The 132,262-nt window shown below is 40.1% G+C and overlaps 2 protein-coding genes, 1 long non-coding RNA gene, 1 other non-coding gene and 1 pseudogene across 8 annotated transcripts; 3 read left to right on the top strand and 2 right to left on the bottom strand.

The window, feature by feature from the left end:
• Positions 1–2,985: 2,985 nt before the first annotated feature.
• LOC114904343 lies at positions 2,986–20,562 on the bottom strand. Of its 2 annotated transcripts, XR_003795936.1 has the most exons (5): positions 20,431–20,562; positions 18,855–18,935; positions 13,076–13,123; positions 12,540–12,623; positions 2,986–10,836 (listed from the first exon to the last, which is right to left on the bottom strand). It is a non-coding gene; the product is annotated as an uncharacterized LOC114904343 (long non-coding RNA). The 2 variants fall into 2 exon arrangements; XR_003795937.1 differs by lacking the exon at positions 12,540–12,623.
• Positions 14,294–14,401, top strand: LOC114905254. The gene has a single exon (XR_003796116.1). It is a non-coding gene; the product is annotated as a U6 spliceosomal RNA (small nuclear RNA).
• A 4,743-nt stretch (positions 20,563–25,305) lies between the features above and the next one.
• LOC114904642 lies at positions 25,306–26,444 on the top strand (annotated as a pseudogene).
• A 5,592-nt stretch (positions 26,445–32,036) lies between these two features.
• Positions 32,037–69,341, bottom strand: CHP1 (calcineurin like EF-hand protein 1). Its single transcript, XM_029239235.1, has 7 exons — positions 68,985–69,341; positions 61,113–61,185; positions 50,422–50,502; positions 46,719–46,846; positions 38,358–38,419; positions 34,126–34,248; positions 32,037–33,981 (listed from the first exon to the last, which is right to left on the bottom strand). The coding sequence occupies exons 1-7, from the start codon at positions 69,049–69,051 to the stop codon at positions 33,928–33,930; spliced, it is 588 nt and encodes a 195-aa protein (XP_029095068.1). The 5' UTR covers positions 69,052–69,341; the 3' UTR covers positions 32,037–33,927.
• A 412-nt stretch (positions 69,342–69,753) lies between these two features.
• On the top strand, positions 69,754–108,795 carry EXD1 (exonuclease 3'-5' domain containing 1). 4 transcript variants are annotated; one of them, XM_029239219.1, is made up of 13 exons: positions 69,754–69,978; positions 70,373–70,474; positions 72,724–72,909; positions 76,203–76,322; positions 79,250–79,307; positions 79,578–79,705; positions 83,373–83,431; positions 86,196–86,282; positions 99,591–99,695; positions 99,778–99,858; positions 102,021–102,164; positions 102,856–103,047; positions 107,675–108,795. In XM_029239219.1, exons 3-13 carry the CDS (start codon positions 72,777–72,779, stop codon positions 108,332–108,334), a joined length of 1,767 nt encoding a protein of 588 aa, XP_029095052.1. In that variant the 5' UTR covers positions 69,754–69,978; positions 70,373–70,474; positions 72,724–72,776; the 3' UTR covers positions 108,335–108,795. The 4 variants fall into 4 exon arrangements, with proteins under 4 accessions (XP_029095052.1, XP_029095051.1, XP_029095053.1 ...); XM_029239218.1 differs by having other exon boundaries at positions 69,754–70,474; XM_029239220.1 differs by having other exon boundaries at positions 69,754–70,474; positions 76,254–76,322.
• The last annotated feature ends 23,467 nt before the right edge of the window (positions 108,796–132,262 follow it).

A 132,262-nucleotide genomic window follows, 5' to 3' on the forward strand; every position in this document is an offset into this window, starting at 1 on the left:
TTAGGGATTAAGAGGCAATGTCCCATGAGTGCTCTGATCTAAAGATGCATGTTTGGCCTGAAAATAGCGTTGTACTTATGTTGACTATTATTTCTACGTGGAACAACTGTCATGAATACTGAGAAATCATTTTTTTCTTATGTGAAATACGGGTACATACATTTTCTGTAGGTTATGTTCAGTAAGTTAACTGCATAATATATGTTTCCCTTTTCTGTTGTAAACTGAGCTTAACAGGATGATAATGAAAGGAATGATAAAAACATCAAACATTTACCAAAATGCTTTCTTTTATTTTGCTTTATGTAGCACTGTGGCTCAGTAGTTCATCATATTATTCATTTAATAAATATTTATAAAGTATTATGCTAGCTGCTGGGGATGAAAGATAAGCAAAAACAGCTACTCTGTATCCTCAGTTTATAATCTAGTCAAGAGATGGGACACTCAAATAACCACATGAAGACATTTAAAATTACAACTGTAGTAAGGGTTCTGAAGAAAAGGGACATAGAGATATAAGCACATATAGCAAGTAACTGACCTGGTTTGGGGGTCAGGTAAGGCCTCTCTGTGGGAGTAATGTTTCAGCAGTGGTCTGAAAGATGAGTAGGCATTTAATAAGCTGACGAAGAGAACAGTCTATACAAAGGCCCTTAAAAAGACCTGTAGGAGTTACAACGGTGTCCAGAAACCTGCGGATGCAAGGTCTTATCGGCCTTCTGAAAGATGTTTGTTTTTATCCCAACAACCTTGAAGAATTTTAAAGGAGGCCTATGACAGGATCAAATTTTCGTTTTCAGAACCTCATTAGGGTTGTCCTATGGAGAATGGGTGGGAGGGCGGCAAGCAGACCACTAAGGAGGGGCTGGCACTAGAACAATCAAGAGACGATAGCCTAGTGGTGGTGCACAGAGAAGTTAATGTGGTTCTGATGTGGCTAGCAGATTTTTTTTTTTTTGCTGCGCTGCGCAGCATGTGGGATCTTAGTTCCCTGACCGGGGACCGAACCCACACCCCCTGTATTGGAAGCGCAGTCTTAATAACCACTGGACCACCAGGGGAGTCCCCAGTGGCTAGCAGATTTAATAGCAGATTCTTTCCATTTTAGACTGCATATAGGATATTTTCCTTTAAAACTATTTGAAAGAGAAAATTCTGGCTCGCTTTATGCTTTTGAGTTGCAAAATTTGGTTAAGTAAGGGCGAAGCCTCTGGCAACAACCAGTACCAGAAAAGCTCTTTCTACTCCTAAAGAATGAGACCTAATACTAATACTACATTGAATCATCCTGGAATTCTTATTGTGTATGGGTATGTCTGCCTCAACGTATTTCCTTTCTTTAAAAAGCTGTTCTTACGTAGCGATTTTCCTTAACCTCTGGATTTGCTGTTTTGGTAGACTTTCAATAGAAAATTAAATGCTTGAACTTGACATCAAATTAAGCTGGCTAGTTTTAAATATTTTTTTTTCTCTCAAATACAAATTACATGTTTACTCTAGAAAAAAATTCAGATATAGATGTGTGACAAAGGAAAGGGTAAAAGTATACTTCCCCTTACATTTCTGAGAGGCACAATGTAGCATGCTGGGAGCCAAATGATTTAGATTCAGATTGTGGCTTGGTTACTTATTGGCCATGAACTTGAAGAATTAAACTCTTCTTGTAAGATAGGGATTAAAAACTAACTAGGGCTCTAGTGAGGATTAAATGAGTTAATGAATACATCTAATGTAATTAAGAGTAATGCTTAATATTAAGTGCTTAATAAATGCTAAGCTATTATAACCTTCATGCGTGTGGACAGACACATAGACATAAAGGGCAATTATATTTTTCACATTATTCTGCAACCTGCTTCTCAAATAATACATGTCACAGACAGCTTTCTATACCAGGCCTCACAAATTACTTAACACCTGCATATGATTCAATAATCAATACATCAGAATTTAACCATTGTTTTATTGGATCCTTGTCATGTCTTTTGCGTATCTGTCCTCGTATTTCTGTAGGAGTGATTCCTAACGTGGAACAGAGTCAAAGGGCATGTGCATTTACAATTTTGATATTATGACTTCCATAAATGTTGTACCAATTGTACTAATGTTCTCACTAATGGCTGACTTTTTTAAACAAAGCCTTAGTGGTATAAAAGCTCCTCTGGAAGTCTATAACATCAATAATGACTGGCTGATATTAACAGATTCTAAGGCTAGTTATCATTTAGCACTGTATGTATGTTGAATAAAAGTGTTTTCAAAATTCCATGTATTTGTAAGAACAAAAAAATTGCATATATAAAGTCCCCAAGTTGTACACTTTGGAGCTCCTTAATTAATGGCAGAAACCATCTCAATTTTTGTAACTCCAGCATCTAGCACAGTACCTGGGAGTGGAGTTATCAGTGTGTGTTAAATGAATAGTCTCATAAATCAAAGGAAGGAACTATTACATTAGTTGTCACATCACAAAAACCACATAGCTTTTGTTCATTTGACAATAGCCAATCCCAAGGAAGTTTGTAACAGCTTTCTTAAAACTGAAAAAACTCCTTTCCTTTCCTCTGAATCTAGCAGGATCTCTTCTTAATTAGCGTTGAAACATCTTTAGTTAACTTTTTAAAATTAAATATAAAAGCTTCTTAATTACCGGCAGTAACTGTATCATTATTTCCTTACCAGAAACTAAACATTTGCTCCTAGACCTAGCATAAGGTTGGCCCTAAAGGTAAAACAGGGGATGGCATAAGGGCCTAGTTTAAATAAGGTGCCTCTTTATTCATATGGTTGCCTGTTTTTCCCTTGCACTACAACAGAAACTGCCACAACTTGGCATCAAGAAACCCAGGTCCTTTGTCTTCTTTATTTGACATATGGCGCCTACCTAAGCACAGGTCTGTGGATAGGCTCCTTCTTCCATCTCCATAATTTACTGCATTATTAGAATTACCCATTCCAAATAACAACACAGTGAAATTTCAGTGCATTCTCAGCCCATGCTGCTTTATTGCCAAAATATATATGTACACAGGCGCAGAGTTTCCAACTTTTACAGCAGTTCCTTTTTACAGCAAAGAATATTTCTTCTAATATCCCAAAGATGCATAGATTAGAAAGCAAGCTGCCTTTTGTAAAACTTCAAACATTCAATGAATTCTTTTAACATTATCTTATATACCAATGAGGCAATGAAGCAGATCTGAACAAGTAAAAACAAAAGCTACTGAAGTAAAACTCTATGCAAAGGTTATTTTAACGTGAATCTTTTAAATTACCAGCGATAGGTGGTTTTAAGGTAAGCGCCAAGACTATTACTGTTGTTTACGGACTGATGATAATGTATTGCCAGAATATTTATCCCTGGGAGAAAATTATACTTTATGGCATGGCATACCATCACCAGGGGAGACAAAATCTTTTGAAAATTCTAACCTTAAGATATCTACTCTTGACTTTAAAAGTTTACGAGTATGGGGCTTCCCTGGTGGCGCAGTGGTTGAGAGTCCGCCTGCTGATGCAGCGGACATGGGTTCGTGCCCCGGTCTGGGAAGATCCCACATGCCGCGGAGCCTGCGCGTCCGGAGCCTGTGCTCCGCAGCGGGAGAGGCCACAATAGTGAGAGGTCCGCGTACCAGGAAGAAAAAAAAAAAAGTTTACGAGTATGGGTTCCTGGAGAAATCTGTGATGTCTGGGCTTCTAATATTAACATTTTAATATGGCCTAGTGGAAATAATAGGAACAGAGATTAGAGAAACTCTGTCCTTAAATCTTTACTGGTTTCATTGTCTGGCAGACATTTTATTGATAAGTACCAAACTGAAACTTTACATATGGGATATGACATTTCACTTCCTGAACTGGGTAAAAGGACTATAAGTTATTCATTAGGAACTACTGGAAAGTTACCATTCCACTTAAACATTCCTAAAGGTATTCAAAGTGAAGATTAAAATGAGGTTGAAATAATTTTGGAAAAATTATTTTTCAATCATAGAACATGAAACCTGGAAGGGGCCTAGTGAAAATCATCCAGTCTAACCTTGAATTCTCTTCTACTTAGGTCTCTTTCAAATATAATGAATCACATTTGTACATTACTTGTCATGATCACATGTACTTACATGGGTTATTTCAAAGTCAGAAATCATCTCAAAAAATTTTAAGCTATTACAATGAACTGATCTATTTTCTTCATCAAGTAATAAACAGCAAGGTTTTTCTTTTTTACAAAACAGGAAAACTTGCTCCTGTCTACCTGGCATCAAAAGCTTTAGGCAACAAATTATGAAGTCTAACCAAAACATCAAGGATAAAACTCTGGCTATAAAAAAATTTCTTTAAAAACTTAAATACAGTAACAACAGAAAAACCAAACCACAGATGTATCTATATTTTAAGGACTATTTCCATAAAATGGAATGGGCTCCTTTGCTGGAAGGATCTTTTATGGTTGGGTAATACCAGTACCATCCAAAGAGTCACCTAGTTACCTGAAAATCCTGGAACATCTGAAATATGTCCATGTTGCCTCTATTCACTTCCAAGATTCTAGTCTTAAGAGATCCAAACTTAAGCCACATAAATTGTATCAGACAAACCCCATCCCTAGTTACTCTACATCTTCCACACTGGTATTCCATACTCTTTCTGAAACTCTGCACCTTTCTATTATAGCCATAGCAGCTTCTTTATTTATTTGAACATGCTTAGTTTGTGCCTTTTGTTTTTAAACATGCTTGGGGACTAATGGAACCAGGCAAGAGGTTAGAGGGTGAGCACTGTTATGCTCTATTCCTGACAGTTTGAATGTCTTATGGTTGCCCCTGTTTATCTTCTAGCTTCCATTTTCAATGGAAGTAAGATAATCTTAGAAAATGAAAATAATCCAAACAATAAATTCAAGCTAGTGGTTTAAGTCTCTATTGCTTCATTATTAATAAATGCATATATCTAATTACTAGTAGCCACATAACATTGGACATTTTCAACCATGCATTAGAATATTATACTCTAAAATAAGAGTTATGGGCCTGCCACTATTGCTTGCACTTCCATCCAGACCCACTTTTAATAAACATGCAGAGTAAACCCCTTGACTCAGAAGAAGTAGAGGAAATTACATGCAAAGTTTCAACTGAAAATGTGGGTTAATAAAGTGATTGCTTAGAAATGTAGGCAGGTGCTCCACATCTATCACAATGCTGCTTCAGAACAGAGGTACAAAAGTCACACACAAAAAGGTTAAAATTAGGACCACTATTCAGTTATAAAAGGATTAATTGCAACTTCTGGTCCTTTTGGGTAGAGAGTGATGTAAAAAATTTGGGAAAATAGAGTACTGAGAGATGTCCTCTGGAGCAGTGAGTTTTCTTGGCCATTTACTGACAGTGATGGCATAGAAGAGCATAGGTGGTATAGAGATGATGAAGATGCTCTTAGGCAGAATAGTTTGATTCACATTAATAAGCATTACCTGCACAGCTCCCTGGGGAAAAGGAGTTCATGAACAGCAGAGCTAATACAATGTAAACTCAAAAATCAATGCCCTGAAGTTTAGCATAGCCCTCTGCTTTTGAAAACTATTGGCCAAGGAATCCTTCCAAACATGGTATAATTAACAGCCAAGCAATGTTCTGAATAAACTAGAAGCAATTTGCTTGCACCAGCAGCACCATGAGAATGTAAACTCCTGGAGGCCAAGGGTCTCTTCATATTTTGCATATCACAGGTACACAAAGAGTAAACATGAGACCAAAACAACATTGAAAAGTATCAACCATACTTTGAGACTACAAAAACTTGTAGCACATTTGAGCATTTAAAACTATGAATGTTGCTATTAAGGGTAATCTTTAATTGTTCTAAGTAACTAAACTGTTACTGACATCACTGTAATATGCAGTGGTGTCCTCGTGATCGTGCAGATGTTTGAATATTGCTTGGTTATTCCAATGTCTCTTAACACAAAACTGAAGACATAGGACATTTAAAGAGGAGCTATAGCCTTCTCTCTATCCTTTGGAGTTGCCATTTAAGAATCTAATATTCAAGAGGCACTATTTTCTTAGATCCACCCATCTTTCAGTTTTCTCCCCTGGGAAAACAAGGGAACACAGACACAATTTTTTCAGGGATCTTCAAGGTGCTAAATGGCCAAGATGAACATGAGGTAAAAGGGAGTAAGAAGTCACCCTCATTCCGTTATTACATCCTGATGTGAGAGCTGTATGATTCAGATCAAGAAACTAGTTTGCTGGGTTCTTGTTAAAATAAGCAATCACAGGCCACAGGCCTTGGCACATCTACATTAGACAGTGTACTGTCTCTGGCCATTCCCTTCAGTCCTTTTGCTTTATACCTTTAAATCCTAACGTCCCTACACTAACAGGCATGAGGAAAAGCCAGCTATCCAAGTTCTTAGTCTGTTTTTTTAAACTCTAAATATACACACACAGCAAACTTTTCTCTCTCTTTAAAAAATGTACCCAGGAAACTTACTGGAGAAAGATGAGGTGACAAAGCAAAAAGTATGCCATTTTATAAATGCCTGTTGTTAAAAGAAACATCATAAGCAAAATCCCCACACGATGAGCTTCAGTGGGGTTTACTCAGTAGGAGTACGTTTCCAGGTTAAGCATCAGAAAAGCTTAAATGGCTCTAACCCTCTGCTCTAGCAAACAAGTAGGGTCTTTAACCTTTAACTTGCACAAACGTTGCGATTTCTCACATAATGACATATTCATATACATTCATAGTTTTGTTTTTTTTTAAGTACCTTTTACATACTCTTTACCTACAGCATCTTTTTCCTTTCATGGAATTCTGTTATCACAGAGCCTCAAACTCAAGTAGTATTCTACTGTACAACCCTGCTAACGCAACTTAGTATACATGCAAAACTGTTATTGCTACTGAAATTCTACCTCTTGAAAATTGTTTGTTTTATGGCTTTTTTTTTTGCAATAGGAAATATTCTTTCCTATATACTGTGCTATTTTGCATTCATTACCTTTTCAGAGGTATTTTTTTAAATGTTTAAATGCTTTTCAGAAGTGGATTCTCCCAGGCACTCAACTAATTGAACCAGGAGTACAACTACTTTAAGTACACTATAAGAATCTAAACCTGGGTCCCTCGAGATTTGCTGCCCAAGAGTCAATTTCTTTAAGCCTGCTTCTGCACACAAGACACACCACATTAAAAAAGTTTTGCATTTCCTATCATACTAACTATAGAATCTGTGGCAATAAATCCTGGACTCTCCTAATACTGAGATTTAAAAATCACCCCAGAAAACTGCCATTTCCAAGTTCTCAAGAAAGCTTTTAGAGGTAGGAATTTCTTTTCTACAGAAAGCTATGCTTTCAGAACAAAACAACTTTTCTTTCTACAAGGAAAAAAGAGTGAAAGCTGTCTGAGGCAATTTACTATAACCAAGCAGGGAGTTAGTTAATATTAATACATGGCAACCTAGGTAGCCTCCATTTAGCTACATTGCCAATTCTCATGAAAAGGTCTGGAATCTCATCAATACACAATTCAGCAAATTTGGAAACAGGAAAAGCCCAAGAGAAATTAATCTAGGACACTCAACTACTGACCAGTGTTCTTCTGTTAACATGTAGCATACTGCAGATAGGAAACATAAATGGTCTTCAGATTAGAAAAGCACTCACTTGAGCAATTAACATAGCATCTCAGTAAGACATGCAAAATGTAAAATAATCTGATGCAAAAAGAGTGGGAAAACAATAAACCTACAAGACATACAATGTGAAAACAGTGTAAGAACAGTCTCACCTCAAAGAGAGCAAAGCAGAATCATGAAATGGGGCCTCATTTTGATATAAGGTTTCATAACACACAAAGGCAACTTGGTTTCCTACCTCATGGAAAGCTTAAAAATCCTCAAAGACAGTATCTCACCTTGTGACCCCATATTTCTATTCATAAATGAGTCTTTTTGGCCTTAATCTCTTTTCCCCAGGGAGAATATCACGGATTCAGATATTTATGAGAAAAGAAAAGGTCTAGATTTTCCACTCTTTTTACACTATTAGTTATTATCAATAATTCATCCTGAAGTTTAAATTATTACTAGGCTCATGCACTAACCCCTAACATGGCACTACAATATGCTACCAAGCACTAATGCTTACAAAACTATACACATCTCAAAATGGAAGACATTGGTGATTTTGTTGTTCTTAAACAACTTGTAACATCTGTCCACAAGTATTAAAATATACATATATATATTTCTATTGCACATATCCCATTTTTGTTCAACTTTTTAAAAGAAAAACTGCCAGCTAACATGGATGAGCAAAGGAAAGGAAGTAGGCACAGCTACAGATTGAGGCATAGTCCTGCCTAAAATTATAGCTTTTGCCATCATGAAGTGGACCAAAATAGACCAGGAAAAACAATGTAGATGTATTAAGTAAACACTGGGCAAATACAACTGGAATGTACCCATTTTGTTAAATGCCATCTGGTGAAAATCATGGAAGATACAGATGCAGAAACAACCTGAAAGCATTAAACAGTGGTTCTCTTAGCTTTGAAATGAAAATATGTAAAGCAACTGGAGAAGATGAGTCTGATACACACACAATTATTCAAACAAGTGGGCCAGAGATGGTTTCACTGGTGCTGACAGTAGAGGGTCTCTATCCCCTGCCAAACAATCCTACCCAAAAAGTTGCCCAAAAAAACATGGGGAGGATGGGTAACAGACAACTGAAGATACAAATTCTCCATATGATATTCCCAGCATACCAACGGGACTCATGTATATAGGTTCCATTCTGTCTTTATCAATTCCAAAATACTGATAGAAAACATCAGGAAGTGGCTGAGAAGTCAGAGAAAAATCTAAGTTACCTTTATCCAAGTTACTTCTACTATGCTTTACCACTCAGTAATTGCCCCCAATTAAAGGAAATTATATTTTATATTATGTAATTATTTTACTAAAACGCTTCCATATGCCAATTCAAATTGGTTGACCAATTTAACTAATCATTAAGAGTGCTCAATATTTCCAATTTTTGGCTATTTTTATCACTCTCAAATTCTGGTAAATCTGCCCCAAGATTTCAGCAGCACAACATGCATGGCCCTGGGCAAACATTCCCTGTATCACAGAGATGATCTAAGATGATTTGTTCTTAATTTCATCTAACCAGCTGTAAATTCTTTCTTTACTTACAAAACCTTATAAAGGTTTCATTCTTCTTATGTAAACACCTGGCAATTCATACAATGGTCCTCTGTTGATTTGGAAGCAAGGACGGCTTTACCCTGTAGTCTGTTCATCAGATAGTTATAAGTTTTAACAGAAAGAAAGGAAATTCATTATTTCTTACTGGAACTATTTTTCTTGTTTGAGTTTTTTCAGACCCTGGATTTCTTCTAAATCTACACTGACCCAACCACAGTCTGGGAACATTTCTTCTGAGGCCCATTCTCTGATGAGAAAGTTCAGTTCCAACTGGGGAAAGTTACCTCAGTCCCAGCCTTTTCAGCCAAACATACACCTATTGCCTAGAAAAATAAATCAAATACCCAAGAACCCATCTTGGATCAAAGGGAAAAAGTTACTTATCCTTTTACAAAAAACAAAGCTATAGAATGTGAAACGCCATAAAGTCAGACGGAGCTGCATGAAGCATTTTCACTTCTTCTTCTTAGGAGAAAGGAGTAATATGGAAACTTTCCTCGTTTTTTTCTCCACTCCTGTATGTCCAAAGGTGAAGGCAGGTCATACTGTAGGGTCCATCCCAAGATCTTCTGAACAGAAAAACCACTTTTGCCACTTTTCTTCCAGCCTTAGCAGCATGTAAAACCAAGTCTCAAGTGCTATATAAATAAGACTGCACGAAAAAGAATGAACTAATTTTAATACAGTAGCTTCTCATCCTAGGGTGGTGAAGAGGGTTCCATCCCTGGACTCAAAACTGTTTAGTTCCCTTTTACCAATTTTTCACTAAACCCAAGCATGCACTCATAGGGTTAGCATCTGCACAATGTGGTTATTCCTTAGAAGAATGAAAAAACATTAAAAAATACCATATATCCAAAGACTTCTGAGAAAGAAGTCCACCACAGCTTCCTTCTCCAGGAGAAATATCCCTCTTATCATCCAAAAATGTGGACTTACACATGTAAAAATGTGTATTTATAGAGTTGTGATAATGTACTCACATATGCAACTAACCTTGTGATATCTTGTCTTTATGCTTCTTTATTACATCAAAGGTTTTACTGCAAAATTGGACCTTTGTTCTTATCCAGTAAATCTATGCCAAAAGATGAGCCAGGTATTAGAAATATATGTAATTTTTTAAGCATCTCTTTCACTTCAAATTAGAACACATATTTGGAATTTACTGCTGCAAGTCTCAACTGTGCTTATCACAACAGTGGCTAAAACTGGAAGACGTTAAAAAAAAACACCCTGATGTCACGCATGCTTGCTATTTCGTCTTCTTGTCTGGAACAAAAGGTAAAGAATTCACAAATATCACCATCTAAGCACCTGTTTCAAATGATATCAGCCTTCAGCTTGTAAAATTATTTGTGATTAAGCAAATTGCAGCAGAAGATGCATGTCAGTTGCTTCTTTCTTCCTAGAGAAGTTAGCAGGATGACTGCATCCCAGGGGCTTCTCTTCTTTGAATCTGAGAGGTGGAACAAAAAGAAGAGCAGCCTTTTCCAGTCCAAATCATGGAGGTAAAGTTTAGAGAAGAGATATCCACATTTCAAGAATAGGGAAGGTGGCCTGATAAAAGCAGGACAACCCCACTCCAGGAGACAACACAGAAATACCTGGAAATACAAAATAAATTGAAAACAGGAAGATTAAGATAGGTACTTCTATATGAGCTTACTTTTTAAAAATAGTATTTTAAAACACACAGAAAAAAAATTTTTTGGATTACATATTGTTTAAAAGAAAATGTCCAACCACACCACCAAATTCAGTATTATCACTGGAAAAGCAGAAGCAGGGGAGCTTCCCTGGTCGCGCAGTGGTTAAGAATATACCTGCCAATGCAAGGGCCATGGGTTCAAGCCCTGGTCCGGGAAGACCCGACATGCCGCAGAGCAACTAAGCCCGTGCGCCACAACTACTGAGCCTGAGCTCTAGTGCCCACAAGCCACAACTACTAAACCTGTGCACCTAGAGCCCGTGCTCCACAACAAGAGAAGCCACCACAATGAGAAGCCCATGCACTGCAACGAAGAGTAGCCCCCGCTCACCACAACTACAGAAAGCCCGTGCGCAGCAACGAAGACCCAACACAAAAAATAAAATTTAAAAAAAAAAAAAAAAAAAGAAAAAGAAAGAAAGAAAAGCAGAAGCAGGGACTTCCCCAGCGGTCCAGTGGTTAAGACTCCACCTTTCAATGCAGGGGACACGGGTTCGATCCCTGGTCGGGGAACTAAGATCCCACATGCGTAAGGGTGCGGCCAAAGAAATAAATATATAAAAAATAAGAACAAACTAACAAATAAAAAGAAAGAAAGAAAAGCAGAAGCAGTAGCCAAGAAACTTATGTAAGTATGATACAAAAAGCTAGAATTATATAAAAACTTGCATTATATAAAATGAGACACACATGTTAATTTCCTCTTATGCAAATGGAATAATATAGTCCATGAAATGATTCTATATAAAACATTTGTGTTGGGACTTCCCTGGTGGCACAGTGGTTAAGAATCTGCCTGCCAATGCAGAGGATATGGGTTCAAGCCCTGGTCCAGGAAGATCCCACATGCCGCGGGGCAACTAAGCCCGCGAGCCACAACTACTGAGCCCACATGCCACAACTACTGAAGCCCATGCCCCTAGAGCCTGTGCTCCACAACAAAAGAAGCCACCGCAATGAGAAGCCCACGCACTGCAACAAAGAGTAGCCCCTGCCCACCACAACTAGAGAAAGCCCACATGCAGCAACAAAGACCCAACACAGTCAAAAATAAATAAATATTTAAAAATTAAAAAAAAAAAAAATCTGTGCTTAAAAGCAGTATTGTAGGACTTCCCTGGTGGTGCAGTGGTTAAGAATCCACCTGCCAAAACAGGGGACACAGGTTCGAGCCCTCGTCTGGGAAGATCCCATGTGCTGCAGAGCAACTAAGCCCGTGCACCACAACTACTGAGCCTGTGCTCTAGAGCCCATGTGCCACAGCTACTGAAGCCCACATGCTTAGAGCCCATGCTCCACAACAAGAGAAGCCACTGCAGTGAGAAGCCCGTGCACCACAACAAAGAGTAGCCCCTGCTCGCCACAGCTAGAGAAAGCCAGTGTGCAGCAACAAAGACCCAACACAGCCATAAATAAATAAATAAATAATTTTATAAAATAAATAAATAAAACCAGTATTGTACTCCAAAGTTGATGCTTAAATACTTAATACTCAAAACCATATGTGTCATCTTACTCGGAATTATCTTCAACTACCTAAGACCAAGAGTGAACCATAAAAATTTTGTAAACTATAAACACAGGTAAAACAATACGTACTGTAGCATGATCGCCAAATGCAAGCATGTAAAAACATTAGCAGTTCACTGCTGTTAAACATCACACTTGTTAAACTGCAAATATCTGCAAAAGTAAATCAGACAAAAAAAGGACAAATACTGTCTAAGTCCTCTTACATGAGGTAACTAGACTAGACAAATTCACAGAGAAAGAAAGTGGTAACTAGGAACTGGGGGGGCGGGGGGCTGGTGGCAGGGAAGTGGAGAGTTACTGCTTAATGGGTATTGAGTTTGTTTGGGATGATGAATAAGTTCTGGAAATAGACAGTGGTAATGGTTACAGAACAATGTGAATATACTTAATGCCACTGAATTATACATTTAAATATAGTTAGAATGATAAATTTTATGTTATGTATGATAATAAAGAAATAAATCACAGGTACATATCAAAAGCTTAAATAAATTAGTTAAGCTTACAAAAATGGCCAATGGTGACTGGCTAACTAGTCTTCCTAGCCCTCCATTTTTAGTATGTCACAGAGATTCAAAAACACCTCTCAACTCCAAACTGACCTTGAATAACCTCTTCTGGTTGAAGACGAGACAGTTCTGATTCAAAACCTACAAAAGGAAAATGTAAATTAATTCAGAAGGTAAAGAACTACAGAATTCGCATTTGTTATAAAAGCAGCAGAGGAAGTGAGAGAAAAAACTGAGAATATCCACATACAGGCCTTTAGAACCCTACGGAGAACAGAGCTGTTTCATTACATAAGCTTACTCAAGCTAGTTCAAAGCTTGCACCAGCCACTAGACTGTTCTGGAGCTCAATTCTAATGGCCAGATAATTGGCAGTAATGTTGAGGGGGAAAGAAGATACAAGCTAGTTCTTTCCACAAGTAAATATGCTGAAAGAATTCTATATAAACCAAATAAGTACCAAAGAAGTCTTTTAAAAATGCACCTTTTGGGCTTCCCTGGTGGCGCAGTGGTTGAGAGTCCGCCTGCCGATGCAGGGAACATGGGTTCGTGCCCTGATCCGGGAAGATCCCACATGCCGTGGAGCGGCTAGGCCCGTGAGCCATGGCCGCTAAGCCTGGCATCCAGAGCCTGTGCTCCGCAACGGGAGAGGCCACAACGGTGAGAGGCCCACGTACCGGAAAAAAAAAAACAAACACCTTTTTGGGACTTCCCTGGAGGTCCAGTGGTTAAGACTCTGTGCTTCCAGTGCAGGAGGCATGGGTTCGATCCCTGAACAGGGAGCTAAGATCCCGCATGCCATGCGGCTTGGCCCAAAAAAAGAGAAAGATAAAAAGCACCTTTTCCTTAATGTCATTTGCTGCAACATGGATGGATGTAGAAATTATCATATTAAGTGAAGTAAGCCAGAGACAGAAAGACAAATACCATATGATATCATTTATATGTGAAACGTAAAAAAAAATGATACAAATGAACTTATTTACAAAACAGAAACAGACTCACAGACACACAAAAAAAACAAACTTATGGTTACCAAAGGGGATGGCGGCTAAATCAGGAGTCTGGGATTAACATATACACACTACTATGTATAAAACAGGCAAACAAGGACCTACCATATAGCACAGGGAACTATACTCAATACCCTGGAATAACCTATAATGGAAAAGAATCTGAAAAAGAATACATATGTATGTGTGTATGTATATATATACACACATATATATATAAAACGGAATCACTGCTGTACACCTGAAACACAACATTGTAAATTAACTATACTTCAATTTAAAAAATGCACCTTTTCTTGTGCTTGCTTCAGCAGCACATATACTAAAACTGGGAATGATACAGAGAAGATTTGCATGGTCCCTGTGCAAGGATGACACACAAATTCGTGAAGCGTTCCATATTTTAAATTTATTCATTTATTCATTCATTTATGGCTGCGTTGGGTATTCATTGCTGTGCACAGGCTTTCTCTAGTTGCAGCGAGCGGGGGCTACTCTTCGTTGTGGTGCGCAGGCTTCTCATTGCAGTGGCCTCTCTTGTTGTGGAGCACTGCCTCTAGGCGCGTGGGTTTCAGTAGTTGTGGCTCGCAGGCTCTAGAGCGCAGGCTCAGTAGTTGTGGTGCACAGGCTTAGCTGCTTCGCGGCATGTGGGATCTTCCCGAACCAGGGCTCGACCATGTCCCCTGCATTGGCAGGCGGATTCTCAACCACTACGCCACCAGGAAGTCCCAAAAATGCACATTTTCTTAATAAGGAAAATGTCTAGACGCTTTTAAAGACAAATTCCTTTAGCAATATCAACTAATAAAAATGCATACATTCATCATATATAAACCTTATCCCCCAATCTACATCTTAATATTAGGCAATAATGACAGCACATCATAAGCTTGTATTCTCTTCCTAATACCCAGTTTTACATCTCAAACATGACTATTCAACTCTAAACTCTGCGTGTTTGAATCACAACCTGTAGGTTCCATTTGAAAACTGAATGAATAGTACCTTAGTATAAAAGCCAAAGTTTTGACCATTACCCAAAATTCCCCATAAGATCCCCACTGTATCTCTTTTGATGCCAATTCTATCTCCCCCTTCATCATGGGCTCCAACCATACTGGACTCTTTGCTCTTCCTGGAATGTCAGACACGCTACCTTATAGCCTGTGTACTGGCTGTTCTCTTTGTGAGAAGACTCTTTCCCCAGGTACTGACAGAGCTAATCGACTCACCTTGAAGTTTTTATTCAAATGTCACTTTCTCAAAGAGACCTACTCTGAGCCCTGATTTAAGATTATACTGTTCCCCCCATCCTATCCACAGATGTATCCCCACCATTCCTTTACCTTGTTCTACTTTTCCTTTTTCTTTTTTTTTTTTTTTTTTGCGGTACGTGGGCCTCTCACTGTTGTGGCCTCTCCCGTTGCGGAGCAGAGGCTCCCGACGCGCAGGCTCAGCGGCCATGGCTCAAGGGCCCAGCCGCTTCCGCGGCATGTGGGATCTTCCCAGACCGGGGCACGAACTCGTGTCCCCTGCATCGGCAGGTGGACTCTCAACCACTGCGCCACCAGGGAAGCCCTACTTTTCCTTTTAATCCATGCATGAAACACTACATAAGGCACTTATGTAAGGTACAATACTTATTATGTTTCTCATGTGTCCTGTCTAAAATGTAACCTCCACCAGGAAGGAACCTGTTTTGTTCACTGGTGAATCCCAGGCACCTAGAATAGCATGTGACCCATAATAAGCACTTAATAAAAATTTGTTGAACAACTGAATAGCAGGGCTCTTAAATATACTTAGCCAACATGAGCTAAAATTTAAATAGACAGGTCCTAGAGTTAGGTGAAGAAAGTACAACTATACACTCTGATCTACAAAACTTACAAATACATTCCTGTAAAGCTGGTGCCTTACTACGCATTTCTGGGTCTCTGAACTCACTTGTTTAGTGCTGTTGATTATACAAAAAATGTAACTTTATATTAGAAAATCTGACTTATTGAGAGGATGAAAAGGGAAAATAGGAATTTTCAATGAAGCTCTTGGGCTAGCCAGATCTGAGTCAAATGACTTTGTAGTAGTCAGCTTCTAAGATGGTCCTCCCTTACTGCTGCCTCCTGGTATTCACACCCTTTAATAATCCCTTCTAAAAATGTACCAGGGTTCACCTATGTGACTACTGTATAATAAAAAATTTGACTGGCCTTTGTCCCTAGAGGGAGACTACAAATTGTTGGAATTTACAGTAAATGAACCAGTGGAAATTAAACAACAAACTCCTAAACAACCAATGGGTCAAAGAAGAAATCACAAGGGAAATTTGAAAATATCTTGAGACAAATGAAAACAAAAACACAGCATACCAAAACTTACAAGATGCAGCAAAAGCAGTGCTAAGAGTAATATACAGCTGTAAATGCTTAAATTAAAAATGAAGAAGGATATCAAATCAACAGCCTAACTTTATACCTTAAGGAACTAGAAAAAGAATAAATAAACCCAAAGCAGCCAGAAAGAAGGAAAAAATAAATATGAAACCAAAGATTGGTTCTGACAGGGTCATGGGAACCCTTGAATCTGCAGCCAGTTGGTCAGAAGTGCAGGTGGCCTGGGGATCCTCCAAAGTGCTGCTGGCATCTAAAGTGAGGGCAGTCTTCTTGGGGGATCATGCCCTTTTGACTTGTGGGGTCTGCATTAATTCCAGATGGTGTCAGAATTGTACTGCAGTATACTAGTTGGTGTCTAAACAATGACCAAAAGAATGAGGAGGAAGTGACAGTGAGTGACTTTTGAGGCAAGGTCACAGATGGGATTGTGGCTTCTGCCTTGCTCTCCTGAATTGCTTGTTCTGGGAAAAGCCAGCTGCTGTATCATGACACTCAAGCAGCCCTGGAAGAGGCTGACAGTGGTAGGAATGAGGCTTTCCACAACCAGCATGAATTTGCTAGCCATGTGAACCATGCAATTAGATGACTGCCACCCCAGCTAGTATCTTGACTGTAACCCTGTATGAGACTCCAAACCAGAAGCTCTAGTAACTCCTGACCCACACAAACTGTGCGAGATAATAAATGTTTACTGTTGTTTTAATCCACTACATTTTGGGTAATTTGTTACACATCAATAAATAGCTCAAGGGCTTCCCTGGTGGCACAGTGGTTGGGAATCCGCCTGCCAATGCAGGGGACACGGGTTCGAGCCCTGGTCTGGGAAGATCCCATATGCTGCGGAGCAACTAAGCCCGTGCGCCATGACTACTGAGCCTGCACTTTAGAGCCCGTGAGCCACAGCTACTGAAGCCCACGCACCTAGAGCCCATGCTCCACAAAAGAAACCACTGCAATGAGAAGCCTGTGCACCACAACGAAGAGTAGCCCCTGCTCGCCAAAACTAGAGAAGGCCCACGTGCAGCAACAAAGACCCAACGCAGCCAAAAATAAAAAATAAATTTTTAAAAAAATTATTAAAAAACAACAAGAACAAACAAACAAATGCTGGGACTTCCCTGGCGGTTCAGTCGTTAAGACTCTGTGCTCCCAATGCAGGGGGCATGGGTTCGACCCTTGATCGGGAAACTAAGATCCCCCATGACACACGGCCAAAAAAAGAAAAAGAAAAACAAATGCTGGGTTTGTTGGACAGTTTCTGCCCCCAGATGTGGGCTAGACTATACTAATATAGATGTGCTTAAGTGGATTTATTTCCTCCCCATAAATGAAAGCACACTATACAATGTCCTGGGATTCAATATCCTAGGATAAACCAAAATGGAAAAGAATATAAAAAGAATATAGCTATATGTATAACTAAGTCACTTTACTGTACAGCAGAAATTAACACAACATTGTAAATCAACTATACTTCAATTTAAATAAATAAATTTACCCAGTTGAATCTGTGTTATTTAACAGTCTGCCTGGACTTAATTAAGGTTACAATCCAAGCAACAAAGCCTTGGCTCTAAAAGTATATGATAAAGACTCTACCAGCTAAAGGGTACTTATTCCTTTTTCCCTCTTCTTATTCCTTTTCTTAATATTGAAATACATATAGTTGGAGTTTTTCACTCATCTTTCTTCAATTTTTTTTATTGTAAAATACACACAACTTACAATTTATCATCTTAACCCCTTTTAAGTGTTCAGTTCAGTGGTAAGAAGTACATTCACATTATCGTGCAACCATCACCACCATCCATCTCCAGAACTCTTTTCATATTACAAATCTGAAACTGTACCAATTAAATAATAAACCTCCATTTCCCCTCCCTGCAGCCCCTGGCAACCACCATTCTACTGTCTGTCTCTATGATTTTAACTACTCTAAGTCCCTTATACAAGTGGTATACAAGATTTTAATCCTTAAAGCAGTTCAACATTGAATGTTTTTCATATAATACAATCAAGGTATATGACTAAGTAGATATTATGGTTTGAACTGTGTCCTGCCCAAATTCCTATGTTGTCATATGAATACCTCAAAATATGACCTTATTTAGAAACAGAGTCACTGCGGATGTAATTAATTAAGATGAGGTCATACTGGAGCCAAGTGGGCCCCTAATCTGACTGGTGTCCTTATAAAAGGGAGAATTTAGGACACAGACACACACAGGGAGGATGCCTTGTGAAGACTGGAGTTATGCTGCCACAAGCCGAAGAACTACCCAAAGCTAGAAGAAAAGCGTGGAACAAATCCTTCCCTAGTACCTTCAGGGAGAGATTATACCAATAATTTATAGTCACTTTTGATGTTCATCCTCTGTTGAAGCTAATGATCTCTTGCTCTACTTCTATCTAGCTATTGCCAATCTGCGTAAACAGTATTTGAAAGCATTAGCCACTATTACTCACTTGCCAAATCCTGAGTTCAGAATTTTGTTTTCTTTTTGAGATGAATATAAAAGCACCTACAAGTCAAGGAAAATGTTCTTCCTGTGATAAGGAAAAATAAAAAGAACATTACAAAAAAAAAAAAAAGAACATTACAGTAAGGATACAGCCCTCACTTTTGCTGTATGCATTTATGTGCAAAATTATTCAAATGAACCAAACTAGTCTTAAAAACATCACTATCAAAAACTATTCAGAAGGAACAATCAAAAAGAATTTACTCTCTACCTGCACTGGCATTAATTTTATAAAGATGTCAAAACTCCTGGAGCAGTGGTTCTCGAGTTTTTAAACACTGTCCCCTTTGAGAATCTGATGATGCTATGGACACGCTTCTCCAGCAAAACACCTTTGCTTTAGTATAAATGATCACTCCCCTGTTTGTGAGGTAGGAAGGAAGAATGTTCTGTTCCTTTCCTCTGCCCAGTATCTTCTTCTCCTAGATGAAATGAAAAAACTACTCTGGACAAAAGCAACAGAAACGTCTTATTTAGAAGTATTTCTTTACCTGGTATTTTCAGCTCTGTTAAATCCAGGGCCAGCAAAAAGCATACCAGACACATTCATTTGTATTTGGACATGTCATTCGAACTGGGCCTAACTAATGTGCCAGTTTTAAACAGGCTTCAACAACTCAGAAACCTTTCCACAATTTAACTGAAAGGCCGAATGAGGAGTCATAACAACCCAAATTACAAAAAAAGGTATCCCATGAAATTAAACAAAAACCGAACACAAATGACTGACAGTAGTATACTTTGTAACCCCACCCCATTACACAAATTACTTTATAATAATAACTCCCCAAAGTCTTTCTCATTCTCTCTATAAATATATACATAAATAAAAATTGTACACTGACTCCTTTAGTTCTGGAAAACTACGGTTAATTCTACCTAGAGTCAGCTGAGATTAATGCGCCATTAGGCAACTATCAGGTCATACAAGGACAAAGCTGCTTTCGCAGATCTTCAAAAAGTTTGAGAGGTGGGAGTGGGAACGAATGCATATAATAAAGGTAAGCAAGAGAACATACACAGACTCAAATTAAATCCCAGTAAGTGGGGGAAACCTGTTACACCAAATTTCAAGGTCAAAGGGACAGGGTCACAAAATACTCAGAGCCGCAACAGGCCTCGATTGAGACCCGAGCCTCAGGCAAAACAGTGGACACGAAGTTCGTGAGGCGAGGAGCATAAATAAATCAATAAAACAAAGATATTCTTCAAAGATAAACCGATGGCCGACGCAGAGAATGCCACATATGCACAAGCGTGGGTGCAATCATCGGGCAACAAGCCGAAAGCACAAAGGCAGCCAAAGGCAAGGCACTGAGAAGGTCAGTGGCAGATCGGGTCTGAGTTATGGTGCAACAACCCCCCAAAAGTCCGGGCTGCCGCCCGGGGGCCGCTCGCAAGGAAACCCGCGCCTGGCTAAGGCCCGTGCCACCTGCGGGCAGGCTCCGCGCACTCCGTTCTTCGGACGGCTTGGGCCGCGCCACCTCCTGCTAGTTCCCGTCTTTGCCTTCTCGGCTTACCTCGCACGGGCCAGCAGAAGCACTCGAGCGCCCGGGGTCCGGCCCTCCCCCTGGCCCAAAGGCCAGGGGGCCTCAACCCACCTCACTCCGCCATCTTTGCTCCTCCTCAAGTCCGCCAACCCTGCGGCGGCCGTTTCCACAGCCCCCGCCTCTTCCGCTAACGCTAGTACGGACTGGATAACGACTTGCTCAGGCGCGCTCTTCTTCCGTTGTAGGTTGGTTGGAATGTACGTCAATCAATAGCGCCAGCATCTCTTTTCCGGTCCGTTTTTGCGTCTGATTGGATCTCAGGGTTGAGGTAATAGGGAAAAATGTTCTCGTAATTCATTTCTTAGGGGTGTAAAATTAATTCCGCGTAGAAGCAGTGTCGCTTCGTAGTTAGGTAGTCCGGCTAGGCGGCGTGGCAGTTTTAAGCCATCGTTAGATTAAGCTATAGATTAAACTAATAATTTCATACTCAGGGCCTAGGAGCTTTTAATACTGGGCATAATACGACACCTAGGCAACCAATTTAATAGCTCAAGTTTGCCTCCTGACTTTGACCCATTTCCACTCCTAAAGAGCCCAAATGCCAGACTGCTGCTTATAGTTCTGGTCAATGCGCGAGAGCAGATTCGTCACTTTTCTTTGAGGGCCATTCTGCAGAATGTCAAACTGTTATAACTGACAGTCTTGTTGCTTACTACACCCAATTGTAGGGAGTACTGAGATTCTTTCTTCAGTGGTTCTTCCAGGAAAGGCAGGGAGTGTAATTGGGAGCTCCTCTAACGGCGCGCGACAAGCGATGGGCAGTATAGGTCCTCAAACACCATCAAGGCTGTCATCTGAGCTGCTTCCTAGAAGTACAGATTCCCTACGGCTGCAGCTCTCCGAGATCCACTTCCCTAAGTCTTCAGATGAGGCCAAGGAATCTTATTTTTACAGAAGCTTATGATAAAGGACATCTAAACGTACAGCTAATATCACATTTAATGGTGAGACAATACTTTGCCTTTAAGATCAGAAACAAGGTAAGGACGCAGTCTCCCACCACCTCTACTCTACATTGTACTGGAGGGTGTAGCCAGTGTGAAAAGGCAAATAAACAAAAGGCATCCAGATTGGAAGAAATAAAACTGTTTTCCTTGGCAGATGACATGATCCTTTGTAGAAAGTCATAAGGAAAACACAGACACACACAGACACAGCAAAAACAAAACAAACTACTAGAACTTACATGTTTAGCAAGGTTGTAGGATACAAGATTAGTATACAAAAAATCAACTTTATACTCTATACTAATAACAAAAGTGAAATTAAGAAAACAACTGCGTTGGGGGACTTCCCTGGTGGTGCAGTGGATGGGACTCCACGCTCCCAATGCAGGGGGCCTGGGTTCGATCCCTGGTCACGGAACTAGATCCCAAATGCACGCTGCAACTAAAAGTTTGAATACCGCAACTAAGGAGCACTCCTGCCGCAACTAAGACCCAGCGCAACCAAATAAATAAATATTAAAAAAAAAACTGCATTCACAATAGCATCAAAAACGATAAATTCTTAGGAAAAATTTAATAAGTCCTTTGTAGATATTTAAGTCCTTTGCAGATATTCTTATGTGTATTCCTAAAAACAAAAACAAATACAAAGGGACTTCCCTGGTGGTGCAGCAGTTAAGAATCCGCCTGCCAAAAAAAAAAATTAAATAAATAAAAAATAAAAAAGAGTATCCGCCTGCCAATGCAGGGGACACGGGTTTGATGCCTTATCTGGGAAGATCCCACATGCCGCAGAGCAGCTAAGCCCGTGCACCACAACTACTGGGCCTGTGCTCTAGAGCCCACGAGCCACAACTACTGAGCCCGCGTGCCACAACTACTGAAGCCTGCAAACCTAGAGCCCGAGCTCTGCAACAAGAGAAGCCACCGCAATAAGCCTGTGTGCGGCAACGAAGAGTAGCCCCCGCTTGCCACAACTGGAGAAAGCCCGTGCACAACAACAAAGACCTCAACGCAGCCAAAAATAAATAAATAAATTTATTTAACAAAAAGCAAATACAAAACATTTTTTGTAAAAATACTGTTATAGCTACTTAGAGAACCTAGTAATCATATTATGAATTAACATGCAGGAATTCTAGATCATCTAGATAAACCTGTATTGTAATTTAGGAATTCTGCAAGATTGCTGACAGAAGTGTTCATTCAAGATTTTGCTTAAGCAATTCTAGCAACTAAGGGCTAGGGAATGCACTAGTTTGAGGAACATCCTGTTCCTCATTTGAACAGTTATAATTATTAGGAAATTCTTCCTTAGAATAAGCTGGAATCTATCAACCTATCACTTCCACTCGTTAATAAAACTGATATAATGCTTAGCATGTGTCAGGCACTCATTTAATCCTCACAGCAACCTATGATGTTGGTAGTGTTATCATTATCATCATAATCCCCATTTTACAGTTAAGGAAGAAGACACAGAAGAATTACCCAAGTTCGTGTGCCTGGTTAAGTGGTAATGCCAGGATCTGAACCCACCCAATCTGTTTCCAAAGTCCATGCTTTCAAACTCTACATTAAACCACCTAATTCTGTCCTCCGGAAAAAAACAAAATAGAGCCTTTCAAGGACAGGTCCTTAGTTGTATGAATAATATAGATACTAAATATTTTAATATAACTACTTTCTTTTCTCTAGATTAAAGCCTTAGTTCCTATACTTGCACAAGGTAGTAAGTTGCCCTGAACCCTTCACCATTTTGCTTCTTGGGGATACATCATTTTGACAATGTCCTTAAAAGATGATGGTCTTCAAATTTTTGATATCTTAAAATACACAGGTGTCTCTTGCTTGCCATCTCTTCTTTTTAGTTTAAATACAGGAATTTACATCTATCTTTGTTAAAAATAAAGGTTGTTGGAGAGTGAAATGATTAAAAGCATGGACTGTGCAGAGTTCCTGGGCTTGAATCCAGGTTCTACCACTAACTAGGTGTGACTTTGATCTCGGGAGAAAAAATCATATAGCTCCTCTGGGGCTTAATACCCTCACCTGTAAAATTGTGATAATAACTGTACCTGCCTCCTAAGGTTGCTGTGAGGATTAGAATTAATATTTGTCAAGCACACAAAACAGTGCCTTGCATATAGTAAATGCCACATAAATGTTAGCTATTATTGGGCTTCCCTGGTGGCGCAGTGGTTAAGAGTCTGCCTGCCAATGCAAGGGACATGGGTTCATAGCCCTGGCCTGGGAAGATCCCACATGCCTCAGAGCAGCTAAGCCCGTGCACCACAACTACTGAGCCTGAGCTCTAGAGCCTGCAAGCCACAACTACTGAGCCCACGTGCCACAACTGCGGAAGCCTGCGCACCTAGAGCCTGTGCTCCGCAGCAAGAGAAGCCACAACAATGAGAAGCCCGCGCACCACAACGAAGGGTAGCCCCCGCTCACCGCAACTAAAGAAAGCCTGTTCACAACAATGAAGACCCAACACAGCCAAAAATAAATAAAATTATTATTTTTTTAATATTAGCTATTATTGATTGAACGCAAACTATTAAGATAATTTAGCCTCTATTCTCCCATGGAGGGACTACTATTAACTATTTTTATGGCATTAGATGTTGAAAAGGACTGAATACTGACAGTAAATCCCTTGGCATGTCATGGAAGGTTTTCCTTAAGTCTGACACTGATCTTTTATTTTTTTAATTTTTATTTATTTTTATTTTTTATTTTTTGGCCACACTGCACAGCTGGCAGGATCTTAGTTCCCCTGACCAGTGATTGAACTCACACCCTCAGCAGTGAAAGTGTAGAGTCCTAACCACTGGACTGCCAGGGGATTCCCCCTGATTTTTTTTTTTTTCCCACTGATCTTTTATTTAAAGTTATATTGAGGGACTTCCCTGGTGGTCCAGAGGTTAAGAATCCGCCTTCCCATGCAGGGGACTCAGGTTCAATCCCTGGTGGGGGACCTAAGATCCCACGTGCTGTGGGGCAACTAAGCCCTTGGGCCACACACAGCTAGAGAGCCTGCGTTCTGCAGCTACAGAGCCCACGCACTCTGGAGCCGGCTGCCACAACTAGAGAGAAGCCAGCGCGCCGCAACAAAAAAAGATCCCGCATGCCACAGCTAAAACCTGACCCAGCCAAAGATTAAAATAAATAAATAAATAAATAGTTATACTGAGGTATAATTCAAATGTCATACAATTCATCCATTTGATATGTACCATTCAATGGTTTTTAGTATAGTCACAAAATTATATATCCATCAACACGATTTTAGAACATTTCATTAATACAAAAAAAGAAACCTCACACCCCTTAGCTATCAGTCCCTAATCTCCCATTCCTCCAGGCCCTGGAATCATACAGTATTTGTCCTTTTGTGATGGGCTTCTTTTACTTAGCATAATATCCTTAGGGTTCATTCATGTTGTAGCATGGGTCAAAATTTCCTTCCATTTTAAGGCTGAATGATATATCACTGTATGTATATACCACATTTTGGTTTTCCATTCATGTGTCAGCGGACGTTTAGGTTGCTTCCACCTTTGGCTCTTGTGAACAGTGCTGCTATGAACATAGGTATACAAATACCTCTTTAAGACCCTACTCTCCCAGACCAGCTGAGGCAGCAGCCAGAGCATGCCCTCTCCCGCCTGCCCACCCTCCGCTGCCCTCCACTCGCCCCGGGGTCTCTTTCGCCCTTCCTCCTCCTCCTCCTCCTCTCCCTCCCCTCCCCCTCCCCCCCCCCCCCCCCCCTCCCCCCCCCACCCCCCCGCTCCGGAGGGGCCCCCTTGCCTTCCCGCCAGCCCCTATTGTTCCGCCCCAGCCTCCCGCCCTTCCCCTTCCCGCCGGCTCCTTTTTTCCCCTCAGTCGTCTCGCGCCTGCAATTTTTGGCTTTCACCCCCACCAGTGACCAAAGACTTGACCACTCAGAGTCCAGCTCCTCAGAACACTGCTCGACATGGACACCGGTGTGAATGAAAGTGGATTAAATGTCACTCTCACCATCTGGCTACTTATGCATGGAAAGGAAGTTGGCAGTATCATCGGGAAAGAAAGGAGAATCAGTTAGGAAGATGCGCGAGGAGAGTGGTGTACATATCAACATCTCAGGAGGGAATTGTCCTGAGAGGATTATCACTTTGGCTGGGCCCACTAATGCCATCTTCAAAGCCTTTGTTATGATCATTGACAAACTGGAAGAGGACATCAGCAGCTCTATGACCAGTAGCACAGCTGCCAGTAGAGCCCCAGTCACCCTGAGGCTGGTGGCCCCTGCTGGTCAATGTAGCTCTCATTGGGAAAGGTGGTTGCAAGATCAAGGAAATAGGAGACAGTACAGGGGCTCAGGTCCAGGTGGCAGGGGATATGCTCCCCAGCTCGAATGAACAGGCCATCACTCTTGCTGGCATTCCGCAATCCATCACTGAGGGTGTGAAAGAGATCTGCGTGGTCATGTTGGAGACTCTCTCCCAGTCCCCCCCACCAAAGGGTGTGACTATCCCATACTGTCCCAAGCCTCCAATTCTCCGGTCATCTTTGCAGGTGGTCAGGACAGGTACAGCACAGACAGGGACAGTGTGAGCTCCCCACACCACCCCGTCCATGTGCCTCAACGCTGACCTAGAGGGACTGCCTCTAGAGGCCTATACCATTCAAGGACAGTATGCCATTCCACAGCCAGATTTGACCAAGCTGCTCCAGTTGGCAATGCAACAGTCTCATTTTCCCATGACACATGGCAACACCGGATTCAGTGGTTTGGATGCATCTGCTCACACTACTTTTCATGAACTCACAGTTCCCAATGATTTGATTGGCTGCATAATCGGGCGTCAAGGCGCCAAAATCAATGAGATCCGTCAGATATCTGGGGTGCAGATCAAAATTGCGAACCCAGTGGAAGGATCTACTGATAAGCAGGTTACCATCACTGGATCTGCTGCCAGCATTAGCCTGGCTCAATGTCTAATAAATGTCAGGCTTTCCTCAGAGACAGGTGGCATGAAGAGCATCTAGAACAATGCAGTTTCATCCATAATCCCTTTCTACTGTTCATCACTACCCATGATCCATCTGAGTACAGTCAGCGATTCCAGGTTTTAAATAGTTTGTAAATTTTCAGTTTCTATACACTTTATCATCTACTTGTGATTTTTTAATTAAAGCATTTAAATTCCTTTCTCTGTTCAGCTGCTAATGCTGAGATCCATATTTAGTTTTATAAGCTTCTCCTTGTTTTGTGTTTTTTTGTCTCATGAACTTTTTGTCTGTTTGTCACGGAAATGTGAGTGGAATATTAATACATTTCAGTTTAGTTCTGTAATGTCAGGAATTTTTCAAAAAAAGTTAAAAGATGGACTGGAGCTTTTTCTTTGTGAATAGAAACCGGACGCTACAGTGGTTAAAAAAAAAAAAGGACCCTGCTTTCAATTCTTTTGGGTGTATACCCAAAAGTGGGATTTCTGGATCATATGGTAATTCTATTTTTAATATTTTGAGGAACAGCCGTACTGTTTTCCACAGTGGCTCTACCATCTTACATTCCCAGCAACAGTGCCCAAGGGTTGCATAATTGGGTTGTCTTTTTATTGTTGAGATGTAATTTATATAATGTGGGTACAAGTCCCTTAACAGGATATGATTTTCAAGTATTTTCTCCCACTCTATAGATTATCTTTTCACTTTCTTGAACAACAAAAGTTAAAATATTTTTTTCATGCCACGTGGCATGTGGGATCTTTGTTCTCTGACCACAGATTGAACCCATGCCCCCTGCAGTGGAAGTGCAGAGTCTTAACCACTGGACTGCCAGGGAAGTCCCAAAAGTTTTAAATTTTGATGATGTCCAGTTTACCTATTTTTTATTTTGTTGATTGTGCTTTTGGTATCATATTTAAGAAACCACTGCCTAACCCAAGGTCATGAAGATTTATGCCTATGTTTTCTTCTATAAGTTTTGTAACTTTAGCTCTTACCTAGTCTTTCATACATTTTTAAAGTCATTTGATTTTTTGTTGTTGTTGTTTGCATATGGTGTGAGGTAGGGGTCCGACTTCATTCGTTTGCATAAGGATATCCAATTGCCCCAGTTGTATCGAAAGACTACTGTTTCCCCCACCAGTTTGCTTTGGCATCCTTGTCAAAGATCAGCTGACCACAAATGTGAGGATTTATTTCTAGACTCATGATTCTAGTCCATTGCTCTATGGACTAGAGCATGAGGCAGTCTATCCTCATGCCTTGATTACTGTAGCTTTGTAGTAAGTAAATTTTGAAATTGGGAAGTGTGATTCCAATTCTGTCCCTCTTTTTCAAGACTGCTGATACTGATCTTTTAGATTTTTGGTGTATGGTTATTCAGCTACCATCCTCAAATACATCAACTGTAATCCAACACAATTTTCTCCATCTTAATCTTATGAATACTATGAGAGACCCAGTCATATGTTTTGCTGAAAACAACACTCTAGGGGACTTCCCTGGTGGCGCAGTGGTTAAGAATCTGCCTGCCAAGGCAGGGGACACGGGTTCGAGCCCTGGTCCAGGAAGATCCCACATGCCATGGAGCAACTAAGCCCATGTGCCACAACTACTGAGCTGGTGCTCTAGAGCCCGTGAGCCACAACTACTGAGCCTGTGTGCCACAACTACTGAAGCCTGTGTGCCTAGAGCCTGTGCTCTGCAACAAGAGAAGCCACTGCAATGAGAAGCCTGCGCACCGCAAGGAAGAGTAGCCCCCGCTTGCCGCAACTAGAGAAAGCCCGCGCACACCAACGAAGACCCAACGCAGCCAAAAATAACTAAATGAATAAATAAATTTTAAAAAAGCAACACTCAACACTCTGCCTATTTCACCGACTGACACACAAATTTAATAAAACTTTGAAATAAGTGAGAGGAATTTTGCCTACTTAATTCTTTGCCAAAAACATCAGCATCCTGGTGATCATCAAATCCTTTTCCTTGTCTTCACAACCATGTAGTGACTTATTCTAAAATTCTGCTGGGGAATAATGTCAAACAAATGAGTGGATCATTTCTGAAATTTGCCCTTTTCCCCTTTTGCAAACTTTGCTAGTATCTGCCTCTTTCTGTTCTCTAACCATCTCGCAATATCTATGATGTCTCTGTGACTACGAAGCTACCAGCATTGCCCCTAATTTCATGGGCACAGAGGAGGAGCTCACAGAATGCAGAATCATGTTTTACAAACACGGATTGTATGCTATCTCAGGTTTGTGATTCGGCTCCACATCTGCCAGGAGGACGTAGGAGGCAGCACAAAATCATTTAAAGTACAGCATGTGCATTCTGCTAAAGTTGAAAGTTTTTATACAGAGATTGAGTCTGTTCTGAGAAGATGTTTCATCAGATAAATGAGGGTCTCTATGGCAGCCTTCTCCCCACAGAGACATCCTGCAGAGGATAATTTAATAACAGCTAGAAATCTACTATACCCAAGTTGACAGAGAAAAGATAACACCTACCCCCAAGAAATATAGTGTCATAGAGAATAATGCTTTTTCTCTCCACAGCCCATAAGATTGTTTGCAGATATGTCTCTAAGCCATGCCACCACTTGAAGTCACCATCAACCATTGCTTTTTACAAAATGATAAGAAAAAAGATGTAGAAAAGGAAAAGGAAAAACCAGGCAGGAATTACTGAGATCGACCAGGACAAATAGTATTGAGTTACACAGATCTAGGTGCAGCCTGAATTACATGTAATAACATTTAATTTTTTAGTATTATCAACGATGTTTCACCTAAGTAAACTTCTATTTTATTGAAGCTTAAACTTATAAGCACCAGCACATTTTAGACCTTTTCTTGATGACTTGAGGTCTTTTCTATAAACACATGTTGTTGAAATGCCTTCAGGTTTAATGAACTGCTTAGGATTATCTGGTCTACACTAGAATGTCTACTGAGTTACTTGGTTTTTCATATTGTCTCCTCCTTTGTCAGCTGCCCTTCTTGGTTATCAGCATACCAGTTTCTAGTAGTGCCTGTTAATTTAACTACTTCCAATTTGTTATGGGCTGGATGACCATATCACAAGGTTTATTAGAATTTATCAGATTTATTTCTAAAGAATATCTGTGTGTGTGTGTGTGTGTGTGTGTGTGTGTGTGTTTTAGGGAATACGAGATTTTCTTGTGAATAAAACACAAACTCTGGTTAATGGTGCTTGATATCTACTGTGGTAGCCCAGAGACCTTCTTTGATCAATTCTTATTTCTCCAGCCACATTCCGGTACAAGATGTAACAATTCACCTACCTGCTTCAGTTCTTGAATAGACTGCAAAGGGTGGTGGGAAGTGTCAGGACCATGCCTCCAAACAAACAGCCTTGCTAGTTTTGATGAGAGATCAGAATCTAGTGCTTAGAGACTTAAGAGCTTAAAGAAGAAAACTGAGTCTTGGCATCTCAAGACCATGTCCTTGATCAGCTTATACATTAGGTAAAGATGTCAGGCCAGTTACTTACTTCAAAAGCACTGAGTCCTAACCACCGGACCGCCAGGGAATTCCCTACTTACTCCATCTTAAAAGACACGAGACTCTTCATTGCTATCTGCTCCCTCTCAGACCTGTGAGGAAACAGCCTGCAGTACCTCACAAACTTACCAGATAAATCTCTCATCACTGCTTGGCATAGAGGAAAAGAAAATGAAAATCTCGAAGCTGGAGTTTCTATTAAGCTAGATGTTAAAAGGTCTGTACTGGCAAATCAGCCATCTTCAGGTTTTGTTTTTGTTTTTTTTTTTGCAGTACGCAGGCCTCTCACTGTTGTGCCCTCTCCCGTTGCAGAGCACAGCCTCCTAATGCGCAGGCTCAGTGGCCATGGCTCACCGGCCCAGCCGCTCCGCGGCATGTGGGATCTTCCCGGACGGGGGCATGAACCCGTGTCCCCTGCATTGAGGGGCAGACTCTCAACCACTGCGCCACCAGGGAAGCCCAGCCATCTTCAATTTGAATCACTAGTTGACTCAAATTCTCAGCCAAAGGAATGTGAATTTAGGGAATTTCAGTCCAGTAATGATGACTTCCTTCCAAGCAATTCTGCTTTCAGTGTTTGGGGAACAGGATAAACACCTGGCTTGTAGCTTAAGAAATGCAGTTTGTAAAGACAGTCCTCCATGAGGCGTCTCTACAGTAAATACCTGCTCTAAATCCCAATCAAGACAATCTATTCTAATAGTGTTCTAAATACAAAATTTGACAGGATTCTATAATCAATTTGAAAAAATAGGTGACCATGAAGAACATTCTAAAAAGAATACTGAAGGTAAAAGAGAGTAATTTGATTGCTTCCGGCATTCTCTTGAAGCCTATCAAAAGCTGTAAGTAAATGCCTAAAGTTTGCTCTAGTAATCCCACTCCCACAATATTTTTTCAAAGAAAAAAGAAAGTTATATGCAAAAAGGCATTCATTGTACCATTATTTTATAACATAAAATTGGAAACAATGAGCAAATAAAGTAATGGGACTTCCCTGGTGGTCCAATGGTTAAGACTCTGTGCTTGCACCGCAGGGGGACGTGGGTTTGATCTCTGGTCAGGGAAGATCCCACATGCCACGTAAGGTAATGGTTAAGTAAATATTACATCAAGTTGGTAAAATATTATGTAACTGTTGATACAAACAAGGAAGAACAGTTAACGTGGGGAAATATTACAATATGTTAATTTCTAAAAGCTGTTATCATCTCATGTTATGTTTCATTTACTTTAGAAATATGTAATGCATGGGTAGACCAGAAGGGAGCAAGGGAAATAAAATTAGTTAAGGGGATTGTCTTCAAACTGCAGGTAATGTTGTAATGTTCTTAAAATTTTCTTTTTACAGTATCAATGAATGTTTTATTTTAGTCACAGACTGGTATACCTATGGCCATGGTCAGTAACATTAAGCTTCCTCCAAAACTGACGGCATGGTCATTCCATCTATTTGTCACTTTCTCCAAATCCTAAAATTACACTCAAAATGAAGCAAAGCTGAAACAGTGCAAGTCATTTTGAATGGACTTTTGAGGCAGAGGGACCGGAAAAGAAGAGGGTATCGTGTTAGAATTTATAGGATGACTCTAGCTATTACTCTTTTGAGTCTTGTGGCGTGACACTAAACCTTAAAATAAGAAGAGGTACTCATACCCTACATAGCAGACTGAAACGTGAAGATGTGAAAAGCCATGTAACAATAGCTGGGTACAATATGTCATTGAGACTGTACGTACATGAGGGGGTAGACAACTTATTAACAAGCAATAGACAGATACCCTATTTTAGACCTCTTCTACATTTAAGGAGTCAGAGAGTCAAGAACAGAAATGGAATCCTACCTGGAGCAAGTCGGCAGTGGCTAAGGCTGTCAAAGTGTTAGTGTTGGCCCCTAAATGAACGCTCCCACCTGTTATGTCCAGGCAGCAGCAGATATAAAAGCCGATAGAATCTCATGTCATGTTCCAATTACGTTCAAATAAAGGCATTTGATAGCACAGACATAAACCCGAGTGAGACATACTGTGATTTCAAACTTGAAGAAGGGGACTGAGTTATGTAAAATTCTTGTAAAACAAAGGGACAAATATCACCCAAGTTATTTTGTTTTAACCACAAGTATTTATTGATGGATCAAAGAATACAATTTTAATGAAACAATAAGGCACAACTGTGGATTAAAACAGATTGCTATACAGCCAAAAGGAGCAAAAAGCCGTAATCTTAGGAACTTTAAATATGCAGGTCAAGGAGCCTCTGAAGTACCTCTCTAACAGACCAGTGTCAGACAATTCTTCCCTTTTATACAATTCCTATATTACATCACTTGATCACAAAGTAAGACTGATACTTCACCAAGAATTCCTCAGTCATTTATACTTGAGTCATCCAGCCTGGCCACTCTTTCTTCTCCACTCTTCCTAATCCCTTTGCAGTGTTTTTTTGTTTTTTTTTTTTAAGTAATTTCCTTCCTAAAGTATTGTGTATACATCTTGGATAGCCTTCCAAAGCAAGGAAACAGCAAGCAAGCAATGAGTCAGAGAAAGTCAGCCAAGGACAGATATGGATGAAGAGACTCATAAAGACAGATGTTAGGATAATAACAGCCTTATTCAATGAGGTCTATACTAAGCTGACTTGGTTCATGCAAAAGCCTATTATGCCACCTCAGGTCGTGCCACCAGTGCCAGAGCCCTTGTTCCTAAGGGATTAGCAGTGGTCTAAGAGAGGAGCTAGGATGTCATTGTAACCAGGCAGCTAATGATACGATACATTCAATGCTTTGGACCTGTATTAGGAGCTGACTATGGCTTCCAGCAGTAACATGTGCCAGGTGTAAAATTCATAGAGAATTTTGTGTAAAACCTCAAGACACTGAGGACAATCTTTAAATCTTGTGGACTGGGATAAGTTAGGCACTTATCTTTCTACTTGGAAATGTGAAGAGAAAAACATTCCAGGGCACACAGCACTGAGGCATAAACCATGCTGCAGAGGTGGGAACACTTTTAGGGTGCCCAGTCTCCTTGTTCAAGCAGCCATGAGAAACACCCCTGACAAGCATATTGTCAGAGTGGCTATTCTGGTGGTGACAGGATCCTCAAACTAAGCAAGCCTGCAGGCATATGGCTAATTTGTGGAGAGTCAACACTGTACTGACAGGAGCAGCCACGTAGGTATGTATGTTGAGAATCTGAGGCCAGAGGTAGAGCGACCTGGGCAAGCCACCCAGAAGACTTGTCTCCATAACCCTTATCTTTCAAGAACATCTCCAACCAACAGCCCTTTGGTGACGGAGCAGAGGGGACCAAGAGATGGTCAAGACATTCTTCTGAGAGAAGTATTGACCGAAAAGCTCCTGAAGAGGCAACATCCCAAAGACCTATTTAAGAGTAAAAGTAGATTAAAAACCGCCAGACCACTGAACTATACTGCCAAGTCAGAAATACATTTAACAGGCATAGCTTGGGGTGCCAAGTAGAACAGAGGGGACTGAAGCTTAATAAAAAGCAGGGACACTGAAAGATTAAGTGAATGGTAGATTGGGTGAAAGAGAAGTAGGAAGCAAAGGACGTATAAAAAAGGATGAAGGAGCATGCCAGACCCAAGCTGGGGGGAAGGCAGCATGGCTACGGTCCACATCCAGTCAAAGAGCTTTGCTGGCTGGTTCTTGGCATGAATCCCTCTCACTTCTCAGACTGGATGGACACGTGGCACTCAGCAGCAGAACAGGGGGAGATGCTATTTAGAAATGGAGATATCCAGCGAATGATACTGAACAGAATTAGACGGGGTGTACCATTCTGTAATGCCCTGTTTATACACCAAAGGCAGGTTTGTGTTGATGGAACATATTTGGGGTTGTCATGCAACAGCAGTAGTACTTTGGGAGAAGGGGAATGATGGGATGGAGGTGGGGCTGGTGTACAGGAGGACTTTCAAGTTCCAGTTCTTAAATACTAGAAAGCAAGGAACAGTTTGGTCTCAGTCCTTTAGTGAAGAAATCGGATGCTCATTTTCTGTTCTACGTCCACCTTCTCCAAAACCTGTTAAAAAAAACAAAACCCAACGACAGGTATGAAGGTCACAACAGGAGATACTGTCTCAAGCTCTTATGTGAATAATGTTTTTCTCCCTCCCTCCTGTGTAGCAGGATTTAACTTCTTCAAACCAAGAGGTAAGTGACTGACCTTAACAAATTCTGTGAAAGATATGGCGCTGTCCCCATCCTGATCAGCCTCCTGGATGGTCCTGTCTGCGATGCTGCCCAGCTGCTCGTCTGAGATATTCACTCCAACCATCATGCGTAGCACCTGCAGGACCAACAGCCAGGAATTACTGGAGACTTGGGGGTGAGCAGGACTCTTTTACTAAAATTAAAGGTAAAAGCCACCCTCACCCTCTTTTCCTTTGATGTCCTCAAATATAACAGCCAAAAAGCTGAAACCCTTATCTTCTCACCTAGGCCATTCTAGACAATGATGTGAGCAGAACTCTCTGGCAAGGTCACTGAATAGGAAGGCAAAGCCTCACTTCAGGGAGAGTCCTTTGCATTTTGGTCCTCCCCATTCTTCCTGCCCGGAACGTAGATGTGATGCTTAGTGGTACAGCAGCCATCCTGGGACCGTGAGGTGAAAGTCAAATGTGCTATGGATGCCAGAGCAAGAAGAAGCCTGGCTCCTGGACATCATTTAGGTATTGTACCAACCTGGACAATCTATCCCCAGGCTTCTTGTTGCATGAGGCAAACTAGTCCCTTATAGGTTTAAGTCAGTTTGGTATGGCTTTCTGGAATCTCACCCGAATGCAGTCCTCTTTGAGGCAGTGCATTAGCCCAGATATTCCTAAAGTATGGTCAAGAAACATAAAGATCCTTGAAGAGTTAAATACTAAATCCCCCCTTTTAGAAAAATGACAAGCACATTTAAAGGGTTGCAAGAACTGTGGAAAAAAAGAGAATTAAACACTGTTTCTCCAAATTTGTTCTCATATGTAACAAAGAGATCGCCTGCTCCCCACTTATTCTGCTAACATCTTTAGGGTGTGAATATACATTGAAAACTGCTACCTTAAGCAAAACAAGCAACTCTAATGACATGGCTCTTAGACACTATGAAATGGGGGACAGGGTGCTTTTATGATGCCTTGCGTTGCCCTAGTTAACCACCTCTGTCTTCAACAGGTTAAGAGCTGAGCTTTACCCCAGGAAAGCAAGGCCTTCTAGCCCAGCTGTTCACAGGACTCCCTTTCCCCTATTCCTTTACATCCTTCCCCAATCTCCTGAAATAGATTTTTAAAAGTATATTATAGGATTTTCTGAAAAGAAAAAAAGAGCTGAAATATTGATCTGTATCAAGACTGTTCCCCCCACCCCCGACCCACAAATCAATTCTTGAAAATCGGAAGTTGTACATTTGGGTAGAAGTGTATACAAATTGAAGGATAAATAAAAAGTGGCAATGCTAACAAAAATATTAAACAGCCAAGCCATTTGCCATCTTCCCTGACTGTGTGTGGCCAACTGGACAAATCCATCCTCAAATAGCAGCTTCTTCAGGTCCCAGTCTAATTATTCTCTGAAGTGTTTTATTTTTAGGATTATAGAACTAATTGTGCATGTGTGCTGTGTGTATACAGTGGGGTGGGGACAGGAGTGGTGGTGTCTTAAAAATCACTCATCCAGTCTGTCAATGAGGACATAAAGGTCCAAAAGTGCCTGGACACACCACAGGTCCCAACAGCCACTGGCCCGAGCCGCCTGCCCGGGCCTCCACACCTGGCCAATGCTCTTTCCACCTCTCCATGGTGTCACTTTTGGTTCCACTCAGAAGTTTATTAGCAAATGGAACTTTTATTATTACTATTTTTTTAATGCATGGTGAGGTTTTTTTTTATATACCCTTTATCGGTTTAAGAAAGCTCCCGTCTCTATTTTTCTAAGACTTTAAAAAAAAATCATGAATTGGTGGGGGTGATAAATTGGGAGATTGGGATTGACATATACACAGTACTATATATAAAACAGATAACTAATAAGGACCTACTGTACAGCACAGGGAACTCTAGTCAATACTCCGTAATGACCTATACGGGAAAAGAGTCTAAAAAAGAGTGGGCCTATGTGTATGTATAACTGATTCACTTTGCTGTACAGCAGAAACTAACAAAACATTGTAAATCAACTGTACTCAATAAAAATTTAAAAACTCAGGATGCAAGGGACGCGGGTTCGTGCCCCGGTCCGGGAAGATCCCACATGCCGCGGAGCAGCTGGGCCCGTGAGCCATGGCCACTGAGCCTGCGTGTCTGGAGCCTGTGCTCCGCAATGGGAGAGCCCACAACAGTGAGAGACCCGCGTACCGCAAAAAAAAAAAAAAAAAAAAAAAAGTCAACATTGCTACCTTAAAAAAAAATCATGAATGGAAGATGAATTTTATTAAAATTCTATGGAAAAGACCATTCAACTTTTCTTCTTTAATCTGCTAACGTGGAGAAATACTATTGATTGGTTTTCTAATTTGAATTCTTTGAATTCCTGGTATAAAGCCACTTGGCTATAATAGAGTATCCTTTTTATATATTGCTGGATTCGCCGTATTAATATTTTGTTCTGTATTTTTACATCTATGTGAGTGAAGGAGACTGCACTGTAATTTTCTTACAGTCTTTACAAGGTTTCCATGTCCAAGTTATGCTGGCCTCATAAAATGAGTATAGCAACTATCTTTATTGAAGTATAATTGATATACAGTAAAATGTACACATTTAAAATGTACAATCTGATAAGTTCTGACATATGTTCACACTTGTAAAACCATCACCCCGATCAAGATAATAAACATATCCATCACCCCCGAAAGTTCAACCAGAATTTTTTTTTTTTTGCGGTACACGGGCCTCTCACTGCCGTGGTCTCTCCCGCCACGGAGCACAGGCTCTGGATGCGCAGGCTCAGGGGCCATGGCTCACGGACCCCACTGCTCCGCGGCATGTGGGATCTTCCCGGACCAGGGCACGAACCCGTGTCCCCTGTATCGGCAGGCGGACTCTCAACCACTGCGCCAACAGGGAAGCCCCCAGATGTAGCAATTTTAAATAAAGTAAATTCTTCTTACTGAAGAAACATGTCCCCGGGGCTTCCCTGGTGGCGCAATGCTTAAGAATCTGCCTGAAAATGCAGGGGACACAGGTTCCAGCCCTGGTCCGGGAAGATCCCACATGCTGTGGAGCAGCTGAGCCCGTGTGCCACAACTACTGAAGCCCGCGCACCAAGAGCCCGTGCTCCGCAACAAGAGAAGCCACCGCAGTGAGAAGCCCATGTACCGCAACGAAGAGTAGCCCCTGCTCGCCACAACTGGAGAAAGCCCGCGCACAGCAACAAAGACCCAACACAGCCAAAAATAAATAAATAAATTTATTTTAAAAAAAAAAGAAAGATGTCCCCAATTCAAAAGCAAAGGTCACGATCATTGACCTGCAGACTGTTTTGGTTTTTACTCAGACACAGAAATGTAGGAGTACCCTGGGTTGGTCCTTAACCTCAACTTAGAAGACTTCTCAAGGCAATGAGTTCAGACTTACTTCAGGGTGAGTAGAAACCACTTTACTTTTTAGTTTTATCTTGAAATAGAGAAATCTCCCCATGGAAATTCCTGAATGTGTTAGCCCCCTAGGGTCCTCAAGATTCATAAATATTTTTTTAAATACCTTTAATTAATTAACTTATTTATTTATTTATTGCCACACCGCGCAGCATGCAGGATCTTAGTTCCTTGATGAGGAATCGAACCTGTGTTCCTGCAGTGGAAGCGTGGATTCTTAACTACTGGACCGCCAGAAGTCCCTCAAGATTCATAAATATTAAAAAAAGAAAAGAAAAAAAGGAGAATTTTCTCCCTACCTAAACTTGTATTTAGGGAAGGGGGAGCAGGGAGAAAGAGAACGGCAATGCTAATAGGATGAAATGCCAGTCACTGCTATTAGAACAGGGAATTATCTAGGGGGAGCAACAAAGGCGAGTGAGTAGTGGCTCAGCTACACTGTCCCAGAAGCAGTTCCTTGACTCTTACATCAGGCCTAAGGACACACAAAACAGCAGCATTTACCTTCGTGTCATCAGAATTACCAATAAGCTGACAATAAATGAACTATCTGATCTAAATCATCTCACATATTTTAGTGCCAGTCTGCACTTAAATGACATTTAGTTAGCTTTTAAATAGTGGAGACATCTGTGAGAACTCAAGGAGCCATTTCAAGTTTCCCCAGGTCATCTGCTCTGCTTTATATCTAGGACAGGACTCTGCATACAGCAGGTGTTAAATAAATGCTTACTCAAGGAAAGAACAATTCCTGCCCACAAGAATAAGCCGGCAGGGCCCAAACACAAGTTATTCGTGTGCATGGGAACTCTCCCACATACCTGTAACAGCTCATCACGGGAGATCTTGTCATCTTTATCCAAGTCATACAGTCGAAAAGCAACTGGTAGGAAAAAACAAGAATTTAGTGGAAATTCAAGTGTTTTGCCCCTTCTCAAGGAACTAAATATATAAAGGACACCTGACAGAAAACTGACAATGAATTAATAGTTTTTCCAAGAGCAACTGCAATTACTTGTAGAGCTTTTAAAGACATTGTAACATTTAAGAAACCGGGATGCATCTCATAATTGATGGCATCCTAGCTTGGATGAAGTATGGCCCCTTTATTGCACAAACCAATAATGTAATAAGTCGAATGTCCTTTTTCTTAACTTAGAATGTTTAAAAAAAAATCCAAAACCCGTAAGTGGCTCTGTCAGTTAGGCCATCTCACACAGCCCAAGTCTACCGTGCACCGCACTCAGGGGGAGCCAACAATAGGAGCCACAGAGGCAACCAAACAGCTGACTACACAAAGTATTACTCTGGAAAAATGACCACTTCGGCAAATTCATGTCAAATTTCAAATAATCCTCAACTACTTGGGAATCCTGAAGGTAAAGAACTTCAGTGTCAAATAGAAATGCCAAGAATTTGATGGTGTCCTGGCCTTCTCATGCTTCTCCCTCTTTAACAATAGGTAAGTCTTGTTAGAAACTAGGATATCTGAGAGAGAGAATTCAGAAGAGCAAAAATCATTCAGACAGTGCCATTTTCCTGAAGCACCACCAAGTGAAAAGTATGGTAACACTGGATGATTTTTTGGCACTGTGACAAATCACACTGAGGAAGTGACTACCTTACACTTATAGCCGAATATACTGTGGTTTTGAGGCTTTGAATCATTTCAAGTATGCCAGTAAGATTTTTGGTTTTCAGTAGGTACTGCCAATATTAAAAGGCCCAAATCCAGCTTTAGAGTTATTAAGATATACAGATTTAGATCTCGTCCTTGGAACCCACGGCCTAGTAGAGGAAAGCAACACACACTATGCACTTTAATACAGTCCAAGTGTTATCATACATATGAAATACCAGGGAACAAAGCATATAGCAGATGTGCCTTTCTGGTTCAAGCAACATTTGAACAAGGTCTTGAAAGACAAACAGAAATCTGATGAAGGGTGGCATTCCAGGCAGAACTAATACTAGGTACAAGGGCAAGAGAACATGGATGAATATCTAAAAGTTTAAACATCACTCCTTGCCTCCACCAAAAGAAAAAAAAGGTGGGGGGGGGCGTGCTGAGTTCACTAAAAGTCTAAGTAAAACTTTTAGAAAAATCTAATTTACTTTTTGTAAGGCACAATATTAAAACTCTGGAAGGGGGAGTAACTAGGAGAGACTTTCTCTGATGTTTGTCTGTTTTCTTTAATTTGGTTAGTTGAGTAACTATCAAATTTGAGACTTTATATGCTTAGGAGGTTTGGATTCCAAGGGGAAGGAGACAAGGATCATAAGTGTTCCTAAAGGAATGTGTGTTTAATATATTCCCAATTTGAAAAAGAATAGGTATATGTATATGTATAACTGAATCACTTTGATGTACACCTGTACACTAACACAACATTGTAAATCAGCTACAGTCCAATATAAAATAAAACAGATGAATGGAAAAAAAATATATATATTCCCCAAACTAAACACACATACACACACACACACACACTCTCTCTCTCTTCTGCATATGCTGTCATCTTTCTAAAATACCATAAAATGTGTTATTTACTAAAGATTTTGCAATGGAAATCTGTTTGCTATATAACCCATAAATATCTGTTTCTGAATTTCTTAATTGGGGGGTAACTGTAATAAACACTTACATCCCTTTCTGCCAAAGTATTTACAGAAAGCTGAAAAGCTAATTTTTGAAACCTAACTGCAATGGACTGAATGTTTGTATCTCCCCCAGAATTCCTATGTTGGAACCATAACTTATCCACAATGTGCTATTAGGAGGTGGAATCTTTGGGAAGTAATTAGGGTTAGATTAGGTCATGAGGGTGAGGCCCTCATGATAGGATTAATGCCCTTATAAAAAGAGGAGACAGGAGATCTCCTTATCCTTCTCTCTTTCTGTTTCCACCTCCCTCCCAACGTGAGAATACAGCAAGAAGAAGACTGTGAACCAGAAGGGGGGCCCTCACCAAGAACCCGACCATGTTGGCACCCTGATCTCAGAGTCCAGTCTCCAGAACTGTGAGAAATGTCTGCTTAAGTCACCCAGTCTATGGTATCCTGTTATAGCAGCCTGAGCAGACTAAGACACCAGCAGAGCCATCACACGATAGGGTCTTTTAGAAAAAACTACAGCAACAGTAGTTATTTCTTAACTGACTTGGATTCCTGTCACTCAGCTCTGGTCCTGAACCAGTAGAACCAGCATTTTCCCCGAGATAATGAATGGTCAAATGCCAAATGACTGAGCCATTCTGTTAGCTTCTCTCTCTTTCCTCTCCTCCTCTCCCTTTCCCCCCATTCTTAATCCAGGAGACTTGGACTCTCCTGTCTCCAGAGCTGTCATCTCTCATCTCCAGTCCCAGGGCTTTAAATGCCATCTAATGTTGATGACTCCCAAATGTGCATCTCCAGCTTGGACCCCTCCTCTGAGCTCCTGCTGTTGACGGCAGAGCAATACAGTACAGTGGTTAAGACTCTAACTCTGCCGAGTCCTGTCTGACCGCTTACTAGCTATGTCTACGTGAGCAAGTTACTTAATCTCTCTGTGCCTCAGTTGCCCAAGAGGTGCAAAATGAGAGTAACAGAATCCACCTCATAGGGTTGTGAGGACTGAATGAGTTAGTACACAAAAGGCACTTTAAACAGTGCCTGGCACACAGGAAGAGCTCAATCAGTGTCATCTACCCGCCGTCACCTCTCTGCCCTCCTCTCCTACCACTCACTTCTTTCTTGATAATGCTGCTTTGTTCTCTGAACACCAAGCACTCATTTCTACCCAAGGACCTTTACACCAGTTGTCCCCTCTGCCTAGAGCACTCTTCTGCTATTCTTGGCATGATTGGCTCATTCTTAGGGTTTCAACTCCTCAGAGAGGTTTCCCTGACCGCTCATTCTAAAGCAGTGACACCCTCCCCCATCACTCTCTCATCTTACCTTATTCATTTCCTTCACAGAGCTTGCCACGATCATAAATCCTGTTTATTCGTTTGTCTTTTTCCATATAGTCTATCTCCCTTATTACATTGTAAGATCTCTGAAAGCAAAGACCTTATCTGATTTATGCACCATTGTATCCTGGGCCTAAAATAGTGCCTGGCATACAGGAGTTGCTCAAACATTTGCTTAATGAAAGACCAAATGAATGATCTCAGTCAAACCTTTACATTTTAATCACGGTTACTTCCTTAAAAAAAACCCAAAACACTATAGTGAAATAAACATAAAATTTAAGTGTACAGTTGAGTACTTTCACACTGTTGTGTAACCATCACCACCATCCATCTCCAGAACTTCTTCATCTTCCCCAGTTGAAATTCTGACCGATTAATAACTCCCCATGTCCCCCTGCCTCTAGGCCCTGGCAACTTTCTATGAAGTTGACTACTCTAGGAACCTCATTAGAGGAGGAATCAAATAATATTCACCCTTTTGTGTCTGGCTTATTGTTATTTAGCATAAGTAAATTTTTCTATGTTGTAGCATGTGACAGAATTTCCTTTTTTAAGGCCGAATAATATTTCACTGTATGTATATACCACATTTTGTGTATCCTTTCATGTTGACAGACACTTGGGTTGCTCCCACCTTTTGGCTGTTGTGAATAATGCTGCTCAGTTTCTTCTTGGCTACTCTCCCAAACTCCACATCACCAATATTCCTCATCGTCCAGATAAAATATCTTCATGCAGACTCATTTCCCACATTACTCATTATGTGTTATAAAAAACGTAAACTATTTAAGAGGACAATCAGAACATCAAAAAGGAAGCTTACCATGCCCTGGAGCATTCTAAGATGGGTTGTACCTTCCACATCAGACTTTATAACCTCACTGACCTGAAGAGGAGAACAATAAGGAAACCATTCCTGGGAGACAAACAGAGCAGTAGTACTATGTGTGCTTGGGCCTGTGCCTACATAGGTACAGTTCAGCCTTGCTGATTGTCCTTGACATTCTTTCACTGTGGCATAAAAAAGAAGTAGGACAAAGCATGCTCTCAGAGTCCCTGAAGAGACTATTCTCTGAGGAAGATGGACTATAAACAAATTTGCCTTAGTGGCAAATGTGTTGCTAGGTGTACGATGTTCAGTTGCTCTCAGTCTACAACAAGAAGTGCCGCCTTACTGCTTCCACAGCTCTGCGGGAAATTCAGAGAAAACCAAAATACAGACAGAGAAGAAGGCATCCAGGACTCCTCTGTAGCTCTGGTTTCACTGGTCTACTTACATGAATGTGATCCTAACATATAGGATGCAACAGAATTCAAATTCATGTCCAGCTTCCTACAAAAGTTGATCTGAAAGCCAAGACTAAAGTAATGGTAAAAATCATGCATGACTTGCACAGCACTTACTATTCTATCTCACCCTAAAGTCTGCCATTTCGGTGGCATTCAGGCCTTCTTTCTTCCTAAAAGAAGCTCATCCATGGCTTCAGGGGGCATTCTGTCTCTCTGCCTCTGTCTTTCTTTCCCCACTGTCAGATATGAATAGGGAAGCGCATAGCCCAGCTGCCACTGAAAGCCACCATGTGACCATGAGGAGCCACGCCTTTGGATGAAACAGACCCGAAGGATGGCAGAGCAGAGCACTAGGAAAAACCTGGGTCCTTGACAACACAATCAACCCTGACGCTTGCCCCACCTCACTCGTTAAGTGAGATAATACATCTCCTTACTGTTGAAGTCAGCTGAGTCAGCTGAAGGCATCCTCACTGATACTCTAAGTAACTACCAAATCCCCTAATGTTACCTGGAATATTTTCTTTAGGGTCAATGTGAATTAACGAATTTGCTTATCCATTCACTCATTGATGAACACTTGGGTTACTTTCTTGTTTTAGCTATTGTGAATAATGCCACCATGAACGTGGGTGTACAAATATCTCCTCAAGACTTCGCATATACCCTTCACCCCAGCCTCTCCTGATGGTAGCATCTTGCATAACTTATAATACACCATCAAAACCAGGAAACTGACGGAGGTACAATCCACAGAGTTTATTCGGATTTCACCATGTGTGTATGCGCATGTGTGTGCAGTTCTATGCAATTTTATCACCTATGTAGTTTCATGTAACCACCACCACATTCAAGATACAGAGCTGCTCCATAGCCACAGGGCTCTAATGTCACATCCTGTTATTTAGTGTATAATAAAGAAACACCTTTATTACTGTATCACAAAGTTGTTTTGACATTTTGTTCATTGTATTTCAATATAATTGGTTTCCTTTATAATCCTATGTATTTCATTTTATGCATTCACAAACATTCCGAGATGGGATCGACAGGATTCACCAGACTGCCAAGGGAATTCGTGACTTGAAAAAAGTAGAGCCCAGGCTGTAGAGGGAATTCAGGTAACAGGTCTGTGTTATACCTGATAACCTTTAAAGCCTCCTCTAATCCTGGATTAGAAAAGCAAGCATAGTTTCGTAGAGCACAGAATGTTGTCTTTTTTTATAAATTTATTTATTTATTTTTGGCTGCCTTGGGTCTTCGTTGCTGCGCACAGGCTTTCTCTAGTTGTGGCGAGCAGGGGCTACTCTTCGTTGCAGTGTGCGGGCTCTAGGCGCACAGGATCAGTAGTTCTGGTGCACAGGCTTAGTTGCTCTGCGGCATGTGGGATCCTCCCAGACCAGGGCTCAAACCCGTGTCCTCTGCATTAGCAGGTGGATTCTTAACCACTGCGCCACCAGGGAAGTCCCTAGCACACAATGTTTCTTAGCTGTCTTCTTAACCGACTCACTGGATTCACAGATGCTCCCCCTCCCCTCTGCAAATCGTTCTAGCTGATATGGCAGCACACTGCATAGTTGTAGCCAATGGGCGACTCTGGAGTGTCTACTCCACCTGCTGAGTTGGATGCTTACCGAGAGTCAGGTGTGTCAACTGTCCTAGAACTGTGCTATTTGTACTTTTCATAAAGCTACATAATTTTATAAGAAACGAAATGTGACAATAAAGTTATTTTTAAATGAATATTAGATTGACTGCTTTTGAAAGGCTCACTATTAAGGCACTGAAGAAAAAAAACCCCACCAAACTGTTGCTAAAGTATGTGTGGCAGGACAACTGCAAAAGATCAAGGAAAAAATGTTAACAGCAGGAAGATTCTATTCTCAGAATGCTTTATAAGTACCTTTAAGTTCTGTTTCCACTGAAAAGAAACTGCAACTAGAAACCTTAGACTATACATTATAGATGTGTTCTACACAAAAATGTCACACACCTCCCATCAACAGAACTTTACCAAAACAAAACAAAACAACTCTTGGTCCTACATCTAAAGACTGGCCAGTGAATGTGTTTTTAAATAATATAAGGTAAATTAAAATGTTAAACCATGTATCCTTTTCTATGATTCTATGCTTTAGCTGACTTTTTCAATTACTGATCAACTCCTGGTCTGACAACATTTTAAATGAGAAAATTTCTACTACATTAATGCCAGCATCAGGCAAACATGTAATAAATATATACTAAAGCTCATAAAACATTAAGACACAAGGCTTTATCTCAAACAGTATTTAGTCTTGAAAGAAGAAAGTGAAATTCACTAATAAACATAAAGTATCCAATAAATTTGAGAACAATTCATTAGAATTCTATTTTCTTTTATATTTAGTTTTCTTTGTACTTAAATTTTCCACTCTTCATTAAGGTATATGATATTGTGGTAAAGAAAAGCAGTGTTTTATTATTTTGGTTCAAAAATCTTCCCTGTCTTATAGAACAAAACTTATTTTAGTACTTCTCAAACTCTTTACCTGAAATACAGAGGAGTGAACTCACACTCCTATAAGCAAGGGAGATCTGTGGATATGGCCCAAGCGCTACAAATTAAAAGTTTAAGTTTCATGCACTATCTTTCAAATGTATGTAAATTTGGCATTATATTCTATAGTTTATCTATATTTGTTTCAATATTAAAAAGCCTTTTAATTTTTCTTTAAATCATTCAGTAAAAACTTGATGGGCATAAATTAATTAATTAAAAAACAAAAACAAAAAAACTTGATGGGCCCCATTTATTCTGTGGCTTCATAGACTTCACTGTGCACCCAAGCAAGAGAAGCTAGGGCTCAATCAATTCAATACAATTTCTTTTCTTTTCTTTTCTTTTTTTTGGCTGCGCCATGTGGAATACGGAATCTTAGTTCCCTGACCAGGGATCAAACCCATGCCCCCTGCAGTGGAAACGCAGAGTCTTAACCACTGGACCACCAGGGAAGTCCCCAGTTCAATACAATTTCAGTTTCAACTTGTGTTGAATGAAAAGAGAAATTTAAATTTAATTTCTTGGAGAAGTATTGTAAGGGATTAGGCAATATCATACATGAACCAACAAAGGGCAGAGGGAAATTAACAAATATCCAAGGAAAGGCGGCAAGAGGCATGGAGACAAAAATTAAGTCTTGCACTAACCTAGCTGTCCACCCCTACTTAAGTCATACCCCAGTATCTATCAAATTCTAAGGTGGGATGGGTCTTTCTCACTGTTGTCACTCTAGCACTTATCACAGTACCTGGCACACAGGATATATTAGCAGCTAACTCTTATTGCCTTCAAACCTTCCTGTTTGAAACCCCTTAATATCTCATTTTACAGAAAAGGAAACTGAGGCCCAAAGATTTTAAGTAACTTGCCCAAAGACACAGGGCCAAAAAGTGGCAGAGCTGGGATTCAAATCCAGCCAGTTGGGACTTCCCTGGTGGCACAGTGGTTAAGAATCCACCTGCCAATGCAGGGGACACGGATTCGATCCCTGGTCTGGGAAGATCCCACACGCTGTGGAGCAACTAAGCCCGTGTGCCACAGCTACTAAGCCTGCGCTCTAGAGCCCGTGTGCCACAACTACTGCAGCCTGTGCACCTAGAGCCCATGCTCCACAACAAGAGAATCCACTGCAATGAGAAGCCCGTGCACCGCAACAAAGAGTAGATCCTGCTCGCCGCAACTAGAGAAAGCCGGTGCATGGCAATGAAGACCCAACGCAGCCAAAAATAAATAGATAAATTAATTAATTAAATCAAATCCAGCCAGTTTAGCTCCAGGGTCTGAGCTCTTAACCACTATGTTAGAATAAATGCTTGTTCAGTGAATGAATGAGTAAATAAATGATTTGTGAGAAATGAAAAGCAAATATTTTAAGCCAGAAGACTTTATCTCCTTACAGTGCAGTTTGTTGCTTCGGCTGTTGAGTGGTTCTGGTCCATTCACATCTTTGCTCTTTTCATTATCCTCAATGGGTCGGAAATGAGCCAAGGTCCTCATGAATCCACGGAAGTTTACCTGGTCCTCTCTGATCAGGAAAGATAACAAAAAGAACATCTTGTCAGTCAAGGCAAGGTGATTATTTCTTATGAATTCAATACATTAACAGGTTTAGCTAGAGTGGTCTGAAGGTCCATTTAATGAGGTCTCTTTCCATACACATGGTACTTTAGGGCTCATAAAATATCTTCAGTTAAGTCTTGCCACAAGCTTGTGAGGTTTCATTCTTACTTTACAAATTATTAACCAGACTTAGAGAGGTAACAGGACTTACCAGAGTCAGTTACCTATTGTATTTACTTCTCTTTTCCCAAAGAGGATTTTAAGTAGCAGCAGGGCTGTGCTATCAGACAAGCCAGAACTTGAACTCACTGGCTTCAGACTCCGCAGCAAACAGCAAGTTAAGTCATTTCAACCCAGTGTCTCCCTAACCACCTCTCATGTCTCCCCTGCAGTCACACGTACCTAGTGATATTTTAACGTTAAGGCATATTATGTAAAAGCTGCTTTTGAAATAAAGTTTTAGTTATAGAAGCAATAAATACATTTTTGGAAATTTGATAAAAAGAAAAGAGAAAAATACCACTTCTAGTTCTACCAATCAATCACAATCATTGTTAATATATCTCCCAGTAATTTTTCTATGTTTTTTGGATAATTGTGAACATACTGCATAATTTTGTAGCTTGCTTTTTTTAAACTTTTAGGCATGTCTACAATCAGTATAAACACTTTGAAACATTTAAACCATCTGCATAATAATTGTGTGGCTGTATCATGATTTTATTATTCCCTCATAATTGGATAGATATTTTCCTCATAATGTTTTGAAAGACCTTTGTGTATAAAGCTTTTTGGGTACTTAAGATTAGAGAAAATCTTTTTCTCACACCACAGGCTAATCAGTAACCCTATAAGAAATAATTCTAAAACTTGAATGAATAAAGAATGTTTTTAATATTAAAAGAGAATGTCCCATGTGACATAGCTATTTATCTAAGGCAGTCATGGAAAGAACAGGTTGCCTGGTTCCTGTGGCTACCTAAAAATACATCCGAGTCTTTGCTCCCATTGAATAGATGTGGTATGTCGGGTCTCCTAAGTGCCAGCAAACACAGAGATCAGAGACCTTGTAAAGGTAGAGTTCAAAGGCTAGCTTGTGAGCCGCTTGTACTCAAAGGAATGACCTTTTACTCTTTAAGGTAGCTATACTGCTAATGGAGCGTTATCTCTAAAAAATGTGAGTAAGGGCTGAGGAATCTAGGAATGTGTAATAAGATCTGAGTCACATGCTAGAACAAACAGATAAATGAGTACATATATCACTGGCATGTCTCTGAGTAAAAGGGAACTAAATACCAATGTCCTACTTTCAAATCTCATTCTTTAAGAACAAATTGAACCTAAATATGACCAGAGAAAAACAAAAAACCCAGAAACCAAATATCTGTATCTGATTAGAGCAAGAAGCAGAGGTGCAGCGTGCTAAGAGCCGAGCAGTGTAGTCCAGCGCCATCCTCAGCCTCCTCATATATACCTCAAGTACATCAGCACACATTGTGTCCTTAGCGAGAAAGAGATCAGTGAAAAGGATGACAGACAACACTGTAGTCACAACAAAGGTGGTCTGGCCTTTATAAAACAGCTTTCCACAAGCTGCTTCTTCAAATAATCAATGGTGACTAGGGAACACTTAAAAAAAAAGCTGGCAAAATGACTCTACGGGGTTTACTTTTCATTGCAAAAGGTTTGGATACAAAAGAGCAGTGAAAGTTATCTCCGGACAGTTCTCTGCAAGGGCTAAAAAAAGGAAGTGAAAGAAGGCAAGAATTCAGCACTAAAACCACACCTGAAACAAACAGGGCATTTCAGGGAGAGAAAAAAAAAAATCAGAAAATGAGGAAATGTAAGTGATTACTCATGGTCACCATGAATCTGAAAAGGGCAGGTCTCAGTCTGATTGAGTCCTATCTTCACATGAACTGGCTGCTAGTCTTCCCCTTTGACTGTCACTCAAATTTACTGAGTGACCGTCTTCTCAACTTGCAAATTCCTTTGCTCTCAATTCAGAGTTCTAAAATTTCCTCTCCACGTGTTTTATCTGATGGTGCACTCACTGACACTTAGTCTCATTACTAAGAACTGGCAAACATATAACATTTTAAAGTCCTCTGGGTCAAATAAACAAGTCACAAGGAACCAGGAAGACATTGTTAAAGAGATTACTTAAAACAAGATTATATGATAAGCTTTATTCAGGAAACGGTACCTAATTGAATCAGTAAATATTGACTCAGCACTTTGAAGGCAGTGTATTAGGTTAGTGAAGCATATCAAAAGCCTAGTTTTACATTACACAAACCTAAATCTGTTTGAGAAAGTGTGTGTGTGGTAGGGGAACTATATCCATAGTTGATGTTGTAAAAGAAACGTAAAGTAATGTTCTGGATTAAAGGAGGCTAAAGAGATATGACAACTGAGCCAGACTGGGATCCTATACTGGAGGAAGGGGACATGCCAAAATGATTGTTGGATAAACTGATAAAATTGGAGTATCAGTAATATATTAGAATACAATAGGTAATGAGGGAAATAGATGAAGGTGGTCAAAGGGTACAAACCTCTAGTTATAAGATGAATACATTCTGGGGATGAAATGTACAGCAAAGTGACTATAGTTAACAACACTGAATTGTATCTTTGAAAGTTGCTAAGAGAGGTAAAAGTTCTCATCACAAGAAAAAAGTAACTAAAAAATAGAAAGAAAAAAAAGAAAAAAGTAACTATGTGAGGTGATGAATGTGTTAATTAATATTATTGTGGCTATCATTTTTCAATATATACATATATAAAATCACTATGTTGTATACCTTAAACTTATACAATGTTATATGTCAGTCACATCTCAATAAAGCTGGAAAAAAAGAATACATAATATTTTATACTAATATTATTACAGCACTTGATAGGTGTGGTGAGTATAAATTACACACTAGATTTCAAAGACTTAATATGAAAAAGAATATACAATAATACTTTTAAAATATTGATAACATATTGAATAATATTTTGGATATATCGGGCTAAATAAAATATATATTGCTAAAGTTAATTTAACTTGTTCATCCAAAATTAATTTAACGTGTTTATTTTTACTTTTTAAATGTGACTACTAGAAAATTTGTAGTAATTATGTATGTGGCCTGAATGATGTTTTTATTAGCTAGGACTGAGACAGAGCATACACAAATGAGGCAAAATGTTAACAGTACAACAGATGCTTCTGGGTAAAAGATGTACAGGTGTTCCTCATACTGTTTGCAAATTTTGCAACTTTTCTGTAAATTTGAAATTATTTCCAAATAAAACTTTTAAAAATGTTTAGTTTTACATCAAAGATAAACAGAGATTAAAGACAACTTTTAAGATGGGCTAATAGACCTATCTGAAGTTTAAAACAAGGATGAGGGTAGAGCTATTTTAGATATGATTGAGTTAGAGAGGCCTAATGTAATCAGGAGGATCATGGTCTGAGATGACCCAACCGATAGCAACATTCCAGATTAGCCTCAGAAAGGAAGCCCAATAAATGCAGGGACTCACCCTTCTGGAAAGAAGGCATTGATGATCCGGTCCCCCAATGGGTTGATGGCAAGTTCTGGAATCCGCTGGAAGTCTTCCCGGCTGCCAAGAGAATCACCTTGGGTTAGAGACCATTGGCCCTTAGCATGAACTCCTTCAGTCATGCTAGAGTACAACCTAGCAAGGATATTACCTCCTGGAATTTACTTCTGTGGCAAATTATACCAAATAACTGCAAAGAATAGCACTTTAATAGCTGCCAAGTGTTTCTTGCACCAACTCTGGAGTGGAAGAAGCCAGGTTTGACTATGCCACATTCTAGTGAATTCAGCACACAGGTTATGTCAGTAAACCAACTGACAAGCAAATACTAAGCTGTCCCTGTAAATGATTCCTTGAACATTACTATTTTGTACTTAGTAAGTTTGGAGAATGAAGAGCAACTGCAAAGTATCAAACACTGCAGAGTTGAATATGGGAGGAAAAATTCAGAGGGGCCTCCGTACCCTTGATAAGAAGATATACAGCACTTATGAAATGCAAGGAATTCTTAGGTGATATTTACATCTAAGTAGAGAATAAAACATGACAGGGACTTCCCTGGTGATCCAATGGTTAAGATTCCACGCTCCCAATGCAGGGGGCCTGGGTTCAATCCCTGGTCAGGGAACTAGATCCCGTATGCCGCAACTAAAAGATCCCACATGCCGCAACTAAACATCCCATGTGCCACAACTAAGGTCTGGTGCAGCTAAAAAAAAGCATAAAATGTGACAACTAACTGACTGGCCTTTTCTCCACTGCCTTCTATAGACTAGAAGTATTTAACCACAGAATATGGCAAGAGCAGTCATCCTCTCAGAACTTGAAGTCTGTTGAAGTGAATATTGTTAGTTATCATTCACTGTATATACATTATGTGCCATTCTAACTCTGTTTATATACTTCATCTCACTTCTTTATGTCACCACTTTATCTATACCCTTTTAGAGCTGAGGAAATTGATTTTTTTTTTTTTGGGCCGTGCCATGTGGCATGCGAGATCTTAGTTCCCTGACCAGGGATTGAACCCATACCCCCTGCAATGGGAGCACAGTGTCTTAACCACTGGACTCCCAGGGAAGACCCAGAGCAGAGGAAATTGAGAGTCAGTGAGATAAAGTAACTCGTCCAGTGCTACAGAGGTAAAAAGTGGCAGAACTGCAATTTAAATATAAGTCTGTAAGTCAAAGCACATGTTCTTTTTCCTAAAAAACCACACTTCTTTCCCATAGTACATAAACTTTTTGAAAGGTGCTCTCCCAAAAAACGTTCAGTAACTGTTTTTTAAAAAATTCTTTGGTTGATATTCTGTGCCAAAAATATAAAGCTACCTACAACAAAGACAATATATGTACAAAATATCAATGTCATAAAGTACAGAGAAAGGCAGAGCATTGTTCTAGATCAAAGAGGACTTAAGAGACATACAACTGAACTCAATGCATGATCCTAGATTAGGGAAAAAAACTGTTATGAAGGACAATACTGAGCCAACAGGTAAAAATGGTATATGGACCATATAGAATATGGAATATTATATAATAGTACTGTATCAAAATGCTAAATTTCTTGATTTTGAAATGAGAATGTCCTTGTTATAAGGAATACACACTGAAGTATGTGGCAAAATGTTAACAAGTGGCAAATGTGGGTATCGAGTATATGAAGTTCTTTGCGTTATTCTTGCAACTTTTCTGTAAGTTTGAAATTATTTCCAGATAAAAAGGGGGGAAAAAGGAATACAAACTCAAAAGGTGATTCCTGCCTTCAAGACGTTTACTAACAGAAGAGATAAAACTTATTCCTTCACCCTCTTTGCACTAGAAGCTAATGAAATGTTCGTATTTTACCCAGGAGCCTTCAACTCTCTGGTCCTCTCGTGGTTTAACATTTACAGGGTGCTTAATTAATTCAACAAGCTCATCTCCACCACATCTGGTCATTTTCTACAGATGCAGAAAATGACCCGGGGACTAAGCACAAAGTTCTGGTACAATAACTCCAGATTCTAATCTTCTTTCATCATTTAGGGTAATAATTTTTATAGCAGTTAATGAATTAGAAGAAGCCATTCATAAGGTAACTAGGTTGCTTAAAATGATGAAAGAAAGAAAATTACTGAGGTCCTGATTATTTAATTCAACAAACATGTACTAAGCTCTTATTATATAATGTGTTCTATAATACAAAGTCTACATTATCAACACAATGTAGTTCCTCTTTGACAGAGGTTAAGAAACAATAATTACTCCCTTTTAAATGAAGATTAAGGCTGATTTGAATTGCAAGGCCACATACCTCAGTTTAATGTCTAATGAGCTTAAGTAATTTTAGCTGCAAAAAGATACAGTTTAAATACCAAGCCTAGTATCAGGTGCTGAGTCCACAACCTAGCCTAACCCCTTGGGTCTCAATGAAGAATCTAGTCGTGGACTTCCAATGTCAACAAGGACCTAAACCTTGTCTTACGACACTTTTAAACTTTACTCTTAGAATTTAGATTGTATATAAAATGGGGTCTATAAGATCAAGGGGAATACAGTTGAAAATATAAATATAAAAATGAAAGAGTATAAAAAATAGTTTATAAACTGTCAAACAATATACAGTTTATTATTGCTGGTTGTTCTATAGTGGAATGGAGATCATCTGGACAGTAACTCTAAAACTCAGCTTCTCAAATTTGTCTGCCAACACAAATCTAATGGAGAAAAAGAAATACTCCAAGCAGCTCACATACCACAAGTGTTATAATTCATTCAAAATGCAAATTTTTGTGTGCTCATTAAAAAACATACCAATATTATATTCTATCTCATAGTATACCTAGGAAAATCTTCCTTGAGGATTAAGACATTATTACTGGTAGTAGGCAAATCCAAGAGCAGAACCATGTATAGTGGCATTTTTTATGGCCAAAAAATTCACAATGAAGAATTGTTTTCCAGATATGTACAAGCACAGAGATGCTCTGGGAAACCAGTTTTAGAGACCTCAGTAACCAGAAATGCCAACCCTCTACACTGATCTTCACTGTGCAAGTTCTTTCTCTTACACAGAGATGTAGCCTCACAGTTAACTTCTTATATTTTAAGGACCCAAGGTAGATGCCAAGTTCTTTCTCTTATACAGAGATGTAGCCTCACAGTTAACTTCTTATATTTTAAGGACCCAGGGTAGATGCTTAGATAACATACATAATGAGGACATTAAAGTCTGCTAGTTGGACATACCTGTGGGAACACACGTTCAATTAAGAAAACAGTTTTCTGGGGACTTCCCTGGTGGCGCAGTGGATAAGACTCCACGCTCCCAATGCAGGGGGCCTGGGTTCGATCCCTGGTCAGGGAACTAGATCCTACATGCATGCTGCAACTAAGAGTTTGCATGCCACAACCAAGGAGGCCACCTGCTGCAACTAAGGAGGCCTGGAGCTGCAACTGGGACCTGGCGCAACCAAATAAATAAAATAATTAATTAATTTAAAAAAGAGTTTTCCATATTTTAGTATAATAGAGATAAATCATTTACTATTTGTATTTATTATGTAATTATTTATATTTATTAACATTGAAATGATAATAATTTCCGTTATCTAAAACATTTAATATTTTAAATTAAATTGATAAAAATGATTTTTTTGTCTTGGTAATACAATTTTTTTTCAGGTTTGCCAGGTGAGGGAAGTAGCAGTTACAAAAATTAATTAAAGGAACTCTTAAGAATGGGTCAGCTGCCCACTGTTGCCAGGACCCTTCCCAAGAATATAAAACCATTTGTCCCCAGGATAAAAATGGAGAACTGCTATGGAAAGAAACTGAAAGATCCACCTGGGCAGGGTTTTGGCCAAGTGTTGGAGGCTGGCTCCCCAGGAACACAGTCCTTTTATTTGGGGAAGAGAGTTGCAAATTTGTCCCCTTGCTCCCTGACCGTATGCCCTAAAGTGAGGTCTAGCAACTTACTGGCCCTGCTCAGAGTATAGAGGGCTTGAAGTCAGTCCTTCCATCCAGGCAAAGACCTGTGGAGAAAGCAACCACAAACAAGCCCATGCCAGTTTTCTACAGTAAACCATCCACACATTTTCATAAATATGAATGGACAACCAACACTTACCGGCATTTTGGGAAAATCAATAACATAAAAAAGTAGGATCAAGATGAATAGAGATAATCATAATTCAGGGAACAAAAAGGAGTTCTGAAAGATTCTAGTAAGTAACGCAATAGATATTTGATAAGTTCTTGCATCTGTAAAACAAAAATAAGCTACTATGATAGAGCAGAGGTCAGAGAACGAGATAGTTTCTTGGAAATTAAAAATATGACTGTGGATAAGTTCATCAAAAGGTCTACAAAATAAATTCAAGGATATCTGTCAGAAAGCAATGGAAAAAAATCAGAAAATATGAGAGAAAATTGAGTCACGGTGGTCCAATAGCCAACCAACAGAAATGCCATGAAAATCAATAAAGAAATAAGAGGGGGAGGAAGTAAAGAAATAGCAGAAGAAAACTTTCCAGCTAAAGGACATATTTTTAACTTTTTTTTTGGCCATGCTGCACAGTATGTGGGATCTTAGTTTCCCAACCAGGCATTGAATCCTCGCCCCCTGCATTGGAAGCGTGGAGTCTTAACCACTGGACTGCCAGGGACATCCCTAAAGGATGTATTTTTAGATTGAGAAGGTTCACCTGATACTGAGCAATGAATAATGAAAAATAACCTACAAAAAGGTACAACTTTGTGAAATTTCAGAACATCAGGAGGAGATATTTGAAGGTTTCAGAGAGGAAAAAAAAAGATTATCTACTAAAATAATGAGAATTAGACTGCATCGTGGTTCTGTGAAACTCCATTCTGGAATGACTGATACCATTGTGTACAAAGTAAGTGCTTATCCAGGATATTGAAATCATCTGCCCTCTTGGATGAAGTCAAAGAAGAAAATGAGTCTCAAAAGCACTTCGTTTTTAAGCAGATAAATGGCTACCATTCAGGAAACAATCTCTTAGAATTTATAGGTAATCTTATTTATTTGTTTGTTTGTTTATTTATTTATTTATTTTTGGCTGCACCTTGCGGTGTTTGGGATCTTAGTTCCCCAACCAGGGAGTGAACCTGGGCCCCCGGCAGTGAAAGCGCTGAGTCCTAACCACTGGACCGCCAGGGAATTCCCTAGAGGTAATCTTTTTTAAAGTGATATATAACAACACAGCCAACTAGTAATTTCAGTAATAACTTTCTTGCAGAGTTTAACTGGTCTGTACTGTCCCCTGTAGTCAATTTAACCTGCATGGATTTACCATCCAGGAATAGTTTTCATCATGGTATTATTTGAGAAAAAGTATCTGACAAAAATCCAATATTAAAATTGCTCAAAAAAATTGCTCAATGCACAGGATATTTTTTTTTTTGCACAGGATATTTTTAAAGTAAACTTTTAATGAAGTATAACATACATACAGGGAAGAGCAGAAATCACAAGCATTCGGTATGATGAATTTTCACCAAGTGAAGATTATAACCGGCACCCAAATCAAAAAATTGATTACTATCAGTACCCAGATACCTCCTTCATGTTCTCTTTGTCTCTATCTGCTCCCCTCCTCAAAGGGTAGTCATTATCCTGACATCTAACACAGATTAGATCAGCACCAAGGATATTTAAACAAAAGAAACCTTCTTTGTGTCCAGATAATGACCAGGCTCTCACCTTGATCTGACCTACAAAGGACCATTTCAGGGCACGTTATAGGACCCAGCTGGCTTTTCAAAGACCAATTTCAATGGCAGTGGTAGAAATATTTCACCCAAAATAATGGCACCTGAAGAAAGTAAGATTTGTGAGGTTATAGTATATATTTATATTCTATGAAATACCGATCTAAAGATTACCAATCATTTTAACTCAACACCTATTGGTAGGCCAAGGAACTAGTGTTCTATAAAACATACTTTGGGGGTGAATCTCTGAAAGCATTTTGCAGAAGCTCCATTTCTAACCAAAGCCTTCTACAGTTTCTGTTTCATGATCCCACTGAGACTGACACTTTAAAAAAAGGAGTACAGGGGTTTCCCTGGTGGTGCAGTGGTTAAGAATCCGCCTGCCAATGCAGGGGACATGGGTTCAAGCCCTGGTCCAGGAAGATCCCACATGCCGCGGAGGAACGAAGCCCGTGCGCCACAACTACTGAAGCCCGCGCACCTAGAGCCCATGCTCCGCAACAAAAGAAGCCACCACAATGAGAAGCCTGCGTACCACAACGAAGAGTAGCCCCTGCTCGCTGCAACTAGAGGAAAGCCTGCGCACAGCAACAAAGACCCAACACAGGCAAAATAAATAAATTAATTAATTAATTAAATTTAAAAGAAAAAGGAGTACAGAATGCCTTGGACAGTACACTATAGTCTCTCACTCTGCAGAATTTGGCTTCAAGCTGCAGACATAGAGCATCTTGGGAGAGGAAAGTGAAGAAAATGTGGAAGGAAAAATATTTCTCCTACTAACTTTTTTAGGAAAGTGGGGCATGTTAAAGGTAACAAAAAGACTGGAGGTAACTTATATTCGGCTGAGCACCCTAATGGGTTCTAGAAAGGTCAAGACAGGCCTTGAGCTGAGTTTGGTGGTAAAGGCTGGAGAGAGATAAATCACTCTATTACTACAAAAGAATTCTGAGTTTACCAGGTTATGTCTACGGCTGGAGGGAGTAGAAAAGATGGGGTTGGGGGAGAGGGGACGACAATCTATAACAAGATGGCCAGAGGCTGAGATGGCCATTGTCGGAGGCACAGCCACTGTGAAATCCCTGATATTGGGAGGGTCCAACAAAATGATTTATTGATATATACACAGTTGACCCTTGAACAACATGGATTTGAACTGTGTGGGTCCATCCACGTGTGGATTTTTTTCAATAGTTAATACTTCAGTACTACAGGATCCATCATTGGTTGAATCTGCAGATGTGGAACCACGTACGCTGAGGGCAGACTATAAGTTATTCTCGGATTTGACTGTGCAGAGGGCCACCACCTCTAACCCTTGCATTGTTCAAGGGTCAACTGTAACATGCTAGTTGTTTACTATGTAGTACAATGGGGTAATTTCTTCTTGCACTCAAGGTGGCTTGGGGTTTTTCCCATATTTTAATCCAAACCATGATGGAGATCAAAGAACAGATTTCAGACCAACTGCTTTGTAATGCTGAATACAAAAGAATCAGCTAGACTCAGGTAACCATGAAATCAAAAATTACCCTATCATTTCCTACCACCTCTTCCCCTACCAAGAATTTGTAAAAAGCAGAACAGAAAGCAGTGCCTAGTGCATCATAGGTATTCAATAAATACCTATCAAATGAGTGAGTTAGTTCACTGGCTTTCCATAGAGTGTGAAATTATGTTTTAGGGGCAGAGCAAATCTTGCCTAGATTTTAAGGAGCAGGTAAGACTAACTGACACATGGAAAGTTTTCACCTCTTCTGGGGAGAAACATCTCCTTTTACAAAAGATTTTCCATTGTTTTCCAGCAAACAATGAAAGTGATTAAAGCACACATTTACAAATCACCCACTTTCTAGAAAGAAGAAAAGGACTCAAAACTAATGTGAAGGGTTTCCCTGGTGACGCAGTGCTTGAGAGTCGCCTGCTGATGCAGGGGACACGGGTTCGTGCCCCGGTCCGGGAGGATCCCACATGCCGCAAAGCGGCTGGGCCTGTGAGCCATGGCTGCTGGGCCTGCGTGTCCGGAGGCTGTGCTCCGCAGCGGGAGAGGCCGCAGCAGTGAGAGGCCCGCGTACCAAAGGAAAAAAAAAACAAAACACTAATGTGAATTCTATATCTTCACTTAGTGGTTAAATCTGAAATTATGATGAAGACGTAATCCCAAATTCAAGTAAATTATTCAAGTATTTGGGCTGAAGGAAAAATAGAAATTTCTAGTCGTTAATTTTTCTAATACAAATTTATATAGTCTCCTCAACAAATGGTGCTGGAACAGCTAGATATCCACAGGCCAAAAAATAAAGTCTGACTCTTACATTTCTATCTATTGTTACACACACACACATTTTGTTTTGTTTTGTTTTGTTTTGGCTGCACTGCGCGGCATGTAGGATCTTAGTTCCCCGACCAGGGATCGCACCCGTGCCCCCTGCAGTGGGTTAAGTGCATAGTCTTAACCACTGGACCACCAGGGAAGTCCCTTCTTTCTTTTTCATTTTGTATAAATATACCAAAAAATACATATATATTGTGTGTGTGTGTATACATATACATACAAAAAACTCAAAATGACAAACATCCAGTTAAAAAATAGGCAAAGGACTTGAATAGGCATTTCTCCAAAGAAGACATACAAATGGTCAACCAGCACATAGAAAAGATGCTCAACATCATTAGCCACTAGGGAACTGCAAATCAAAACCACAGTGATCTACCATTCACATCCACTAGAATAGCTAAAATCAAAAGAGAGATAATAAGTGCTGATGAGGATGTGGAGAAATCTGAACCCTCATTACACTGGTGGTGGGAATGTAAAACAGTACAGAGCTGTGCAAAAGAGTTTGGTGGGTCTTCAATAAATTAAGCATAAAATTACCATGTGACCCACAATTCTACTCCTAGGTATATGCCCAAGAGAATTAAAACATAAGTCCACACAAAAATGTTCATAGTAGCCAAAAGGTGTTAACAACTCAAATCTCTACCATCTGATGAATGGATGAACAAAATGTGGTCTATGCATACAATGGAATATTATTCAGCCATAAAAAGGAAAGAAGTACTGATACACACTATAACATGGAAGAATCTTGAACATGTTAGGGGACTTCCCTGGTGGCACAGTGGTTAAGAATCCGCCTGCCAATGCAGGGGACACGGGTTCAAGCCCTGGTCCGGGAAGATCCCACATGCCGTGGAGCAACAAAGCCCATGTGCCACAACTACTGAGCCTGTGCTCTAGAGCTCGTGAACCACAACTACTGAAGCCCATGCGCCTACAGCCCCTTCTCCACAACAAGAGAAGCCACCGCAATGAGAAGCCCACGCACTGCAACGAAGAGTAGCCCCCGCTCACCACAACTAGAGAAAGCCTGCCCACAGCAACCAAGACCCAAGGCAGCCAAAAATAAAATTAATTAATTAAATAAATTAAAAAAAAAATAAAACATCATGTTATATGAAAGAGTCAGTCACAAAACGCCACATACTGCATGATTCCATTTATATGAAATGTCCATAGAGAGAGGAATGGGAAGTGACTGCTCAATGGGTATGAGGTTTCCATCTGAGCTGATGAAACTGTTCTGCAACTAGACTGTGGTAATATATAAACGTATTATACAGTGTTGTGAATGTACTTAATGCCACTAAAATGTATACTTTGAAATGTGAAATATTATGTTATGTGTATTTTGCCTCAATTAAAAAAAGACAAAGAGGGGACTTCTCTGGCGGTCCAGTGGTTAAGACTCTGCGTTTCCACTACAGGGGGCTCAGGTTCGATCACTGGCCGGGGAACTAAGATCCTGCATGCTGAGCAGTGCGGTAAAAAAAAGAAAAAGAAAAAGTACTTAGTGTGGTCTTTGCACGTGATAGGTATTCCGTAGTCATTGACTAATGACTGGGCAGCATGGTTTTGGTCAATTCCAGCTTTCAGTGAAGCCAGATTTTGCCCTAAACAAACATGGCCCTATGGATTTATCAGCCATTTTCTAGTTCTTCTGCCTGAGGATTATGCACAAAGGCTCAGCAACTATACTCCTCCCCCTGTTATGCTACACCCCACACCTATGCTACAAGGCTTCTAAAGAAGTCCTCCATTGTTTCTTGACAGCCGCCAGAAAGGCAAACAGCTTCATTATATATCAGTCAATCAAAGCTGAGGAACAACCGTAACAAAATGCTGCTACTGAGTTAGGTTGGGAGGTGGTGGTAAGGAGGTATTTCATTTGACTATAAGCCAATTACAAATATGAAATGATACAGCATTACATTACTCTGAAATCATATACTTACTCAAGACCAGTTTCTCAGCTGTGGCACTACTGACATTTAGGGGGGATTGTCTTGTGCATTTTAGGATGTTCAGCAGCATTCCTGGCCTCTACCCACTAGATATCAGTAGCATTCCCCAGCTGTGACAGTCAAAAATGTCTCCAGATATTTGGCCACCCAAGGGAAAATAGCCATCAGTTGAGAACCACTGCTCTAGACGAAAATACTGAACATTTTATCTAACATTAATACATACAAACTGATGTACCCTAGGAATATGGGTTGGGTTGGGAAATGAGAGGGGGAAAGGGCAAAACAACCTACACCATCTTGGATTGCTATGGGTCAGCCTCCTGAAAGCTAACATGTTTGGAAAAGAGCTGTGGGAAAACTCAAGCAGAGAGAGCCGAAATTCCCAAAGGTACATTCATAGGACCAGAGCAATGGCCACCCAAACTAAGGGGAGCTGGAGTAAAGTAGCAAGCACCTAGTGATAAATGTAAATTCATTGTTCTGCTTAGTATGTAAGTCCCCTGTGGATCAATGATACTCAAAGATGAGTGAAGAAATGGTCCCTGTTCTCTGCATTCCAGATGCCTATTGTGTCTGCTCTCTGGATAAAGGCAGCTATTCAGACATTGTCAGAAAATAAAGAACGGAACTGCCTACCTGAGAGTCCCATTCTCTCCTTTGTCCAGGCTGGTGAACCGGCTGTAGAGGCGGGTGATCTGACTGTGGGAAACTAAAGAACACAAAATTAGTCCCAGTTGGAGAAGTTGCCCTCCACTCGAATTGAACCTGAATGTGGCCCTTCAGAAGCCAGCTACTCTTCTGGTCCCAGGCCAACATTAAACGCTTCAAAGTCAGTAAAGTGGGCCGAAATCTCACCTCCAACTCACCTCTAGAGTGTCAAAGCAGGAAGAATGAAAGGAGTTAGGAAATAAACTAAATCAAGAGTAAACAAAATTGACTCTCAGGAATGAAGTCTAGGCTTAATTAAGACTGTGTTAAATGTCAGGTAGTTAAGATTTAACAAAACAAGGCCAAATTTAGTTTAAAAGGAAATTGTGAAACTTTCACCTTTCAGTACCCTGACTTAGAGGCTATGAAAATGCATGCTTTGATTAAAAACGCATCTCTATTAATCAGTTTGATGTTTCAGGCTGGCACAGCTGGGTAGGTAACTTGTGTTGAATTAAAGATCGGGGCTGGGGTTCCCTGGTGGCACAGTGGTTGAGAGTCCGCCTGCCGATGCAGGGGACACAGGTTCGTGCTCCAGTCCGGGAGGATCCCACATGCCGCGGAGCGGCTGGGCCCGTGAGCCATGGCCACTGAGCCTGCGCGTCCGGAGCCTGTGCTCCGCGACGGGAGAGGCCACAACAGGGAGAGGCCCACGTACCGAAAAAAAAAAAAAAAAAAAAAAGATTGGGGCTTGTGAAACAGATTGTATTTAAAAAATCTGATTTACTCCTACCCCAAGCATCAGTGGATTTATCTTTTCCGTCAGGACTGATCTTCGGGTAAAAGATCACCACAGCCTTGGGTCAGCCTCTTCTCTGTGATGGCATGACCTCCACTGAGTTCCCAGTAAAGGAATGGGCTCCGAGAAAGGAAATTAGGTAATTTGTAAAATGGTCATGTTATCATCAGATGACATCTACAAGGAAGCTGTTTTGCTCCTCATTTTGGACTAACTCAGGCACAAGCTGACAATTATGAGGTAATAACTACAGGTAGACAATGAAACTTTGGAAATGCAAAAAGGAATTTCTGGGAAATAGTTTAGTCTCGTGGCAGATTGGAGGTAGGAGGAAAAAAAGAAGTTATCAAAGGAGAAAAGACAACAGCCAAAAAGGGTGTGGCAAGTGTGGACTTTGTCCTAGGCTGTAGCTTCACGGGTAAAGGGGTGGCTGAGGGAGTCCTGGTACTTGTCTTCCTCTCCCGGCTCAAGAAACAAAAATCCACCTGCAGTTTTAGGAACAATGGGATAAAATAAACAGGGCCACGGGCAGGAGAAACAGGAAGTGAGTGGCCCAGAGCTAGGAGAAGAAGACACACTGGGCAAAGCTGTGAATTCTTCAGCGTCAGGTTTCAGCGCAGGCTGGGCTCCGTTCTGTACGACTGGCTCTCTAAGGAGAGCAGAGAGCAGAGGAGGAGGCAGAACCATTCCCAGCCAGGGCAGAGCCAGCAGGGGTCCAGACACTGAAGCAGTTGTAGACCTTTCTGCTAGTCAGGCAGGTGTCAGTAGCTTGGTGTACACTCTTGTGAGAGTCAGGTTGACAGGTTCTGATTCCAATCACGGCACCACAGCTTACCAGTGAGGGGTGAGTGAGGGGGGTTGTGGAGTGAACTAACAGAATCCAGGAGAGGAAAGCGCCTGGCAAAGGTCTGGCACTTGGTAAGCACTCCAGGTTAGCTATTATCATCATTATCCTTACATTGTGAGCCTGCAGGTACAGTTTTACTGCTGTACTAATTAATCTCCAGCTTTCTCCTGATTCTGCCAGTCACAACCGTTTTCTTCAGGAACCTGACTAGGCTTTGGCCTCGGGCCTCAAAGGCTGCTCTAGAACTAAAGTTCCCTTTAGTTTTCACAAAATAAGTCAGTTAAAGAATGACTAACTTTCCCAAAGGATTTTTTGAAAAAACAAAATTCGTTCACCATCTCAACATCACTGCTTTCATTTCTTCATATATCATCTAACATGTCACTGTGTACTTTACATAAACATAATAGCTTATTTTTCATTTATTAATTCATATTGGAGTCCTTTTTAATAACTGCATAACATTTAGTCCACTGAGTATTATATATTTCAGGTTACTTTTCTTTAACAAGGAACACATTCAAATTGCAGTTCTTTTTATACTAGTTTTTTTTTTTTTTTATTTGAGAAAACAATCTATCCACATGGTAAAAATGGTACAAAAGTGATCATAGGGCTTCCCTGGTGGCGCAGTGGTTGAGAGTCTGCCTGCCGATGCAGGGGACACGGGTTTGTGCCCCGGTCCGGGAAGATTCCACGTGCCGCGGAGCGGCTGGGCCCGTGAACCATGGCCGCTGAGCCTGCGCGTCTGGAGCCTGTGCTCCTCAACGGGAGAGGCCACAACAGGGAAAGCCCCGTGTACCGCATTAAAAAAAAAAAAAAAAAAAGTGATCATAACGAAAAGTCACCCTAACAACCGCATTCCTCAGTCTCCGTTGCCAGAGTCAAACACTATTACCAGTTTACTGTGAATCCTGCTAGAAATTCCGTATGTATGTATATATGAGTATGTACAGCAAGTTATAAAATTTTTAAGTTGGAAGAAATGTTGTCACCTTGTCCAACTTCTTCAACTAACAAGTGAGCCATCAGACATCTTTCTAATCTAGAACACCATCCAAAAGAAAGGGACACTGAAACCTTATAGTACGATTTTTAAAATTCCCTTAGTGAGTAATGGTATGACATTACACCCCATATTTCAGAAAAAGAGATCAGTTTATGGCTTGAGTTCCTAATTTACCAATATGTTTAAAATAACTGTGTAAATAAGTATCCAAACAACCATAAAACTGCTATCTTCCAGGACAAACTGGGCTATGTGGATATCAGGGGAGAAATGTACAACCAAATGCCAACTTTTAACACAACTCAGTATGGTTACATCTCAATCTACCTCCTAAATATCGGAACTAATGTTATAATGATATTGTTACAAAGAGCTCCGTTAGAACAGACGAAGAAGGAGGAGAAAGAGAAGAAGGAGAAGAAGCAGCAACAGCAGCAGCAGCAAGTAAGCAGGCTTTAATTCAGGTGCTAAACTCACTATGACCAAGAATATAAAGCAAACTCCAAGGTGTATACCTCAGAGTAACTTCAAGGAGCAAAAAGGTATTGGAACTGCCACAGAGGAAGGCAGGACAAGTTTCCAGGAAACTATTCTCATCAGAAGGCGCTAGGTTAGCAGGACAAGTGCCCGAAACCTGCATCATTCTTGGTAACCCAAAGGAAGTCTCAGGAGTTGACAATTACTTTCAGAAAAGGCTGTGAATGTGGGCATATCTTGAACAAAGCTATATTTTTCTCCACTGATGGGCAAATAATTAGTTTCTATTGTTGAAAGGTTACTTAAAAGACACTGCTAATCTTCCTGACTAAAAGCCGTTCTGACTATCATTACTGTGCTCAGAGAAAGGCATTTCACAGAAATGCCAAGCACTAAGGAGGAAAAGCAAAGTGAAGAGTAAAAATGAAAAGGGAATAAGAAAAAAAATCATTTTGCCCTTGCCTTTATCCTAAATCTTAACACAGAAGAACAGATTAATAACCTAGGTAAAGCATATACGTGCAACCGAAGGTAACTCTCAAAAGATTGAGAGGTTGAAGCCTGTACCCCTAACCATTCCTCCTGAACACTCCACACCCCAATATTTCGCATTTCCTCTGGCAAGAGGACTTCAAGAGCTGGCCTACTCTCTCAGGAAACCTATAGATTAAGAGACTTAAAAGAGATTAAAAACAAAAACAAAAACTTTCTTATAACTGGGGATGTCTAAATATGGACTGAATGATAGATAATATTTATAGAATTATTGTCAACTTTCTTAGGTGTGATAATAGTATTCTAGTTATGTAGGGAAAAAAATCCCTATTCTCAGGAGATACATGCAGAATGCTTAAGGGGTGAAGGGTTCTAATATCTGCAACTTTAAAATGGTTCACCAAAAAAATATATATAGGGCTTCCCCGCTGGCGCAGTGTTTAAGAACCCGCCTGCCAATGCAGGGGACACAGGTTCAAGCCCTGGTCTGGGAAGATCCCACATGCTGCGGAGCAACTAAGCCCGTGCGCCACAACTACTGAGCCTGCACTCTAGAGCCCACGAGCCGCATCTACTGAGCCTACATGCCACAACTACTGAAGCCCACGCGCCTAGAGCCCGTGCTCCGCAACAAAAGAAGCCACCGCAATGAGGAGCCTGTGCACCGCAACGAAGAGTAGCCCCCTCTTGCTGCAACTAGAGAAAGCATGCCCACAGCAAAGAAGACCAACGCAGCCAAAAATAAAAAAATAGGAGCTGGAAGACAGCAGCAGGGTCTTCTGTAGTGACAGAACCTTCAGGCACTATGGCAAGGCAGATGAGGGCCATGAAGGGGTTCTGCATTTTGAGGCAGGAGCAGCCTGAAGTTGAACTTCCACTTACATTCTAGCCCAGGAAATTATTCTCAAGCAATTGCCTTTGCCTGTCTCGTGCTCTTTGCTGCAACTACAGAGAAACCCACACTAGTTCTATCATCACTACACCCTTTCAAACAAACAAAACCTCACTGGCCTGTAAAACGTACTTTCCAAACCTGTTCAATATCTTTGCCATGTCACATGACACACACCAGAAGGTAGAGGCTAAAAATAAATCAATCGGCATTTATTACTACTCAGTTGGCATGAGTTGTTTCTCACAGATTATGTGGCTATTTTTTTTTAAAAGGTTTTAAGTAATTCCCAGCCAGGTTATTGCCACACAGTTAAGTGAACTAAAGGTGGAGCATACAGAAACTCCCAAGACACTTATGACCTTTCCCTTAATGACAACTTTTATTGAAATGATTTTAATTTATGGAAATGTTGATGAGTGAAAGAAGGTGATAGAACTAAGACAATATAGCAAATGTTTTACGCCAACACAAAGTGTTTTTAGACAGTGTTTTTCAAACTGTTAGAAAAAACAGGATTTCTACTCCTTTCGAAGTTTTATTTCCTTAGAATTGGGAAAACATGATTCCTAATCCAATATCCCCTGAAAATAGGAAAAGTGTAAAATGCTGTCACCTCTCCAGTTATATAGCTCTAGACAAAGTTTTTATAACTAGCATATGCTAATGGTATTTTCCCAATAAGATGATTGTTATCTGTGGTTCAAAAGGTAATAGCTAACACCTGGTGCTCATTACATACCCAGACACTATTCTAAGTAGTTTACATTTTTCTCATTTTATTCTCACTAGGAATCCTATAAAGTAGGTACTATTATTATTCCCATTTACAGATGACAAAGTTGAGGCTTACAAGGAATTCTTACTTAGAATTACTTTTCCAAACACTTAGAGATTAAATTTCAAATACCGGATAACCTAGTCATACATGAATTCTAATCAATTTAGACTTATGAATGCAAAGCTTTCATACTGAATATAAAGTCAGTTTTACTCAATCATGCTACATTTTCTCACTGGCAAAGCGAGTAAAGAAATGTCTTATATTTGTTCTTAACTTGAAGTGTTTCTGATTGATAGTTCCCCAAACTCTTAACAGAACAAGAAGCAGAGGAAAACAGGACTAATTCCACCTCTCTACCCGACCCTCAGGTATCCGCTGTTTTTATTCTTCTAAACCTTTTGCATCATGCTAAGATTAATGCTTTAAAAATCAACTCTGCTGATCGGCACTAACTGGATAAATTGATGGCTCAACTCCCAGAGCAGAAGAATGACAGGTAGCATACTGGGGGAGAAAGCACCTGGAAGCCACCCAAAATGCCCTAGGTTAATTTATCCAAATCTAATCAATTCATGCATGAATCAAGGCCCAATTCCTGTCCTCCTCAAAGCCAGCTCACAAGGACTCTTCCCTGAGTTCTGAAAGAGGTGCCACACAATTTCAGGTACCCTATGTCCTGATGCTAATCCTAACTCCTGTGGGCTTATCTCTATGACAGGTTTGTGAGCATCTTTTGTCACCATCTGCTTTGAGTACCCAGTATCGTACTGAATACAGACGTTGCAAAAATTCAATAAGTACTTGTTTCATTAGGCTTTCTGGCTCAATACATACATTTGTACTGGTTGTGGCTGAGACTCTCCCTCAGGCTTGATTCACTTTTCGGCAACTAGGAAAATAGTTCTACAGGAGTACTCAGTTCTCACAAGGTCACACAGTAAAATATAATCCAGAGTCCTAAGGCAGTTGAGGCCACTTTCATTTGGTCAAATGTAATAAAACCAGAATGAGATTATTGCTCCCTTCCTCTTGAGGTAAAAATAGCTTTTTCCCACCCTCACTCTGGTTTACACTCCCTCATTATGTGACTTTTAATTTTAAGCATGAATGCTTTAACTCTGGTGTCACCTTAGACCTATAGTAGTTCTTATGTTCTCAAAAGTGTGGCCAGAGGTCATAACCACAAAATGTAATAAAATGCTTGCTGAATCCAAACTGCCTACGTTTCTACTCTTGGAGTCAGGGTAAGTCATAAAATGACCATAAGGTCAAGTGGCCAAATAAGTACTGCACATTATAAACAGCTAACTACTTTCTGTCATTCATTCAAAATCATCCAAAGGACTACATTGGTAGGCGGTGAGGTCCTTAAAGTCTTTATGGAGAGGCTTAATGACGGTAAGTTAGGAGATGCTGAAAGCAGTAAACTAATCTGACAAGGGATGAGGCTAGATAACACCCCTTCCAACTTGAAGATTCTAGAAAGTTGAACTTGTCAGAAAGCATGGACAGCATTTAATTTATCTCAGGCCACCACTGCCTGAATAATTCTGAGGTTCCCCCAGCACTCAATATTATCTGCGAATGGACCACTGAGTTATTTACTGGTCATCTCATTATCAAAGACAGGTATCATGAAGACTCAGGGCCCAGATGTTTACATAACTCATGTAAAATACAAGAGTCATAATGAATTACTGAGAAAAGAAAATAATGTATGCATTATCAAGGACTACACAAATGTATGATGGTGTTTTACCGGGCTTCTGAATTCCCAAAACTCTGTTGCCCCTTTCCAGTTAATGAGGAAGAGACTGGACTGTAAAAAATCAGTTCCTAGTACAAATTCACACTGAGGTTTTTGGAGCATATCCAATTTCCACGGCGACTGCATGAAGTATCCCAGCATAGTAGAAATCAATAGATCTGAAATTAGGACAGCAAGCATCCTCACTGTAAATAAAAAACTGGTAGTCACATTATCCGTGCTTTCTCTCCACAAGCTCAGAATGAAAGAAGTCTCATATTCAGACCCCTGATTCTTTAAGGTGTCCCGTCCAGTCTTCCAAAGCCTTACTGTACGATCTCACTTTCTGGATTTATTTTTCCGGTTGTGGCAAGAATTTGTTTGATTTCCCACAGTTGTCAGTGGTTTTAAATCCTTGCCCAGAAACGTCACGGGAAAGGACAGAATGTTTTCTACAGAATGCATCCACAGTTCCTGAATTTGAGGTTGGTGCGAGGAAAGATAAAGGAAAAGAGTTCGGGGGGCTTTCAAGAGCAGGGGGAAGAGAAAACAGCGGGATCAGTGATCTACGGGTGATCAGGACTCCCGCCTTTGGTGGGAAGGACAGCCCCACAAGAGGCACTGCCCTGCTCCAGGTAGCTGTAGCTTAAGAACAGGTCCTCCATCATCCCCGAAGCTCCAGCGCTGGAGGCTGCCCAGGACACCCCCAACCTCCCGGGACCTCATCTCCAGACCTCAGCGACAGTCGCCCTTGGTCCTGAGGCCAACCGGAGGCGCTCGGCCGCGTTCCCACCCCCTACCCGAACTCACAGCCAGTTTCCTTCTTGATCTCCTCGAGCTCTTCGTCCCGCAGTAACGTGGAGGCCCGGGACCCCATCACCGAGCCGGGAGCTCCTCCGGGAGCAGCGGCGCCAGAAGCGACAGCGGCGGCGGTAGGGAGGGAAGAATGGGAGGAAGAGCCAGGGGTCAAGAAGGGAGAGGGCAGTGGTTCTACTGTGGACTGGGAAGGGAACCCACGGGTGGCGCGCGGGGGAGGGCGGCCCGGAGGCCCAGCCAATTGGGAATGAGGCTGAGCTCAGCGCCGGAGCCAACGTCGACGTTCCTAGCTCCAGCCCCCGAATGAATCAGCCCAGCGCCGGGCCGGGTCTAGCTAAAGACGGGCCACGCCCCCGGAAACATGATGCCACCGGCCTTAAAGGGGCAATTCTGACCCTAGCGCCCGCAATTAAAAGGGCAACGCCATTGACCCACTGTTTTACAACACAATAACGTGTGGCAGGCGGTGTAGCCAACCTGTTTCTCACAGAACTCTTACACTAGAAATCCCACCCTACGGTTGGCATGGATTGCGGAGAGAAACAATAAAAACAGACAAAACGTCTTTTGGGTGAACGCTAGGGTGTGTCTCCCGGGAACTGCATGCTGGGAGTTGCACCTCCTGATTCTTCCTGGGGGCCCTCTCTCCTCTCGGCCGCAAGGGGCGCTCGGGAGCCAGCCTCGGGACCGCGCGCCGATTGGCTCCTCGGGAAACAGCCGGGACCTCTGGTTCAGGCCGGCTGGCGTCCGGCCTGTAGAGTGGGTTCCCGGCGCTGCGTACTTTAGTTTTCGGGGCTGTCCTGTGACAACCGCCACCGCGGGCTTGGAACTCCCCCAAAGTTTTTCCTTAACAAAAGTCCCTCTTTTTTCACTTCAAGACTGAAGCTCGAGGAACTCACCATTTGGCTGAAATAGAGACAAGATTTCCCAAACTTTCGTCGGAGGAAAAAGAAAAACAAACCTAACGGCGGAGGAGAGAATTTCTAGCGTATGGCCCACCGTTTATTTGAAGTTTCTTATTTTGCCTTAAAAACGAGGAAATTTGCATTTTGTTCCTGTGGCATATTTTTGTTTGTTTTCTTGAAAACATTTAAAGCCACCCGTTAAATTAGTACACCCTTTAAGGTGAACCAGTTCTTTTCCTGTGGCTTCAGTGCCTTTACACCCCTTACCCACCCCTCGAGTGTTACTTTGTACAGAACTGGTTTGAGTTATGGAAGAACCAAATTCTGACCGCTATCGCGTAGTACTTAAGCACTAGAACCCTGTATTAGCGAGCTGGTCACGTCAATTTAGGTTACTGGTTTTAAGCTTTACCTAAGGCTTTGACGGCTTAGCAAGGATACTGAGGTTCTAGTCTTACTGAATTGTTTTCACGATAGACTTACTTTTGTCTGACCTAATGATGTCTGCCTGAATAAGCAGAGTGTGACATGTTGGATATGCCCATCTAGGCCACAGGACCTTCTTTTTATTCTGAGAGCGTAAGTATGGTAGAAAAACCTGTGATGTCACCGAGGTGAATGTCCATTTTCTGAGTCTGTCTTGAAGCCCATCTCTAGGTCCTGACCTTACTCGCTCCTTCCTAATCTTGAATCTTTTTTTTTTTTTCTTCTGCGGTACGCGGGCCTCTCACTGCTGTGGCCTCTCCCGTTGCGGAGCACAGGCTCCGGACGCGCAGGCTCAGCGGCCATGGCTCACGGGCCCAGCCGCTCCTGAGGCATGTGGGATTTTCCCGGACCGGGGCACGAACCTGTGTCCCCTGCAATCGGCAGGCGGACTCTCAACCACTGCGCCACCAGGGAAGCCCCTAATCTTGAATCTTAACCTTTTGCAACTATCCTCAGTCGGCGCTTTGCTTTGTGTTAATGTTTTTCTGATTTACTTTAACATTTCTTAAATTTCTTTATTACCCAGGCATTTCACAAGCTTATTTCTTATGTATCTTTTAAAAATATAAATTAATTTTTACCTCTATCAAGGGCTGTTTTTTCCAGTTTTATGTTTTCTTTTATTTCTGTAAAAATTCCCCTTTTACCAGTTGGATTGACTTGAACAAAGAAGAATGATTTTTCCAGGCACTCTGGTGACTTGTTTTCTGTTCTTTCTGGATGCTTAACACTTTGTCTTGCACTAGACTGCACACATCCTCCACTAAGGACCTGGTTTTAGTTCAGGTTCTATTACCTTCTAGCTGTGTAACTTTGGGCAGGTGTCTTAAACCTTTAAGCCTCAGTTTCTACATCTGTAAATTAGGTAGTTGTTGTAGGCAACAAATAATAGTTGTGAAGGCACTTGCTAGACCTTAAAATATTAAAGTGTAAGTTATTTATCTGGTTAAAAATGCTATGTAACGTCTCACCTCTTCCTAGTCAAATTGGGCCTTAGTTATTTAGTCAGTGTTTTATAGTTAAACTAAATTGCAAAATTCACTGGTTGACTATTCCAAGTGGGGCAAAGGCAAGCCACTTTTAAATTTAACCACTGTGGAGGAACACTTAGCTGAGGTTCTAAATACAAAGACATCCGAATAACAGGATTGTTCTAAAAGATACTTTTTAAGAAAAGGATTCATTTTTTTTTAATCTTTTAATTTACAGTATTACACTAAGGATTATAAGAGTGTCTACTTTGAATGATAGCTATTTCTGCAAGATAAAAGTTTTTTCTTTGTACATTTCTCATTGTTATCCTTTTTATAAGCATGCATCATTTTTACAAAAACAGTTGAATTTTACAAAACCAGTGTGTGGCATGTGTCAGTTAATCTGTCAGGCTGCACATGACTGGTGAGATTACAGCAGCCCAGTCCCTGAGCTGTGGCCAGGGTGGGGTGGAATGGCCCTCGCAGTGACATGGCAGCTGGATTGGTAATGCGTAAATTGTGATAGTTCTAAGTCACTTATTCTTTGGTTGGTTACAGTGTGAAACTCTGGAAATGTGATTAACCTAGAAGAGGCTTCATCTAGAAGAGGTTAGATCCCAGACGTTTCTGGGTAAACAATTTATTGCAACGTGTTGGCAGGTGTTTGCCAATATCATTTTTTTTCATTTGTTCTTTTAGTTTTTTTGGTTGCTGTTAAAATGATGTATGCATGTGCTATTAAAAAGCCTCTAAATGTTCTTCTTATTCCATTTAGCTAAGGAAGGAAAAGTGATATTAGGCCATTTTATAGACAAAGACGTCAAACCCACCTTGCCTGAAGTCTTTTTTTTTTTTTAAGAAGATGTTGGGGGTAGGAGTTTATTAATTAATTTATTTTTGCTGTGTTGGGTCTTGGTTTCTGTGTGAGGGCTTTCTCTGGTTGTGGCAAGTGGGGTCCACTCTTCATCGCGGTGCGCGGGCCTCTCACTGTTGTGGCCTCTCTTGTTGCGGAGCACAGGCTCCAGACGCGCAGGCTCAGTAGTTGTGGCTCACGGGCCCAGTTGCTCCGCGGCATGTGGGATCCTCCCAGACCAGGGCTCGAACCTGTGTCCCCTGCATTGGCAGGCAGATTCTCAACCACTGCACCACCAGGGAAGCCCTTGCCTGAAGTCGTAACTTCTCAGTTTCCCATGTATAAATTAGAGTTGTTGCTTGCAATGATATTTTTCTCATTATCATTCTAAAAAGATAAACAGAATTGAATTTCTCTAATATTTTAATTTTTCTTATCCCAGGTATGGGGAAAGGAAAAATAACCCCATTTTCCCCAAAATATTTAAAAAATCATAGATCTCTTTTATTTTCAAGGGTTTGGATACTTAAAGAAGATTATTTGAAGACTCCTTCTGGAATCAAATAGCATGGATCCCACCAGTGACTACCATTTCCTCAATCAGATTTTGTGGAGAAGAGTGAAACTCACATTGGTTTGTGGCATCTTTGAGGGAGTGCTCCAGCATGTGGACCCTAACAAGATTGTTGTCCTGAAGAAAGGTCTCATTTTATTTCTCATAATCTCCTGCCTTTTGGGAGACTAATAACTCAGTTTGGGTGATGGTTCTGCGCTCGCTTAGCAACTGGGAGAGTGGCATTATTCCTATTTTAGGGAAAGGGTGGGAGGAGGATTAGAATGCTGTTTTCCCTAACAGAGCAATGTGGCTGCATATGCTGGCTTGTCCCCACTTCTATACTTTTATTGACATGATAGTGGAAATTTTCAATATAGAGAGTTTTTTTTAACTGGGTACTTCTTTTAATTTCTCTCCATATGCACCTTGAAATTAAAAATAACCACTGTATTAGAATTGCTTTTGGCTTCAACAGAAAAATTCACAAAGACTGTAAGGGGTTAATTTTTCTCATGCAAAAAGAAGCCCAGAGGTAGACTACTGAGGAATAGTGCAGTGGCTGAAAGATGCCAGGAGGGATCAGGTGTCTTGTGCTCCTGCTCTGCCACCTCAGCGACCATGTGTTATCCTCCTGGTCACAAGGTAGCCTTTACACCTCCCAGTTTCAATTCCAATTCATTTTTAAAGGATAAAATTCAGGAACAGCCAGATGGAAGAGATTTATAGGGCAAGGTATGTGGGAAGGGGCTCAGAGTTTCTACCCTCTCTAGGCATGCCACCCTCTTAGCCTCCTCCACATGCTCACCTTGAAGCCCCAATATATAGTTTTTATTCAGCTAGAATATTGACTTGTTAAGAGTAGTTGATTTCCTGGCACAATAAATTTCAAGTTCACAGTTGAAACGTGTAAATGACATTTGAGAGATTAGTGTTATTGTTAAGCCATATTATGAGTTAAAATAGACTTTTGTAGGCTAGGATGGGACTATACCAGGCTTTTGCAATATTAATTCATTTGGTAATCATTTACTGAGTTTCATATCCCAGGCACTGTGCGGGGTACCAGGGATATGGATAAGAATAACATGGTCTCTGTCCTCAAAAAACTTTGTCTAGTAAGGAGACAGGTAAACAAGTAGAAAGGTGTAATGCAGTGTGATACCCTGTGTGATAGAGGGACGTACAAGATGCTGTGGAAACACAGAATTTCAGCTAATTTAGATCTGAGAATGGTAGGGTTAGGACAGTGGGGAAGGCTTCCCAAAGGAGGAATTGATGGTGGAACTGTTACACCTGCTTACTAATTTATGTACCATTTGGACAAAGCAGGGAGTGACATCACTATGACAGCAGCATGAAGGAAGGTTTGAAGTAGCAATAAACTAGAGACAAGGAGAATAGACAGGGAACTATTCAGACAATCAAGGGACCCAATAAAGAGGAAATGATGGGAGTCAGAGCTAAGGTTTGGCAAGGAATGGAGTAGAGAAGACAGATTCTAGAAATGCTTAGGAGTGAGGATAAGTAACCTAGTAATCAATTAGATCAGAGGTCCCCAATCCCCAGACCACAGACCGGTACTGGTCCATGGCCTGTTAGGAACCAGGCTGCACAGCAGGAGGTGAATGGCAGGCGAGCGAGCAAAGCTTCATCTGTATTTACAGCCGCTCCCCATCACTTGCACTGCCTGAGCTCCACCTCCTGTCAGCATTATGGTGAGTTGTGTAATTATTTCATTACATATTACAATGTAATAATAATAGAAATAAAGTGCACAATAAATGTAATGTGCTTGAATCATCCCGAAACCATCCCCCCACCCCAGTCCATGGAAAAATTGTCTTCCACGAAACCGGTCCCTGGTGCCAAAAAGGTTGGGGACTGCTGAATTAGATAGTCAAAGAGCCTCCTACATTTATAACTCAGATTATGTGTATAATACTGTTATTAATTGATAGAAATGGGAAGAGGAACAGGTTTGTTGGTTAGTGGAAGAAGATAATGATCAATTTGAAAAATAATGCAGTAAGTCTGCTATTAGTTGAAAATGAGAGTGGAGCTCAGAGAAATAATCCATACTGGAGAAATAATGTATGTCAGGACAACTAGGAAGTTGATGTGATCATTCAAGGAGAAGGAAGAAGCATGAAGAATATCACCCTAGGGATTATCAATGTGTAAGGGGCAAGCGGTGGTGGTAGAGACAGCTAAGGAGACTGGAAGGAGGAAATCAGGGAGACAGTGGAACACTGGTTACAAGATGTTTATTAAAATCATTGAGGCCTGGTTTTGAATCCTGACTCTGTCTTTTACTAGTAGTGTGACCTTGAGCAGGTTATTCAACCTTTCTGAGCCTCAAATTCCTCCATAATGGAGATAGTTGAAATACCTATCTCATTATGTTACTGGATAGTCAAACACAGGCAAATAATTAGCAAGATGCCTGGTTTGGAGTGGGTGCTCAGTGTGGTGGCTTTAGATAATTAGTAGGAAAAGAAATAAACACTAAGAGTGTCCTGTAGGGCTTCCCTGGTGGGCAGTAGTTGAGAGTCCGCCTGCCGATGCAGGGGACACGGGTTCGTGCCCCCATCCATGAAGATCCCACATGCCGCGGAGCGGCTGGGCCCGTGAGCCATGGCTGCTGAGCCTGCGCGTCCGGAGCCTGTGCTCCGCAATGGGAGAGGCCACAACAGTGAGAGGCCCGCGTACTGCGCAAAAAAAAAAAAAAAGAGAGAGAAAAAAAAAAGAGTGTCCTGTAAGCCAAAGAAGAAAGGAGAGAACAGTATTGTCAGTGGATGCATGGGAACCAAGTATAAGATTGTAAACTTTTTGGGGATTTGACAAATAGGCAGTTGGTGATCTTTGACCTATGTAAGAATATGTTCAGTGGACTAGTGAAGGTAAAACTCATTTGTTTTGGATTGCTGAGAAATGTGGAAATATACAGCTGCTGTGAGCACTGCCATCTAGAAAAAAATGACACTGTATTGTAAACATGACAAATAAACTTCTCCCAACTCCCTTACCTACTCATAGAAGAGCCTGTAATTGGGCCAGGAGTTGGATTGTTGTCTCTGACAATTAATAGCTCAAGCATGTAGAGTGACATGAAACAGGGTGTGGACTCTAGAAGTAGTCAGATGACTTGTTTTTTTCTGGAGTTAGGTGGAGTAAAAATCAGTAGAAATATAGTAAGTAGATAATCCTTAGCCCCAAAGGCCTTAGAATATTTTTGGAAGAAGTTTAAATTCAGTGTACTACTACTGCCCTTTTAGTGTATCTTGGACCAGTCTGGTGTTCCCTCTGTTCTTTATACTACTTGTTTCAAGGTTATAGCTTTGTAATTTATTATTGACTTTTTATTCCTTGGGGAAGATAATTTAGGGATTTTTATAAAACTCAAATTTGGGCACTTTTGTGAGACATATTTTCTTATAGTTTTAGGGAATATTACTTTTTATCAACCAAATGAATTGTTTTCTATAACAGTGAAGAATGTGGAGACTGATCGAAGTGTCCCAGGAGTGAAGATGTTTTTTGGACACGAGATTGTGAATGGTGAGAACTTCATGTTCCCTAAATGCTGGTATCGGGATTTGCAGTAGCAATAAACTCATTGCTCTGCCTCATTTCAGTGTTTGGGGGTTGGAGGGAAAACTAAGATGTTATCTTGCATTTATGAACTCTTAAAGCTGGTATTTGGGAATTGTCCCTTATCTTACTGTTTCGGGAGGTACTATGAGCAGAACAGTCGTAGAGAATTTTAATCATGTTGGTTTTACAATGTGAGGACATCTGGTACTCAGTACTAGAGACTCAGCTCGCAGGCAGAGTTAGGAATCTGAACAGAAAGGAACTGTCAGACTTCCCTGGTGGCGCAGTGGTTAAGAATCTGCCTGCCAATGCAGGGGACACGGGTTTGATCCCTGGTCCGGGAAGATCCCACGTGCCATGGAGCAACTAAGCCCGTGCACCACAACTACTGAGCCTGCGCTCTAGAGCCTGCAAGCCACAACTACTGAGCCCAGCCCTTGTGCCACAACAACTGAAGCCTGCAGTCCTAGAGCCCATGCACCTCAAGAAGAGAAGCCACCCCAGCGAGAAGCCTATGCACCTCAACGAAGAGTATCCCCCGCTCGCCACAACTAGGGAAAGCCCGTGCACGGCAACGAAGACCCAATGCAGCAAAAAAATAATAAATTAATTAAATAAATAAATTTTTAAAAAAAAGAAAGAAAGGAACTGTCTTGCTCAGCAAGCGAATTTAACACCAGACACTCACAGTACTTTCACAGTCCCTTATTTGAAACCTTGGGGCCAAATGTTTCAGATCTAAGGCTAGTTCTGGATTTTTCAAAAAGCTAACAAAGGGTATATACTGGTCATATTACATAACACCTCAAGTGGGTCTGGTCAGCACTCCGTAATAAAACACATTTCTACAGAGAAACGGATGGATAATCATACTAAGTGGAATTAAATAGGACTGTAAATAGTATGTCAGTTCAGGTTTTGCTGCCAAAAGAGTTACAAAGAATTTTTGGTTTTCAGACCTTTGGGGATTTTGGAATTGTGGGAAGTAGCCCTGTTCTTTATTTCTGCCAGCTAAAACAATTTAGCAAGAATAGATACAATTGTTTGCCTAAAGGAAGAGCTATAGAAGCTCATCTGGTCAGTGTGCTTCAGACAAGCCAAATGGGGTAAGAGAAAAGGGTTAGGAACAAGAGCTATTCTTTCTTTCAAGAACTCAAAAGCAAAAAGGCTTCCAAGGAGGAGTGAATATCAGTGTGGGGTGGAGGGGGGTGGCGGAACGGGTGAGCTGGGACCTCATAGAACTGTGCATTTCTTACCGTTGGGGCAGATATGAGGAAAGGAAAGGACTCCTGCCAATCAAGACCTACTTTAAAGCAGACAAGTCCAGCCAGCTTTTTTTTTTTTTTTTTTTTTTTTTTTTAGTATTTCTTTCTTTCTTTCTATGGCTACGTCAGGTCTTAATTGTGGCATGCAGGATATTTTAGTTGTGGCATGCATGATCTTTAGTTGCGGCATGCATGATCTTTAGTTGCGGCATGTGGGATCTTTAGTTGAGGCCTGTGGGATCTAGTTCCCTGACCAGGGATCGAACCCAGGCCCCTCTGCTCTGGGAACGTGGAGTCTTAGCCACGGGACCACCAGGGAAGTCCCCAGCCAGCTTATATAACTGTCATTTCTTACTGAGTACGCTACTGTAAACACTCTTTGTCCCTTGAGCACCTTTTAAAAATGGCAGTGATGGTGGTGGAAGTAGAGCGATTGTTAATTGTGTGTTAACTGTTAGACTTTGCAGTAGAACAGAGCTCTGGACTGGAACAAAGCTAGGCTGTGGATGAGTTTGTAAAGAAAAATGAAGGAATTACTACTACTATTTCCTAACTCAGGAGAAGGCTGACCACTGACCAGCTTTGTGATCTGTACACATGGATTCATTTCTTCCTAAATTCATTCTCAGGACTTGGCCTTTGTTTATAATTTCTAGGCTCAAAGGATGGCCTTCTTCTTCTTTCTTTGCCCTGTGGCTCAATCAGCCATAGAGGGTTCTCCCTGAAAAGCACCTTGAATAAGAGTTATCAAGATAAAGGATAATAATTGATTAATCCGAGTTTTTAGTGAATTTACTTTCTCTGACCCAGACTCAACACTTCTAGACAGTGTAGGAGAAAGAGACATTTGAAACATAGTTGCCCCTGAGAAACTTTTTCCATGAAAAGTACCTAAGGGTACTTAATTGAATCTTAGATGCCATTAATGACAATGTGCATTATTTCTTTTCCCACCCTAAGAAAGAAAAAGAAGCTGCCAATTAAACTATCATGTGCATTTACCATAAATCATATCCAATTTCAGAGTTGTTTAAAATGTGCATCTTAGAATCAATGATATACAATATTTCCCTGTATTCCGTGAACTGTTAGGTTAAAAATAAATGGTTCCAGAGTCTCTGTGGAATGTTTATCTCATATTTATTTTGTGATTTCCAGTCTAGCTTTTATTACCTTTCACATCACTGAACTGTTAATGCACCAGCCTGAGAAAGTGGAAGGGACAGTGTGAATGATTTGAGAGAAAACCCCCTAACAGTACATAGTGTGAAGGAAAATGCATTAGGATGGGAATAAATAGGAAAGAAAAGATATCTCTAGAACCATTCTGCATGACCACAAAGGTGTCCTGGAACAAAAAGGGTAAAGTGGATATGTAGAGAGGTTCCTAATCCTGCTAAATGACCAAGGAAGCTATGTAGGGATGTAAGATTAGGGGTCTTCAGTACTTTGGATAGTCTTTTCTGCTCTATTTATTGCTGGCCGATGAAGGCTCTATGGACTAACATTTCATTCCCAATTACTGTCTATGTTACATAATCAAACTGTGTGTGTGGAGGGGACAGAGGGATAGTTAACTGCTTTCATATTGGAAGTCCTGTTGGAAGCCGTTTGGTTATTTTACAGTGGAACTACTGGATGAAGAAGAACAAGGTGCAGTAAGAGAAAAGGCATCTTCTGTTAGGTATGATGGAATGATTTTCTTAATTATGATGTTACCCAGATGTACACATTAGGGTAGAAAGCCTTAACTGTAATTCACTAGCTGTGTAATTCCTAACATGAGAAGAAATAGGTGGATGTTTCCTTCCATCTTTAGATGGTATCTTCAAATCAGTGTAAACAGTGGATGAATGGGTTCTCTATGAAAGATCCAGAGTCCTTACCACTGATGTGTGTATGGCATTAACAACAAAGAACAAGCTCACCTAAGTGTTGTTTTTTATAAGCATAGTCTAAATACAGAAAGAAACAGGATGGATACAATAAAAGATGAAGACATAAATGTATATAAGCCTGCTTCTCCTGCCTCTGAGGCACCAATCACTTCTCTGCTAAATGACCTCAAGTACAGCCCATCAGGTGAGTACCAGGGCTCTGAATTTTCTAGGCTCTCTTGTGGTTCAGAACTCTTCAGAATTGGTATAACCCCGAGTCAAGGTTCTATGTGGAATTCTCAGCTAGGCTGTTGTTTCTAGGGTCCGAATTAAGATAAAATACTATGATTCATTTGTTTATTTAATATTTGAGTGCACACTATATGCCAGACATTGGGGATACCAAAGTTTGGTATCTCTACCTTCATCGAGTTATGGTGCAGGAAACACACTAAATAAGATAAATTAGTATACTATATAGTATGCTGGTGCCACATGTTAAGTAGAAAAAAAACAGAAGAAAAAGAAGAAATGTGTGGAGAGGGTGGTTTTACAGTTTTTGAGTGTCCAGGACAGGTCTCACTGAAATAGTGACATTTGAAGTAAAGGCTTGAAGGAAGTGAGGGACCAAGATGTATGAATATCTGGGTGGAATGGTTTTTAGGCATAAAAAATTAGCAGATGCAAAGGCCTGAGAGAGGAACATGCCATGATCTTGAAGGGACAGCAAGGAGATGAGTGTAGCTGGAGCAAGGAGAGCAGTAGGGGATGAAGTGGGGTGAGTGGATCATGGAAGACTTTGTAGATCATTGAAAGGACTTGGCTTTTACTCTGCAGTGAGAAGAGAAGCCATTGGAGGTTGGTTGGTTGTTTTTTTCATTTCCCTAATGACTAAGGATGTTGAGGATTTTTTAATGTGCTTATTTGGCATCTGAATATCTTTGGTGAATGTCTATCCATATCTTTTGTTCATTTTCTTATTGGATTGTTCTCTTATTATTCAGTGTTGGGAGTTCTTTATATATTCTGGATACAAGTCTTTTCTCAAATATATGCTTTGCAAATATTTTCTCCAAGTCTGTGGTTTGTCTTTTCATTCTCTTAAAGCATCTCTTGAAGAGCAGACATTTTTAATTTTGATGGAGTACCATTTATCCATTTTCATTCTTTTATGGATTGTGCTTTTGATGTCATATCTAAGTAATCTCTCCTAGCTCAAAGTCAGAAAGATTTTCTCCTTTGTTTTCTTCTAGACATTTTAGGTTTTACATTTAGGTCTATGATCCATTTTTTAAAAATGTTTATATATACTTTTTTTAAACATCTTTATTGGAGTATAATTGCTTTAAAACGGTGTGTTAGTTTCTGCTTTATAACAAAATGAATCAGCTATACATATACATATATCCCTGTATCTCCTCCCTCTTGCGTCTCCTTCCCTCCCATCTTCCCTATCCCACCCCTCTAGGTGGTCACAAAGCACTGAGCTGATTTGCCTGTGCTATGCGGCTGCTTCCCACTAGCTATCTGTTTTACATTTGGTAGTGTATATATGTCCATGCCACTCTCTCACTTCATCCCAGCTTACCCTTCTCCCTCCCCGTGTCCTCAAGTCCATTCGCTACATCTGCGTCTTTGTTCCTGTATGATCCATTTTAAACTTTTGTATATGATGTGATATGGACAAGGTTTTTTTTTTTCCATACGGACATCCAATTATTCCAGCACCGTTTATTGAAAAGTCTGTATTTTCTCCCTTCAGTTACCTTTGCACCTTTGTCAAAAATCAGTTTTCTGTATGTATATAGGTTTATTTATTTATGGACACTCTATTCTGTTACATTGATCTAATTTTTCTATCTTTACACCAATACTAGACTGTTTTGTTTATTGTTGATTTATGATAGATCTTGAAAGCAGGTAGTATTAGTTCTCCAACTTTGTTCTTTTTCAAAGTTGTTTCAGCTGTTCTTTGTTCTTTGCATTTCCCTATGAATTTTAGAATCAGCTTGTTAATTTCTACCAAAAAAGGAAAAACTCTGCTGGAATCTTTTTTGGGATTACAATGAATTGATAGATCAGTTTGGGGAATATTGACATCTTAACAGTATTGAGTATTCCATTTCATTTACCCAGTATACCTCTACATTTATTTAGATCTTTAATTTCTCAGCAGTGTTTTGTAGTTCTCATTGTATGTCTTACACATCTTTTGCCATATTTATCCCTAAGTATTTGTATTTTTATACTATTATAGAAGGTTTTTGTGTTTGTTTGTTTTTTGTTTTTTTTTTTTTTGTGGTACGTGGGCCTCTCACTGTTGTGGCCTCTCCCGTTGCGGAGCATAGGCTCCGGTCGCGCAGGCCCAGCGGCCATGGCTCACGGGCCCAGCCGCTCCGCGGCATGTGGGATCTTCCCGGACCGGGGCACGAGCCCATGTCCCCTGCATCGGCAGGCGGACTCTCAACCACTACACCACCAGAGAAGCCCTAGAAGGTATTTTTTAAAACTTCTATTTTCCATTGGAGAGTTTTGAGCAGAAGAGTAACATGATCTGACTTCTGTTTTTACAAAATCACTCTGGATACTGTATAGATGCTGAGAGGAGGGCCAACGTAAGAGCATGAATACCGGTTAGGAGGCTACTGAAATAATTTTGTTTAGTGGGTATGGTGGTTTGGACCCTCGTGGTGGCAATATGGTTGGTAGGAAGTGGTGGAATTCTGCATGTATATTGAGGTGGAGCCAACACAATGTACTGAAAGATTAGATGTGGTTGTGAGAGAAAAAGAGGAAACAAGGATGACTTCAGGGGTTTGGGCTTGAGCAGCCTGAAGTATGGGAGGGATTCTGGGTGGGAAAGGTTTTGGGGAGATGGTTAGGAGTTTAGTTTTGGTCAACCTAAGTTTGACTGTAAGCTGAGAGATGAAGACAAAGATCTGAGGTGGAGATATAAATTCAAGATCTAGCCTATAAATGATATTTAAAGCCTTGAGACTAGATGAGATCACCAAGAGAGTAAGTATGGATAGAAAAAAGGAAGTGGCTTATGGACTATGTCCTGAGCCACTCCAGAGTTTTAAAGTTTGGGAGATGAAGAAGAACTATATGTTATGCTATACCTCTAATCTTTTAAATTACATAATTAGAAAAATAATTAATTTTCAGGATCCAGAGAATTCCAAATGTGTGGACATTGGTCCATCTCCAGGACTAATTTATTTTAAACTATTATTTTTTATTATGAATGTGCTTTTAGAAAATGCATGTCTTAAATACTGTATGATATCACTTATATGTGGAATCTAAAAAATACAACAAACTAGTGACTATAACAAAAAAGAAGCGGACTCACAGATACAGAGAACAGACTAGTGGTTCCCAGTGTGGGGGGGATATAGGGGTGGGGCAGTGGGAGTCACAAACTATTGGATATAAGATAGGCTACAAGGATGTATTGTACAATACCGGGGAATATGGCCAATATTTTCTAATAACTGTAAATGGAGAGTAACCTTCAAAAATTGTATTAAAATTTTTTTTAAAAGTACATGTCTTGAAGTATTCAAGACAAACTTATGATGAAGGAAGCATTACTGGATTATCAAAGGAAATGAGTCAATATTTTATTTTATATCATCAGTGGGGCTTTTGTTTATTCTCAACTGACAAATAGGATGCTAATAGTGTTCACTACGGGATGGGCTGATGCAGGTGATAATGAAATAGTTCTCAGTATTCTAGGCTTAGTCTCAGTAGTTCTAGACATTTGAGTTGCAATAGAGTAGGACTTTAGGATTATGGCTAAAATTAGTGGGAGGGCTATTCTATTGCCAAGGAAGATAAATATATATAATAATATTCTCCTGTAGAGGAAGAGGAGGTGACATACACAGTCATTGATCAGTTCCAGCAGAAATTTGGTGCTGCAGTAAGTATTGCCCTCAATCATTCTCCGTATTGTCTGCAAATGGGTATCATGTCTATGTCTCATAAATTTCTCTCTTATTATAAGATCATTAGTGTTTTTCCTAATGAGTTAACAAAACATCTGAGAGCCGGCTATTTGCCAGGCATTGTTCTGAGGTCTGGGTTATAATAATAAGACAAAGTTCTAGCCCTGAAGGAGCTTATTTTAATGCAAGAAAATAAACACATAATTGTATATCAACTAGTGGTAAGTGCTATGAAAAAAAAGTGTAGTATGGTGAATGGAATGACAGGGAGTTCCTATTTTATTTAGGGTAGACAGAAAACCTCTGTGAAGAGGTGACATTGGAACAGAGATCTAAAAGACGTAAGGGAGCTAACCATGTGGATATCTAGTAAAAAACTTAAAGAAGGCATAATTACAAGTGCAGAGGCCCTGAGGCTGAAGCACACTTGACTTGTGTGGAGGAACAGCAGGGAGGTCATTGTGGCAGGACCACAGTGAAAAAGAATGTTAGGGAATGGAAGGGGGCAGGAGGCAGGTCAGGTAGACATAAGGATTTTGAGTTCGACTTGAGTAAGATGGAGAGCCATTGGCAGTTTTAGAGGAGAGTCAAAAATTTTTTTACTTATATTTTTAAAAGACCAGTCTAGATGCTCTATTTAGGCAATTTCTCTATAATATTTTTTTAATTTGAGATATGGCAGTAACTATTCAGCTAGGCTATGGTTCACAGTTAGACTTTAGGGAAGTCGTTAAGTTTTTTGTTTAGGAGCAAGCTTATGCTCGTGTATGCACAGATGTATTTTTTAAGAGAGGGTTAGCTTTCAGCAGATTCTTTGGTTTTTAAACAGCTTTATTGAGATATAATTCACATGCCATAAAATTTACCAATTTAAAATGTACACATCACTGGATTTTAGCATATTCACAGAATTGTACATCCATCACCACAGTGAATTTTAGAACATTTTTAATACTCCAAAAGGAAACCCCATATTCCTTAGCTAACACCTCTAATCCCTTCTGAGTACCCCCAGCCCCTGGCAACCGCTAATCTATTTTCTGCCTCTATGAATGTGCCTGTTTAGGACATTTCATATAAATGGGATCATACGATGTGTGGTCATTTGTGATTGGCTTGGCTTCTTTTGCGTAGCATAATATTTTCAAGGTTTATCTATGTTATAGCGTGTATCAGTATTTCACTTATTTTTGTTGCCAAATAATATTCCTTTGTATGGATATACCACATTTCATTTATCCTTTCACCATTTGATGGACATTTGGGTTGTTTCTACTTTTTGGCTATTATGAATAGTGCTGCTGTGAACATACATATACAAGTTTTTGTGTGGACACGTTTCCATTTCTCTTGGATAGATACTTACAAGTGGAATTGCTGGCTCATGTAATAACTCTGTGTTTAACTTTTTGAGGATTGGCCATACTGTTTTGCAAAGCACTGCACCACTTTACTTTTCCACCAGCAGGGCGTGAGGGTTCCAGTTTCTCCACATTCTTACCGACACTATTATCTGTCATTTTAATTATAGCCATCCTAGTGGTGTGAAGTAGTATCTCATTGTGTTTTTGATTTGCATTTCCCTGAAGGCTAATAGTGTTAAGCATATTTTCATGTGTTTATTGGCTATTTTTTTTCTTTTTTAAAAAAATTTTTGTTGGAGTATAGTTGATTTACAATGTTGTGTTAGTTTCAGGTGTACAGCAAAGTGAATCAGTTATACCTATACATATATCCACTCTTTTTTAGACTCTTTTCCCATATAGGCTTATTGGCTATTTGTATATCTTCTTAGAGAAATATCTATTCATTTGCCATTTTAATTGAGTTACAAGAATTTTTATATATCAACAGATGCTTTAAAGGGTCCATGACAACAACAACAAATAATAGGATAAGAACTTTTGCTCCGGAAATTTAAAGAGTTAGTTGGAAATTCTTATCAATAGGGAAATACAGCTTTTGTTCCCAGTTTTGCAGCCTTCTTGTTGATTGAGAATGGAACTGAAGTTCAGTCCCCTTCTTTTATCATTGATGAAAGATACTCAGAATATAGAACACTTTATGCTCTGTAAAGGAAGATATTGTGCTAGTGTAAGTTACTTTGCCTTTCTATTCTTGAGTAATTTATCTACCTGTAAAATGGGGAGAATCTTGTGCCATGCAGATATTTTCATGGATTATGCAGTAAAGATTTTAGAATTGTATAATGTTTTGAAATATAAGAATATAGATAATAAGAGGACCAGAATATGTTTCCAGGATACCCCTATTTCAGTTTTGAATAATTTAATGAATCCAAGACTTTAAAGGACCTGTTAAGTCTGTGTTTTTCTCATTCTGAACAGTAGATACTGTGAGACTCAGCCACTGTGTGAGTTCCCTTAGTAAATTGCTGTTCTTTGCATGAGGAATCTTGCCATAAAGACTAGAAACCTTTTGCTGTAACACCAGTGGTAACAAAAGGTATCTGAGTTTTCAACTCTTATTAGCATTTGCAATATGAATGATTTATTTTCCAGTTGTGGAATAACTTTGTGAACCCTGAAAAGAGGAACAGAAGCATTCAGTGTGATTTGTGTGTGTGTGTGTGAAGCAGACATGTGTTTCGGATTTTGTAAGTTTAAAAAAATATGATCCATTTTGTTTATTTCTAGCCATTTTACTTGTGCCATTCATGATGTCATAATTGCAACATTTATTTCCTGGAGATTTTTATTTTCTTCCTTTTCTTACCAGATGCTCCACATCAAGAAGCAAAGTGTCCTGAGTGTGGCAGCAGAAGGAGCTAATGTGTGTCGTCATGGGAGACTATGTTGGCTTCAGGTAAAAGATTTCTTAAAACTTTTTATTTTGAAATAATTGTAGATTCACTGGTAAATTTATTTTAATTGTCTTTTTTATGTCACCCCAGTGTCACTGTCCTATAGCTTGTTTGGAATTCCTTTTAATTTTCTTGTACTCAGTTTATTATTTTCAAAGAAAAGAGCTTTAGGGACTTCCCTGGTGGTCCAGTGGTTAAGACTCCTTGCTTCTGGGACTTCCCTTGTGGCTCAGTGGTTAAGAATCTGCCTTCCAATGCAGGGGACACGGGTTCGAGCCCTGGTCAGGGAAGATCCCACATGCTGCAGAGCAACTAAGCCCATGTGCCACAACTACTAAGCCCGCGCTCTAGAATGCAAGCCACAACTAGTGAGCCCGCGTGCCACAACTACTGAAGCCCACGCGCCTAGAGCCCGTGCTCCGCAGGAAAAGCCACCACAATGAGAAGCCAGCGCTTGTCGCAACTAGAGAAAGCCTGCGCACAGCAATGAAGACCCAACGCAGCCAAAAATAAATTAAAAAAAAAAAAGACTCCGTGCTTGTACTGCACAGGTTTGATCCCTGGTCGAGGAACTAAGATCCTGCATGCTGTGTGGTGCGGCCGAAAAAAAAAAGGAAAGAGCTTTATAATCATCGTTGCTGTCTCTGCTGTCTCAGAGGCTCTACCTGACGTTTTCTTTCCCAGCTCTGTTCTCTTGCCTTAGACATATGGAGAATTTCTTTTTTTTTTTTAAGATTTATTATTTATTGTATTTATTTTTCGCTCTGTCAGGTCTTAGTTGTGGGACATTGGACCTTCGCTTAGGCATGCAGGATCTTTCATTGTGGTGCACGGGCTCCAGGCTGCATGGGCTCTGTGGTTTGCGGCATGTGGGCTCTCTAGTTGAGGTGCACGAGCTCAGTAGCTGGTGCACGGGCTTAGTTGCCCCGCAGCATGTGGGATCTTAGTTCCCTGACCAGGGATTGAACCTGTGTCCCCTGCATTGTAAGGCAGATTCTTTACCACTGGACCACCAGGGAAGTCCCAAAATATGGAGAATTTCTTATCTTTCCTCTGGTTGGTAGATTTCCACAGTAGATTTCTGCCACATCATTCTCATTTTCCTGGATCAAGGAGATGTAGGTGAGGATATCCATTATATCCAAAGAACTTTGTAATGAGCCTTGAATAGCTAGAGGATGGATAACCACCTTTGGATCAAACTCAGCATCATCAGTATTTAAGGGGGAGTGGGCCAAGAAAGCCAGCTGAATTCCCAATCAATGTCCTCCATCCTTTTTTTTTTTTACCCGTGTCCCCTGCATCAGCAGGTGGACTCTCAACCACTGCATCACCAGGGAAGCCCCCTCCATCCTTTGAGTGAAGACCTACATCAGCCTACTGAGAGAATATTTTTATTAGGATTGGCAATCTGCCTTCTCGAACTCTTTCCTCTGGAATGTTTACTTTCTCAAAGGGTAAGGAATGGAGGTATCAAGCCCAGTTTTGCTCAGGGATTAAATTGCCTCCTTCTTGTTCCATGCACTTTCTAGGTAAACCTTAGCTTTTAGATGACTAGGTTAGAGTTAGCAGCACAAATGCAAATTATTTAAAACAAACCTCCACAAACAACAAAAGCAAAAATAAACAATTTGGACAACATCAAATTAAAAAGCTTGAGATTGGTTCAAGATGGTGGAGTAGAAGGACATGCTCTCACTCCCTCTTTCGAGAACACCAGAATCACAACTAACTGCTGAATAGTCATCAACAGGAAGACACTGGAACTCACCAAAAAAGATACCCCACATGCAAAAACAAAGGAGAAGCTGCAGTGAGACGGTAGGAGGGGTGCTATCACAATAAAATCAAATCCCATAACTGCTGGGTGGGTGACGCACAAACTGGAGAACACTTATACCCCAGAAGTCACCCACTGGAGTGAAGGTTCTGAGCCACATGTCAGGCTTCCCAACCTGAGGGTCTGGCAACGGAAGGAGGAATTCCTAGAGACTCAGACTTCGGCTAGCGAGATTTGATTGCAGGACTTTGGCAGGACTGGGGGAAACAGAGACTCCACTCTTGGAGGGCACACACAAAGTAGTGTGCACATTGGGACCCAGGGGAAGGAGCAGTGACCCCAGATGAGACTGAAGCAGACCTACCTGCTAGTGTTGGAAGGTCTCCTGCAGAGGCAGGGGGCAGCTGTGGCTCACCAAGGGACAAGGACACTGGCAGCAGAAGTTGTGGGAAGTACCTCTTGGCGTGAGCCCTCCCAGAGTCTGCCATCAGCCCCACCAAAGAGCCGGGTAGGCTCCAGTGTTGGGTTGCCTCAGGCCAAACAACCAACAGGGAGGGAACCCAGCCCCACCCATCAGCAGACAAGCAGATTAAAGTTTTACTGAGCTCTGCCCACCAGAGCAACAGCCAGCTCTACCCACCACCAGTCCCTCCCATCAGGAAACTTCCACAAGCCTCTTGGCCTCATCCACCAGAGGGCAGACAGCAGAAGCAAGAAGAACTACAATCCTGCAGCCTGTGGAACAAAAACCACATTCACAGAAAGATAGACAAGATGAAAAGGCAGAGGGCTATGTATCAGATGAAGGAACAAGATAAAACCCCAGAAAAACAATTAAATGAAATGGAGATAGGCAATCTTCCAGAAAAAGAATTCAGAATAATGATAGTTAAGATGATCCAGGACCTCGGAAAAAGAATGGAGGCAAAGACTGAGAAGATGCAAGAAATGTTTAACAAAGATCTAGGAGAATTAAAGAACAAACAGAGATGAATAATACAATAACTGAAATGAAAACTACACTAGAAGGAATCAATAGCAGAATAACTGAGGCAGAAGAATGGATAAGTGACCTGGAAGACAGAATGGTGGAATTCACTGCTGTGGAACAGACTAAAGAAAAAAGAATGAAAAGAAATGAAGACAGCCTAAGAGACCTCTGGGACAACATTAAATGCAACAACATTCGCATTATAGGGGTCCCAGAAGGAGAAGAGAGAGAGAAAGGACCAGAGAAAATATTTGAAGAGATTATAGTCGAAAACTTCCCTAACATGGGAAAGGAAAGAGCCACCCAAGTCCAGGAAGTGCAGCGACTCCCATACAGGATAAACCCAAGGAGAAACACACCGAGACACATAGAAATCAAATTGGCAAAAATTAAAGACAAAGAAAAATTATTGAAAGCAGCAAGGGAAAAACAACAAATAACATACAAGGGAACTCCCATAAGGTTAACAGCTGATTTCTCAGAATAAACTCTACAAGCCAGAAAGGAGTGGCATGATATACTTAAAGTGATGAAAGGGAAGAAGCTACAACCAAGATTACTCTACCCAGCAAGGATCTCATTCAGATTCGATGGAGAAATCAAAAGCTTTACAGACAAACAAAAGCTAAGAGAATTCAGCACCACCAAACCAGCTCTACAACAAATGCTAAAGAAACTTCTCTAAGTGGGAAACACAAAAGAAGAAAAGGACCTAGAAAAACAAACCCAAAACAATTAAGAAAATGGTAATAGGAACATACATATTGATAAGTACCTTAAACATGAACAGATTAAATGCTCCAACCAAAAGACACAGGCTTGCTGAATGGATACAAAAACAAGACCCATATATATGCTGTCTACAAGAGACCCACTTCAGACCTAGGGACACATACAGACTGAAAGTGAGGGGATGGAAAAAGATATTCCATGCAAATGAAAATCAAAAGAAAGCTGGAGTAGCAATACTCATATCAGATAAAATAGACTTTAAAATAAAGAATGTTACAAGAGACAAGGAAGGACACTACGTAATGATCAAGGGATCAATCCAAGAATAAGATATAGCAATAATAAATATATATGCACCCAACATAGGAGCACCTCAATACATAAGGCAACTGCTAACAGCTCTAAAAGAGGAAATCAACAGTAACAGAATAATAGTGGGGGACTTTAACACCTCACTTACACCAATGGACAGATCATCCAAACGGAAAATTAATAAGGAAACAGAAGCTTTAAATGACACAATAGACCAGATAGATTTAATTGATATTTATAGGACGTTCCATCCAAAAACAGCAGGTTACACTTTCTTCTCAAGTGTGCACGGAACATTCTCCAGGATAGATCACATCTTGGATCACAAATGAAGCCTCAGTAAATTTAAGAAAATCGAAATCATATCAAGCATCTTTTCTGACCACAATGCTATGAGATTAGAAATCAATTACAGGGAAAAAAATGTAAAAAACACAAACACATGGAGGCTAAACAATACGTTACTAAATAACCAAGAGATCACTTTGAAGAAATCAAAGAGGAAATCAAAAAAGACCTACAGACAAATGACAGTGAAAACACAACGATCCAAAACCTATGGGATGCGGCAAAAGCAGTTCTAAGAGAGAAGTTTATAGCTATACAAGCCTACCTCAAGAAACGAGAAAAATCTGAAATAAACAATCTAACCTTACACCTAAAGGAACTAGAGGAAGAAGAACAAACAAAACCCAAAGTTAGCAGAAGGAAAGAAATCATAAAGATCAGAGCAGAAATGAATGAAATAGAAACAAAACAACAGCAAAGATCAACAAAACTAAAAGCTGGTTCTTTGAGAAGATAAACAAAATTGATAAACCATTAGCTAGACTCATCAAGAAAAAGAGGGAGAGGACTCAAATCAATAAAATTAGAAATGAAAAAGGAGAGGTTACAACAGACACAGCAGAAATACAAAGCATCCTATGAGACAACTACAAGCAACTCTATGCCAATAAAATGGACAACCTGGAAGAAATGGACAAATTCTTAGAAAGGTATAAACTTCCAAGACTGAACCAGGAAGAAACAGAAAATATGAACAAACCATTCACAAGTAATGAAATTGAAACTGTGATTAAAAATCTTCCAACAAACAAAAGCCCAGGACCAGATGGCTTCACAGGCAAATTCTATCAAACATTTAGAGGAGAGCTAACACCCACCCTTCTCAAACTCTTCCAAAAAATTGCAGAGGAAGGAACACCCCCAAACTCATTCTATGAGGCCACCATCACCCTGATACCAAAACCAGACAAAGATACTACAAAAAAAAGAAAATTACAGACCAATATCACTGATGAATATAGATGTAAAAATCCTCAACAAAATACTAGCAAACGGAATCCAACAACACATTAAAAGGATCATACACCATGATCAAGTGGGATGTATCCTAGGGATGCAAGGATTCTTCAATATACGCAAATCAATCGATGTGATACACCATATTAACAGATTGAAGAATAAAAACCATATGATCATCTCAATAGATGCAGAAAAAGCTTTTGACAAAATTCAACACCCATTTATGATAAAAACTCTCCAGAAAGTGGGCAAAGAAGGAACCTACCTCAACATAATGAAGGCCATATACAACAAACGCACAGCAAACATCATTCTCAATGGTGAAAAACTGAAAGCATTTCCTCTAAGATCAGGAACAAGAAAGGATGTCCACTCTCACCACCATTATTCAACATAGTTTTGGAAGTCCTAGACATGGCAATCAGAGAAGAGAAAGAAATAAAAGCAATACAAATTGGAAAAGAAGAAGTAAAACTGTCACTGTTTGCAGATGACATGATACCTATACATAGAGAATCCTAAAGATGCCACCAGAAAACTACTAGAGCTAATCAATGAATTTGGTAAAGTTGCAGGATACAAAATTAATGCACAGAAATCTCTTGCATTCCTATACACTAATGATGAAAAATCTGAAGGAGAAATTAAGGAAACACTCCCATTTACCATTGCAACAAAAAGAATAAAATACCTAGGAATAAATCTACCTAGGGAGACAAAAGACCTGTATGCAGAAAACTATAAGACACTGATGAAAGAAATTAAAGATGATACAAATAGATGGAGAGATATACCATGTTCTTGGATTGGAAGAATCAATATTGTGAAAATGACTCTACTACCCAAAGCAATCTACAGATTCAATGCAATCCCTATCAAATTACCAATGGCATTTTTTACAGAACTAGAACAAAAAACCTTAAAATTTGTACAGAGACACGAAAGACCCCGAATAGCCAAAGCAGTCTTGAGGGAAAAAAACGGAGCTGGAGGAATCAGACTCCCTGACTTCAGACTATACTACAAAGCTACAGTAATCAAGACAATATGGTACTGGCACAAAAACAGAAATATAGATCAATGGAACAGGATAGAAATCCCAGAGATAAACCCATGTACCTATGGTCAACTAATCTATGACAAAGGAGGCAAGGATATACAGTGGAGAAAAGACAGTCTCTTCAATAAGTGGTGCTGGGAAAACTGGACAGCTACATGTAAAACAATGAAATTAAAACGCTCCCTAGCACCATACACAAAAATAAACTCAAAATAGATTAGAGACCTAAATGTAAGACTGGGCACTATAAAACTCTTAGAGGAAAACATAGGAAGAACACTCTTTGACATAAATCACAGCAGGATATTTTTTGATCCACATCCTAGAGTAATGGAAATAAAAACAAATATAAACAAATGGGACCTCATGAAACTTAAAAGCTTTTGCACAGCAAAGGAAAACATAAACAAGACGAAAAGACAACACTCAGAATGGGAGAAAATATTTGCAAATGAATCATCGGACAAAGGATTAATCTCCAAAATATATAAAGAGCTCATGCAGCTCAATAGTAAAAAAACAAACAACCCAATCCAAAAATGGGCAGAAGACCTAAATAGACATTTCTCCAAAGAAGACATACAGATGGCCAAGAAGCACATGAAAAGCTGCTCAACATCACTATTAGAGAAATGCAAATCAAAACTACAGTGAAGTATCACCTCACACCAGTTTGAATGGGCATCATCAGAAAATCTACAAACAACAAATGCTGGAGAGGGTGTGGAGAAAAGGGAACCCTCTTGCACTGTTGGTGGGAATGTAAATTGATAGAGCCACTATGGAGGTTCCTTAAAGAACTAAAAATAGAATTACCATATGACCCAGCAATCCCACTACTGGACGTATACCCAGAGAAAACCATAATTCAAAAAGACACATGCGGGGCTTCCCTGGTGGCGCAGTGGTTGAGAGTCCGCCTGCCAATGCAGGGGACGTGGGTTTGTGCCCCGGTCCGGGAGGATCCCACATGCCGTGGAGCGGCTGGGCCCGTGAGCCATGGGTGCTGAGCCTGTGTGTCCGGAGCCTGTGCTTCACAATGGGAGAGGCCACAACAGTGAGAGGCCCGCGTACAGCAAAAAAAAAAAACAAAAAAACAAAAAACGCCAAGAGATAAGTGCTGATGAATATATCGGGAAAAGGGAACCTTTGTGCACTGTTGGTGGGAGTATAAATTGGTGGAGCCACTATGGAAACAGTATGGAGGCTCCTCAAAAAAATTAAAAATAGAGCTTCCCTGGTGGCGCAGTGGTTGAGAGTCTGCCTGCCAATGCAGGGGACACGGGTTTGTGCCCCGGTCCGGGAAGATCCCACATGCCGCGGAGCGGCTGGGCCCGTGAGCCATGGCCGCTGAGCCTGCACGTCCAGAGCCTGTGCTCCGCAACGGGAGAGGCCACAACAGCGAGAGGCCCGCATACCACAAAAAAAAATAAAATAAAATAAAATTAGAACTAAAACAACATATGGTCCAGCAATCCCACTTCTGGGTATATATCCAAAGGAAATGAAAACAGGATCTCAAAGAGATAACTGTATCCCCATGTTCATATTGCAGCATTATTTACAATAACCGATACATGGAAACAACCAAGTGTCCATAGATGGATGAATAGATAAAGTAAATGTGATATATATGTACAATGGAATATTATTCTGCCATAAAAAAGAAGGAAATTCTGCCATTTGTAATGACATGGATGAACCTGGAGGGATTCAGCTAAGTAAAATAAGTTAGACAGAGAAAGACAAATACCGTATGCTCTCACTTATATGTAGAATCAAAAAAACCAAACTCATAGAAACAGAGAGTAGAGTAGTGGTTCCAGGAGTGGGGGAATGGGGGAAATGGATGAAGGTAGTCAAAAGGTACAACTTCCAGTTATAAGATAAATAGCTTATGGGAATGTAATGCACAGCACGGTAATTATAGATAACAATACTATATTGTATACTTAAAAGCTGCTAAGAGAGTAGATCTTAAAAGTTCTCACCACACACAGATAACCATGTGAGGTAATAGATATGTTAACTACCCTCATCATAGTAGTCCTTTTGCAGTATATACTTACATCAAATTATCATGTTATATACCTTAAACTTACACAATGTTATATGCTAATTTTATCTCAATAAAGCTGGGTAGGGAGGAAGAAACCAGACCAAAACCTCTCTCTACCAAAACAAAAGGGTAGACTTCCTGGTAATGCAGGCCTGGGCACCTCTAGGTTATTTCCTAATTTGTCCCCTTTTGTTGTCTAGATACCAGAGGGGACATCCAGTTGGTTACAAATATCATCTTTGTGACTGGAAGCAAATCAATGGGCACGTTTTCTCCCACCAGGTCCTTGGACTTGTATGTTTAATTTTTTAAATCAAAGTATCACATGCCCTATGTATTAAAAGCAAAAAAAAAATGCTAAAAGGCTTATGAGGACAGAAAAATCCTCACTCCATTTCTCTCATCAGAGGTGGTGCATTTGTTTTTTTTAAGAATCCAGTAACAAGGTTGTTAAAGTACATGTGTACAGCACTTTACAGTTGACAAAGTACTTTGACAAACATTATTACATTTACATTTTTCATTTCATTCTCCTTATAGGAGACCTGTGATGCAAATGTTAGTCCATGGGACGCTGTTCCATAAGACCTTAAGCTATCTTTACTTTTTTCATTGTTTTTTCTTTTTGCTGCTCTGAATGGGTGAGTTCCACTGCCTTGTCTTTGAGTTGACTGATCCTTTCTTCTGCTTTATCTAGTCTGCTAGTGAACCCATCTAGTGTATTTTTCAGTTCAATTATTATATTCTTTAGATCTGTGACTTCTATTTGGTACTTTCTTACATTTCCATCTCTTTGTTGAAGTGCTCACTGTGTTCATCCATTCTTCTCCCCAGTTTGGTGAGCATCTTTATAGACCATTATTTGAGCTCTTTATCAGGTAAATTATTTATCTCCATTTCATTAAGTTTTTTTTCCTGAGGTTGACTCTCTGTGTTGGTTTCTACATAGTAGATGAAACAGCCACTCCTCCCAGTGTTGAAGGAGTGGCCTCATGTAGGAGATGAACCTTGTCATTCAACCCTGCCTCAGCTCCTGGTGGTCTTTCAAACCTCTTGGCCTTGTCCAAGCAGCCTATTATATTTTTAATAGCTCCCAGTAGTTGAGGATGTGCCAAGACCTGTCAGTGTCCTAAAGGGGAGAATCTCAGCACATAGACTCAGGGTGACTGGAAGTGAGACCCTCAGGCATCAGTTTTTTAACTATGCAAATATGTACATTCCTGTGGGACCACAAGCATAAACCTTGCTGGCCACCAGAGCCAGGCAATCTGGAGGTGTCCCCTGAGCAGCAGTTGCAGAAATCAGGGCTCCAGATGAGTGTCAAAGCTCTTTTCTGGGTGATATAGGTGAGCTGGAGCAAGGGAGAGCGTCAAGATGGAGTCCACAGCTTATGTTCCTTGAGAGCAACTCCATAGGCTACTAATGTGTACCAATCCTGAAGCCTGCCTCTCAGGCTGAAGCTCCAGGATGAGCGAAGAGCCCTCCTTCACAAAAAGACTGGGGAGTGTGCCCCAGTCCACTGTCTGTGCAGTGCTCTAGGGGTGGTAGCCTGCCAAGAACTGTCCCTCCGATTGCCACAGTCCCACGAGACCCAGGAATACAAGCCACCCTGGCCACCAGAGCCATGCCATCAAGGGGTGTCCTCTGGTAGCATCCTCAAAACCCAGGGAACCAGAAAAGTACAGAGGCAACTACTTTTAACATGTTGAAATGTGTCTATTTTCGTTTTTTGATAATATGCTTATTGCTTTCTCTTTATTCATCAGTTTTACAAATTATTAACTTTTATTATACTAAACAAAGATTTTGCTCACTTACAGCACCCACACCTACCTAGAGCCTCCCAATTTAGTTATATCCCAATTTTAAAAGATTTTATTTTTATACAATTTTTAAAGGTTACTTTCCACTTACCGTTATCACAAAATTGTTGGCTGTATTCCCCATGTTGTACAATACATCCTTGAGCCTATATTACACCCAATAGTTTGTACCTCCCACTGCCTCACCCCTATATTCCCCCCACCACTGGTAACCACTAGTTTGTTCTCTATATCTGTGAGTTGGCTTCTTTTTTGTTATATTCACTCATTTGTTGTATTTTTTAGATTCCACATATAAGTGATATCCTACGGTATTTTTCTTTCTCTATCTGACTTATTTCACATAGCATAATGTCCTCCAAGTCCATCCATGTTGCTGCAAATGGCAAAATTTCATTCTTTTTTATGGATGAGTAGTATTCCATTGTATATATACACCACATCTTCTTTATCCCTTCATCTGCTGATGAACACTTAGGTAGTTTCCATGTCTTGGCTATTGTAAATAATGCCGCTATGAACATTGGGGTGCATGTATGTTTTCAAATTAGTGTTTTTGGGTTTTTTGGGGGGGAAGTTATATCCCAATGTTTGGTTAAGACAGGATTCAGGCTATATGTGATTATGGCTATGTAACCATTGCTCCTTGTTGGTCCAGTAAGATTGTTTCTTTTCTTGCCCAACTTTTTGTTTTTCATAGAATTGATAATTGCCTCATCTTACTAGCTTTGTTTTCCTTTCATTTGTGACAAAGCCTTCCCATATTTTCCCCTCAATGTAGTTTTTCACATGCTTACATCTATCCTGATAATCTGTGCTGCATCTTTGTCTTGAAGCCATCTTCCCTGGAGCCCTCTATCCTCCTGTTCCAATACAGGCTGGTGGTATCAAGCTGGAAGCTACAAGGGAAAAGGTCTGGAGGCTCACAATTGTGTGCAGACTCATTTTTCAGTCCATTACCAAACCTCTGCCCTCTTCTATATCTTATATTCCCAACCCTAGAGCCTCCCTTGTTGGATTTATCCAGAGAATATATCTTCTGTCCTCCGTGGGAGTGGGAAGGGATAACTTTGAGGCTTACTTCTTCACATACAGACCTCGAGCCTATCCCTCTATTTCCAGCTCCTCACTGTCCTCAGTATCTGTCACCTTTAATTCCTAAACCTTTATTTTCATTTTATGTTTCTTTCTTTGTTCTGTTTTTTTCTAATCTGCTTTCTTTCTGTCAGTATTTCCCACTGCTTTTCTTTTTTTTTTTTGGCTGCATTGGGTCTTCATTGCTGCGCACGGGCTTTCTCTAGTTGAGGCGAGCTGGGGCTACTCTTCATTGCAGTGCGCGAGCTTCTCATTTGCAGTGGCTTCTCTTGTTTCAGAGCACAGGCTCTAGGTATGTGGGATTCAGTAGTTGTGGTGCATGGGCTCAGTAGTTGTGGCTCACGGGCTCTAGAGCGCAGGCTCAGTAGTTCTGGCATACAGGCTTAGTTGCTCTGTGGTATGTGGGATCTTCCCAGACCAGGGCTTGAACCCGTGTCCCCCACACTGGCAGGTGGATTCTTAACCACTGCGCCACCAGGGAAGTACCTCCCACTGCTTTTCTTTAACTTTAAATTATTTAAATGTTTAACCTTCATCTGTGGTCAGATATTTTCAGGTATAATATTATGTCTTAAAAAAATATATATATATATTATGTCTTAAGGTAGCAAATATTTTTTAAGAGTCTTAAAGGTTTTTTTGTCCTTTGGCCTGCTTCTCAGGGCTGTTTCTGGGAATCTATCCTAAATAATTCAAAACATGAAGAAAAATTTCTGTGAGAACCTATTCATTTTGGCATCATTTATAGTGGTGAAAAATCAGAAGCCACTTAGTTAACAGTAGCAGACATTACAGTACATTTGATAGATCTTATGTGGCTGTCAAAATCGATGACAAATGCAGCATAGAAAAATGTTTGAAAGTTTATGAAAAGAAGAAGTGGGATATAGATTTGAATGCATATTATTAGAGTGTTATGCATTTTTATATGAACAAATGGAAGGGGGTGTTGTGTGGCATGATGCACTGATTCACTGAAGAGATGGATAACAGCTGTCCATGTGCCTGACTCTGTTCTAGTGGTTGCTTTAGTTACGAGTGGTGAATCTGACATAATCTCTTCTTTCACAGAGTTTACAGTCTAGCAGAGAATTATTTTCCAAACTTCTATAATGTGTCTATTCAATTTTTACAATTAAAGAGGTAGAGGAAAAGCAGGGATTGACTATTTCAGGTGTCAAATTTTGGCAAACAACATGAAAGATCTGAGAATGGGTGCCTGGTAGGCCTGGTAATTGTAGCTGTATCAATAGTTCGCTCCTGAAATGACAAAGATGGCATCTGACTGTCCTGTGGCTGGCTGTCTAGACCTATTTGGATCTGTTCTTGCCTTCATTCTTTGATTCAGTAGATTATCCAGCTGTATGGCCTCTGTGACTTTTATGATCAGAAACAACCTAGAATACTTATAATTGTATAAAATTGATCAAAATGACAGTATTTCACATCCTACCATTTGTGCCAGTGTGTTTGTTGCCTGTTTTAAACTGCTAGAGGACAGGGATCTTCTCTTATGAGTAATTTTATGTAACACCCAACACAATCATGTGTATTATGGAACTCAGAGAAATAGCCTTTGGTGTTATTGAGAGTGAAATATTGTTCATTTCCCTTAAACCTATAATCCCTGCATTTTAGAATGCCACAGGTGAGACATAAAACATTGAAGAAGAAAAAAAGCTAAAGGCTAAACTACTAGCTTGTCCTTTTCTTTCCTTTTGAAAATCACAGTGATAGTGTTTTTGTGTTTTTTTTTTTTTTTACTTAAGGTAAATTTAAACCTGTTTTCCCTAAGAATCAGTGAGTGCCTATTGTTTACTTTAAAGATGAGGCTGTTAAATATTTTTCACATGCCTTTCTTTGTTGTTGTTGTTGTTGTTGTTTTGCAGTACGCGGGCCTCTCACCGTTGTGGCCTCTCCCGTTGTGGAGCACAGGCTCCGGACGCACAAGCTCAGTGGCCATGGCTCACGGGCCCAGCCGCTCCGCGGCATGTGGGATTTTCCCGAACTGGGGCACGAACCCGTGTCCCCTGCATCGGCAGGCGGACTCTCAACCACTGCACCACCAGGGAAGCCCTCACATGCCTTTCTTGATCCTCAGATCCCCTTCCCTAGTTCTTTCTTATGTGTGTCTGGATGGTCTGTTGTAGGTGGCCACAAATAGCCGAGTTTACTTATTTGACATTTTCCTTCTGGGAAGTCGTGTTTTCAGCAATGGACTTCAGATGGTATTAGAAGACAAGAGAATTTTGAAGGTGAGTGTGTAAGCTGATTCATCTGCTAGTAAGAATAACAGCCAGGTTCTAATAACTCTTTCTCTGTCTTCTGATTCCTTAGGTTATCCATGATTGTCGTTGGCTTTCTGATTGCCTCTCTCGTCAGTATGGAATTTTGCTGAATAATGTCTTTGACACCCAGGTACAGGCAGGGAAACACTGGAATCAGTGCAGTGTATATAGCTCCTGTAGAAAATAGGCCTTGTCTGATGAGTGATTGAAAGTCTTCTTGTGTGTGCCTCATTCCTGCCCACTTCTCATGTAAGATGTTTGTACAATATGTGAGAACATTTGGTGCACTGAAGAAGTACTGGAGAAAAGTTACTTGTAATTATTTAGGGTTTTTTCCCTTCATTTTGCTCCAGAAATGTTCAAATAAGAAGCAAGCTCCATACTCTGTAGCATTCAGAAACTCAAACAATTTTGGGGTCATTTGGAAATCTGACATGGATTCTTACTGTGAGGTGGACAGTCAGTCACATCTATGCCTTTACCACATATGTATCAGTTAAGGCTGATGGCTAATTGGCATCTAGCTCAGGGATGCAGGTTGTCCTAGATGTTCCCCCAAAGCCTATACTGGCCCCAGATAGCCTGAAGATAAGCGGTTTTTCTCTGATCTAAAGGACCTAGAGAAATGAGAAATTCCCAGATTATACTAGATCTGGGTTTCTGGTTTGGCTGTGAGAGCCATAAACCCACTAGTTTTCATTATGTATTCTTTAAGTTCTTCTAGTCTTCTAGGTTAATGCCATGAAAGGGAGATCTTGAATATATAAACCTAGAGCCTTTGGAGAGGGGTTAAAATAATGAGTTAGCCAATTATTTTTTAACAGGAATTCCTAAAAGTTCAACTTTATGTTATTGTATGTGGTTTAAGTTTGCTCTTTATGTATCTGCTTGTAATGAACTTTGTGCCACTTCTCTTGTTTACATGTTCCTTTGGGTCTTCTTTCAAGAGCATTCACTATATAGAGATTGCTTCTATGCTTACTCCAAAATGTAACACAGTTGCTCATTGTTCCCTTGAGGCCATCAGGCTTCTTGATTAGACCTCATATGTATTGTCTAATGAAGACATTGGCATATCTTTCCATATTTTTCTTTTCAGATTTTCATAGTACAAGAAGCAGGAATTCAGAATTATTTCAATTTGTTTTCCTTTAACACAGTGTATTAGTTTCCTATTGCTGTTGTAACTAATCACCACAAATTTTGTGGCTTAAAACATAAATTTAGGGCTTCCCTGGTGGCGCAGTGGTTGAGAGTCCGCCTGCCGAAGCAGGGGACACAGGTTCGTGCCCCGGTCTGGGAAGATCCCACATGCCGCGGAGCAGCTGGGCCTGTGAGCCATGGCCGCTGAGCCTGCGCGTCCGGAGCCTGTGCTCCGCAACAGGAGAGGCCGCAACAGTGAGAGGCCCACGTACCGAAACAAACAAACAAACAAACAAAAAAAACACATAAATTTACTCTCTTACAGTTCTGGAGGTCAGATGTCTAAAATCATTTGCACTAGGTGAAAGTCAAGGTGTCAGCAGGGCTGGTTTCTTCTGGAGGCTCTGAGAGGACAGTCTGTTTCCTTGCTTTTCAGCTTTCACCTGTGTTCTTTGGCTTGTGGCTCCTTCTATCTTCACAGTGCACCAATCTCTGCTTTCATCATCACATCACCTTCTCTTCTGGCTGTAGTAAAATCTCCCTCTGCCTCGTCTTATAAGAATACTTGTGATTACATTTAGGGCCCATCTGGATAATTCAAGTTAATCTCCCTATCTCAATATCCTTAACTAATCACAGCAGCAAAGTCCATTTCGCCATTTAAGATAACATTCACAGGTCCAGGAATTAGGATGTGGATATATTTGGGGGCTGTTATTTAGCCTACCACACACAGACAAATAATGATTCCAATTCTTAATTTTATTAGCTTTCCTTACCAAAACTTTACCAGAGTTGCTAATAAGTAGAAGTAATTCTTTAATTTCATCTTCCTTTCCCCATTCCTTGAAGGCACCAAAGAGTAATAATCATAAGGCAGGCAAATAAAAGAAGTGGAAAAGAAAATAGACAGGGACACATTAAAGTTGGGTGATCCTTTTTCTTTTTCTTTTTTTTTTTTTCTAATTTTTCAGAATAAGATAACCTAACAACTTTAAATTTTCTAATAGCATTGTCTATCATGTGGGTCCTTGGGAAAAATGGTATTTAAAGATGTTTCTCTAAATGTATTTCTGCTATTTCTGTCATGAGATAGCTCTCTGTATATATCCTACAGACTGGTCTGTTTGTCTTTTTTTAATGCCACAGGTAGCAGATGTCCTTCAATTTTCCATGGAAACAGGCGGCTTTCTTCCAAACTGCATTAGTACTTTACAGGAGAGTTTAATCAGACACCTTAAAATAGCCCCTAAATATCTCTCCTTTCTGGAAGAGAGACAAAAACGGATTCGGGTGAGTATTAACGTATGTCCCATATAACATTAATATTTTCAAGTGTCTTGTGAGTGGGATTATCAGCATATTATATAGAGAAATGACAGCTGCTGTGTAAGTGTATGAACATTGCCAAAATCTTAGTTGTTCCAAATGGGAACAGTTTGTTTGTGGTCTCAAGTGGAAAAAAGCCAGCATCCAGATTTGTTGGTTATCAATTAAAAAGTACTCTGAAATAAATTTTCAATTGGACAAGTGGGGATTTTATTGGGAATTTGGATTAAGGCAGTGGAACAAAAATCATGCCAATTATTTCTCCCAAAGTAAGATAGATTTTCTTCAGCTTCTAATAGCCTTGCATGCAAACTTAGGTCATGACCGTATTGGCTGCAATTTTGGCCATATAATCTAATCAGTCCTGCTGCCTCCAGTTTTGAATGAGAAGCCCTGATCTCTCTCTCTCTTCTTCCCTCCCTCCCTCCCCACATCTTTCCCCCATCACATACACACACACACTGTATACACACAATAAGTGTGTGTATGTGTATGTGTGTATATTCTCAGAAGGCTAGCCATAGTGTGAAAGTAGAAGGTAATAATTGAAGAAAATGACAGTAATGGTGATTTAAGTTAAGCAGCCCTTAGATAAACCATTATTTTCTTTAAAGATTTGCTTACTATTCAGAGAAAATTGTTTTGGTGTCTCTAGGAAAACCCAGAACTATGGTTCACACGACCTCTTTCACCCTGTTTGCTAAAAATTTTGGCCTTGGAAGCTACCTACCTGCTGCCCCTTCGCTTGGTACTCCTAGATGAAATGATGTCTGATCTAACTACCCTGGTGGACGGGTACCTAAACACCTACCGAGAAGGGTCTGCAGACTGGCTGGGAGGCATGGAGGTAGGTGCCACTCTCTGTGGCTGTGTTTTCAGGACCTCTGTGTCCTCATGGGGGCCACAGTGATACCCACTGTTCACAGCTGCACCAAATTTCTTTCAGCAGACTTGACGATAAATATTCTTGAAGCGGCTATAGCTTGGGCTTAATTCAGCTCCTTAAGCACTTTTTTTCTATATATATATATATATATTTTATGATCACTGACATTTATTTCATATGATGCAACTGGTGATGTGCATTTCAATAAAACTAAAAGTTGATGTGCTAGAAGTCCTAACTCCTTTCTTAAATATTGTACCAATTTTCTCACAATATTAAGTTATGTTTCCAGTAAATATATCTTTCAAAGAAAGGGTAAATTTCATTAGTTATTTTTATGAAGCCAGCACAATATAAGAAAACTTATATTGTTGGCAAACTATTGCATTAGGCCAAATCTGGCCCATGGCCTATTTTTGTAAAGCTCACAATCTAAGAATGATTTTTATAGTCTTAAAGGATTGTTAAAAAAAAAAAAAGTATGCTTGTGGCTTACAAAGCCTAAAATGTTTACTATTTGACTCCTTACATAAAAAGTTCACAGGCTACTGCTATAAACAGTTCTCATTTAGGAATACTGATGCAAAATCCTAAATAAAATAATAGCATTTTTGTACAAACTCCACTTAGATATATTATACTTTTCTATTAATGTGTCTCTCAATTCTAGTTACAAGCATGGTTTAATATTATATTAATATTTATTAATATTTAATATTATATTAAATTCTGTATTTTATTGGGGCCAAGAAAGTCTTATGATTATCTCATAAATGCTGAAAAAGTTATTTTGTAACTTTTTTATATTTTGCTCTCACTGTTTAACAAGAAAAGATCAATGTAAAAATCCTTTCATAGTTTGCTTGATTGGAGAATTTTAATGTTTTTCATTTATCATTGTAAAGCCAAGGACAATTTTTTAACTTTTTAATATTTTGTTCTCACTGTTTATTGCTGAAAAAATTTGATAATATTCTATATACATTATTGATTAAAGTTGGAATAGGTACTTTAACATGATAAAACATATATCTCAGGCAAGAAGACTACCTAATATTTGATTGGGAACATCAATATCAAGAAATATACAGAAATGGTGACTATCACCACTACTTTAATACAGAAATGGTGACTATCACCACTACTTTAGTAGTTTCTGAAGCTATTAGCCAGTGAGGTTAGAAAAAAAAAGATGAACTATAAAAATTGAACAGAAGGAATAGGAATGATGACTTGCCTATGATATATCTGAATACTGAAGAGAATCAATTGAAAAAGATTGCCAAAAACAAAAAGGCAGTTTAGTAAAATGGGTACAAATATAACATAAAACTTAATAGCTTTCCTATATCCCCGTACACAACTACAGAATATAATGGGGGAAAAATTCATTTATAATTGTAACAAAAAATAGATTATCTAGAAATAAATCTAACAAGAAATGTGAAATATAGAGATGAAAAAAATGTTAAAGTATTACTGAATGGCATAAAAGAGGACTTAAATGAATGGGGACATTAAGTATTTTTGGCAATCAGTTATTCCTAAATTAACTTTAAAAAAATTAGTTTATTTATTATTTATATTTTTGGTTGCATTGGGTCTTTGTTGCTGTGCACGGGCTTTCTCTAATTGCAGCAAGCGGGGGCTACGCTTCGTTGTGATGCGCGGGCTTCTCATTGCGGTGGCTTCTCTTGTTGTGGAGCACAGGCTCTAGGTGCGGGGGCTTCAGTAGTTGTGGCATGTGGGCTCAGTAGTTGTGGCTCACGGGCTTAATTGCTCCACGGCATGTAGGATCTTCCCAGGCCAGGGCTCAAACCCGTGTCCCCTTCTTTGGCAGGTGGGTTCTTAACCACTGGGCCACCAGGGAAGCCCCCTAAATTAACTTTTAAATTTAACTTTCTTTTAAGAAAAATGCTAAAGCCATAATTACTTTGGCAAACTGTGATTATAGTGTTTATAGAGATAAATAAGCACAAATAAGAATAGTCCTGTCAGATATTAAAACATATGTCTGCACTAAATATGAGCGGTACATGTATAGGCAGATCGATGGAATAGAGAACCCAGAAATAGATCTCATATATATCAGTAATGGTTGAGATAAAGGTAAAATTTCCAATCAATGAGAAAAAGATAAGTATTTGGTAAATGGCCTCAGGCAATTGACTAACCATTGTGGGGGAGGAGAATCAGAGTTGGATTGTTATCTCTTTCTGCTACACCAAAATAAATCCCATGGATCAAGTATTTATGTAAGAACTAGAATTATAAAAGTATTGAAGGGGCTTCTCTGGTGGTGCAGTGGTTGAGAGTCCGCCTGCCGATGCAGGGGACGTGGGTTTGTGCCCCAGTCCGGGAAGATCCCACATGCCGCGGAGCGGCTAGGCCCGTGAGCCATGGCCACTGAGCCTGCGCGTCCGGAGCCTGTGCCCCACAACGGGAGAAGCCACAGCAGTGAGAGGCCCGCGTACCACAAAAAAAAAAAAAAGTATTGGGAAAAAAAGTATTGGGACTTCCCTGGGGGTCCAGTGGCTAAGACTCTGCACTCCCAAAGCAGAGGGCCTGGGTTCCATCCCTGGTCAGGGAACTAGGTCCCACATGTGGCAGTGAAGATCCCATGTGCTGCAACTAAGACCCAGTGCAGCTAAATAAATAAGTAAATAAGTAAATAAATATTTTTAAAAAGTATTAAAAGAAAATTATGTCACAGTAGGGAATATGTCCCCTCCGCCAACTTTACTGAGGAATAGTTGACAAAATTAATTGTGTATATTTAAAGTGTACATTGTGATGATTTGATATACATTGTGGAATGATTACCAAGATCAAGATAACTAACATCCATCACCTCATAGCTAACTTTTTTTTATGTAGTGAGAATGCTTAAGATCTACTCTCAGAAACTTTCAAGTATATAATACTGAACTATTAACTGCAGTAACCATGCTGTGCATTAGATCCTCAGAACTTATTCTTCTTATAACTGAAAGTTTGTACCCTCTGACCTACATCTCCCCATTTTCCTCTCCCTCAACCCCTGGGAACCCCCATTCTATTCTCTGTTTTTATGAAATCAGATTTTTGTTTTTGTTTTTTAAGATTTCATATATAAGTGATACTGTGCAGTATTTGTCTTTGTCTGGCTTATTTCACTTAGCATAATACCCTCCAAGTTCAAACATATTGTTGCAGATGGCAGGACTGCCTTCTTTTTTATGGCTGAATAATATTCTATTGTATAGAATATTGTATTGTATAATGTATATACATCACATCTTTATCCATTTATCTATTGATAGACACAGGTTGTTTACATATTGTGACTATTGTGAATTATGATGCAGTGAACAAGGGAATGTACATATCTCTTTGCGATCCTGTTTTCATATGCTTCAGATATGTACCCAGACGTGGGATTGCTGGACCATATAATAGTTCTATTTTTAATTTTTTGAGGAACATCCACGTTGTTTTCCACTGTTTTACATGGTAATGTAAATTGCATCAATTTACATTCCGATCAACAGCATATGAGTTCCCTTTTCTCCACATTCTCACCAACACTTGTTATCTGTCTTTTTGATAATAGCCATCTTAACAGGTGTCAGTAACACCTCATTGTGGTTTTGATTTGCATTTCCCTGATAACTAGTAACTTCGAGCACCTTTTCATGTACCTGTTGGCCATCTAAATATCTTCTTTGGATAATTATCTATTCAGGTCCTTTGCTCACTTTTAAATTAGAGTATTTGCATTTTTGCTATTGAGTTGTATGAGGAAATGCTTTTCTGTGCAATACAGAAATACTCAGAACTCATAAAAGATGAATAAATATGACTTCAAAATTTTTGTATGGCGAAAATACTGTGAACAAAGTCAAAGGGAAAGCAACCTAGGAAAAATTATTTGCCTCATGTAACAAAGAGGACATTTTCTTAATATATTCTTTATTGTAGCATTTATGTAATGAAAAAATACTGAAGACAACCAAATATCCATCCACAAGGGTTTGATTAAACAAACTATTGTATATCCATACAGCCATTAAAATTGCCAATATGGAAAAATCTCCAAGACAGAATTTTTAGTTGGAAAAATCAAGAAGAAGAAGAATATATAATATTATGTAGGCATTTGTATAAAATAATTTTAGAAAGAGTTATCAAAATAAAAAGTTGGGGGAAAATAAAAATTGAAAAATGTAATCCAATGAATAGATAAATATTTAGTAAGGGATCATATATGCAAAGACTGTCTCTGGAGGCTACAGAAGAAGCTGCTTTTTAGAGGATGCACCTGCTAAGGCAGTTGGGGCGAGGTTGGAATGGACCCTTACTTTTCATTGTATAATCTTTATACATACACACATGCACAACATACACACAAAATTGGATTAAAAATATTTAAATTACTTGAAAAATAGTACTACTATAGTTGAAGACACTAGAGGGTGCTATAAGAACACATTTGAATAGACCCTTGCTTGCCAAATACTAAGTGTAGTAGAAGTGATTTTAAAGTGATTTTAAGGACCATATTCAGAAGTTTAGTTATAGTAGACTTGTGTTCATTTTCTTTTCTTAGCGTACATGTATGGAGCTCCCAGAGGAACTGCTTCGACTGAAGGACTTCCAGAGACAGCGCAGAGAGAGAGCTGCAAAAGAATATAGAGTAAATGCGCAGGGACTCCTAATACGGACAGTACTACATCCAAAGAAGTCTATGACAGAGACAGCAGGGAAAAAGGGAAAAGTAAGAGGTTTCTTACTTTGTAAAAATTCTAGGCTAGATAAAGCTCCAAATTTTACATCTCACAAGGATGTAAATTTGCTAAAAGAAGAATCTAAGAGTAAGCAAACCACAGCGGAATCTCAACATCTACCTCCCATAAAGGAAGAAGTCAGTGAAGATTCCAGTAACAAACGAATTTGCCCTGAGTCAGAGGGGTTTAAGGACCAGAGAATAACTCTAAAAGAATACCTCAAGATACCTAAACAAGAGTTTCAGACAAATTTATCTTTGAAAGAGGAGATAGAACAGTTACTGATGGTGGAAAACAAGGAAGATCTAAAATGTACAAAACGAGATGTTTTAGTGTCTCCTTCCTTTCCTCAGGAAACCAGAGTGTCTCCAAGTGACATTTTTCATCCTTTTAGAAAAGCTGTGCTTCCCACACATCCTCCCTGCCCAGCTTTGGAGAAGACTGATTCCTGGATAAATCCAGATTCTCCCAATCTGCCTTAGAGATCTGCAGTTTGTTCTTGAGGCCAATAAAGGTGGCTTATTTCCTCTGCCATCAAGACCTTCCTCAGTGCTAAAGTTTCTTGTGCTGTAAATTAGTCACAGGCTTTGGGGGAAATTATATCCTCTTGCTTGCTCCTATATTCTTAGAATTTGATTAGGATGGGAATGAATAAGTTAAATAATGGAAGAAGTAAATGTTCTGATTATGTCACTGTGTAGAAATGTTCCCTGTGGCCAAACTGAATTATTTCTCATAATTTGGGTTTAAAGGATTTGAAGAAGGGAAAAATTTTGGACTTAGTGTCTGGAAGAATCTGTACTTTAAATTTTTTGTTGTTTTTTCTGGTTTGAAGGATGTTGGTAAAACTCTTAGCCATAAGTTTAAAAATATTAGTACCTGACAACTTTACCTGTACTTTTTTCCTTTTTAGAATATTAACTTTGTCAATTATACCTCAATAAAGATGAAAAATATTAACTTTATTTTTGAATTTTAAATGTTTGGTCTGTCTTATGTCATAGACAAACAATAGTTTATGTTATTACAGGAATCAATATCCCAGTTTTAATTTCTTTTCATTCCATTTACTTTTAGAGAGTTTTGTCCATTTCCCTAACAAAGCAGGGCCTTCTTTAGAGTATGCCTATTATGTAAACTTGAAGTTTGATTCCACTATATTTGCCTGGAGTTGGTATGCCTTCTTAGGGTGAAAGGAAGGTAGCCTGTACTGAGCCCTTTTTATGTTGAATACTTGCAAGTTGCTCATTCTTTTGTGTATAATAACCAGTAAACCTGGTTGGTATTAGGTTATCTCTCACTTTTCTTCATTGGGTCAGGGTAGGAATAAATTGGAATGTGTCTGCATTTCTAGGTCTAGAATCCAGTGAGAAATCTGTAACTTTTTTTTTTTTTTTTCCGGCCCTGCACGGCCTGTGGGATCCTAGTTCCTTGACCAGGGATGGAACCTGGGCCACCTCAGTGAAAGCACCGAGCCCTAACCATTGGACTGCCAGGGAATTCCCTAGAAATCTGTAATTTGACTGTTATACAGGCCTCTACTACTTAGGGGAGACAGGGACAGTCTATAATTAGGAACATCCTTGTCTGTGCTCATTGATTCTATCATGAGTACCACGGAAAGAACAGCTGTGTCTTCCAAATCCCAGAGCCCAGATCTGGTCTAAGCTTAAGATGAAGGCAGGACTAAGAGCAGTCAGCTCAGCCCTGCAGTTGCTGTCCCTCACTTTGTCCATAGTTTAGAAGGTCATTGGAGGCCAAGGTGGTTTCTGGTTCATTCTGGGTGAATGTGTTTTCAGGTTGAGCCCAGAAAGTGGTTAATCTAGGTTTACTCTGGGAAGGGCATGAATTTCTGTGAAATTCATAGAACTGATTTAGCTTCTTATGGAACCGTACCACACACAATTTTTATACATACATACATGTAAATATACAGGCTACAAAGAAAAATGTGACGTTCTTCATATTAAAAAAAAAAGGATTCTTCTTTCATTATGTATTTTGTGACTAATAAAGAACAGGATTCTGTTGGACCTTTGCTGTACTGCTCAATATGGTAGTTATATGTGGCTATTGAAATTTAAAATTAAATGGATTAAAATGAAATAAAATTAAGAATTCAGTTCCTCAGTTGCACTTGCTATATGTCCAATACTCAATAGTTTCATGTACCCAGTGGCTACCATATTGAACATCACAGGTATAGAACATTTCCATCATTCCAGAAAGTTCTATTGGACACTGCTATTTGAGAAGTACTTTGACTCTCAAAACTAAATGAGCCTTCCGGGTTTCATCACAATATTTTCTTAGTGAAACGGTCACATAACTGGAACTGCATTTTTCTCCATATTCTCATTCTAGCCTGGAGTGCCTACCTAAATTCCATGTGCTCAGATCCAACCATGAACTTCTGTCCTTTGCTGGATAGAGTGAAAAAAAAATCGCTGGGTTCTTCAAGCCCTGCTGCTAGTGCTCTGTGCCATTACTTAGATTTCTTATCTAAATTTTGCTCAGATTTTGGAAAATCTTTGGTTCTTGACCCAACCAATTGTTGAGTTCTTACTCTATATTTTTCTAGTTGAGAGTTTATAAACCATACTGCCTGCTTTTCCAAACTCTTGGAGTCTTGCTTCAGTCTACACCGAATTCCTGCATCTGTCCTACTCAGGTCTGACCTTTCTGTACATGATCTGCAGTTAGAGATTCTCACAAGCAATCTGATCCTTTTAATTTGGGAATTAGGAAACAGAGTTAAATGACTTCCCTGAAGAAAAGTGCTGCACTGAGAATAGAACCAGTGTTTCTTCTTGGTCCACTCAGTGTTCTTTCAACTATAGTATGAAAAATCATTGCAGCAGCTTTGCCTCCAGTCTGGCTGTGAGCTTGATAAAGCCTAACATGACACAATATAATTTTAATACACTGGGACCTCCCTGGTGGCACAGTGGTTAAGAATCCACCTGCCAATGCAGGGGACATGGGTTCGATCCCTGGTCTGGGAAGATCCCACATGCCGTGGAGCAATGAAGCCCGTGCACTGCAACTACTGAAGCCCGCGCACACTAGAGCCCACGTGCCACAACTACTGCAGCCCATGCACCTAGAGCCTGTGCTCTGCAACAAGAGAAGCCACCACAATGAGAAGTCTGTGCACACCAATGAAGAGTAGCCCCGGCTCGCCACAACTAGAGAAAGCTCACACACAGCAACGAAGACCCAACGCAGCCAAAAAAAAAAAAAAGAATTTTAATACACTATAGCCCTGTCGTTGTTTTGACACAAGGCAAGTCACAGCAGCAAGCCAAGATAAGGCTTGGTGCATACTTGGGGAGCTGAGGGTGATTAGCCAGGTGTACTTATCAAAAAGGCATTTACTATAAAGGTAACATCAATAAAAATAAAAAAAAAAAGAAAAAGGTAACATCAATAAATACCTTACAGGGCTTCCCTGGTGGCGCAGTCGTTGAGAGTCCGCCTGCCAATGCAGGGGACACGGATTCCTGCCCCGGTCCGGGAAGATCCCACATGCCATGGAGCGGCTAGGCCCGTGAGCCATGGCCGCTGAGCCTGCGCGTCCGGAGCCTGTGCTCCGCAACGGGAGAGGCCACAGCAGTGAGAGGCCCGCATCGCAAAAAAAAAAAAAAAAGATAATAATAAATAAATAAATACCTTACAGAAAAATTTAGAAAATAATGAGAAAAAACACTCAACTATCATCCTACATTATACAACCCTTCCTAGCATTTTGGCACTTTTCTTTCAATTTTTCCTCTCTCATTCTCTATCTCTCTACACACACACCATCACAACCATACCGTAAATACATTTATTGTGTTTTTTATATCAAGTATTTCTCCATTTTATAATCCTAACAACCAACATTTTAAACAGATGTTTCATTTTTAAATTAATGTGCTATTAAATAGAATTTGGAAAATAGAGGAAAATAAGAAAAAATTTACTCATTTCTCTAACCCAACAGAAAAATCAGGTAATATTTTTGTTAATGTCAGTGTTTATGCATAGATTTTACCCTCTACATAGTTATATATATACACTCTACTTTATGAATGTTTTCCTATGCTGTTATACGCTCTTTGTGAAGATATTAAAAATATATTTTTTTAAATTTATTTTTGGCTGCGTTGGGTCTTCATTGGTGCGCGTGGGCTTTCTCTAGTTGCAGCGAGCGGGGGCTACTCTTCCTTGTGGTGCACAGGAGGTGGCTTCTCTTGTTGTGGAGCTCTAGGCGTGTGGGCTTCAGTAGTTGTGGTGTGCAGGCTCAGTAGCTGTGGCTCACGGGCTCTAGAGCGCAGGCTCAGTAGTTGTGGCACACGGCCTTAGTTGCTCCGTGGCATGTGGGATCTTCCCGGACCAGGGATCGAACCCGTGTCCCCTGCATCGGCAGGTGGTTCTTAACCACTGTGCCACTAGGGAAGTACCAAGATTTTTTTTTTCTGCACGGCTTGTGGGATCTTAGTTCCCTAACCAGGGATCAAACCTGGGTCCTCAGCAGTGAAAGCGCAGAGTCCCAACCACTGGACCGCCAGGGAATTCCCAAGATTTTTATGACTACATAATATTTCTAAGCGGATACACCATGGTTTACTTAGCTCTGTTTTGGTATATTCAGGGTGTTTCCATTCCTTATTTCCTGCATTTTCCATGTTTTGAATCATTTTGTCAGAATGAAATTCCAGAAGTAGGTCAAAGAGGTTTTCTTGGTTTTGTTTTTTACAGCTCTTGCTAAGTTAGTTTTCAAAAGTGTTAACCAATTATATTGCCACTCCAATTTTTATAGTAATGATGCACCATTGAGAGCATTAGATTTTTTTCTTGAGAGGCATTGCATGTTTTTGACTTTCAAAATTCTAACTTCTTTATCCATAAACCTGAAAGGTTTCCTGTCATTTTTTGTAACTTACCTGCATTAGATACCATGAAGATTAATGAAAACATACATACTGGGAATATTTGAATTCTGATAAATGTCCCTGATCTCTAAGTAAGGACATTATTATGGGTAAAATATTTTAATCATATAAACCCTAAAATAAAACCAAAGTCTATATACTCATGATGAAAGACATCTTTGAAATGTCTTGGAACTCTCATCAGGGATGTCATAGAAAATGATATTTATTGTTATACGAAATGAGAAAGAATCTTAGCTAAATTGCTAGGTTTACCCTAAGACAAAACTTAATACATTCTATTCCACATACTCAACAGGAGTTGAGCCTGTAACTCTATAATTTAGTAGATCTCCTTAAACATGAAAAGCTGTCAAGTTGTAATCAGGGTATAATTAGCAACCCAATCTTAATATATATATTGCAAATAAAAAATGTCAAAAAAAATGTCGAAACTATGCTTCAATTTAGTCAGTCATGAACAGCATTTCTTAAACAATGGAATAGTATAGAGAATATCAGAGTGTGTTATACATAGTAAAGAAAAGTCTCATTTTGTGAAACTTTTTTTTCTCTGTTGTATGCTAGAGTATGTGTACTTTTACTATTGGTTGCAGTAAAAAGCAGCTCAAGATAAGCATAGAAGGAAACTTATATCTTTAAATACTTACACAATAAAACAAGAAAGGTCTAAAACCAGTGATCTCAGCTTCCATCTTAAGCTAGAAAAGGAAGAATAAATTAAACTTGGGCTAAGTAGGATGAAACAAATAATGATAAGAATAGAAATCAACGGGCTTCCCTGGTAGTGCAGTGGTTGAGAATCTGCCTGCCAATGCAGGGGACATGGGTTCGAGCCCTGGTCTGGGAAGATCCCACATGCCGCAGAGCAACTAGGCCCGTGAGCCACGATTACTGAGCCTGCGCGTCTGGAGCCTGTGCTCCGCAACAAGAGAGGCCGCGATAGTGAGAGGCCCGCGCACCGCGAGGAAGAGTGGCCCCCACTTGCCGCAACTAGAGAAAGCCCTTGCACAGAAATGAAGACCCAACACAGCCATAAATAAATAAAATTTAAAAAAAGAGAATAGAAATCAATAAAATTAAAAGTGGAGAGGGCTTCCCTGGTGGCACAGTGGTTGAGAGTCCGCCTGCCGATGCAGGGGACACGGGTTCGTGCCCCGGTCCGGGAAGATCCCACATGCTGTGGAGCGGCTAGGCCCGTGAGCCATGGCCGCTGTGCTCCGCAACGGGAGAGGCCACAACAGTGAGAGGCCCGCGTACCGCAAAAAAAAAAAAAAAAGTGGAGAGAAAAAATCAATAAAACCAAAACCTGTAAGATCAGTAAAATTGTTAAACTTTTACCCATACTGACCAAGATTTTTTTTAAAAAGGCACAAATTACCAATATCAGAAATGAAAGATTATTATTACAGATCCTGTATATATATATTAAAAGGATAGGGACTTCCCTGGTGGCGCAGTGGATAAGAATCCACCTGCCAATGCAAGGGACACGGGTTCGAGCCCTGGTTCGGGAGGATCCCACATGCCATGGAGCAGCTAAGCCCGTGTGCCACAACTACTGAGCCTGTGCTCTAGAGCCTGCGAGCCACAGCTACTGAGCCCTTGTGTCACAACTACTGAACCCGGTGCACCTAGAGCCTGTGTTCCGCAACAAGAGAAGCCACCACAATGAGAAGCCTGAGCACCGCAATGAAGAGTAGCCCCCACCCACCGCAACTAGAGAAAGCCCACGCGCAGCAACAAAGACCCAACACAGCCAAAAATATATAATAATATTAAAAAAAAAAAAAAAGGATAACAAGGGACTACTGTGAACAATTCTATGCCCACAAATTGAAAAACTTAGTTGTAGTGGACAAATTCATTGAAAAACACAAAATACCAAAACTGATTCAAGAAGAAATAGAAAACCTGAATAGTCCAAAATCAACTAAATGCACTGAATTCATAATTTAAAACCTTCCCTAAGACAAACTTTGTTCCCAGATAGCTTTTCTGGTTTCTATCTAAGGAAGCAATAATACTAATCCTTCCAGGAAAAAAAAAGGAAGGGTCACTTCCCAACTCATTTTATGAGGCCAGCATTACCATATACCAAAAGCAGACAACAAAATTGCAAGAAAAGAAAACTACAGATAAATATATCTTATGAACATAGACACTAAAGTTGCAACAGTAACAAAATGTTGGCAATATAATCCAGAAATATATAAAAATAATAATACATCATGACCAAATGGAGTTTATCCCAGGAATGCAAGTGTGGTTTAATGTGAAAATGTAATACATCAAATTAACAGAATAAAGGAGAAAGACCATGTGATTATCTCAGTAGCTACTGAAAAAATTTTTTGGACAAAATTTTACATCCATTCATGGTAAAACAAAAACAAAAAAACTGTCAGCAAACTAGGATTAGCAGGGGACTTACTCTGCTTAATAAAGTTCTTTTTTAAAAAACCTACTACTGACACCAAAGTCACGGGCAAAAAAAGAAAAAATAGACAAACTGGATTTTGTGAAAATTGTAAAAATTTGTGCACAAAAAGACAATATTAAAAGAGTAAAGGGAATTCCCTGGTGGTCCAGTGGTTAGGACTCCACACTTCCACTACAGGACTGCAGGGCAAACGTGTTCGAGAGTCATGGTTGGGGAACTAAGATCTCACATGCTGCTCAGCCAAAAAAAAAAAAAAAAAAAGCATAAAAAGACAACCCACAGAATGGGAGAATATGTTTGCAAATCATGTATTTGATAAGGGATTCAAAGCCAGAATATATAGAGAACTCCTAAAATTCAGCAACAAAAAACCAAACAACCTGATTCAAAAACAAACAACAGACTTGAATAGACATTTCTCCAAAGAAGATATACAAATGGCCAATCAGCAAATGAAAAGATGCTCAACATCACTAATCATTAGAGAAATGCAAATCAAAACTACAACGAGATACCACCTCACACCCATTAGGATGGCTACTATCAAAAAACAGAAAATAAATGTTTGAAAGGTTGTGGACAAATTGAAACACTTGTACACTGTTGGTGGGAATGTAAAATGGTGCACCTACTATGGAAAACAGCATGGTGTTCCTCAAAAAATTGAAAACAATTACCATATTATCCAGCAGTTCCACTTCTGGATATATACCCAAACGAACTGAAAACAGAGTGTTGAAGAGATATTTGTTTCCCATGTTCATAACAGTATTATTAACAATAGCCAAAAGGTGGAAGCAACCCAAGTGTCCATCAACAGATGAATGGATAAGCAAAATGTGGTATATGCATACAATGGAATGTTATTCAGCCTTAAAAAGGAAGGAAATTCTGCAATATGCTATGACGTGGATGAAACTTGAGTACATTATGGTTAATGAAATAGCCAGTCACAAAAAATAAATATGAGGTATCTAGAGTAATCAAAATTATAGAGACAGAAAGTAGAATGGTGGTCGCTCGAGCTGGGAGAAAGAAGAAGTGGAGAGTTATTGTTTGTAGAGTTTCAATTTTGCAAGTTGAAAGAATTCTGGAGATTGATGGTTGCACAGCAATATGAAGGTACTTCATACCAGTGAACAGGACTTCCCTGGTGGCGCAGTGGTTAAGAATCTGCCTGCCAATGCAGTGGGACATGGGTTCGAGACCTGGTCTGGGAAGATCCCACATGCCGCGGACCAACTAAGCCCGTACGCCACAACTACTGAGCCTGCGCTCTAGAGCCCGTGCGCCACAACTACTGAAGCCTACGTGCCTAGTGTACGTGATCTGCAACAAGAGAAGCCACTGCAATGAGAAGCCCATGCACTGCAACGAAGCGTAGCCCCCGCTCGCTGCAACAAAGACCCAATGCAGCCAAAAATAAAATGTAAATAAATAAATTTATTTTTAAAAATACCAGTGAACAGCACATTTAAAAATGAATGAGATGTTAGTTTTTTTTTTTTTTTTTCTGTACGCGGGCCTCTCACTGCTGTGGCCTCTCCCGTTGCGGAGCACAGGCTCCGGACGTGCAGGCTCAGCAGCCATGGCTCACGGGCCCAGCCGCTCCGCGGCACGTGGGATCTTCCCGGACTGGGGCATGAACCCGTGTCCCCTGCATTGGCAGGCGGACTCTCAACCACTGCGCCACCAGGGAAGCCCCCACATTTTTTTAAATTGGGGGAAAAAACTATTACTAACATCACACTTATAATGGTGAAAGTCTGAATGTTTCCCCCATATAACAGAGAACAAGAAAGGATAATTACTCTCACTACTTCAATTCGAAATTGCACTGTAGGCACTAACTAGTGGAATAAAGCCAGAAAAAATAAAGAAAAAGCATATAGATTAGAAGTTTTAAAAGTAAAATTGTATTTTTACATGACGTGATCATGTGCATATAAAATCCTAAGGAATCTACAAAAAGCTACTAGAACCCATAAGTGAATTTAGCAATGTTACAGGGTATACTGCCAATATAAAAAAAATGTGAGTATACAAAAAATACTAGCAATGGTCAATCAGTAACTGAAATTTTAAAAAATATCATTTACAATAATGTCCAAAAACATGATATCCTTAAGGATATGCTCAATAAAATACATGCAAGACTTGTGTATTGAAAACTACAAAATATTTCTGAAAGAAACTAAAGAAGATGTAAATAAATGGGAAATATACCATGGAAAGCTCAGTATTGTTAAGATATAAATTATCCCCAAATTGATGTATAGATTCATTACAATCACAGTCAAAATCCAAGCAGGCGGGACTTCCCTGGTGGTCCAGTGGTAAAGAATCCACCTTCCAAGGCAGGGAACACAGGTTTGATTCTTGGTCGGGGAACTAAGATCCCACATGATGCGGGGCAACTAAGCCTGCGCGCCGCAACTATTGAACCCGCTCACCTCAACGAGAGAGCCTGCATTCTGCAAACTACAGAGTCCATGTACTCTGGAGCCCATACGCCACAACTAGAGAAGAGAAAACCTGTGCACCACAACTAGAGAGAAGCCCGAGCGCCGCAACGAAGAGACCGTGCACCGTAACGAAAAATCCTGCATGCCTGAACGAAGACCCTGTGTGCCGCACAGGGTCTTTTTTAATTAATTAAAAAAGAAACTAAAAACCACCCTTTAAAGTAAAATAAAATGTACAACCACTATAGAAAACAGTTTGCCAGTTTCACCCCCACAATCCACTCCTAGGGATTTATTCCAAGAGTAATGAAAGCATATATCTACACAAAGACTTGGACACAAATGCTCACGATGACTTTATTCTTTTTTTTTTAATTAATTATTTTTGGCTGCGTTGGATCTTCGTTGCTGCGCGTGGGCTTTCTCTAGTTGCGGCGAGCAGGGTCTACTCTTCATTGAGTTGCTCCGGCTTCTCATTGCGGTGGCTTCTCTTGTTGCGGAGCATGGGCTCTAGGTGTGCAAGCTTCAATAGTTTTGGCACGCAGGCTCAGTAGTTGTGGTGCATAGGCCTAGTTGCTCCACGGCATGTGGGATCTTTCCAGACCAGGGATGGAAACCGTGTCCCCTGCGTTGGCAGGTGGATTATTAACCACTGCGCCACCAGGGAAGTCCCGACTTTATCCTTAATAGCCCTAAACTGGAATCCTAATTTCCAGCAACACGTGAATGGATAAACCAAAAGCAGTATATCCATACAGCAGACTAGTACTAAGCAATAAAAAGGACAAACTATCATGCACATAACATGGACAAATGTGAAAAAATTTTGCTGAGCAAAAGATGCCAGATGCAAAAGAGTACATGCTGCATGATTCTATTATATGAAACTAGTAAAAACGAAACTAGTCTATGGTGACAGGAAAGCAGATGAGTGGTTGCCTGGGGCTAGGGAAAGGGGTTGGGGATTGACTGCAATAGGGCACAAGGGAATTTTTTTCAGGTGATATGAATGTTGTATATCTTGATTGTGGTGGTGGTTACACCAATGTATACATTTGTCAAAACTCATTGAAATGTATGTGCACTTTATTGTACATAAACTATGCCTCAATAGAGTTTATTTTAAAAACATTTGGAAGCCACTGGTCTACTGGGTGTGGGGGAAATAATCATTAGAGTTGCAACATTTTGTTAAATGATATTGTTACCAAGGCTGTAGCCCCAGAATCATAACCCTGCCCCTCCCTTGAATAAAAAACTAATTACTCTTACTAAAGTTTTCGGAGGAAGCTGCAAAGAGAAAAAACGAGAACTGGTTAGAACCACCTAGGCCTAAGATGGAAGATTTGACTTCCAGTAGACCTTGAGCCTTATTATACACTCATTGTAATACATTACCATGCTAAATGACACATCCACCAAAGCCATCACAGTTGACGATTGCCATGGCCACAACCAGAGAAGCCCATACAAGGACTGAAAAGGAGAGTTGCATCAGTTCCAGGTCCAAACCACACCCCTATTCTGGGATAACTCATGAATATTCCTCCCACTCTTTCCAATTCCCTCCTTTTTAACTCGACCTTCCTGTATATTTGATGTCTCCACAGAAATTGAGTTGAGAAGCTGCTTTGAAAACTAGGTTCTTTGCTTCTCCATTCTTTGGCCACTGAATAAAGCTTGTGCTATTCCAGCCTCAGCATCAGTTTCATTGTTGGCTGCATGACTCCAATCAGAAAAAAAACCCACCTGGCTGAGACAGGGGGTCTCTGCCCAAGCTAGGACCCCAGTGCAGGTCCAGCTGACTAATTTTGTTAGGGAAACCACTGACCGAAACTGCCCGCCTTGGCCAGGCCCAATAATTACCACTCACATGAGTTATCTTACAACAGAAGGTCCTGGTAAGGAAGACGTAACTAACAAGCTACCACCAACTCGAAGAATGCGGGAAAGGTGAAAAGGAGAGAGGAGACACCAGTCCATATGTCCTACCAGCCTCCCAGAATCCTTCTCGCTAGAATCCATCTTGGTTGAGTGATGTGTGCAGAGCCAGGAAGGACCCTGAGTCAGAATGATCGGCCAGAGACAACCCGGAAACTAACTCCATTACCATAAATTCGAAGACGGTGACCATGTGTCATAGAAGTTCTCCTGGGTTCCCTTACCCTCCTGCTCTCTACCCGGGTGCCCCTTCCCAATAAAGTCTCTTGCTTTGTCAGCACCTGTGTCTCCTCGGACAGTTCATTTCCGAGTGTTAGACGAGAGCCCACTCTCAGGCCCTGGAAGGGGTCCACCTTCCTGCAACAATTTGGTAACAATATCAATGGACAAAATAAGCAAATATGTGTTGCTAATATAGTCAGATAAAATTTAAACACATTTTAAAAGAAACAGTAATATATGCCCATGGTTATAAAATAAATGATAGAGAAAGGCTTATAATGAAAATAAATATCCCTGCCCCATCCTTTCCTGACCTTAGTACTTTTCCCCAGAGGCATCCACTTTTAATATTTTATTTTCCCCTCTCTTTCCTCAATGAACTAGAGTGTAAACTGGTAGATATGGAGCAGTTGATGAAAAGCATTTAATTGTAATGTAAACCATTAGAGCCAGTAACTTAAGCCCAATGCTGCTGATCTCTCCACATTGCAACAGTAGCCCCTCTGATTTATATGAGATATTTCCACATTCTGGAGTTCTCAAATTCCCCAAAGAGCATTACTGTTTATAACTTGAAAGGCACCTGATGGCTAAACCCTGAATGTTTTAAATAAAAGCTTTGTAATGGAAACACATTCTAAAGAAAACATTCCTTAAGAAGAGCCAAAATTGCAAGTTCCAGGAATGAGGGAGAAAAGAGAAAGAAATTCTCTTCATTATTGTGTAACTTGTTGGGATGCCATCCATAGTTTGCTTAATAATAGTTGTGTTTAAGGTGTACCAGTGAATTGCTGGTGGGGGTTGGGATGAAGGAGGCAGAGTAGCCTTGGAGAGGAGATAGCACTTGCCCTTGCAACTGTGTTGTGTGTCAAAGGGCTTGGAAAGAGGTAAGGGAAGGGTGCATTTTGGCTAAGAAAACTACAAGGAGTTCACTATTACAAGAGAGGAAAACATGTAGGGTGTATTATGAGAGGTAAGGCCGGGAAATAGGGTCCATGTTTCTGTTATGGTTTTTTGGTCATAAGCAAAAAAATTGACTTGGCTAATGTAAACAAAAAGGATTTATTGGAAAGATGAGTGGCTCACAGAATTGATGGGAAAGCTGGAGAACTAGGCTTGGAAATAGGATCAAGGGCAGCTGCAGAACTCTAGGCAGCAGGAACTATTCAACTTTCTGTTAGAGTGACTGAGTGCCAGTACATTTTTTTTTTCCATCCCTGCATAATTTGACTCAGGATTCAAAAATCTGAGAGGGCATAATTGACTTTATCTCATAAACCCACCCATCCAGGGCACCTTGATTTATCGTCCTACTGAGGCAGGCAACACTGTCCACAGTGGGGAAAAGGTAATTCCCAAAGGAATGTAAGCACACTGAGGATATGTCTTGTTGAGTTTATGTTTTACCCTATAGACTAAAGGAGACCATTGAAGAATTATGAATAAGAAACTAAGATGATCAGAAATGTAGATTTTAGATAATCCTAGTTTTAATTGGAGGATGGACTGAAAGGGGGCAAGAATAGTATGAGGGAGACTTGTACAAAAACTCTTGCATTGATTTGGGGGAGATGTTGAATGCCTGCATTTGACAGGGATATGGAAGTTGGTAATCTGAAGAGGAATACATTTTTGAAAGATATTTAGTAAGTAGAATGAATCAAAAGACCAATTGAATATGGGTGGTAAAGAAGAGGAAGAGTCTTGGTTGATTCCCCGGTTTCTGTTTTGAACATCTGTTTGAAAGTTGGTGCCATTTATAGACAGGTTGCACTGAGAGGTCAATTAGAGGAACAGTGATTCCATAGGAAGTTGAATTTTACATGTTTCCCATTAAGGATACATTTGGAATTTTGAAATGGATGTATCTAATAGGCAGTTGGATATATGTGGATATAGAGCAAGAAAAAGATCTGAGCTAGAGAGATTTGGAATGTATCACTATGTAAATGGTCTTTGAAGTCATGGACATGTACCATATTTTCAAGGCTTTGAGTATGGAGTATAAGAGAAAAGGAATGAGAATCACATTCCAAAAGGAGGGTAAGGAGAAAGAGATACACACAGATACCAAGAAGGAGCAGACAAATAGGAAGAACATTCATGTAAACCAGAAGATAATTCACTGTGGTTTGATGAACACATTGTGAACATATCAACCACAAACTATTTTTAAGAGCTTTACTAAGATATAATTGACATACCATACAATTCACCCATTTAATAGTATACAATTCAGGGACTTCCCTGGCGGTCCAGTGGTTAAGAATCCGTTTCCACTGCAGGGGCCGCAGGTTCAATCCTTGGGGAACTATAGGATCCCTCATGCTGTGCGGCCAAATAAATAAATATACAATTCAGGTTTTATTTAGTATATCCTCAGGGTTGTGCAACCACCATCACAATCTAATTTTAGAACATCTTTTCTTTCCTGAAAGGAATACCATGCCCATTATTTGTTACCCCGCACCTCCCTCATACCTCTCCCAGACCTAAACAACCAACAGTCTGAGTATTTCATTTAAATGGTATCATATACCACGTGTTATTTTGTGGCTGGCTTCTTTCACTTAGCATAAATTTTCAAGGGTCATACATGTTGTAGCATGTATCAGTACCTCATTCCTTTTTGTTGCTGTATCACATTGTATTATATAGATATCCCATGTTTTATTTGTCTATTCATCAGTTGATGGACATTTGGGTTGTTTCCACTTTTTGGCTACTATGAATAAAGCTGCTATGAACATTTGTGTGTAACTGCTATGAACATTTTGCGTGGACATGTCTTCATTACCTAAGTGTGGAATTGTGCGATCATATGGTAACTATATGTTTGACTTTTTGAGGAAGTGCCAAACTGTTTTTCAAAGTGACTGCATCATTAACCACAAATTATTTTAAATATTTCTTTAGCTAATACTTTGGATGTGTAATTACTTTTAGGAGATATATGTTTTTATAGCTTACTAAAATAAGGTGAACACTCTTTGTAGAAACCACCGAGGTCATGCAGTAGGACTTTGCTTACCATCTCAAAAGATCCTTCACACACCCCAACTCCATCACAGTCCCTAGCTTCTCTCTAAAAGTAAGCACAATCCTGATAATCATATTATATCTGTATCTCTTCCACATAAAGAATTCTGGTTCTGAAAGATACAGAGGATGTTAGAATATCCTATAACTATTCCTTTGCTTTATCTACTTTATACATGCTGAAGTGTTATAATAGTGATATTAGTCATCACTAGTAATTATCACCACCAAGTTATGGTTACTGAAAAGAATTTTTTTCTGCATATATTGTCCCCATCCTCCCCACAATTTTTTTTAAAAATATTTATTTATTTATTTAGGCTGCACCGGGTATTAGTTGCAGCATGTGGGATCTTCGTTGCGGCATGCAGGATCCTTTGTTGCAGCGTGCAGGATCTTTTTTTTAGTTGCAGCATGCGGACTTGTCAGTTACGGCATGCAGGATCTAGTTCCCCAACCAGGGATTGAACCCGGGCCCCCTGCATTGGGAGCACGGAGTCCTACCCACTGGACCACCAGGGAAGTCCTGTCTCCACAATTTTTGATAACCATATTATATCTGTATATTTGTGCTTTCTGCTTTCCCTGTTAGATCCTGACTGATATAGGGGTGTACCACATAGTTTTTGAGATATGTCCTAAGAGGGTACTGTAGTGCTTACCGCAATCATCTGTGATTTCTCCCAGAGACAGAAAATTACATTGCATGGATTTGTGTGGTCTTATCTGTGTCCTGCCACCCATGTAATGCCTGGAGGTATAAGACAAACCTGTTTTCAGAGATGCAGTTGGAATTAGATGAGGAAAACTTGCAAGGATGTTTTGGAAAATGGTATATTAATGAATTTTAACTGTAGGAAAGGAAGTGGTCTTTGGAGTGATATCTAATAAATAAAACTAGACAAAATTTGATAACCAAGGAGGAATTAGAAAATTCAAATCAGGCAGATGACCGAAAAGCTGAATGTACATTGAAAATCTCCCTTCAGTAAAGGGGAGAAAAGGCCCAGTCACGATGAACTGCAAAGAGCAGTACTGTCGTATGACTCATTGCAAATGTTTAAAAAACAACATGGAGGGCTTCCCTGGTGGCGCAGTGGTTGAGAGTCCACCTGCCGATGCAGGGGATGCGGGTTCGTGCCCCGGTCCGGGAGGATCCTGCATGCCGCGGAGCTGCTGGGCCCGTGAGCCATGGCCGCTGAGCCTGCGCGTCCGGAGCCTGTGCTCCGCAACGGGAGAGGCCACAACAGTGAGAGGCCCGCGTAGCGCAAAAACCAAAACAAAACAAAAAAACATGGAAATCAAAGCATTGCCCATTAATAGTGCTTCTCATTATATGGCATGGGTTAAATATTCTCTTTGTTGTAATTTTTCTAAAATCTCAACAATATATCATTTTATTTTCATTCATCTCCATCTGTATTGCAGGCGCTGAATAAGTAATAGGAATTAGGGAAGAATGAGGAATAAATACATGAATTTCAAAAAATGTTCCTGGAAATCATCATGCAACTCTGATCTCAACCTTAAATAAAATAGTGGAATAAATATTTAAAAAGAAAAACTGTGTAAGCCTCTAAAGGATGAAGGAATGCTGACTAATCAACAGCAATGATAAATCATAAATAGTGGACCTTGCCAGATTGGCGTGAGTGGTTTTCTGGGGGGTTTTTGGATTTAAAATTCCAGGAACAAGAGAAGAAGAGAAGTATTAGATATTCTAGATTGGACTATCAGTAAAGCATTTTGAGCTAGCATCTTGTGAAATCTCAATTACGAGATTAATTTATAGTGATTTCCAGGTGAGAGTGGTAACTGGAAACTTTCAAAGAAGGCTTAGAGGAACAAATGAGCAATGACAGGGAATTTTTTAAAACTTTTTTTTTGTTGTGAAATATTCATAGACATGTATATAATGAAAATGCATTGTTTAAAGAAAACTCTAAAATGAACACCCAGTTCGAGAACTAAAGCATTGCCAGTAACATAGAACCTTACCTTGTATCATTTTCCGTCACAACTCCCTTCTACTTCCCCACCCCCAGAGATAACCATTATTCTGACTTTTATGGCAATCATGTCCTTGCTTTTCTTTACAGTGTCACCATCTGCCTATGAATTCTCCAGCAGACGAATAGCTTTGCCTGTTTTTGAACTTTATATACATGGAATCATACTGGATATATTCTTTTGTATATGGCTTTCTTTGTCCGTGCCATGCGGCTTGTGGGATCTCAGGGATTGAACTCCAGCCACAGCACTGAAAGCACTGAATCCTAACCACTAGACCACCAGGAAACTCCCATGTATCTGGCTTCTTTTTATTCAAAATTATTTTGTTGTTATATATTGTGTGTGTGTATGTCTCATTTTCATTGCTATATGGTATCCCATTTTTGGTATATACCACAATTTATCTATGCCATTTTTGTGTATTAGTTTTGCTGCAGTAAACAACCCTTTAATCTCACTGGCTTACAGTAACAAACATTTGTTTCTTGCTCTTGATACTTGTAAATTGTATCAGCTTTGGTTCTTTTCCATGTGTTTTCTCATTCCAGGACACAGAGTAAAGGAGCAAACTCTGGGACATGACTTTTTGTGGAAGAGGTAGAAGCAATAGCTCTGACAGAAACTCATGGATATAATATATATTATGTCTACTCTGCCCACAGTCTATTGGCCAAAGCATATGTTATGGCCAAATCAAAAGCTAATTAGGTGGTATGTATACCAGGAGGCATGACAAGTCACATGGTGGGGAAAGACATATAGTTCTTTGAAAAGGAAATGTGGTACAATTCATCACCACTATCAATGTTCCCATATTTGGTTGTCACAAACAGTGTTACTATGAATTTCCTTGTATATGTAGCCTGGTGCAAATGTGCATGAATTTCTCCAGGAGTGGAATTGCTAGTTATGTGTTTTCAACTTTACTAGGCATGCCTACTGTTTTTCAAAATGGTTTTACATACCTACCAACAGTGTACAAGATTTCCAAATGTGCCACATCCTTACTGACTCTAGGTAAAAGTTTTTGAATTTTAGGTAACATAATATGGAAAGTAAATGGTTATAGCTCATTGTGGTTTTAATTTGCATTTCCCTAAATACTAATGAGATTGAACACTGCTATACATACTAATTGACTAGGAATTTTTTTATGCCTGTTCAGATCTTTTGCCCATTTTTCTCCTACTCTGCTGTTTCCTTTTTCGCTTATCAAGGTATCCTTTGATGAACAGAAGTTTTTAACTTTGATGATGTCCAGTATATCATTGTTTTCTTTCAGTTAGTGCTTTTTTGTCTTAAGAACGTTTTTACTCCAACTTTCTGAAGATATTTCCATTGTTATATCCTATTGGTTTTGCCACTCACATTTAGGTCTATAATACACCCGGATTCACTTTTAATTTAATTTAATTTTATTATTTTTTCATAATTAAAAAAATTTTATTTATTTTATTTATTTATTTTTGACTGTTTTGGGTCTTCATTGCTGCGCATGGGCTTTCTCTAGTTGCAGCCAGTGGGGGGCTACTCTTCCTTGCGGTGCTCTGGCTTCTCACTGTGGTGGCTTCTCTTGTTGCGGAGCACGGGCTCTAGGTGTGTGGGCTTAAGTAGTTGTAGCATGCAGGCTCAGTAGTTGTGGCTTGCAGGCTCTAGAGCACAGGCTCAGTAGTTGTGGTGCACGGGCTTAGTTGCTCCGTGGCATGTGGGATCTTCCCGGACCAGGGCTTGAACCCGTGTCCCCTGCATTGGCAGGCAGATTCTTAATCACTGTGCCACCAGGGAAGCTCCTGGGATTGACTTTTAAATATAATATGAGGTATGGATCCAATTTTACTGGGTTTTTTTATACAGATTCCTGATTATTTGGCACCATTTATTGGTAAGGCGCATTATTCCCACTATCAGATATCCAGTGTTGATATACTCTGTGCATCCAATGTCAATGTCTGTTGCTGAGTTCTCTCTTCTGTTTATCGGGGATTTGTCTGTCTTATGTCAATAACACACTGTCTTAATTATTATAGCTTTATAATAGATCTTGGTATTCCAAAACAACTCATTCTTGTTCTTCTTCAAAAGAATCTTTGCTCTTTTTGGCCTTTTGTATATCCATAAAAATGTTAAGATTGTAAGTGCCACAAAACTTTTAAGAGTGTTGATTGGGATTGCATTGAATCTACAAATTGCTTTAGGGATAACTGACATTGTTACTAAATAATAAATTCTAAACCATGAATTTGGCATACCTCTCTATTTAGGTTTTCTTTAACACCTCTCTAAAAAGGTTAATACTTCTTCCCATAGAAGTCCTACACATCTTTTGTATCTAGAAGATTGTGTGGCCTATAAGAGGTACTCTGTGAATGTTTGTTGAATCAATGAATAGGTAGATCCACAGAGACAAAAAGTGGATTAGCGTTTGCCAGGGGCTCATGGGGAAGAAGAATCAGAAGTGACTGCTTATGGACACAGGGTTTCTTTTGGGGGTGATGAAAATGTTCAGGATTTAAATAGTGGTGATGATTGCACAACCTTGTGACTATACTAAAACCCACTGAATTATACATTGTAAAAGGGTGAATTTTATATATAAATTATATCTAAAATTTTTAATTTGAGAAGTCAACAATAATATGAGGTATAAAGATGTTTGAGCCCTTTGGTTCTGTAATTCTACTTTAAAAAATCAAATCTAAGAATTTAAACTGAAATGTAGGGCTTCCCTGGTGGCGCAGTGGTTAAGAATCCACCTGCCAATGCAGGGGACACGGGTTTGAGCCCTGGTCCAGGAAAATCCCACATGGCGCGGAGCAACTAAGCCCGTGTGCCACAACTACTGAGCCTGTGCTCTAGAGCCTGCGAGCCACAACTACTGAGCCCACGTGCCACAACTACTGAAGCCAGTGCGCCTAGAGCCCGTGCTCCACAATAAGAGAAGCTACCCCAATGAGAAGCCCGCGCACCGCAACGAAGAGTAGTCCCTGCTGGCTACTAGAGAAAGCCGGCGTGCAGCAATGAAGACCCACCACAGCCAAAAATAAATAAATTAAAATAAATAAATTTTTTTAAAAAACTGAAATGTAGACACATGTTAACCACAACATTATTTTTAATTATGAAAAATTTAGAAATAGCTTAGGCATTATAAGAAGAGTTAAATTAATTATGGTAAATCTACATGATGCATCCGTTAAAATGCTTATGAAGAATTTTTAATAATGTGGAAAAATACTCATACTACATTATGTTTTAGAAAGCAATAATCAGCATTACAAATTAAATTTGTTTTTGAAAATCTATAGTAAAACAAGATGGGAAGAAAATGCACCCAAACACTATCAGTGGTCATCTATGTGTTGTGGGATTATGGCTGATTTTTTTTTTTTTAAGCTCTTTTTCCAATTTTCAGTAATGAACACATAGTAATACTTTTTGAATTTGAAAAAGAGCAGTGTGTACTGAAAAAAAAATTCATGTCTCTTGCAGGTAGTGTTAAAACCTGGAAAGAAGTGTATAATGTCAAGTATGTATTCTTAGTTCCCCATTTCATTACATTCTGAGAAGGAATTCTTAAGTCATTGTAGAGTATGTTCCAGAGAGACCTCGGGATTGGAATTGCAGCTGTTCTCTTCTACACTTAGGATGTTTATGATGGCTGATTTGCTAATGTTTTTCAGGCTGGTAAGTCTCTTTATCTGGGTTGATAGAACTGAGGTAGTTCTTGAGTGAGAGTGATATAGTCGGTTTTCTAAAGTGATTTCCCTGAGGAAGAGGGAGAACTGACAACTCCTACTCAGGTATTCTGTCCTTCAGGAGAACTCTGATGTCCTCCCCCACCACCACCCCCAATTGAGTTAGGAGTGTCACTTAGTTCCCCATGCTTATCACTATCTTTGCACTCACTGCATTGAGTCATACTGATTGGTTTTGGGGTCTGTCTTCCTCAAGCTGCAATCTTTAAGCAAGAACCAGGTCTTGCTCAACTTTGTAGGCCAGTTGTCTGGTACATGGTCAATATTTGATATGTTTGATGAATAAAGAGGGAGCGAATGAATGAATGATGAACAGGTTGTAGGAGATGGCAGGCTGGTACAGTGGAACAGGATTTGATGCTATATCAGAGAGGGGATTTGGCAGGTGGTCACACTGGGGAGTTAAGGGAATGTGTATCAGATTTTAGAGGTGAGACTCTTGGACCAAATGACACAATGGAAAGCATTCCTTGTGATGATGCCAGCCAAGAGGGAATGACAGGAATTTCTACTGGTGAAAAGATAATTTCTCAAGTCTGTGTTTTTCACAGTCTGTCCCAGCATTGCCAGCAACACAACCACTGTGTGCTGATTTATCATACAGATTTCTGGGCCTCCTGTCAAGCCCTTCCAGTTTTCAGAACTGGGCTTAAGGAATTTGCCTTTGAAAAGCTCCCCAGGTGGTACCCTAAAATGAGGGGACTCTGGAGTAAGTGATTTAGTGCTAGCATCTGAGCCCCTGTAATAATTTGCTCTGTAAAACTGTGTGTGAAGCCCCTACCCATACAACAAACACTGTGATTTTACCCTCAGAGATTGCTCGTCAGTGAGTTTAGGGTGAATCCTGAGAATACATGTAGTTAAAAAGTAGGTGTAGGGACTCCCCTGGTGGCGCAGTGGTTAAGAATCCACCTGCCAGTGCAGGGGACACGGGTTTGATCCCTGGTCCAGGAAGATCCTACATACCACGGAGCAACTAAGCCCATGTGCTACAACTACTGAGCCTGCACTCTAGAGCCCGTGCTCCACAACAAGAGGAGCCACCACAATGAGAAGCCCGTGCGTTGCAACGAAGAGTAGCCCCTGCTTGACACAACTAGAGAAAGACAGCTCGCAGCAATGGAGACCCAACGCAACCAAAAATAAAAGAAAAAAATAAAAAATTTTTTTAAAAAAGGTGTAGGACTTCCCTGGCAGTCCAGTGGTTAAGACTCTGTGCTTCCACTGCAGGGGTCACGGGTTTGATCCCTGGTTGGGGAGCTAGGATTCCACATGCCGCACAGAGCGGCACACACACACACAAAAAGTAGGTGCAAGCCCAGCAAGCACAGAATGTATTTTGACATACCTAGGTGTCCAGTTTCACTTGGGGTGAGAATTTTTTTCCCAAGCAATTGATGAAAATATTCTCGGAACCCTCTAATTTGTTATATATTTTGGCCAGTCTGTGATTTATTTACTCTATGCAAAAAATGTGCTAAGTATTGTAAGAAATTAGACATAGCTTTTATGTTAAAGGCTCTTATAATTGGAAAAATAAGATGTGTGGAAATAATTGTTGTAATAACACAGCTCTCAGATTCACATGCTGGGACCTTCTAGTAAGGATCTAAGAATGGGGGAGATCAGGATCAAGCAGGGGGTGCTGGGATGAAGCCCCATCATTGAGTCCAAAGAACATAATTTTGGGGTTGATCTCTGAAGATCCCAAAGTGAGGGGTCAGGACATGGTTGCAGGATTTCTTATCAGTGCAGATACTGGCCAACAAGTAGAAAAGAGAGAATCATATGAGTCAGTGTAAGCAATACTGCAAGAAATGATAGTTTGAAACTGTGTAAGGGGTCAGAGCTTCGGCTGAGAAATACGCTCCAGGGGCAGGCTGCAACCCTGGCAGGAAACTGGAGTGAGAACCAGGGACCTAGGCCAGAAGTCTTTGTCTAGACTGCACATTGGAGGAGTAAACAGGAAGACTCAATTCAGTGTTCCTGCAGACATCCAAGATTGTTCACACAAGGCCGAGGGCAGAAGACACATCCCCATTGGAGGAAAAGGAACAGAAATTGTGCCAGGCAAGGTCCTCATTAGTTTGGGGCTGGTGGGGCAAAGTCTGCAAGTAGCAGGCTCTCAGTGCCTACAAATGTCCGGGACGGGCTGGAACAAGCAGGAAGCAGTTCATGTAAGAATGGGACTTTTGCATAAGAGAGGTATAGATCCAATTTGACTGGAGTTAACAAGAGAGATGGGGGAATCAAAAAGAGTTTCACGGAGGAGTGAAAATTTGAAAAGAGCTTGAGAAATCAATGCTAAGTTTGAAAAATGAAACTTACTGGTCTGAGTTAACAAGGTCACATCTGGAGCCCTTCTTATGATTAAAATTATGTAGCAATTCATCAAAATTGTGGCCTAGTGACAGAGTTAAATTATTTTCATTATTTGTATGTAATTGAATCCTAGAATTTTTCAAAAACCTGAAACTGAGCAGGACCCCATGGGGCCCTCCTGGGTATAAATCCTCTCTGTGTTCTCCATTTCTTGTTGGAAATAGGCTTCAGGCCCCTAGACTTTCCCTGAGTTCCAAAGGGCAGATTCAAACAATTGCTAATCATGGAAGTGAAGGGATGCTGAAACAAAGGAGGAGCAGTCAAGAAACAATAGTACATGATGGGGCAAGGTCGTGGTTCCTCCCAAACGAATATACCTAACAATATCTTTGAGTTCTGCAGCAACTAAGGCCCCCACCCAGGTGGAGGATGGTAACTTCAGGCTGAGCACAAGATTCCTGGAACACCACCTTGTTACCTCACCACTAACCAATCAGAAGAAAGTCACACACACCCTGCAGCCCTCACCTCAAATTTTGCCTATAAAAACTCCTCCCTGAAAACCACTGGAGGCGTTTAGGTTTTGGGGCCTGAGCCAACCATTCTCCTTGCTTGGCCCTGCAATAAACTTTTCTCTGCTCCAAACTCAGTTTGGACAGTTTGTTTGGCCTCACTGTGTAACACAAACTTCTGTTTGGTAACAATTTCTGAATATGTACTCTTTTATTCTAGTGACTTTTTTTTCCTGGTATAGAGACAGGAAGGAAGGGGGCAGGACACAACAGTTAAAAGAATGACACAGCTGCTGAGAATATGACAAAAACTGGTTAGAACCAACTAGGTCCAAGATGGCAGGTTTGACTTCCAGTAGACCTTGAGACTCATTATAAGTTCACTGTAATATATTAGCATGGTAAATGACTCACCCACAGGTGCCATAACAGTTCCAAGGCTGACCATAAAAGGCCAAAAAGTGGGCGGTGGCCCAATTTCTGGAAATCCCTGCCCCTTCCCCAAAATAGTTAAAATAATCCTCCCACAAGTTACTGTATGAAATTACCCAGCTCATAAAAACTAACAACCCCATACCCCAGGGCCCACTCTCACCTTCTGAGAGGGACCACATTCTGCCTATGGAATGTGTATCTCTCTCAATAAACTTGCTTTCACTTTACTCTGGCTCGCTCTTGAATTCCTTCCTATGTGAAGTCAAGCACACCCTCACTTGGTGGCCCATCCCAGGAACTCACCTGAGACCTGGGAAATGACCATT

The sequence above is a fragment of the Monodon monoceros genome, unplaced genomic scaffold, assembly GCF_005190385.1.
Source record: "Monodon monoceros isolate NGI ecotype Baffin Bay Population unplaced genomic scaffold, NGI_Narwhal_1 Super_Scaffold_21, whole genome shotgun sequence".
NCBI lineage: Eukaryota > Metazoa > Chordata > Mammalia > Artiodactyla > Monodontidae > Monodon > Monodon monoceros.

Bases quoted from the DNA above. Each gene is read 5' to 3' on its own strand.
- CHP1 (XM_029239235.1), bottom strand. From the start codon at position 69,051: ATGGGGTCCCGGGCCTCCACGTTACTGCGGGACGAAGAGCTCGAGGAG. The intron at 34,249-38,357 runs GTATGTGGGAGA...TTGGTCCTGCAG, and splicing joins CCCGTGATGAGCTGTTACAG to GTGCTACGCATGATGGTTGG. The intron at 33,982-34,125 runs GTCAGTCACTTA...TTTTTTTAACAG, and splicing joins CTTTCACAGAATTTGTTAAG to GTTTTGGAGAAGGTGGACGT.
- EXD1 (XM_029239218.1), top strand. From the start codon at position 72,777: ATGGATCCCACCAGTGACTACCATTTCCTCAATCAGATTTTGTGGAGA. The intron at 83,432-86,195 runs GTAAGTATTGCC...TTTTCTTACCAG, and splicing joins AGCAGAAATTTGGTGCTGCA to ATGCTCCACATCAAGAAGCA. The intron at 99,859-102,020 runs GTACAGGCAGGG...TTAATGCCACAG, and splicing joins ATAATGTCTTTGACACCCAG to GTAGCAGATGTCCTTCAATT.